Source organism: Nannobrachium achirus (genome assembly GCF_963921795.1).
Source record: "Nannobrachium achirus genome assembly, chromosome: 11".
Lineage (NCBI taxonomy): Eukaryota > Metazoa > Chordata > Actinopteri > Myctophiformes > Myctophidae > Nannobrachium > Nannobrachium achirus.
In genome coordinates, this window is record NC_137820.1 from 34,685,217 (window position 1) to 34,829,395 (window position 144,179).

The window sequence follows — 144,179 nt, forward strand, 5'->3', positions numbered from 1 at the left end:
CTTTTCAAAAGTGGATGTTGGCACTCAAGATCCACTCGACACAAGGTCGCCGCAAGGTCAAGGTGTCCCCAGGGTGTGTGTACACACTGAGACCGTGGGTGGACGTGACTCTTCTGTCCCAGGGGGTCAGTATGGGCGTGGTGGTGTCACGGAAAGTGATCACAACGGACGCCAGCCTCAGTGGTTGGGGCGCAACGCACGAGGGCCGTTCGGTGAGGGGAGTTTGGGACTCCGCTCTACAGAAGCGGCACATCAATTTTCTGGAGTTAAAGGCAGTGTTTCTGGCGTTGAAACATTTTTTGCCTTTCGTGGAAGGGTGTCACGTGTTGATCAGGACAGACAACACGACGACCATGTGCTATATCAACAAGCAGGGGGGCCTCTCCTCCCCGGCTCTCAATCAGCTGGCGCAGGATCTGACGCTGTGGTGGGAACCACGTTTGGCGTCGATCAAGGCGTCGCACATTCCGGGGCTTCTGAACAGCGGAGCAGATCTGCTGTCCAGGGGGGAGCCCCTTTATGCGAATTGGTCCCTCCACCCGGGAGTGGTGAGACAGATTTGGAGCAGGTTCGGTCAGCCTCAAGTCGACTTGTTCGCGTCAGCAGAGAACGCGAAGTGTACACTTTTCTTCTCTGCGACGGGGCCAGCCCCACTGGGGCTGGATGCTCTGGCTCACGACTGGCCGAGGGAACTGCTGTACGCGTTTCCTCCGTTGGAACTGATCCCCCAGACTTTGGAGAGGGTCAGGCGGTTCGGCCTCAAACTATTGTTGGTGGCTCCGGGGTGGGGCGTGTGGAGGTCGGAGATATCTCCCCTCCTTTACGACAACCCGTTGCCTCTGCCGCCAATCAGAGATCTGCTACGGCAGGCAGGGCAGGAGATCTTCCATCCCGACCCGGCGAAGCTAGACCTTCAGGTTTGGCCCGTGAAGGGGAGTCTTTGAGCGCTTTGGGTCTGACGCCAGGGGCGGTTCAGACTATTCAAAGTGCTAGGGCTTCGTCCACGCGGTCGGCTTATGATAAGAGGTGGAGGATCTTTGAAGACTGGTGTGCGGAGCGTACGTCGCCGGTGGTGGCGTTTGAGGCTCCGGTCCAGCTTGTTGTGAATTTCCTTCAGGAAAAGCTAGAAAGTGGTCTTGCCTTTTCTACCATTAAAGGTTACTTGGCGGCGCTGTCAGCGTGCCATGTGGGCTTTGAGGGTAAGACGGTGGGTAGGCACCGTCTGGTGGCTCGGTTTTTAGCGGGTGTGCACCAGCTTAAACCGGTTACTAGGTCCCTTTTCCCATCGTGGGATTTGGGTGTGGTGTTGGACGGGCTGTGCCGTCCACCGTTTGAGCCTCTGGAGGCGGCGAGCTTAAAGCTTTTGAGTTTTAAGACTAGTCTTTTGTTGGCCTTGTCTACAGCCAAGAGAGTCAGTGATCTACATGCGTTATCGGTGGACCCGGTGTGCATGAGATTCTGTGAGGATGGCAAGAAGGTTCTGCTAAAACCCCATTTGGCGTTTGTCCCAAAGAACCGTGTGATTATACATGAGCCAACCGAGTTGGTGGCTTTTCATCCTCCTCCGTTTTCTTCGGAGGAGGATAGGCGTCTACATTGTCTTTGCCCGGTAAGATCCTTGAGGATTTACTGTGAGAAGACGAGGGCTATTAGAGCGTCAAACCAACTGTTTGTCACTTTTAAAAGTGGTCCTAGACGGAAAGCGGTGGCTAAAGCTTCACTTTCAAGGTGGATTGTGCAGGCCATAAAGATGGCCTACACTTGTGCTAAAGTCCCGGTTCCTGAGGGCCTAAGGGCTCATGACACTAGGGGAATGTCGACCTCCTGGGCTCTAGCCAGGGGTGTCTCGATCCAAGAGATCTGTTCGGCGGCTAACTGGTCGACTCCGTCGACTTTTGTGGTTTTTTACCATTTGGACGTGGCTCCATCTTCATTGGCGCATTCGGTCCTGGGTGTTGCCGCCTCCTCTAGTTAAAGACTTTTTCCCCCCTTTTTTATAGCTGAGACCAAGTCCCTTTGCTCTCGGTAAAAGGGGGGGACCCTGTTTCCTTATAAAACGGCTGCTAGTGGGCCTATTAGTGAGTAGGCGGGCTCCAGCCTGTCAGGGTTTTATGAGGCGGACCTGGTCGGCCTATTAGTTCATGAGGCGGATTTCGGTCTGTCAGGGTCTTTCTACCTTCTTCCGCTCTCGAGTCCGGTGGGCTCGGGGCTCCGTGGGGGAGGGGCCACGCCGGGGGTGTGGTCTCCTGTCAGGCGGAGCGGGCGGAATTTGAGGGTGTGCGCTTCCGGGGGTTTATGTGACCCAAGAGGAGTGCATTTCGAGTAAATGACAGAAAACGAAAGGTTTCGTACGAAACCATGGTTTTCTTAGTTTAGGAGAAATGCACTCCTCAAACGCCCCTTCGCGCGCATTTTGCGTGCAGAGGAACGGTGTTGTTAAGAGGAAGTACACATGCCAGTCTCGCGCCTTATGCCCTCGGTTGGGGCGGGGCGTTTTGACTGGCATACCCTCCGACTTTGTCATTCGGGAGCATATGTGTAGCTCTGTATCGCACGCTAGGAGGCGCGATAACCCAAGAGGAGTGCATTTCTCCTAAACTAAGAAAACCATGGTTTCGTACGAAACCTTTCGTTCATTGGCCATGATGTGTGCTAGTGTTAATTGCATGCTGTTGTGCAGTTGTCCTTTTCTCTAATGTTTGATTTAACACACTGTTTGAGCGAATGATAAAAAATCCATCCACTAGTTGATCCACTAGTTGATGGCACATTTCACATTTAACAGTTGGGATACTTTATTTGTATGGGCACTGCCAAAGGGGGATTTCTCTCACATTTATTGTTTGTTTTTTAGTTTTTTTCTCCATACACTTTTGACTTATCAATTATCATGTAAGTTAACCATTTTCAATATCGTGTCCCTATTTTGGAAATGCTCTTTTTCTTTTCTACAAAATTCCAAGAATGTTAGAAAATTAGGCCAACAAAAAAAAGCAAAAATAGCTGATATACAACATGTTGCATTGTGACACGTTGTGAGCATGTAGATGTATTTCTGTGTAACTACTGTACAGTACAGTATATAAGTAAAGTATAAATGTATCTATGTGAAGCAATAATAAGTTGTAATCTTACCTTGCCTTTATCCCTCATTGAACCTTCACCGAGGATGGACATCTTTGCTCCCGTTTCTTCTTGTAATCTTTTCATGGAATTTCCCCGTGGTCCCAGCAGCTTCCCAACAAAATTGAACTGAAACAGAGAGAAAAGAATGGTTGATATCTATTAACCACTTCAACCATCTAGTCTAACTGGACCCGAGTTGAATCTGTATTTGGACCTTTCCATCTACACCAAATTGACCTTTACGGGGTTTCATTTTACGCTTTCAAGAATTGTTAAACAAACTGCAGTGATATTAGTCTGCTGGCCATGCCAGGCTACATTAGCTTATCAATATGCAGCACTTCCAGAAGTATACATTCAGTAACCTATACATTATATCTAACAGGGCAGGTAAAGAGCACAGGCATCAAGAGCAGCAATCGAATGTGCAAGGAGTTGAGCATATACATAAATGAGAGCCACTTAACCCAATAGAATGTGTAAAGGAGTCAGCATATACACGGTTTGTCTTATTTTAATTTTATTTTTTGTCTTCGTTTAGTGCTCTGACGGCTACCATTTAGCCATGAGCCGTTTAGCCAAGAGCTGTCGGCTGTAAGGGATCTCAGGTGTTTCCCACTTCGCATCACCACGAACAGTTCATTGTTAGCATGATGTTTGTCCTTCATGATCCTTTTTGCCCTAAAGCACCTGCTTGCGTAAATGTCCTGCAGAGACAGGATTAACTCATTCTGTGCCAGATGCCAAAATGGCTCCAAGGTAGCTGTGCCGAGATTTTGTATGTTTTTCTTTACTATGCAATGAAAAAAAATGTTTTTTTTTTTTTTTATAATTTTTTTCCCCATGGAAACAGACACAGTTGTTGTGATTCAGTGGCAAAAAGAATGTTGTCAATCGGACAAATGGTTCCAGAGATAGAGCTGTTTGAATGAAAAAAAGTGTCCATCCACTAGAATGGACACACATGAACACACATTTTCTCAATCAGCTAAACGAGGGAGCGAACACACAAACAGAGAAAAGCATCTCTCTGATCTCAGGTCATTTTGACATCTTAAAAAAAAAAAAAAAAAAAAAAAAGATTTTTTTTTTTCTATGTAAAAAAACACAAAAACCGTCATAAGCCGTCATTGGCACACAGGGCTATTGGGAAAAAAAACGTCATAAGCCGTCATTGGCACAGAATGAGTTTTAAGAAAGAAAGAGTTCAAGTTTTAGGGCAACCAAAAACTCTAGTTCTTGTCCGACTTTATTATTCTAGAGTAACCAAAGGTTTGGCACGCTACTCCTCCCACAGTTTTTTGCGCCACACACTCAAGCCATATGCCAAATCGACCGGCTTCATCGGGAATCATGTGCTTGCATTTTCTGTAGAGAAAAGTTGTAGTTCATTAGTTAATTCATTTTCGCTATATTGACTTATAATGGGAATTGAGAAGTCTCCCGTTCCAAGTATGTTTCTCTCAGAAACCGTAAGGGCTAAAGTTTCCAACAGGAGGGGAGGTTCATAATAATTACGGAAATTAATAAAAAAAAAATTACATCAGTCGGCCTCATGGTGGTGCTATAACAGCCCACTTTACGTTTTGCCTCTTGAACCTTAGGTCGTAAAATAAAAAAATATATTTTTTCTCTGGATTCCTTGGGTCGTGATGCATCTCTCCATATAGGCCACGCCCATTGCACCACCACTTAGAATTTTCTTTAAAAAAAAACACTTTTTGCTCCTTTTCCTACATATTTTCTCCAAATCTCACAAAAAACGGTACACGTGATCTTTGGACCCATGCAATAAACATATTCAAACGAGATTTTGATAGTCCATACTTTCGTCAAAAAAATGCCAGAAATCACGAACAAAACGTCCAGTCATCACCAAATTCGAATCACATGTCAAGGGTCATATGCTCAGTGAATTCCCAAAAGCATTTCCACTTTGACAAAAAGGGGGCACCACAAATGCGCAGAATGTAACCATTTCATTACAAAACATGATTTTTTGGGCGAACAATCCTCCCAAAATGAAATACAAGTGATCTCAGGAGTGACGTGACAGTGTAAATCCCTTGCAATATTTGTGGGAGGAACCTATTTCCGAAAAACAAGACACCATATATCACAAATGCAGGATCCGATCAGCACCTGAATCGCACGTCGCATGGCTTCTGACGTTATTAGTCTTCGTTTTCCTCAGGTCTCCGCATTTTCCTCGGGTCCCAGCGGCATACCCCACGACTCGCGTCGGTGTAACCACACTTGCTATTTCCAAAAAAATGTTGAATTTTCGAGTTTGCATAACAAAATGGCTCCCAGAACTGCCAATTCTTAACAATTTCCTCAATAGCTCTGTAGCGAGGCAAGGAAAACTGACAAATAAAGTGTCTATATATCTGTTCTGAGTGTCAGTCAATGTGATCAAGGCATTTTAAATAAGTGGTAAGCTTACTCCTAAATATGCAACTTAGTGGCGACCATTACAGAAAACTATTTAGTACTCAAAGGGGTCCACACACACCCCTTATTTTCTGAGCAGTGCTAACCGTTCCTACTGTACATCTGTCTTTTCTGATTGTACGTATGTATGGTAATTCACCATCATTTCAACAAATAAGCAACTACTTGATATGTACAATGTTGAAAGATATTTGAGGGATAATATATTTTATATACACCGATAAAAAAAATAAAAAAAAAGATCAGGTCAGTTCCTGGTTTTCCGGATGCAGGCAAGGGGAGACGGGCCGGCCGACAAGCAATACAATATACAGTACAGTACAGTTTTAGCTAATCAGATTTACCTTTTTTTGGATGACATGGTCTTTATTACACCATTAAGATACCCAATTACCCATGTACCTGTCTAAATACTTTAAGAACGTTAAGGATATCTATAATTACAACACCAGAGGCAGCGCTACAGATCACGTCCAACCCAGAGTCAAGTCAGTCAAAGGGTCAAACTCGTTCTTCTGCTATACCACCAAAATGTGGAACGCCTTACCGAAGGCCTTAAAGGAGCGAGTGTGGATCCCTAGCATCTTTTAAAATCGCCCTGAAAAACCACTTACAGGCGGCAGCCGTTCGCAACTGGCAATAACAAAACTAGCGCAGCCTTACCCTCCCCTGACCCTTCTTTGTTTTTTACCTACTGTATATATATTTTTTGCACTGTTTATTTATTTAATTTTTTATTTTTATTTTCCTTTTTTTCCTGACTATATCTACTGCATAGTACTGTGTTCTATCCGTCTGTCATTCAATGTTATATGAGATACGTCAATGATTTCCTGTGCAAATAAGCCAAGTGCTTTTCTAGGATCTTCTTTTAGTTGACCTTGTACCAGTGAACTGTACCGTCATGAAACTGTACCGTTTCCTATGCGAACTTCTAATAAAGTCATCAATCAATCAATCAATCAATGAAATTAACTCATAGAATGCACCGCTCAATTCACACTGGGCTGCACAAAACAGGCGGGTGTGCACAACCTGCACTTATCAGGCTACAGCCATATTTCGGTATGACCACGTTGTTGTTTTTCCTCCATTGTGCAGATGGTGTTTTTCACTGTTTACAGTAAAAGGGTCTTTCTCCAGTGTGGATACGCTGGAGACTCTTCAGGTGACTCTTCAAGTGACTAAAACTCTTGTCACACTCTTTACAGTGGAAAGGTTTTTCTCTCTGGTGTGGATACACTGGTGAGTCTTCAGTTGTCCTAACTCACTGAAACTCTTGTCACACTGTTTACAATAGATAGGTTTTTCTCCGGTGTGGATACACTGGTGCGTCTTCAGTTGTCCTAACTCACTGAAACTCTTGTCACACTGCTTACAATAGAAAGGTTTTTCTCCAGTGTGGATAAGCTGGTGACTCTTCAGGTGACTTAACTCACTGAAACTCTTGTCACACTGTTTACAATAGATAGGTTTTTCTCCGGTGTGGATACACTGGTGAGTCTTCAGTTGTCCTAACTCACTGAAACTCTTGTCACACTGTTTACAATAGATAGGTTTTTCTCCGGTGTGGATACACTGGTGAGTCTTCAGTTGTCCTAACTCACTGAAACTCTTGTCACATTCTTTACAGTGAAAAGGTTTTTCTCCAGTGTGGATACGTTGGTGTCTCTTCAGGTTACTAAAATCACTGAATCTCTTGTCACACTGCTTACAATAGAAAGGTTTTTCTCCAGTGTGGATAAGCTGGTGACTCTTCAGGTGACTTAAATGGCTGAATCGCTTGTCACACTGTTTACACACAAAGAGTTTTTCTCCAGTGTGGACTAGCAGGTGACTCTTCAGGTGACTTAAAAGACTGAAACTCTTGTCACATTCTTTACAGTGAAAAGGTTTTTCTCCAGTATGGATACGTTGGTGTCTCTTAAAGTTACCTAAATCACTGAATCTCCTGTCACACTGCTTACAATAGAAAGGTTTTTCTCCAGTGTGGATTAGCAGGTGTCTCTTCAGGGAACCTAACTCACTGAAACTCTTGTCACACACTTTACAGTGAAAAGGTTTTTCTCTGGTGTGGATACACTGGTGAATCTTCAGTTGTCCTAACTCACTGAAACTCTTGTCACACTGTTTACAATAGATAGGTTTTTCTCCGGTGTGGATACACTGGTGCGTCTTCAGTTGTCCTAACTCACTGAAACTCTTGTCACACTGCTTACAATAGAAAGGTTTTTCTCCAGTGTGGATAAGCTGGTGACTCTTCAGGTGACTTAACTCACTGAAACTCTTGTCACACTGTTTACAATAGATAGGTTTTTCTCCGGTGTGGATACACTGGTGAGTCTTCAGTTGTCCTAACTCACTGAAACTCTTGTCACACTGTTTACAATAGATAGGTTTTTCTCCGGTGTGGATACACTGGTGAGTCTTCAGTTGTCCTAACTCACTGAAACTCTTGTCACATTCTTTACAGTGAAAAGGTTTTTCTCCAGTGTGGATACGTTGGTGTCTCTTCAGGTTACTAAAATCACTGAATCTCTTGTCACACTGCTTACAATAGAAAGGTTTTTCTCCAGTGTGGATAAGCTGGTGACTCTTCAGGTGACTTAAATGACTGAATCTCTTGTCACACTGTTTACACGCAAAGAGTTTTTCTCCAGTGTGGACTAGCAGGTGACTCTTCAGGTGACTTAAAAGACTGAAACTCTTGTCACATTCTTTACAGTGAAAAGGTTTTTCTCCAGTATGGATACGTTGGTGTCTCTTAAGGTTACCTAAATCATTGAATCTCTTGTCACACTGCTTACAATAGAAAGGTTTTTCTCCAGTGTGGATTAGCAGGTGTCTCTTCAGGGAACCTAACTCACTGAAACTCTTGTCACACACTTTACAGTGAAAAGGTTTTTCTCTGGTGTGGATACACTGGTGAATCTTCAGTTGTCCTAACTCACTGAAACTCTTGTCACACTGTTTACAATAGATAGGTTTTTCTCCGGTGTGGATACACTGGTGCGTCTTCAGTTGTCCTAACTCACTGAAACTCTTGTCACACTGCTTAGAATAGAAAGGTTTTTCTCCAGTGTGGATAAGCTGGTGACTCTTCAGGTGACTTAACTCACTGAAACTCTTGTCACACTGTTTACAATAGATAGGTTTTTCTCCGGTGTGGATACACTGGTGAGTCTTCAGTTGTCCTAACTCACTGAAACTCTTGTCACACTGTTTACAATAGATAGGTTTTTCTCCGGTGTGGATACACTGGTGAGTCTTCAGTTGTCCTAACTCACTGAAACTCTTGTCACATTCTTTACAGTGAAAAGGTTTTTCTCCAGTGTGGATACGTTGGTGTCTCTTCAGGTTACTAAAATCACTGAATCTCTTGTCACACTGCTTACAATAGAAAGGTTTTTCTCCAGTGTGGATAAGCTGGTGACTCTTCAGGTGACTTAAATGGTTGAATCTCTTGTCACACTGTTTACACGCAAAGAGTTTTTCTCCAGTGTGGACTAGCAGGTGACTCTTCAGGTGACTTAAAAGACTGAAACTCTTGTCACATTCTTTACAGTGAAAAGGTTTTTCTCCAGTATGGATACGTTGGTGTCTCTTCAAGTTACCTAAATCACTGAATCTCCTGTCACACTGCTTACAATAGAAAGGTTTTTCTCCAGTGTGGATTAGCAGGTGTCTCTTCAGGGAACCTAACTCACTGAAACTCTTGTCACACACTTTACAGTGAAAAGGTTTTTCTCCTGTGTGGATACGCTGGTGTGTCTTCAGGTGACTTAACTTACTGAAACTCTTGTGACACTGTTTACAAATGTGAGTTTTCTTCCCTGTATAAGTCAGCTGATGTGTCTTCACTGCTCCTGGTTGAGTTAAAGTCTTGGTAAACCTTTGATGACTGTAAGATTTTGGTTCATCTGTGTCTCCTTGTTCCTGGCTGGTTACAATTGTGGTGATTTGCTGGAAGGATTCTGAGGGGATCTGTCCATTTATGGGAATTTGGCAGTAGAGGTCGTCATGGCTGGATTGAGATCTGAAGTGTGTACAATCAGAGCAACAGACCTTAGTCTGAGAGGATTGTGACCACACTCCTTCCTGGAGTTGCGGCTCATCATCATCAAATTTGCATCTATACATGGACTGTTAGGGACAGGGTTTTCTGTTGGGTAATGGGCAATTTATTTATCCTTTTTCTGACTCCCTATGTTCTTTTTAATATCCTCTCACAACACCGAGAAAGGAATGTGACAACTCTGGTCTCTGTGGAATGAAGTGGAATTCAAAAATATTTTTAAATCTTATACGTTGAGCAGAGCTCTGGTCTGACCTCACTCACAACACAACCGGTTGCCGTGCAAGTCTGACAACACCGATGTGAGCAGGCTGCTGCCCCTCCATATTATCATAATAACGCAGTTATTAGACCGAGTTTATTTATTTTTCATTCAGTAATTAGAGTATAGGCAGTAGGGCAACGACTCAAGTTTTTTTCAAGTCGAATTTATTGACGCATCTATGATCACAGCAGCTGCTGTCCCGCGACGGTTTTGCTTGCAGAGAATAGCAGCCATCCAAGCTCATAACGGGCACATCTGCTATGGACCAGAGCTGGTTATGAAAGCAGCGCCGTTCGCCGTAGCGTTATAGTTTCAAAGTAGAAGGATACAAAAAGAACTTTGTATGGACGACTTTGGGGTAAGTAAGTGATTTGAAGGAGGATATATTGATGAAATGAATAGTTTCAAAAACGCTGTGTTATTCTCAGCATGGAAGACAGAGGCTCATGTTTCTCTCCTCCTGTCCTCTCGCAGTGGTGGAAAAAGTACTCAATTGTTTTACTTAAGTAAAAGTATCACTACTGCAATATAGAAATACTCTGTAAATGCAGTTGAGTAAAAGTACAATATTTGGATCCGAGATGTAGTGAATTAAAAGTATTGGAAATTGGAAACACTCAAGTAAAGTACAAATACCTCAAGTGTACTTAAGTACAGTACTTGAGTAAATGTACTTAGTTACTTTACACACCAATGCGCTGGAAAACCAGAAAGGGATAGCGTTTTCCACGCTTTTTTCCACCACTGGAAAAATTGCAGCGTTTCCTCTTCTCTTTCTTGTTGACAGGAAAGTGGTAGAATTATACTTTAGTCGTTATTTTTGTCTCGGATCCGTTGAAAATAGCGAGGGACACAGCACTGCGCATATTAACAATACAACTGCTGGCCCCAACCGGAAGTGGTGGGGGTCTGATTCTGACTACAAAATTACGCCACGGCTTAAGAAGAGGATTGATTCATTGACTGGAACCTTTCACACCTGCAATTGTTTGTGTTTCCTTTAAAGCAGTGCATTTAAGTTATGTTTATTCTGTTTGGTTTATAGTTCATGAAATGTAGAATGAAGTATTTATCCTGCTATATTTATTGTAACTATATTTAGCCTATATGAATTGAATTAGTCATTAATTTTAGTAGTGTATTTGATATCAAAAACGGAACCTCTCTAAATGTCTAATTAGACAAAAGCAGTGCCATTCACTTTAATGAAAGGACAAACAGGCAAGACAGATTTAAAAAAAAAAAGTTTAAATAAAGGAGGATTCGGGGGAAAAAAGAGGGGGAAAAAAACTTTCTGTCACCAGCTAGAGGTCATCTGGCTTGCGGTGGACATTTTGTCAAAACAAAGAACTAGGTCTGTAACTGGGTGCAGTGGTTCTCAGCCTGTGGGTCCCCAAATTATCTTGGGGGTTACCCAGGTGATTAACTTAATGTGCACAATTTTGCTCACTCAACAGTAAACAAACCAACATAAAGTTGACAAATTAAACATTGGCCAAATTGTCAAATATTAGAGGCAGAAATTGTGACAATAGACGATCTACATGCTCAAATTGTGAGGCGTTGTGAGCATGTAGATCTGCTATTTTCACAATAGAACTGTTTTATAGAAAATGTAATGCCTCAACTCTTGATGCTTGTCAGGGTGGGGGTCCCCAGATAAAATATGATTATTTTGAATGAAACAATGGTGTCCTTGAAATTAAAAGATAGGCTCACAACATAATGAGACCCTCAGACCACTACACTTGCATAGGGCATAACTGTGCCCCGACACACAACATTCCAGATCACAAAAAATTGTGCACAGAATGCTGCACAGCATCCGAATACTCCTCCGCAGTGCAATCCCCCTGGTTGTATTCCCGCTTGAGGCGGAGAATCCTCTTCTCCAGGTCCCTCCATTTCCTTTTCTGTGGTGGTCGGGGTTCTCCTCTCTCAGCAGCCCTCGTTGTGACCACCACCAGGCGCTGCTCATCTTTCAGCTAACTGATGAATATCTAATGGGATGGATGTCGCCTATCCAGCTTTTGGTTCCACCTTTTGTGAAACGCTAAAACATTTGAAACAAACACAACAAGAATGATTATGTTTTTCATTCAATTTACAAAATCTAGCAGTACTTAGGCTGGTACACAAATGTTATAGGGTATTTATTGTAAATTAATAATTATGTCAGCCCAATTAATTGCTTTCTTCTCAAAATGAACTGTTCAGTTAAGCTGCATGTGCAATAATTGTCTTACATTCAACAAAATTGTTCGTCCTTTTATCCGAGTTTCTTGCGAAGACGTTCCACATGGCTGGTGGGAACTGGCACCCATCATCGATGTAGTTCCGGAACAGGTACCGGAAAAAGTCAGCCAGACGACGGAAGCGCCTTGTCAGATGAACTGTCTCCTGATCTCTTGCCAGGAGCAGGAAGTTTTGGCAAACCAAGGGCACTGGCAGGAACCCGATAGACATGCACTTCAGAATGTAACTCCACAGAAGGTCATTTCTCTGCCTCTGGTAATGCCCTTAGTGAACGAATGAATGAATTCACTGGGCAAAAACAAAGGTAAATGCAGGAAAGGTAGACACCCGATCAGGCCTAACAATAACCTCTCAAACATTAAATTTAACCAGATATTACTGTGTAAAATAATTGCGATGTCATTAAGAAATGATGGAGTAATGAGTAAATAGTTAGTTAATTATGAGTTCCTTACAAACAACTTGAATGTATCCAGTGTTCGAGTTATACTCCCAGAGCTATGGGGGCCCTACATGGGGGGGGTCATGCACGCGCGCTTCTCGGAAAATTGGCGTTTTTTCGCGTTTTTATCGCATTTTATTCGGGTTTCCGCGGGGGTTTTTTTGCTAAACAATCGGGAACGGCACACTACACTTTCCCTTTGCCCCTTTCCACATGCACCAGCCAGCAAGATAGTCTACATAGTTATAGTAGATGGAATTCTTGGTACCAACACTCCAACAGACAGACAACACCAGTATCATATAATCATTCAGTTCCAAAAGCTTTTCAGTTATCTACTTAATTTTACAACACTGTTCTACTACAGCAAGCATTATGGTATTGCTTCCCAAACGTTTTAGCCCGTGAACCAAGAGAAACTAAACCCAAACAAGTAGAAGTGAAAATAGCCGATCTACAAGCTCACAAGGAGTCGCTTCGCGCTGCGTTGTGAACTTCTAGATCTGCTATTTTCAGGACCCATACAATGTGTCCACAACGCTAGCCAAAACAGTGTTAGCTAGCAGCATAGCATCCATCATTACTCCAACTCTTATAGCCACGACTCACTCACCAATTGTTGACTGAGTGACGATGAGACGAGCAGGACGATGTTTAATGCCTTTATAGCCTACATGGTCTTGTCTTGGTGTTCTGTTATATTCCTTTATGCCTGTGTTGTTAATTTCACCACGAGTCCATCAGGGCGCAAGATACGCACTGACGACAGAGTGGACGACCGTTAAAGGCTCGTCCTATGAAAGCCATTTCCTCTCTGCACAGAAGCGCATTTCAAAACAAGAGTCTTTATTTTATTTTTTTCATCTATACAATCGATCATTCAACATGTTTATTTTGAAATTGTCCTGGAAAATAGTAGCCAAATATGTATATATATACATGCCACTGAGAGGTTACGTTTGTGTTGATGAGAGCCAGAGAGCGCAGGGGAGAAAAAAAAAAAAAAAACACTTGGGAAAAAAAAGAGCCCCCATAGGGGTTTTTGACTATGGGGTCCCAGACTTTATCTATGGGGGCTAAGCCCCCATTGGCCCCCCCCACATAACTCGAACCCTGAATGTATCATTACAGTTATTTTAGGAACTGACTTAGTTCTATTTAGCCAAACTATGCACGCATTTTGTTATTGAATAATGATTTATTTATTTATTATAATAAAAATTAAAATAAAAACAGAACAAAGTACTGTCAATCAAATGACATCTGCCTAATACCTCTGGTCCATTGTTTTGTTTGCACCCTGCTCTACAGGATGTAAAGCATGCAAGATTTATTTATTTATTTGTTTGTTTGTTTTTCAGTTTTTAGTTTTTAGTTTGTCTGTCTGTCTGTTTATCTATCTATATAATTGACTGATTGAGGATAGAGGTTTACAGGTTTGCAAGAACAGAGGCTTGAGCCTTAATCTGACATGCCTCCACATCTGAAAATAAACCTCAACTATGATGTAAAAAGGTAATGTATGGCAAAGTGCCCACAGTTTTTCCCACAATTTGAGTTGAAATTGTGAAATAGGAACGTTTTGGCTCAGAACAAACTTTTCTCTAAAAAAAAGAAATGTGCATGTGCAAGAAATAAAGATATAGTTACCTGCAAGGCCCAACTCCTGCACCTTTCTCCACAAGCTCTGTGTGAAGTGGAAGTGAAAGTCCCATCAATATAAACATCCCGGCACCTCCCGAGTTTGGCGAAATTGCTGGCGGCAAGGACACCCCCAATCATTACTTTGGTGGGAGAGAAATTGTCTACCACTCCAAGTTTGTGCCCACTCGCCCAAAATATACACGTCGTCCACCCTATAACTGGGATTCAGGGCAGAAGGGATCGCACGCGTCCTATGCAGCCTTGATGGCCACATTCAAACACCTCCATCTCCGAGTCTGAATCGACATCCATCACCACCTCGTCTTAAACCCTTTTTACGGTTTTAGAGGGGTCAGCCCGTATTGCGGTCACCATCTGCTGTTCACGTTAAAGGCGGCTGTGGAAAGAAAAAGGTTCCACGTTTTCCTCCAGCAACGCCAGTGGAACTTGCCTCCAGGGGTCTTTTTATTTAATTGATATAAAACCCTCGTGGATCAAGATTTTCCACCGCGATTTCTGTAGGCCATTTTCTCGGCGTGGTAAACAGTAAACTGGCGATGAGAGGTCTGTCAAGGTGCACAGGTCTGTATATATTGCCCATCCATGCTGACAAATCAGAAACCATCAATAATAAGAAAAACATAAATTACCCCATTCTGAGTCTAATTGGTGATTTGTCAGTGTTAAAAAGGCCATCCGTGACTGGATATATGTTTCCGTTTTCACTGATAAGTAGACTAATTGTGTGTGCCGGCCGCACACACAAACTTCGTTTTTCTGCTCTCTGTGACTTTGCGCCAGAAGAACTATGGATCATACCACTACAGGAGATGACACAGGTTGTGTGGGTAATACCACCTGCAGTAATGTGTTCTTCAAGTAGGCCTACCCTTTAATTAAGAATAATAGGCAAAACAAGAGAAGGTGATTTTATTTTTTTGCACATAAGATTGGTGTTGACCCGGCCGAACCCTGTCATCTCTTCCTGGTTCAGGACTCTCTGAAGCACCTCTTCCTACACTTCACATTGGGTAGAGGTACAGGTGAGTCGAGATCAGGAAGTAGGCCACCTAGTCCACCCGGTGACTGAGGTGATGATGGGTGGGACTGATCCACTGGCGTGTAGTGCTTGGGCGGCTCTCCAAGCAAGTATCGCCAAAAGGCACAAAAAACACATCAAAACACGAATAAGAGCAGCCATGGTCAAGACTACAGAAATAACTAAAGCCCCACTTCTTCATTGATGTTTTAAAGTGATGTGGGGGAGAAGACCACAGCCTTCACATGGCCTTCCCTGCAAGAGCTGGTGCAAGACCAACTTGCGAAAACCAACTTGTGAAACGAATGTCGCCAACCAAACGTTGAGCTGGCAGACCTATAGGAACAGCGGACGAGCAGTCATCATCATGGCTTCCTGAAAGCTTCCCCAATAAGATCCATTATATTTGCCAGTTTAGTCACACAGATGGAATTGGTAAACAGAGCTTGGAGGGCAGTCTTGTAGGCCTTAAGCATATATGCAGCATTGCCAATATCAAAATAAATCTCATCCTCTTGTTTCACTCCAAAGTCATTTATAGCATTGACAGCTGCATTTGCCACCGTTGAATGATTGCATTTGTATAGGAAAACGGTGTCATCCAGGTAGCTGCAGATTTGACCAGATTCATCCTTGACGAGAGGAGACACCATTATGTTGAGGAGCGTCCTTCTGCATCAGGTGTTTCATCAAACATGACAGAGAAAGGCATGTCTTTGATGAGGTCTTTGATGAAAATTTTCTCCATGTTGCATGCCTCTGGAACAGTGGTTCTCAACCTTTTCAAGCCGCGACCCCCAAAATCATCATATTTTAACTGTGGACCCCCCACCCTACGAGCACTAAGAGTTGAGGCATAACATTTTGTATAACATGGTTCTATTGTGAAAATAGTCGATCTACATGCTCACAACGCCTTGCGTTGCAAGGTGCTGAGAGCACATAGATCGGCTATTTTCACAATTTCTGCCTCCAATATTTGTCAATTTGGCCAATGTTAGAGGTATTAAAAAGTACTTAAATTGTGCAGATACCCTCTATACACTTAAACGTTATGTTGGTTTGTTTGGTATTGAGAGACAAAACAATGTTGCACATTAAGTTAATCATCTGGGGACCCCCCAAAATATTTTTTGGGGCAACCGACCCACAGGTTGAGAACCACTGCTCTGGAAGATCTCTCTTGTAGTTGTGTATGGCCAGGGATGGCTCCCCCATTCACAACTCTGTTGAGCAAGAAACCTCTCATCATGGAATTGTCAGATCTGGACAGTGGTGTGATTGTTGCTGTACAAACCTTGATCCATTCAGTGCAAACCTGCCAAAACAGAATGTAAAATGCAAAAAGCAAAATTAAAACCTACACCACTGCCTAAACTTTGTTGTGTGTTTAACCCGCTGCCAATGTCTTTTTTGGTCTTCATTTCTTCACTCTTTGACAAGAATTGTTTCATAAATTTGTAATTTTGTTGTTTTCCATGTAAAATATTTTTCTCGATTCAAATATTCTTGAGGTGTTGAGTCATGTTGAAGGATGTCATTGACCACTGATTATCACCACAAGCTGATCTCTTTTGACTAATCATTATGCTCAAACCTGATTGGTTGATCCTGACTCAGTGGGGTGTATATAAGAACTTGAAATGTTAGCTAGAATCATTTGAATGTTGTGTGTGTATCGGGCAGAGTGTGGGTTATCTTTTATTGATTCACCGTTTAGCTTATGCACCTAATTTAAGACATTGTATGCAAAAGTCTGGGATTGATTAAGACACTTGTTGATTAGGAGTGTCTCTCCAAGATAACATCGTTTGAAACTTTTCACCAAACTCGAGGGAAACAATTGGTGTTATTAACACTATAGAAACACATTGGAGGGCTCAGATTAAATCCATTTAAGTTGGCAGCCTCTGATGGACAGTTCACTCATCATTGTCAATGGCAGACAGGTGTGTGCCATCACCACTTGACTCACTGACCAATGACAGTCTGGGTGTGTCCCTATAAAAGCCCACACCCAGCCAGTCCACAACATTTACTCCTCCAGCCCAGGCAGCCATGTGCTCAAGACTTAATGAAACATGGTGAACTGGAAATCAGTAATCCTTTCAAATCTGCTCTTAGTGTCAATGTACATTTGGTAGGGGGCACTGGAGCAGTGATAGTACTCTTGTCCAGAGTGGACTACCAGACCACAACTATTGCAATGACTTGTTCTGTCATAGTTCTCACTCAAACAACCAAAAACCATTTTCATTCCATGATGGTTGGCTTCTGTATTAGTTGCATAACTTGCATTACCACAACCTACTGAACTTATCTTCACATAGTGTCCCCCAAAAGAGCTCCCATACATATTGAAGTTCATTCTGTTAACACCCAGACCCTCTGGTCTGAGTTGGCAAGAACCCTTCCCTCAGGGTGTTGTCTAGGTCTGCCTCCACAATGTCAATGAATCTCTACCTCTCGGATTTCCCCTGCCCCACTGCACAATTGATCACCTGGCAATAAATGCTTGTGGTGTAAAGTAACTAAATACATTAACTTTTTTTTCACCCTGCACTTTTACTCCATTACATCTCAGAGGAAAATATTGCACTTTTTCATACATGTTTTGTAATGATATCCAGGGAGAATTTAGACGTCATAGCGGCACTGATGAAAGCATGAAACAATAGGAGAAATAGAGCTAAGGGGAGAGAAACACCTAAGACTGATGAAAATAACAGGGATACAAGTTTATTTTCAGACCATGTCCCAATATTCTTTTAAACATGGCGCGTGCAGCACACAACAATATTTTGGGTGTTTCCCTGAAGTTCTGAACTGCCTTAACTTAATGTGTGTGCCAATCTATGCTTTATTTTATAGGACTATATTCTGAAGTTATGTTGGATTGCTAGTCTGGCCAATTCAAATACTCATATCTTGAAATTATAACAGCTTTTTAGTTTGGAGATCAATAATTGACAAGCGCTTTGACGACTTTGTCATTCAAGCCGCGGCCATCGCTACACCTCCCCCTTATTTATTTGTTTGCGGATCTGCACTGATCTCAGAAATAGCCCCATAGAATAATCAAGACTGAAATCAGTCCCCAGGACTGAGAACTTTAAGCCCTGTAATAAAAGTAATACAGATAATGATAATAAGTACTGTATAAAAATATGTAAAAACAAATGTATAAAAATAAAAAAATGTAGCCAGCAGCACTTGGACCGGCTTGGATATAGTCCATTGGATTTTACCTTCACTATTATTTGTACATTTTGGTTAATAGTTACTTTGTAGATTTTGATTATTACAAGACATGCATTAACCACTTCAGCCATATACACAGTAGCCTACTTTGGCTAAAGTAAAACATTTTGTAAATGCAGAAGTGCTTATTATTTTGTAATGTTATTTGGGAGGGACAGTGAACACCACATACAATACTGTACAAATACACCAGATTGAGCAAAAAACAGATTCTGCTAAAAATGCTAATTTGTATCTGTAGTCCCCATACACAAAACAAACAACACTACAAAAAGAGAAGAGGAAAAAACAACTGTAAAAAACTCCAAGCATTGACCTAAAATACAGGACACACTAAAGAAAATAAATAAAACCTAAATTTCAGTCTATTTAAACATGTTCACATATTTGGATATGACCAGGGTGTGAAACAAATTGCCAATTCAATCTCAGTCACCGTTTCATAACAGCAGGTTCAGTCAGGTGTGGTGTGGCAGTGGAAGTCTTCAGCAGTTCCAGAGTGATCTGCACCTCTTTTACTTCTCGAACCGTGCCACCAGAATTTTAACAAATGACCACAGGGTCCTGTGACACGACCGCCGCCAGTCGCTGTTGGATGGGGACTATGTAGGCGACCACCCTGTTCAGCTCATTATCAGTTCTTAAGAAGGGCACACTATAACTACCCGGTGCCATTGGTATTTCTACCAATTCCCCTCCCCTGATCCGTCTGTGCAACATATTCTACTGTAGCCTTGTAAAATTTGCACTGACCACTTGGCCAATACACGTCCTGTTTTAAGGTCTAGCAGGTCTGTTTCATCAAACATGATAGAGAAAGGCATGTCTTTGATGAGGTCTTTGATGACATTTTTCTCCACGTTGTATGCCTCTGGAACAGTGGTTCTCAACCTTTTCAAGCTGCGACCCCCAAAATCATCATATTTTAACTGGGGACCCCCCACCCTACGAGCACTAAGAGTTGAGGCATAACATTTTGTATAACATGGTTCTATGGTGAAAATAGTCGATCTAGTTTAGTTTAGTCATATTTATTTCGAATATGTCAGATTAAAAAAAAAAGTACAATTTTGCACTTCCAAACACAAGACAAAAAATAAAGAATATAAAATGAAAACATAGCAAGTAATAAAAACACAAAACAAATCAAAAATAATAACATATCCGAAAAGGAGTGAGAAGAAGTAAAACTTATAAACTCCCACCCCCTTTTGTACCTGACTTAGTTCAAAATAACTTAAAATTTCACAATTTTATATACCAATATATATTTCAATACATGTGCATGAACATGCACATATATATCCACATACACATACATATACAAACATACCTACATACTTAAACCCACATACTACATACACGCATGCATACATACACACATACACACATACATACATACATACATACATACATACATACATACATACATTGTACACCTCCCGCAAAAAACAGACTTTCTAATACTTTCTTTTCTTTTCTAATACTTTCTTTTCTATAAAACATGATATAATTATATAATAATAATAATATCCCATAATACAGTAAGTAATCCTGCTACCCAATGTAGACTCACTCAAATAACTCAATAAATAACCAATCACTTATCCATTCCCAGCCTCCCTGTACCTTGTGAACAACATACCTTTATACAACCCTTTAAACCGCTTAATGCTTGGACATTGCTTTAGTTCCTCACTCAAACTATTCCATAGTGTTACTCCGGCCCTTGATACACAAAAACTCATCATGGTAGTATTTCTGACTAATGTTTTAAAATTAAATTCTCCCCTCAAATTGTATCCCCCCTCCCGATCCCTAAACAACTGCTGAATATTTATCGGTAGAAGATGGTTTTTAGCCTTGTACATTATTATTGCCGTTTGGTATGATACTATGTCGGAGAACTTTAATAATTTTGACTGTAAAAATAGAGGATTAGTGTGTTCCAAGTAGCCAACCTTGTGAATGGTCCTTATTGCTCTCTTTTGAAGAATAATTAATGATTGTAATGAATTTTTATAGTTATTACCCCAAACTTCAGCACAATAATGTAAATATGGCAAGATTAAAGAACAGTAGAGAGTGTGGAGTGACTTCTGATCCAGAACCTGCTTTGCTTTATTTATAACTGCTATACTTCTAGATACTTTAAACTTCACATGTATAATATGTGGTGTCCAGGTAAGCCTGTCATCAATTGTAACACCAAGGAATTTGTTTTCGTACACCCGGTCAATAGCCACCCCATCAATCTCTAACCGCACTTGTGTGTTTCTTCTGTGCTTACCAAATAATATAAACTTTGTCTTACTCACATTTAAAGACAATTTGTTCCAATCAAACCATATTTTCAATTTCCTTAATTCTTCATTGATATCAACCTGTAATTTTTCCAAATTCTCCCCGGAGCAAAAAACATTAGTATCATCCGCAAAAAGTACCAGTGACAGCAGCTTTGATACTTGGCAAATATCGTTAATGTAAAGAATAAAAAGTTTTGGTCCTAAAACTGACCCCTGGGGGACACCACAAGCAATATCCAAACATTCAGAGCTATAATTACCCAACTTCACAAACTGTTGACGAGTTTCTAAATAACTTTTTATCCAATCGATTACAATTCCTCTTAATCCAATTTTCTGTAGTTTATTTACTAATATATTGTGATTGATTGTGTCGAATGCCTTCTTGAGGTCAATGAATATTCCAATTGCATATTGTTGATTATCAGTTGCTTCTGTTATTTTTTCTATGGATTCCAATAGTGCCTGTGATGTTGATCTGTTTGTCCTAAACCCATATTGACTGTCTGAGAGTATATTGCATTTGTCCAAAAAAGAGTCTAATCTGCTATTGAAAAGTTTCTCCAGAATTTTTGAAAATTGTGGCAGCAATGAGACAGGTCTATAGTTTGTGAAGTGGTGTTTGTTGCCATTTTTATACAGAGGAATGACTTTTGCTATTTTCATTTGGTTGGGAAATGAACCGGTTATAAAAGATAAGTTGCATATGTGTGTAAGTGGCTTAGAGATTCCCTCAATTACTTGTTTAACTACATACATGTCAATGTCATTAAAATCTGTGGATTTTTTGTTTTTGCAATTTTTAATTATGTCCAAAATTTCATTTTCTTCCACTACCTCAAGGTACATTGAACATGGGTTTCTCTTCACCAAATCCCCCATATGCACTCCATCAGACCCACAATGCGGAATTCTGCTCCCTAATTCCGGACCTACATTAACAAAAAAGTTATTGAAGCGATTTGCCACGTCCTCCATATTGTAATTTTCGATATCATTTTCAATGAAATATTTAGGTAAACTGTTTTGTTTAGCACCCACTCTTATAATACTATTTAATACCTCCCAAATGCCTTTAATATTATTCCTATTGTAATCTAATTTATTTCTATAATATTCTTTCTTACTAATCCGTATAATAGCAGTCAACTTATTTTTATATTTTTTATATTTATCTTCTGTCTCTTTAGTTCTTCTTCTAATAAAGTCTCTGTAGAGTGCATTTTTCTTTTTACAGGCATTTTGTAAGCCTTTGGATAGCCATGGACAGTTATTGTAAGCAATTTTTTTATTATATTCCTTGATAGGACAATGTTTGTCATATATTGACCTAAATATAGATAAAAATGTGTCATAAGCACCATCCACATCGGATTTATTGTAAATATTATCCCAGTTTTGAGTCATCAATTCCTGTTTTACCAAGTTAATTGATTCATCTGTCCTTATTCGTCTGTATAGTTTATGTTTATCTATCCGGTACCTATAATTACTGTCAAGAACTGTAAATACAGGCAAATGGTCGGTAATATCGCTGATTAGTAACCCACTTACTGTGCTGTCCATTACATTAGTGAATATGTTGTCAATGAGCGTGGCACTATGAGATGTAATTCTGCTAGGTCTAATAATTGATGGAAGTAGGCCCATACTATGAAGTGTATTTATAAAATCCTCAGTACTTCTCTGTTTATTATATTTTAATAAATCAATATTAGTATCACCACATATAAATATATTTTTATCACCTATTCTAGAAAACATTTCTTCCATCCAAACCCTAAAGGTATCAATATTTGACTCCGGTATTCTATACACACAGCTGATTAACAGATTTTTCTTCTTTTCCATACAGATCTCAATTGTAATGCATTCAACTAAGTTATCAACCACCAGTGACATATCATTTACTATCTTAAATTTAAAGTTTGTATCCACATATATGGCTACCCCTCCTCCACCCTTACTCAATCTATTAACATAAGTTAGTTCATAGCCAGCCATCTCAAAGTTTACTCCCCTTTCATCATCGATCCAAGATTCAGAAATTGCTATGATATTGAAAGGTTGTGAGAATGAGCACAAATAGTCCTTGATGCGTTTAAAATTTGCATATAAACTTCTACTGTTAATGTGAATAATTGATAACTTCCCTTCTGATTTGATGTTGCGATTATATTGTTCAGTAGTGTAGTATTTGCAAGTGTCATTACTGTTGGAGAAAAAGTTCATGTCCGGGTCAATGTCCTGCTCCATGTCCATTATACTGTATTCACTAGCATCCAATGCATTAAGATCTATATGTTCATAGTCTCTTATCCTCTGTGTTAGGTGACTGATGTCACCAGATGAAGAATAAGTTCTATTGTTTTGTGTCATGATGTGTTGTTAGTTGTTACCTTATAGTCCAGACCAGTCAAGTCCATTCCAGTAGCCTATGCAGAGCAGTACATTCATAGTTCATCATTGGTACTTGTCCAGCTCCTCAATGCCTCTAATCAACACCACTTTTGCATCTTCAGTGTTACCATTTAACTTTATGAAAATCTTGCAGTTTGCGGTCCACGTGTTCTGTATTTTCTTTTGCTTCTTGAGTTGGCGAGCCTTTCTTGCTATTTCCCCATTTTTTTTGGATAGATGCTCATTAATGAACACATCGGTTCCCTTTAACATTTTCGCCTGCTTCAGCAGAGCCGTCTTAAACTTTCTGTTGGCAAACCTCACTATTACGGCCGGCGGGCCGGGGTTGTCACTGTCCTTTCTCCTGGGCAGCGGGTGGCAAGCCTCGATGTTGTCACAGTCCATTTTGATGCCCTTATCCTTTAGGAAATCTGACACCTGTTGCTCCGTGGAGATGACCTCCTCCTCACTGGGCTCCCCTCCGTTTTCCTGGGTCACCGCTCGAGCGTAAGACCGGGGCTTGATTTTAATCCCGGTGATGATAACGTCATTAATTCTGGTGTACTGCTCCAGGTCAGAGACTCTGCTTTCCAGGAACACCATGCGCTTTTCTTTCTCAGCACTCTGTAGTTTCAGAGCCTTCACCTCTGCAACCCACTCCATTATGGTCTTCTGTTGTTTGCTAACAGTAGACAGTTCTTCTGTTATGTAATCGAGGGATTTTTTCATTTCCTCGATTTCCTTTTCGACACGCATTGTTTGTTGCTTGTTTGTACCGTCTTCCTGACGGCGAACTTCACCCCGTGTTACTCTTGGCTCTCTCGGAATATTAACTTTTGATTTCACTTTAGACATATGTTGCCTTGTTTGTGTCCCATACAAGTTAAGCCAAACTTTCCAAGATACGAAACGCCAGAGTTAAACACATAATGGTTTTGCGGGAGCTGTGTGCTGTGTTTGCGAGCCTCTCTCTCTCTCTCTCTCCCACTCTCCGCGGTGCACAGCGTCTCGCTGCGGGTTACCCCTGCTGCGTTGCGGCGTTGATCCCGAGTCCCTACCACGACGGTCAACCGCCCGGTACGAGCTGTTTAGCCCGTCCGGGGGACACCCAAAAAGGGCGAACCAGTGGTCAACAGGTACCGGGTACAGTACGGATTATACGACCCGTCCGGCGGCACCCTCGGTCCTCGGGTAGCAGTAGCACAGATTCGAGCAGCAGCGTCTCTCACAGCAACGTCCTCCCGCAACGTGAGCTCAACAATGCTAGTTGATCTACATGCTCACAACGCCTTGTGTTGCGAGGCGCTGAGAGCACGTAGATCGGCTATTTTCACAATTTCTGCCTCCGACCCACAGGTTAAGAACCACTGCTCTGGAAGATCTCTCTTGTAGTTGTGTATGGCCAGGGATGGCTCCCCCATTCACTACTCTGTTGAGCAAGAAACCTCTCAACATGGGATTGTCAGATCTGGACAGTGGTGTGATTGTCGCTGTACAAGCCTTGATCCATTCAGTGCAAACCTGCCAAAACAGAATGTAAAATGATAACACAAGAATGCAAAAAGCAAAAAATGCAATGGATGGGGACTATGTAGGCGACCACCCTGTTCAGCTCACTATCAGTTCTTAAGAAGGGCACACTATAACGACCCGGTGCCATTGGTATTTCTACCAATTCCCCTCCCCTGATCCGTCTGTGCAACATATTCGAGAGACAGCCGCTGATACGAACGACCTACGGCCTGGTCGCGACCTAGGCCACGACCTGGAGGTCGTAGGTCCCGGTTCTGGAGGTCGTAGTTCGCGGTACATACTTGTTAGGTCGCGGCCGGTCTAGTTTCGCGACCCCCGGCCGTGGTTGCGCCACCTCGGTCGTCCCCGGGCCGTCTTTTTGCAGAATATTCTAGAGCAGCAGCGCTATTCAACCTTTTGAAGCTTGTGATTGGCTGAACCGGAGGTAGGAAGCGCTCCATTGTAGTCACTTGGACCGCGCGAGGTGCACCAAAACCTATCCTTAACCCTAACCCCAACTCTAACTCTAACCCTAACCTTAACCCTAACCCCAACTCTAACCCTAACCCTAACCCTAACCCTAACCCTAACCTGCCGACACTGAGTAGCTAACCTGCCGACGCTGTTGAAAACGAGCGCTCCTTCCCTTAGCAAGCGTAGAGTTTCTAAACTCGCGTCCCTTCCCTTAGCAAGCGTAGAGTTTCGATCGCGGCGCTCCTTCCCTTAGCAAGCGTAGAGTTTCTAAACTCGCGTCCCTTCCCTTAGCAAGCGTAGAGTTTCGATCGCGGACTTCCCAGGTCGCTGAATTACGACCGAGATCGCGCAAAACCTCCAGAACCGGGACCTACGACCTCCAAGTCGTGGCCTAAGTCGCGACCAGGCCGTAGGTCGTTTGTATCAGCGGCTCTTGCTGACATATTCTACTGTAGCCTTGTAAAATTTGCACTGACCACTTGGCCAATACACGTCCTGTTTTAAGGTCTAGCAGGTCTGTTTCATCAAACATGATAGAGAAAGGCATGTCTTTGATGAGGTCTTTGATGACATTTTTCTCCACGTTGTATGCCTCTGGAACAGTGGTTCTCAACCTTTTCAAGACGCGACCCCCAAAATCATCATATTTTAACTGGGGACCCCCCACCCTACGAGCACTAAAAGTTGAGGCATAACATTTTGTATAACATGGTTCTATGGTGAAAATAGTCGATCTACATGCTCACAACGCCTTGTGTTGCGAGGCGCTGAGAGCACGTAGATCGGCTATTTTCACAATTTCTGCCTCCGACCCACAGGTTAAGAACCACTGCTCTGGAAGATCTCTCTTGTAGTTGTGTATGGCCAGGGATGGCTCCCCCATTCACTACTCTGTTGAGCAAGAAACCTCTCAACATGGGATTGTCAGATCTGGACAGTGGTGTGATTGTCGCTGTACAAGCCTTGATCCATTCAGTGCAAACCTGCCAAAACAGAATGTAAAATGATAACACAAGAATGCAAAAAGCAAAAAATGCAATGGATGGGGACTATGTAGGCGACCACCCTGTTCAGCTCACTATCAGTTCTTAAGAAGGGCACACTATAACGACCCGGTGCCATTGGTATTTCTACCAATTCCCCTCCCCTGATCCGTCTGTGCAACATATTCTACTGTAGCCTTGTAAAATTTGCACTGACCACTTGGCCAATACACGTCCTGTTTTAAGGTCTAGCAGGTCTGTTTCATCAAACATGATAGAGAAAGGCATGTCTTTGATGAGGTCTTTGATGACATTTTTCTCCACGTTGTATGCCTCTGGAACAGTGGTTCTCAACCTTTTCAAGACGCGACCCCCAAAATCATCATATTTTGAGGCATAACATTTTGTATAACATGGTTCTATTGTGAAAATAGTCGATCTACATGCTCACAACGCCTTGTGTTGCGAGGCGCTGAGAGCATGTAGATCGGCTATTTTCACAATTTCTGCCTCCGACCCACAGGTTGAGAACCACTGCTCTGGAAGATCTCTCTTGTAGTTGTGTATGGCCAGGGATGGCTCCCCCATTCACTACTCTGTTGAGCAAGAAACCTCTAAACATGGGATTGTCAGATCTGGACAGTGGTGTGATTGTTGTTGTACAAGCCTTGATCCATTCAGTGCAAACCTGCCAAAACAGAATGTAAAAGCTAAAATTAAAACCTACACCACTGCCTAAACTTTGTTGTGTTTAACCTGCCACCAATGTCTTGCCTAGTGTTAGTGTGCACTCATTAATTGTGGGCTCGCCCACACTTTAGATATTGTCATTATTTATTTATTTATTAGTGTGGTTGCCCTAACAGGGCAACACACTATAGTTCTAGGGAAACTTTATTTCTTTATTTATTCTTCTAGATAAACTTTTTTTTCGGCGCGTTTCACCGCCCACAGTTTTTGCGCCACACACTCGCGCCATATGTCAAATCGACCGGCTTCATCGGGAATCGTGTGCTATCATTTTGCTAAGAGAAAAGTGGTATCGTTTAATTGATATTAATTTATTAGTGAATTAATTTTCCCCATTGACTTATAATGGGAATCGCAAAAACTCACATTCAATTATTTTTCTCTCGCAAACCATAGGGGTTACAGTTTCAAAACTTGGAGAGGAGATTCATAATGATTTCAAGGATTAAATAAAAAATAATATCGTCAGTTGGCCTCATGGTGGCGCTATAACAGCCCACTTTACGTTTCGGCCTCTAACTCTTGAACCGTAGGTCGGATAATTAAAATTCCTTTTTCCCTGGATTCCTTGGGTCATGACGCATCTCCCCATATAGGCCACGCCCTTTTGCGTCAGGATAGATTTTCCGCCATTTTGAATTTTCTTCAAAACACACTTTTTGCTCCTTTTCCTACATACTTTCTCCAAATGTCACAAAAATCGGTACAGATGATCTCTGGACCCATGCGATAAACATATTCAAGCGATATTTTGATAGTCCATACCGTTTCTCCGTAACAGTCTTCCAAATTTAGTGGGAGGGGCCTATTTAGCAAAAAATAGCCATAAATTGCGAACAAAACATCCAATCAACACCAAATTTTAACCATAAGTCATGGGTGGGATACTCAACGAATCCCCAAAAGCATTTCCACTTCGACCCATAGGGGGCGCTACAAATGCGCAAAACGTAACCGTTTTGTGCCAAAATGAGTTTTTCAGGATGAACGACCATCTCAAAACAAAATGCAAACGATCCCGAGAGAGACGTGACAACATAATAGCCTTGCAAAATTTGTGGGAGGAGCCTGTTTCTTAAAAACAAGAAACCATATCCTTACATCACGAACGCAGGATCCGACGGGCACCTTTTCAACGGCCCCGACGGTATCCGTCCCGACGTCGTCTCCCTCGGACCCCTGCGTTTTCCACAGGGTCCCGGCGGCGCGCCCCACTGCTCGCGCCGGGGCGGGGCGGGCAACCACACTCGCAATTTCACAAATTGCGAATTTTCTAGTTAGTGTGGTTGCCCTTACAGGGCAACACACTATAGTTCTAGGGAAACTTTATTAGTGTGGTTGCCCTAACAGGGCAACACACTATAGTTCTAGGGAAACTTTATTTCTTTATTTATTCTTCTAGATAAACTTTTTTTTCGGCGCGTTTCACCGCCCACAGTTTTTGCGCCACACACTCGCGCCATATGTCAAATCGACCGGCTTCATCGGGAATCGTGTGCTATCATTTTGCTAAGAGAAAAGTGGTATCGTTTAATTGATATTAATTTATTAGTGAATTAATTTTCCCCATTGACTTATAATGGGAATCGCAAAAACTCACATTCAATTATTTTTCACTCGCAAACCATAGGGGTTACAGTTTCAAAACTTGGAGAGGAGATTCATAATGATTTCAAGGATTAAATATAAAATTATATCGTCAGTCGGCCTCATGGTGGCGCTATAACAGCCCACTTAACGTTTCGGCCTCTAACTCTTGAACCGTAGGTCGGAAAATTAAAATTCCTTTTTCCCTGGATTCCTTGGGTCTTGACGCATCTCTCCATATAGGCCACGCCCATTTGCGTCAGGATAGATTTTCCGCCATTTTGAATTTTCTTCAAAACACACTTTTTGCTCCTTTTCCCACATATTTTCTCCAAATGTCACAAAAATCGGTACACAAGATCTCTGAACCCACGCGATAAACATATTCAAGCGATATTTCGATAGTCCATACCGTTCGTCCGGAACACGCTTCCAAAGTTAGCGAGAGGGGCCCGTTTTGCCAAAAATAGCCATAAATCATAAAAAAAACATCCAGTCAACACCAAATTTTAACCACAAGTTGCGGGTGGGATATTCAAAGAATTCCCAAAAGCATTTCCACTTCGACCCTTAGGGGGTGCCACAAACGCACAAAACGTAACCGTTTCAGGCCAAAACACGTTTTTCAGGGGGAACAACCCTCTCAAAACGAAACACAAACGATCTCGGGAGCGACGTGACAACATAATCGTCTTGCAAAACTCGTGGGATGGGGGCGGGGCGAGCAACCACACTCGCAATTTCCCAAATTGCACATTTTCTAGTTAGTGTGGTTGCCCTTACAGGGCAACACACTATAGTTCTAGGGACACTTTATTTATTATTATTATTCTTTGGGTGATAAACTTTTTTTCGGCGCGTTTCACGGCCCACAGTTTTTGCGCCACACACTCGCGCCATATGTCAAATCGACCGGCTTCATCGGGAATCGAGTGCTATTATTGCGATAAGAGAAAAGTTGTATCGTTTAATTGATATGAATTTATTAGTGAATGAATTTCCCCCATTGACTTATAATGGGAATAGCAAAAACTCACATTCAATTATTTTCTCTCTCTTAAACCATAGGGTCTAAAGTTTCAAAACTTGGAGAGGAGATTCATAATAATTTTAAGAATTAATTAAAAAATAATTACATCATTCGGCCACATGGTGGCGCTATAACACCCCACTTTACGTTTTGCCCTATAACTCTTGAACCGTAGGTCGGAAAATTAAAATTATTTTTTCCCTGGATTCCTTGGGTCATGACGCATCTCCCCATATAGGCCACGCCCATTTGCGTCAGGATAGATTTTCCGCCATTTTGAATTTTCTTCAAAACACACTTTTTGCTCCTTTTCCCACAACTTTTCTCCAAATGTCACAAAAATCGGTACAAAAGATCTCTGGACCCATGCGATAAACATATTCAAGCGATATTTCGATAGTCCATACCGTTCGTCCGTAACAGGCTTCCAAAGTTAGCGGGAGGGGCCCGTTTTGCAAAAAATAGCCATAAATCCGGAACGAAACATCCAGTCAACACCACATTTTAACCACTAGTTGGGGGTGGTATACTCAACAAATCCCCAAAAGCATTTCCATTTCGACCCATAGGGGGCGCCGGGCAACCACACTCGCAATTTCCCAAATTGCACATTTTCTAGTTAGTGTGGTTGCCCAACAGGGCAACACACTATAGTTCTAGGGAAACTTTATTTTTTCTATACTAACTAGGGTAACCAAATGTTTGACGGCCTTCTTCGCCCACAGTTTGCGCCACACACTCGCGCCATATGTCAAATCGACCGGCTTGATCGGGAATCGTGTGCTATGATTTTGCTAAGAGAAAAGTTGTATAGTTTAATTGATATTAATTTATTAGTGAATTTATTTTCCCATTGACTTATAATGGGAGCCGAGTTCAAGTATTTTTCTCTCAAAAGTCTTAAGGGCTACAGTTTCACAATTTGGAGAGGAGATTCCTAGTGCTTCTCACATGAACTTTGAACCTATATCTACACAGGCTATGTGGTGAGAAGTTTGTACGTTAAATAATGATTTTTTAATAATTCAATATATATTGCGGTTTTATGCAAATTATTCTTCGGCCTCTAAATCATACATGCAAAGTTACACGTTCATGGCATTTGGCAAAGATGTAGAGGGTTAGTCAGAATATCACTGAAACCAATCTTATTCCAATCGGCCAAAGGGGGGCGCTATACGAAGCGTTTGAAAATTCAAACTTCAAACGGGCATAAGTCATGACTCGTTTCGTTTGAAGTCATGCAACTTGCTTACACGCGTGCTTTGACTCGAGCGGAAGACATCTGTGTCTTTGTTAAGTAAGCTCCGCCGTTAGATTTTCCGCCATTTTGAGCAGTTTGTAAAACACTTAAACCCACTTTTATTCTGGAATGTTCGCGTCACGTGCACAAAACTTTTTTTACGTGAACTTTGGACCAATATCTAAAGATCTGTCAGATCGGATTTCTTTTAAATTGAAACATGCTTTTTTAATAAATTCAATGAATATTGCAGTTTTATGCAAATTATTCTTCTGCCTCTAAATCATACATGCAAAGTAACATATTCATGGCATTTGGCAAAGATGTAGAGTGTTATTCCAAATATCACTAAAACCAATCTTACCCCAATTGGACAAAGGGGGGCGCTATATCATTTTGAGCAGTTTGTGAAACGCTTAAACCCGTTAGGATTTCTTTTAGCAATTTGCATGAAACATTCTACACACAATCTAAGGACCTTTATCTAATATGCCTATGAAGTGCACACACACCAAAAAAAATAATAGCCAAAAACACCTAAATCATGAACACAGCCTGCAATGTGCGTGAAATCTTGCAAGCACATTCCCAATAGGTCAAGGAACAGATACCACCCTTCTCACATTGGCCTGTTATAGCGCCACCAGCGGGTCAACTTTTGCACAACACATTTTTGGAACAACATGGACCAATCTTTGACGTCAGTAACGTCAAAGTGAGCACTGCCTGCGATCTTGACATTTTGTACTTTTATAGCCATTGTTTTCTGGCTTGAAGCGAGCCCACAATTTTTTCGAAGGAACAATATTTTTCTAGTTGTATTTGCATTTGTGTTTTTAATCTTCATTTCTCCACTCTTTGACGATGAGAATTGTTTCTTAAATTTGTCATTTTGTTGTTTCCATGTCAAATATTTTTCTCAATTAAATTATTCTTGAGGCGTTGTGTCATGATGAAGGATGTCATTGACCACTGATTATCACCACAAGCTGATCTCTTTGGACTAATCATTATGCTCAGACCTGATTGGTTGATCCTGACCCAGTGGGGTGCATATAAGAACTTGAAATGTTAGTTAGAATCATTTGAAGGTTGTGTGTGTAGGCCTACCTTGGGGGCAGAGTGTGGGTTATCTTTTATTGATTGACCGTTTAGCTTATGCACCTAATTTAAGACATTGTATGCAAAAGTCTGGGATTGATTAAGACACATGTTGATTAGGAGTGTCTCTCCAAGATAACATTGTTTGAAACGTTTCTCCAAACTCGAGGGAAACAATTGGTGTTATTAACAATACAGAAACACATTGGAAGGCTCAGAATAAATCCATCTAAGTTGGCAGCCTCTGATGGACAGTTCACTCATCATTGTCAATGGCAGACAGGTGTGCCATCACCACTTGACTCACTGACCAATGACAGTCTGGGTGTGTCCCTATAAAAGCCCTCACCCAGCCAGTCCACAACGTTCACTCCTCCAGCCAGGCAACATTGTGCTCAAGACTAATAAAACATGGTGAACTAGAAATCCGTAGACCTATCAAATCTACTTTTGGTGTCAATGTACATTTGTAGTGTGCACTGGAGCAGTGATAGTACTTTTGTCCAAAGTGGACTACCAGACCACAACCATTGCAATAACTTTTTCTGTCATAGTTCTCACTAAAACAATCAGAAACCATTTTCATTCCATGGTGGTTGGCTTCTGTATTAGTTGCAATACCACAACCTTAACTTATCTTCACCGATTATAGTGTCCCTCAAAAGAGCTCCCATACATATTGAAGTTCATTCTGTTAACACCCAGACCCTAGCTGGTCTGGGTTGGCAAGAACCCTTCCCTCAGTGTGTAGTCTGGGTCTGCCTCCACAATGTCAATGAATCTCTTCCTCTCTGATGTCTCCTGCCCCACTGCACAATTGATCACCTGGAAATAAATGCTTGTGGTGTAAAGTAACTAAGTACATTAACTTTTTTTCACCCTGGACTTTTACTTCTCCATTACATCCCAAATATTGCTCTTTTCCATACATGTTTTGTATTGATATCCAGGGAGAATTTAGACATCATAGCTGCACTGATGAAAGCATGAAACAATAGGAGAAATAGAGCTAAGAGGAGAGAAACACAATTAAGACTGATGAAAATAACAGCGATTAAAGAAAAAAAAGCTAGAAAAAAATCCCAAAACAAATTTATTTTCAGACCATGTCCCAATATTCTTTTAAACATGGTGCGTGCAGCACACACCAATATTTGGGGTGTTTCCCTGAAGTTCTGAACTGCCTTCACTTAATGTGTGTGTGCCAATCCATGCTTTATTTTATAGGACTATATTCTGAAGTTCTGTTGTATTGCTAGTCTGGCCAATTCAAATACTCATATCTTGAAATTATAACTGCTTTTTAGTTTGGAGATCACTTGACTAGCGCTTTGACGACTTTGTCATTCACGCCGCGGCCATCGCTACACCTCCCCCTTATTTATTTGTTTGCGGATCTGCACTGATCTCAGAAATAGCCCCCATAGAAGAATCAAGACTGAAATCAGTCCCCAGGACTGAGAACTTTTACCCCTGTAATAAAAATAATACAGATAATGAAATTACTGTATAAAAATAAAAAATAAAGTTGCCAGCAGCACTTTTTTGAAGGATTTTAACTTCACTATTATTTGTACATTTTGGTTAATAGTTACTTTGTAGATTGTGATTATTACAAGACATGCATTAACCACTTCAGCCATATACACAGTAGCCTACTTTGGCTAAAGTAAAACATTTTGTAAATCAGAGATGCAGAAGTGCTTATTTATTTATGTAATGTTATTTGGGAGGGACAGGGCATATTAGTGAACACCACATACAATACTGTACAAATACGCCAGATTGAGCAAAAAACAGATTCTGCTAAAAATGCTAATTTGTATCCGTAGTCCCCATACACAAAACAAACAACACTACAAAAGAGCACAAAGAGAAGAGGAAAAAAACAACTGTAAAAAACGCCAAGCATTGACCTAAAATACAGGACACACTAAAGAAAATAAATAAAACCTAAATTTCTGTCTATTTAAACATGTTCACATATTTGCATATGACCAGGGTGTGAAAAAAATGGCCAATTCAATCTCAGTCACAGTTTCATAACAGCAGGTTCAGTCAGGTGTGGTGTAGCAGTGGAAGTCTCCAGCAGCTCCAGAGTGATCTGCACCTCTTTTACCTCTTGAACGTGCCACCAGAATTTTAACAAATTACCACAGGGCCCTGTGACACGACTGCCGCCAGTCGCTGTTGGATGGGGACTATGTAGGCGACCATCCTGTTCAGCTCACTATCAGTTCTTAAGAAGGGCACACTATAACTACCCGGTGCCATTGGTATTTCTACCAATTCCCCTCCCCTGATCCGTCTGTGCAACATGTAGCCTTGTAAAATTTGCAGTCTGACCACTTGGCCAATACACGTGTTTTAAGGTCTAGCAGCCCTGGGGACGGACTTATCTCTGCCCACCAATATGTTTGAGGGCGTGAAAATCTTTGCAGTGGCATCATCCTCCAAATGGACAAAGTCAAAATATCCTGAAAAAGAAACAATACACACAGAAAGACAGAGAGAGGGGACACAATGTTACATTTCTTTTAATTTTTGTTTTTAAGATTCATTAAAAATCCTTTCCAATTATAAGAACCACTCTAAAAACAAGCAACACGCCCATTTAAAAACAAAATATTATTAAAGGGAGCATTATCATCCAGTATCAGAAAACACTGGATGATCTATCTATCTAGGTCGTCCTCAGACGAGCCCTCCATCGTTGTTTCCAGTCATCTCGGTTCTCCATACATCTGGCCAGCTCATTGGTGTTCTGTGTCCCTACGTCTTCCTTGAGTATGTCCACGTATGTTTTTGTGGGACGTCCTCGCGGCCGGTGCCCGTGTGTTGGCTCCCACAGTACCAATTTGCTGGCTGGAAGCTCCTGGTGTCTTTGGCAGTGTCCTGCTAGTCTCATTCTTCTGGTGGCAAGAATGAGAATGAGAATTTGCTCTCATCAGCCGGGAAGCCACACATGAGACAAACTTGGACCTAACGTGACTATGATGCAAAACACAAGGCCAAGTTAACCCGTCATCAAGGTCTCCTGACCAAGATTTTGCCACTTTGGGGTAATAAGAGGGATGATTTGTGAAATAGAGGCCTTGTAAAGTGTGCCTTGAGATTTTTACTTGCACTTTGGTGTGGCTTGGGGGGAAACCACTGGCCTTCCATGTTTTCCAGGCAAAAAAGAAAAATATTTGGCCATACAAAACATCAAGGTAAAAGAGGCAGATGTTTTGGTGGTCAAACCTCTGTAAGTCGAAGACATTGAATGACATCTCCGTAGAGAAAAAATGTGTATCCAAATTCATTTGATGTCAGGTCTCTGGACCGGGAATAATGGGGCTGAGAGCTAAGCAACTGAGTGGTGTGGTTAGCTCTCTATTGCGGAGGGGGTCAAAAATGATCCAGTGTTCTCTTGAGCTCCTGCATTTACGCATGCTCTTCTGAATAGATGTGCTGCATTCATACGGGAAAAATACCTCAAGACCCTCAATGTTGCAGCCTCACACTTGCAACTCTGAGCTGATCTTGCATACCAGGGCAGGAAGTGAGAGAGATAACACCATTCTGTTTAACTTTATTCAAGCGTGAAACGATTGAATGTGACTTTTTAATGAACTGTCACGCTTGAACCTTTTCTCGCAATGGTTACAGGGAAAAAAAAGTAGTTTTGTCCATGCACTGTCCATGCCCTGTCCATGCCCTGCATTGTCCATGCCCTGCGTCCGTGCTGAACCATTTGTCACACTGGTCACAGTTGTAAGGTTTCTCTCCTGTATGAATTCTCCCACCCTCGTCCATGCCCTGCGTCCGTGCTGAACCATTTGTCACACTGGTCACAGTTGTAAGGTTTCTCTCCTGTATGAATTCTCCCACCCTCCACTCCAAAGAGAACAGTCATATAGGCAGGAAAAACTAATCAATCATTTATAACTATTTTTAACACATCTTCTCTTCTAAGTCTGCAAGTCTGAAATCTCCACTGATTCTAAATGAGAGGCATATGATCCATACCCTCTATCGGACACAGGTCATAGCGTCCGTGCTGAACCATTTGTCACACTGTGGTCACAGTTGTAAGGTTTCTCTCCTGTATGAATTCTCCCCCCCTCCACTCCAAAGAGAACAGTCATAAATAAGAGCCATGCACACTGCACAGAATAATGCACACTGTATGAAATGATTCCCAAACACAACACAAGCGGTCAAGTGAATCCAACATTTTATTTTACAAAGATTTATGTCACTTCTTTAAAATTATTAAAAAGATGACTTACAAGAAGTACACTATGCATGACTACATCTTCAAAATAATTAAAAAGATGACTTACAAGAAGTACGCTATGCATGATTACATCTTTAAAATAATTAAAAAGATGACTTACAATAAGTACACTATGCATGACGGCGCCCACGGGAGATATGGCCCGTCCTCTTTTACGCCGCAGGGTGGTCACAATAAAGTCTGTAAAGCGTGCTGGTGCTCTCCTTTCTCGTGGCATGGTCTAGAGACGCAGGAAGGTAAACAACCAAACAGGCCAGGCGAGGGCGCGGCTATATGTAGTGGTAGGCTAATTATTTGGACGCACCTGATTCCAATAACTATCTGTATTGATGTGGTGACCGTTTGACACCACTGTCACATGCAATATAATGGTGTCAGGCACATCCGCCTATGTTTTTTCGCCTACATGACAAAGGGATAATATGGAACCATGGACAGTCTGACAGCAGAATTGAGCGTAGGCGAAATGGCTCTTCAACGGCGGCGAAACGGCCAGACTGGTTAGGTGAAAAGACTCTCCTCCACGGCGAAAGTGCCACGCGAAAAGACCATATCCATGTAGGCGAAAAAAACATAGGCGAATGTGCCTGACACCGAGGTGGCAACCACTGTGGCTAAGGACCACTTGGTTTTCAACACCTCAAACAAAAAAAAAGCTTTACTTTAAAACTTTCACTCAAGTACATTTTGAAATTTAGATGCGTTACAAATTACTTTGCAGTATTGATGTATTTAAACACATTTTGATAATACTTTGAACTTTTACTCGATTACATTTTGAAAATGAGGTGTTACCAATTACTTGCAATATTGATACTTTTAAGCAAGACATTGCACTTTTACTGTCCCTTGTAGTATGCGTGCCCAGTGTCCATGCTTCCCGCAGAAGTTGCAGGCCTCGCCAGGCTGGCCCCAGCAGTGTGTGCTGTTGGGCGTGGGCGTCCTGGCCTGCATGAGCAGATCTTTGTCCTTTTTTTCTTTCATTCTCTTCCTATACTGTGTAGATCTGGATGCGGTGGTGCTGGCGCTGCTGAAGGGCTGGCCGGCGTTCCTCTTGCGCCCATCAGATGAAGAGGTCGATGCCTTTTCCTTCTTCTTCTTGCGCCCATCAGATGAAGAGGTCGATGCCTTGCGAATATTTTCCCTCTTCTGCCATCAACAGCTCTGTTGACTTGTAGCTGTATTGTGCACAAAAGTGTTCACCACAGTAGCCCATAGTCTGCCCGCCTTGGCTGGCCACAGAACTTGCAACTTTGAAGTTTGTGTTCTTTTCTTGTGCTTGTGATCCCCTGCTCCAGCCTCTTCATTCTCCTGAAGAGTGTGATTCTTGGCACCACATACTCGTCCTCTGGCTTCCGCTGGCTTTCCACCCACTCCTTCACCCCAAGCGCTTGTGAGCCGTGCGGTTTACGGCAATAGTACTGGCCCTTGTAGTATGCATGTCCTGTGTCGACGTGTCTGCGCTCACCGCAGATGTGGCAGGCATCTCCAGGCCGGCCCCAGCAGTGCGTGCTATTGGGCATCCTGGCCTGCATGATCAGATCTTTGTCATTTTTTTTTCTTTTTTCATCCTGATATAGCGTGTATTTCTGTGTGCAGTGGGCCGATCTGGGTCGGTGGATGTGGTGATGCTAGCGCTATTGAGGGCTTGCTGGAGGGCTGGCCGGGGTTCTTCTTGCGCCCTCAGCTGGGGAGGTCGATGCCTTGCGAGAATTTTCCCTCTTCTGTGACTTGCAGCTGTATTGTGCACAAAAGTGTTCACTATGGTGATTGCTGTGCCCATAGTCTGCCCGCTTTGGCTGGCCACATAACTTGCAATTTTTAAAATGTTGTACTTTTCTTGGCATCACATACTTGTCCTCTGGCTTCTGCTGGCTTGCCACCCACTCCTTCACCTCGAGCGCTTGTGAGCCGTGCTGTGAACGGCAATAGTACTGTCCCTTGTAGTATGCGTGCCCAGTGTCCACGTGTCTGCGCTTCCCGCAGATGTTGCAGGCCTCACCAGGCTTACCCCAGCAGTGTGTAATGTTGGGCGTGGGCGTCCTGGCCAGCATGAGCAGATCTTTGTCCTTTTTTCTTTCTTCATCCTGATATAGCGTGTATTTTTGTGTGCAGTGGGCCGATCTGGGTCGGTGGATGTGGTGGTGCTGGCGCTATGGAGGGCTTTGCTGGAGGGCTGGCCGTGGTTCTTCTTGCGCCCATCAGCTCTGGAGGTCGATGCCTTTCAAGAATTTTCCCTCTTCTCTGCCATCCATACCTCTGTGGACTTGAAGCTGTATTGTGCACAAAAGTGTTCACTACGGTGATTGCTGTGCCCATAATCTGCCCGCTTTGGTTGTCCAGATAACTTGCCATTTTTAAAATGTTGTACTTTTCTTGGCACCACATACATGTACCTGTCCTCTGGCTTCCGCTGGCTTGCCACCCACTCCTTCACCTCGAGCGCTTGTGAGCCGTGCTGTGAACAGCAATAGTACTGTCCCTTGTAGTATGCGTGCCCAGTGTCCACGTGTCTGCGCTTCCCGCAGATGTTGCAGGCCTCACCAGGCTTACCCCAGCAGTGTGTAATGTTGGGCGTGGGCGTCCTGGCCAGCATGAGCAGATCTTTGTCCTTTTTTCTTTCTTCATCCTGATATAGCGTGTATTTTTGTGTGCAGTGGGCCGATCTGGGTCGGTGGATGTGGTGGTGCTGGCGCTATGGAGGGCTTTGCTGGAGGGCTGGCCGTGGTTCTTCTTGCGCCCATCAGCTGGGGAGGTCGATGCCTTGCAAGAATTTTCCCTCTTCTCTGCCATCCATACCTCTGTGGACTTGAAGCTGTATTGTGCACAAAAGTGTTCGCTACGGTGATTGCTGTGCCCATAATCTGCCCGCTTTGGTTGTCCAGATAACTTGCCATTTTTAAAATGTTGTACTTTTCTTGGCACCACATACATGTACCTGTCCTCTGGCTTCCGCTGGCTTGCCACCCACTCCTTCACCTCGAGCGCTTGTGAGCCGTGCTGTGAACGGCAATAGTACTGTCCCTTGTAGTATGCGTGCCCAGTGTCCACGTGTCTGTGCTTCCCACAGATGTTGGAGGCCTCACCAGGCTTGCCCCAGCAGAGCGTGCTGGTGGGCGTGGGCGTCCTGGCCTGCATGAGCAGATCTTTGTCCTTTTTTCGTTGTTCATCCTGATATAGCGTGTATTTCTGTGTGCAGTGGGCCGATCTGGGTCGGTGGATGTGGTGGTGCTGGCGCTATGGAGGGCTTGCTGGAGGGCTGGCCGTGGTTCTTCTTGCGCCCATCAGCTGGGGAGGTCGATGCCTTCCGAGAATTTTCCCTCTTCTCTGCCATCCATACCTCTGTGAACTTGCAGCTGTATTTTGCACAAAAGTGTTCACTACGGTGATTGCTGTGCCCATAGTCTGCCCGCTTTGGCTGGCCACATAACTTGCCATTTTTAAAATGTTGTACTTTTCTTGGCATCACATACTTGTTCTCTGGCTTCCGCTGGCTTGCCTACCACTCCTTCACCTCGAGCGCTTGTAAGCCGTGCTGTGAACGGCAATAGTACTGTCCCTTGTAGTATGCGTGCCTAGTGTCCACGTGTCTAGTGTCCACGTGTCTGCGCTTCCCGCAGATGTTGCAGGCCTCGCCAGGCTTGCCCCAGCAGTGTGTGCTGTTGGGCGTGGGCATCCTGGCCTGCATGAGCAGAAATGTGTCCTTTTTTCTTTCTTCATCCTGATATAGAATGTATTTCTGTGTGCAGTGGGCTGATCTGGGTCGGTGGATGTGGGGGTGCTGGCGCTATGGAGGGCTGGCCAGCGTTCTTCTTGCGCAGATCAGCTGAAGAGGTTGATGCCTTCCCCTTGCGGCCCGGAGTGGAAGCGTTCGACGGCTTCCCCTTGCGGCCCGGAGTGGAAGTGTTTGTCGGCTTCCCCTTGCGGCCCGGAGTGGAAGCGTTCGACGGCTTCCCCTTGCGGCCTGGAGCCGGAGCGTTCAGCGGCTTCGATGCCCTGGCCTTCTTCTTCCTTCGAGGCGGAGAGGATGAAGAACTGGAGCCTGAAGAAGCAGGCTTTTTAATGCCAGAGCCTAGATTGAGAGGCCCGTCATCTATTTCAGATGTGTCAGAGCTGGGTGGATCTGGAAGCCATAGGAAGGAGAGGTTCTCCGCACACTGGTTGGTCGCTCCCAGAGGTAATTCTTTATTTAGATTAAAAACATGACAACGTTTCGACTTCCTTCGAGGTCTTCATCAGGTCTGAGTGAGTAACAAGTACAGAGTAAGCTAGCCAGTTAAATACAACCAGACAGAGGAAGTGCATCAATGACACATGCTCAACAGCTGGGTTGATTGTCGCAGTGGACACACCCACCAGATCTGTATGTTAAGCTGGAGATCTGGGCTACTGAAATAGGCTAGAAGGACTGTAGTTAATATAATCTACCAGAGTCTGTTCTGGTTAAAGCTATAAGATTGCTAATCAAAAAATAAAACAAAATCACATGTGTAAAATTACAAAGTCCCTCAGTATACACCTAACCAAAAGACCAAAAGAGATATAAACAGTACAAAAAAAGTAATCAGATTAGAAAAGGCAATAATAAAAGACAGGAACATCGGAAAAAACACAATTTTACACAAGGATACAAATATTCAAAAAATTGTAAATAATCAAATGTGACGAAATGGCGATATAATTAAACAATAGCCAGACAACGCCAGCTGGGGAATTGCACCCTAGGAAATATGTATGTAAAGACCTAATTTAACTATAAACCCTTGTAGCAGTCAGCTAAATCAGTATAGCCTAGGCACTTCAGTGGGATATAGTGTGACCAATTCACTGTTTGTCAAATCCCACCCCATTCTGCTCTGTTACTAAGTGGTACAAAATACCCAGGGCAGATTGTTTTTATAGTGGCAGTGAATGGGGGGAGAGGGTATTTTCATTGCCTCATCATTGCTATTTAAAGTACCAGAGGAAAAACATGTAGGTGATATTAATAAAAAGGGAAGACAAGGGTACAGTAGTTACATTGCAAAACAGGGGGTTTCCCCCGAAAATATATGTTTTAATTTGTTTAATCCCAGTGGGACAGAAACACCAGGGCAGATTGTTTTTACATTGGAAATTAATGGGGAAAAAAGATTTTTCATAGCCTCATTATTGCTATTTAAAGTACCAAAAGAGAAACATCTACTTGATATTAATAAAAAGGGAAGACCAAAGTACAACATTGCAAAACAGGGGTTTGCCCCCAAAAATACATGTTTCCTCTGAAAAAATCGGAGGAGAGATACAGAGAGAGAAAGCGCAGTGCATCTTGGGTAGGAAGTTGTGGAGTTGAAGGCTGGCTGTCAACATAAAATGTATTTTAATTGTAATTCTGCACATTTAAAATATATGTAGTACCCAATCGAAACTCTTAGTCACATTGATATTGATCATGTGAACTAGTTTGTTGAAGATTATTCATTATAATGAGCGAAATCGCTATCACCTCGCGGCGCCGTACTGCACGCTCGCCGTGCTCCGCAGTGCGCACCGTGGTGAAAGACTGAAGCAACATTCTCCCACTGCACAACTCCACCCCCGATAGCAAAAAGTTAATGATTTTTTCTGGTTGGCCAGTCAGGGAGTCTCAGGGACCAATCAGAAGGCAGGCAAACGGTGAATTTCCTATTCTAATTGGTCAGGGCTATAATGGGCAGATGGCGGGCTAGGTGGCCAGTGGTGCCAAATTATTATAAACCCAAAACAACAAATATAAATAATAAACAAATGAAATAAACCACTGAAATAAACCACTGGCTATTAATAGCCTAGTTCTCAACCCTAGTAGAGTACACGCAACGGCCGGGGAAGACCCAATTTAACTATAAACCCTTGTACAATGTACAATGATTACTCCACACCTGGGTTCTTACAAAAGGCTTTTATTTAATTATATAGTAATAGCAAATCATTATCATCATAAACATAGCAACAATAAGAAGGAATGCATTCACAGAATTAAAAGTTAGTTATCACCAGGAGCACAAATAAACAGACATATGCTATAGGCCTACAGGCCAACACTATAGAGGAAGGGAGAGCTGGGTGGCTAAGGCCGCGCTCACACATGTGCGTCACGCATCATCATCTTATCGTCTGAGAATGGCCACTGGGGGCGCCGTACTAATGCATTGTCAATGGAAGGTTGTTTGGTTTTTTGTCGTTGCCGTGTCTCTAGCTCAACCGCAGCCTGTACGCTCTTGAAGAGACACGGCAACGACAAAACACCAAACAACCTGCATTAGTACGGCGCCCCCAGTGGCCATTCTCAGACGATAAGATGATGATGCGTGACGCAGATGTCTGTACGGCGCCTAACAAGCCCAGATAGTGGAACCCAAATCACAGCAAACCAAAATAACACTCAAAATAACAAATGAATAAATCAACAACCAAAACACAGAAAAAGGGGGGTTACCACTATAGCTGGGAGGCCGTCACCGAATCCCCAAAGTAGCTCTCCCTGCATTGGTCCTGTAACAAGCACAGTCGGCTAAATCAGTAGGCTCTTCAGTGGGATATAGTGTGACCAATTTCCTATTCTAATTGGTCAGGGCTATAATGGACAGATGGCGGGCTAGGTGGCCAGTGGTGCCAAATTATTATAAACCCAAAACAACAAATATAATTAATAAACAAATCAAATAAACCACTGGCTATTAATAGCCTAGTTCACAACCCTAGTAGAGTACACAGTTTACAGTTTACAGTTTAGGCATTTAGCAGACGCTTTTAATCCAAAGCGACTTACAATAAGCAGATAAAACATCACAATAATAAACAGGATGCAAATGGATATCTATCTAGAAAACTAAATAATCAGTCAAGAAAAGGTTCTAAAAACCTAAAAACAAATGCTGACTAGCTTCATGTATGGTCATTGAGTGTTTCAGTAGTGCTAAGGGTTTAGGTGGAGTCTGAAAAGGTGAGTCTTCAGTCCACGGCGAAAGCTAGTGAGTGAATCCGTTGTTCTAAGTGCGACAGGGAGTTTGTTCCACAACTTTGGGGCCAGGAGGGCAAACTGTCTCGGACGTGTGGATTTTTGCCCTGGGGTTTTTAGTGAGGGTTCTGTCAGCATCCCTGAGTTGGCTGATCTAAGTGCACGGGTGGGGGTGTAGGGCTTGATCAGGTTTTGGAGGTATGGAGGAGCCATGCCTTTGGCTGCTTTGAAGGTCAGCATCAGTGTCTTGTATTCAGTGCGGGCCGCAACCGGGAGCCAGTGGAGGGACCTGAGAAGGGGAGAGACACGTGAGAACTTAGGCTGGTTGAAGACCAGTCGTGCCGCGGCATTTTGGATCAGTTGGAGAGGTTTAAGTGCACATGCCGGGAAACACGCAACGGCCGGGGAATCTGATCACACCGGCCGTGGTTTGGAGTTGTGTGTAGAAGTCAAGCATTAGTTGGTTCGGTATCTGGGAGGTGGACAACGCGTACAAAGCAGCAGTTGAGTGTCGCCGGCCCTGGAGGAACAAGTTACTACTATTTATAATTAATATTAAAGTTCAGAGACGAGCAGAGAGAGAGAGAGGACAATAGACAACCTACCACGTTATTTCGAGCAGGGCGCACCCAGCGCACCATTCACACTGCTCACCGCGGCGGGGGCCAGGTAGTTTAATAACTGAAATATATAAAATATAATATAAAAATATAAATGAAGCCCACATTTATATGCCGGTAAAACAGCTGAACAAACAATGCTGCGGAGGGGGAGGATCACCAACGTACCTAATGTGCGTGGTGAATTATCCTTGCACACCAGTGCAGGAGCCCAAGAAAGGCTTTTGTTGCAGAGCTAGAAATGACAACAATATAGGTCAAGTTCACAGTCAAGTCCAGATCATAGCAGTGTAGGAGATCTCTTAAACAGCAAGACAGAGACGTACCTGCGCTGAAGTGTATTGTGAACATAGGCTGTAGCCCGACAGGCCAGCCTAAGACAAAAAATGTATTACAATAAATGTAGGTACATTTATTTAAATACTTTTTTTACGATGGGAATGCGACAAATCCAAAACAAATATTATTGAACTCAAGTCTCCATGGCGTGAGTAATCAGTAGAAAAAAAGGCATTTGGGGGGTGAACTACTATAGCATATTAGTGTTCACTTATTGCCAATGCTTACCGAGTCACACTTTCCACCCCTGGAATGTGGGCCTTCCTTTTGGTGGTCTTGAACCGGCCCTTGATCAGGTTCTCCTGGTGGAGTGGAGAAAGGGAGACGGGGGCCCTGTCCCTGGTTGGCAGCTGGTCCCAGAGGGCGATGATGTCCCTCGCCTGCTGGTTAGTCACACAGCCATGGTTGCACAGGTCCACCAGGACTTCGGCCAGCCTGACGACCTGCTGGTAGCCTCTGTGGGCGTCAATGACCACCTTAAATGTCACAAACACAAGGCAAGTTGATTAGAGGCAATTCAATGTGCTTGACATAGAGGATAAGACAAGACACAAGATTACATTACATGTGCATGAGCAGATCTTTGTCCTTTTTTTCTTTCATTCTCTTCCTATACTGTGTAGATCGGGATGCGGTGGTGCTGGCGCTGCTGGAGGGCTGGCCAGCGTGCCTCTTGCGCCCATCAGATGAAGAGGTCGATGCCTTGCGAATATTTTCCCTCTTCTGCCATCAACAGCTCTGTGGACTTGCAGCTATATTGTGCACAAAAGTGTTCACCACGGTGCCAGCTGTGCCCATAGTCTGCCCGCCTTGGCTGGCCACAGAATGTGCAAATTTGAAGTTTGTGTTCTTTTCTTGTGCTTGTGATCCCCTGCTCCAGCCTCTTCATTCTCCTGAAGAGTGTGGTTCTTGGCACCACTTACTCGTCCTCTGGCTTCCGCTGGCTTGCCACCCACTCCTTCACCCCGAGCGTTTGTGAGCCATGCAGTTTACGGCAATAGTACTGGCCCTTGTAGTATGCATGTCCAGTGTCTACGTGTCTGCGCTCCCCGCAGATGTGGCAGGCATCTCCAGGCCGGCCCAAGCAGTGCCTGCATGATCAGATCTTTGTCATTGTTTTCTTTCTTCATCCTGATATAGCGTGTATTTCTGTGTGCAGTGGGCCGATCTGGGTCGGTGGATGTGGTGGTGCTGGCGTTGCTAGAGGGTTTGCTGGAGGGCTGGCCGGGGTTCTTCCTGCACCCTCAGCTGGGGAGGTCGTTGCCTTGCGAGAATTCTCCCTCTTTTCTGCCATCCACACCTCTGGACTTGCAGCTGTATTGTGCACAAAAGTGTTCACTACAGTGATTGCTGTGCCCATAGTCTGCCTGCTTTGGCTGACCACATAACTTACAATTTTTAAAATGTTGTACTTTTCTTGGCACCACATACTTATCCGTTGGCTTGCCACCCACTCCTTCACCTCGAGCGCTTGTGAGCCATGCTGTGAAAGGCAATAGTACTGTCCCTTGTAGTATGCGTGCCCAGTGTCCACGTGTCTGCGCTTCCCGCAGATGTTGCAGGCCTCGACCTCCTTCGAGGTCTTCATCAGGTCTTGAGTGAGTAACAAGTACAGAGTAGGCTAGCCAGTTAAATACAACCAGACAGAGGAAGTGCATCAATGACACATGCCATACGCAACAGCTGGGTTGATTGTCGCAGTGGACACACCCACCAGATCTTTATGTTAGAGTGGAGTGACATAGTGCCCTGTTAAAGGCTACAAGATCTGGGCTACTGAAGGCTAGAAATCCTGTAGTTAATATAATCTATCAGTGTCTGTTCTGGTTAAAGCTATAAGATTGCTAATCAAAAAATAAAACAAAATAACATGTGTAAAAGTACAAAGTCCCTCAGTATACGTCTAATCAAAAGACCAAAAGAGATATACACAGAAAACATCAGAAAAAACACAATTGTACACAAGGATAAAAATATTTAAAAAATAGTAAATAAACAAACAAATCAAAGAAAAGGCTTAATATCGAACTCTTCATTCAGTCCATAGGGGGCCATAGTGTTAAGTGTGTAGATGTAATAAGTTTCCTGTTGGAGAAGGAGGCGGTTATGGTCACCACCCCGGGGAGGTTTTTCTACATTTTCAATCCCCCAGTTACGGAAAGAGGTGATGCTGTGTCCAATTTTGATTAAATGTGCTGCAACCGGATTGCATTCATCACCAGATCTGATATTACTCCTGTGTTGATTCTAGTGCGAAGAGCTCTGTTGGTCCTGCCTATATATGCAAGTCCACAGGGGCACTTGACAAGATAAACTACAAAAGTGGTTGAGCATGTAATAGTTCCTCGTATGGCCACCTCTTTTCCATTATGTGGGTGTGTAAAGTATTTACATCTACTAGTATAAACAAAACTCTGGTCTGGATCTACATCCACAGAACCCACTGGTCTATTTTTGTGTATACAATTTTACTGAAAAACACACATACTGGAAACAAGGCTCAACCTGTATACAGCAATTTTTAACAGCCTAGTGTGACGTACTGACGTTAACCAATCAAGAGAAATCTCAAGTACAGGCTTTTCTTCATTTTTTTCTTTTTTCATGTCTTCAGCCTGAATCTCCTCAAACGAATTAGTTAAGGACTTCAACTGTGACATAACAGCCAGTGCCATGTAGGCAGGTCAGACATTGTAACAGAGAGAGGGAGAGGGAAAAGAGAGGGAGGGGGAGAGAAAAAGAGACAGAATGAGAGAGAGAGACACTCCGACTGTCCGACAGTCCCAAGCCAGCATCTGTGTAGGAGAGAGATAGGGGGAAAGGAAAGATGCTGTCGGTCTGATGTACTAACTGGACAAACAAATAAATGATACAAAGATAAAACAAATACAAAACAGCACAGCATAAAATAAAGTTCTCTTACCTTGTCCAAATGGCATCAAACGTAGCCTTTCGTTCCGGTGTGTTTCTAATGAAACTCCTAACAAGGCTCGGTATGTCCAACTTGTCCAGCTTCTCCTGGTGCGCATGCATCACAGCGAGATGTGTCAGCCTCTCCTGGCTCATGGTGCTTCTAAGCCAGGTTTTAAGTCGTCGTAGACGGTAGAATGATCTTTCTGACACAGGAAGGCACAAACAAAGTTCCACAAGCATCTCAGTCTCTTTAAACAGTTTCCTCGTCTGTGGTTTTAGTGCAGCTATAAATCCGGCAACGTCCAGGGTAGATTCTATTTTCTTCCCCACAGTCAGGTCGCCCATCATGTACAGTTGTCGCTTCAGGCGTACTCGATCAATCTCTTTTGGGATTTGAACTTGATCCAGTCCTGAAAAGGTTTGATTGGCTGCAGCAATGAGGGTTTCTTCTCTCTGGGCAGCGAGTGTCATCCCCTCTTGGTCAAATCGTCGCTCCACCTGATTGATTGTTTGATTGAATAGAGAGAGAGAGAGAGAGAGAGAGAGAAAACAAAACAATGTCAGAGGTCACTGTAGAGGTCACGGGAGAAGCAACATTCTGTTATTTATAGCCTATCAGGTTTGACAGCTTTTACAGCAGCTTCTGTCAAACTTTGAAGGACCCCTAGTTAGGGTCGCAGGTCACTGCACCCCCACTGGACTCTGAGAGTGGAAAAGTGGAATCAAATTAACCCATGAGCCACTGACAAAACTGTATGCTATTTTGTTTTTAAGCTTTTTAACACATAGAGGTTGAGGGCATCCTTGTTGGCACCCATGGGGTGTGTCGTGGCAGTGGCTGCCCTACCCTCCCTCTCTCTCTGGTGGGATGCAAGGATTGCGCAAGTCCACACGGCGTTGTTTCGAGCAGCCATTTAAAGGTTCGACCCCTGTAGACCCCAAACTGGACCTCACTCTCACTGAGGACCAGCTGGGGACACGTGGGGTCTCCCCCGGCTGCTCTGATGCGCTCCCTCGCCCGCTTGCTGACGGCTTCAGGTGTCACCGCGGGTGGCTCCGCAGGTGGCACCTGAGCCAACTGGTCCCGCCGGTTGGAGGCTTTCCCTCGCCACGCACCCTTGGCATCCTTGGCTTCCTTGGCTTCCTGCGTAGCGTAATGTATAATCTATATGAACGCTGAGGATATTACTTATGTTCTTTGAAGAGCACTTGCTGGAATCACAAAGCTTAGTCATTCAAAACATTTTTTGTTTTATTTGTTCATCCATCCATCCATCCATCTTCAACCGCTTGTCCGGAATCGGGTCGCTGGGGTAACAGTTCCAACTGAGACTTCCAGATGTCCTTATCCCGAGCAACTTCCTCCACTCCCTCAGGGAGTATACCGAGGCGTTCCCAAGCCAGTTTGGAGATATAATCCTTCCATTTGGTCTTTGGTCTGCCACGGGGTCTCCTCCCAGTGGGACCTGCATCGAGGACCTTCCTAGGAAGGTGCTCGGGGGGCATCCGTACTAGATGCCCGAACCACCTAAGCTGACTCCTTTCCAAGTGTAGGAGCAGCGGTTCTACTCCAAGTCCCTCTCGAATTACTGAACTTCTCACCCTATCTCTAAGGGAGATACCAGCCCCCCGTCTGAGGAAACCCATGACCAATGATTCTATTTAAATGAATGTAATAAATATTAACCAACACCATAATAAATGTGTGTACTGTACAACTGTATGTGTATTGTGTTTAATTATTTTATGATTCTACTTTAAAAGCTGCTGTCTTACATTCTTTATTGTTGTCATTGTTTCAATGGACTGGTGGACTGGAACACCGTTATAATATTGTTGTTGTCGGGCAGAGTGTATCTCCATGTTTAATTATGTATTTATTTTAAATTGGGTTAGCTTATCTGCTAATCTAAAGTATAAGATTGTAATAATGATGAAAAAGGTAACCGATTTTGGACATAAAAGGTTTCCACCCGACAGCAATTATATTGTCACCCTCAGGTAGAAACATCAAGTCCAAAACCATTTCTTTTCAGGAAATGTAAAACAAGAACCTGTGTTCAGATGGATGTAATTGTGGGCTCGCCTGTAAGGCGAGCACACTTTAGATATTGTCATTATTTATCTATCAGGCAATCAGTCAACAGTTCTCCTCAAAACTTCGGTTCCTTTCTACTCCTACATACTTAGACAGAAAATGAAAATAAAAACATCAATGTGTTCAGCTTACAGTGGCGAAGTGTCCTATTATTTTTTACAGCAATCGGCCAAATGGTGGCGCTGTAGGAAGCCTTCGAAAGTGCGAACTTTGAACAGATAGAGCTCATGCTCTGTTTGAGGTACAGCCATGAAACCTGTATACACGTATATTGACTCAAGCGGAAGACATCTGTGTCTTTGTTAAGTAAGCTCCGCCCTTAGATTTTCCGCCATTTTGAGCAGTTTGTAAAACACTTAAACCCGCTTTTATTCTGGAATTTTCGCGTCACGTCCACAAAACTTTTTTTTACATGAACTTTGGATTTTTTTTTTTATTGAAACATGCTTTTTTAATAATTCAATGAATATTGCAGTTTTATGCAAATTATTCTTCTGCCTCTAAATCATACATGCAAAGTAACATGTTCATGGCATTTGGCAAAGATGTAGAGTGTTAGTCCAAATATCACTAAAACCAAACTGACTCCAATTGGCCAAAGGGGGGCGCTATATCATTTTGAGCAGTTTGTGAAACGCTTAAACCCGTTAGGATTTTTTTTAGCAATTTGCATGAAACATTCTACACACAATCTAAGGACCTTTATCTAATATTCCTATGAAGTGCACACACACACAAAATAATAATAATAATAAATATAGCTGCAAGCAGCGATAAAGTGGCCAAAGCCAAAAACACCTCAAATCATGAACACAGCCTGCAATGTGCGTGAAATCTTGCAAGCACATTCCCAATAGGTCAAGGAACAGATACCACCCTTCTTACATTGGCCTGTTATAGTGCCACCAGCGGGTCAACTTTTGCACAACACATTTTTGGAACAAAATGGACCAATCTTTGACGTCAGTAACGTCAAAGAGAGCACTGCCTGCGATCTTGACATTTTGTACTTTTATAGCCATTGTTTTCTGGCTTGAAGCGAGCCCACAATTGTTTCGAAGGAACAATATTTTCTAGTTCTCGTTAATACTTTTCATTGGTTCAATATTCATGAAACCCACTAAAAACGTAAACACTTTGATGTGAATTTATATTCATACATGTTTGTAATAGTTGTGTTGTGTTGTGTAGGACTATGTTGATTTCCTTTGTTGCATAGCCTGCCTACTGATTACTTAAAGGACCAGGTCACCTCTGGGACAACCAGATCTTATTTTATTGTTGTGTGGGACACGTCACACGATCAACACAATCCTGAGTTCTTTTTTGTGTTCAATCTGTGTTTTTAGATATTTTAGTATTTCAGCCGATTTCAGCATGCAACAACTGGTCATATGATGCAAAATGCATCATATGACCAGTTGTAGCATGCTGAAATACTAACATATCTAAAAACACAGATTGAACACAACATTTTTTTCAGGATTGTGTTGATCGTGTCCCACACAACAATAAAATAAGATCTGGTTGTCCCAGAGGTGACCTGGTCCTAATCTCTCAAGAACAGATTCTCTGCTGTGCAAAACAAACAGCAGAGGGCACTGTTTATCTAATTTTGAGGATGGGTCCCCAGATTGCACTACTGCAACCTGCAGTAGTGGAGGCACATGTAAACTCTTCATCCCCTAGTGGCTCCCTGTAGTTTTACAACAAATATTTGGAAATTAACTATGTTTATTGTTTTCACATCTTAATTTCAATGCATCGATGGCATGGTAGGCCAAACATGACACATACATTCACACATTTTCCAATATTGTTATGTTAAAGCTATACTATGTAACTTTTTTTAATAAAACAAATCTTAAAATTGTCCTAATTATTAAATCGCTAAAGTTTTAGAACACCCACTCTGTTCATTTCAGCTCCCAAAGCCTTTTCTTTATATGTGTTCTACTGAGCCCTGGTGGCCGTGACCGGGCAAAATTATGTCATATGCATCATTCTGTACACGTGTCTCCCTACCGGCCAATCAAAGCCCAGATCATACACTGCAGAGCTCTTCAGGAAATACACTGCAGTGTTTACACTGGGCTAGGAGTTTAGCATGTAGCTCCCCAACCGAGGCTCGTAGAGGGACACGAAAGACCTCTATGGATAGGTCTCGGCGAGGCGGACGCGGTGGTCTGAAGGCCCGGTCCGCGGCGAAAAACGTCCGAAAAAAGCAGACGCGACCGCGGTTTGCTATAACGCTACTGACCACTAGTTGAGCAACTTACACAGTATAGCTTTAAGTAAAATCTGCATTTAATGGCGAGCCGCCAGCAAGTTGGCTTTTGTAAATAAACTGGTGTGATTCCAAATAAAAAATAATTCAAATAAAGATAACTGAGAGTCATTTAATTTCACTGCCATTGCTGCTGGATTACCTGCATGTTTGATCTGCTGTGAGAAGTTATAATATTTAACGAATACGCATTAACATGTGTTTGTATTTAGTCATTTTGATTGGCTAACATACACTTAATAGGCTCAAATATTATCTGTTAATATCTATAATATCCAAACATATTTTGTATTTCTTCTTTTTCTTTTTGTTCCAAAATTGATCTTTTGACACAACTCATTTACTGCCAGCTTTTTTCGTGCACGGATCTTGCACGACGCATGCCGTCCGCAGGGCCGTGCTTACCATACAGGCAAACTAGGCAGCCGCCTGGGGCACCCTCACAGCCTGGGGGCCTCATGAGATTATTATTATTATTTTATTTTTTAACCAACATGGCCATCAGGGGGCCCCAGTTGAGCTCTCAACTGTGAGACAGAGAACAGTTGAAGTGAGGGTGAGGGTTAACATTAGCTCATTAGAATCTGAAAAGAGTGTGGCTCTCAAAGGTGTGACCAGAGAACAATGGTCCTGATTACCCAAGCGGTTCTTTTGTGTCTGTTCTGTGATGTCACGTACATTACTTTAACTTTAAGAAGGATCGATGCAGGGAATGGATACATTATTTCTAAAGTGTGTGTATATATTTATATTTAAAAAAAGTTTTGAGGGCCCCCATATTTATATATACATATAATATATGTGTATCAATTCCATTTCATTTTGGGGGCCCCAGATAGTTTGAAGTGGGGCCCGGGATGAGATCAATATAAAAGAAGGGTAAAAAGGGCCTTAACATGAAATGTGATGTTTAACTTGAAATACTTTCACAGGGTTTACTGGGGCTTCTTAAAGATGGCACGCATAGTTTGTATACTGTTTATTTATATTTAACATTTTGAGGGGCCCAAATATATCCATTTGGGGCCTCTCAATCTCTCAAACAGGCGACCGAGTATTTCCCGGTGAATCTGTGCGCAAAGGTGGGGGCCGATGGGCAAGGAGGGTTGCGAGCTTATGAGAAACAACTAAAATAAGACCTTAAAACCTGGCGAAAACAGTTGCGTGCATTAGCGGAAGATGACGATAAAGGAAATCCTTTAATGGAAAACATTAAATTAACTTCTGAAAAGCATACACGGCCTTAAAACATGGCAAAAACAGTTGCGTGCATTAGCGCAAGATTAGATGAGGATAAAGGAAATCATTAAATGGAAAACATTAAATTAACTTCTGAAAAGGCTTCACCCACCTCGAGTCTATAGCCTACTAAAACTAGTGAACCGCGATCTTGCCACACGTGAATAATTGTGGTTGTAAACAATAACACAGACAATATAAATCCTTGTTGTGGGAAGAAAGGATATCATCATGGCCCCAAATAACTTTTAAATATCTTGCAATTGGCGACGAGTCTCTTACTAAATCGGCAAGATTACATTACATAACATAATACATAAAAGCTAAGCTATATAACCTCTCCATCATCAGCAATAGTCAGTGATTCGTGTCCCCCACACTCCCAAGCCCCCACCGTTGCGCACAGATTCACCGGGAAATACTCGGTCGCCTCAAACAGAAACACCCAGGGGGCTCCATGAGTTATCGTCAAATATAAATAAACAGTAAAAAGGCCCTTAACATAGTCATGTAATGTATGTGTTTAACTTCGAATGGATATGTATAGCCTTAACCCACTGACTGTCCTGTGAGACAAACTTTGTCTTTGAAAACCACTGCAAAACATGCACTTAAAAGTTATTCTTATTCTTATTAAAATTACGTTTTTTTTTTAAAACACTATAAGTAATAACACTGATTCAATTCATAGGTTTAATAGTGTATGAAACTTGAGCTGAAGTGTGTTATTTAACATGAAGCAACCATCCTTAGATGACATTTCTGCCACAGACATGCAGCTAATTACCACCTGAAAGAAGTTGGCCTGTCGCTGCAACAATGGGCTCTGATTATCTGAAAAGAGCTTTAATGTCACAAGTTACTTTAGTCTCCTTAAAAATATAAACAAGATTTATACTGTATATATTTATATTTAACGTTTTGAGGGCCCCCAAATTCATTTGGTGCCCCACCAGCTCTCAAACTCAAGCTCTCAATACCCTCATATATAAATAGTAAAAGGGCCCTTAACAAAAGGCTGTTAACATGGTCATGTAATGTAATGTTTAACTCAGTATTCTTATTCTTATTACTTTACCTGTCCTGTGTAAGTTGCTTCTGGTGAGAGAAGTTGAAGCTCATTCTTTATGTTCTATATGTCAAACATTGTGGCCATCCATAGCTGAGTGGTTAGTGAGCCTGCCAAGGGAACCAGATCCCTGGTTGTCACAGGTACGATTCCAGGCCAGGTTAGCAATGTGTTGCAGTGTCCCTGAGTAAAACACCCAACCCCTGTTTTCTCCCTCCTCCTGTTATTATTTTCTCTGGAATTCTTTTGAAAAAGTGCTAGAGTTTATAGGCTATTAAACTTGTGTTATTAAAAAAAAAATATATATATATATTTTCAAATAATTAAAAGCTAAAATATAGGAAACAAAACATAAGGGAGTATTTATTCGCGACCCCTAGAAATTGGTCCGCGACCCGCATATGGCTCCCGACCCAGGGGCCTCAAACTGGGGTTTGCCTGGGGCCTCCAAATCGCTAAGCACGGCCCTGGCCGTCCGACGTTCGCAAACTCAACAAAACGCATGCGAATCCGGTTCTCCAGTTAGCCCCATTATTGATTTCAATGCAAGCAGACAGTAAGAAAGAGAGCTGAAGAGAAACAGCTCGCTCTGGCCGTTCCAGACGTTTCCGGTTCCGGGTTACCGGCCTAATCCAAAAGTATAACAAACAGAAGTAAAACTAAATAATGTGGGGAACCCCCACATGATAATTGTACTGCATAGTCTCAGCCTTTCTATTGTTCTTACGAAAGTTGATTCTGCTGTGTCGTCCGCCCATGTGTCCTTGGGTACTTTGAAATTTACATAATACATTTATTTCATAATAATATCTTTGAAAGCCTATGTAACCGTTTTTAATGAATACAATTAAATTGTGTTCAATCAGTACAGTAGAGTATGTACAATATAACTTCTACAATTGGAGTGGTTGTATTTGGTCTCCCTGCTCTTCTGTTGAGACATTTAGATGGTGTTAAAGGTCTGTACTGCACACAGGATGGTCAGGTTTCAATTCTTCCCCTGAGCAAGCAGACATGCAGGCTCTATTAGCTCAATGGTGAAACATTTGAATTCATCCCCTGAGCAAGCAGGCAGGCTCTATTAGCTCAATGGTGAAACATTTCAGCTCTTGCACAGGAAACAAGGAGTAGAAGTATAGAATATATATATATATATATATATATATATATATATATATAATAGAGAACGGATAGCTATTCATTTCAGTGCAAGTTGCTCAGTGGTGTTTTGAAGCATGCGGACGTAGCAGAATCCAGGTGCATTGTGGGGGACATTGGCACATCTGGATGTGCCAAAATGTGTTACGTCGAGACGTAATTACGTCACGAACGTCAAACGACGCCCATTGAACCCCATTGTAGACCCCAGCAGCGCGCTCTTTTGCTCGTGCATGTATTTTTCACCCCTCTGCAGTTCCAGCTTCAGTAGCTTCAATATTTACAAGCCGTTCTGGGGGCTTGGGTAGAAGAGGAAAGTTACATACAGTAGTGCATCAGTGGTTTCCAAACTGGGGGCGGGACCACCAGGGGGGTCTCCAAATGATTTCCCTAATGTGCAACATTGTTTTACATTAGACAATTGACACTGGGTGAAAAAAATGTGATCATCATCAAATCCTGTGATACAAATGTAATCATTAGGAAAAAAAGGAATTTGGGGGTGAACTACTCCTTTAAGTACATATTTTTGAGTACTTTCTCCACCACTGATTCTGCAAATGTTGAGTCCCCAACAACACTCCCTCTCATTGGCCAGGAGCTCAGCTACAACTCAGCGATGAAATGTAAATGTGAAATGTTACAGTTACAGTGCATGTTATCAGCCATCAGTTCTGTTGTGAAAACCACAACCATATTTTGACAGCCGATTTCAGAGAGAGAGAGAGAGAGAGCTCTCTCTGTTTCTATCAGTCTCTCTGTTTCGTTCTTTCTCTCTCTCTCTTGTTCTCTGTCTCTCTCTCCCTCACAGAGTTCCAATAATGTCCGCACGTATATGCTATACAGACTTAAGGCAGGAACACACTGCAATATATTGAAGTGGTCGGTATTTCACACTACACAAGTGTCGGGAGCCTTTCTCTGTTACGTGTCATCTTTTCGACACCCAACTCTATCCCTTACCCTAAACCTAACCTCCATGGGGTGAGTCGCTAACCCTCCCGACGCTCCTTTGTCGAAATGACAGTCGTACGAAAGAGCGAGATTTCCCCCTGAGAAACAGAGAAAGTGAGAGAGCCAGAGAAAGGGAGTGAGAGAGAGCGGAAAGACAGAGCTGGAGAAAGAGACAGGCATACAGACGGACGGACGGACGGACGGACGGACGGACGACGGACGGACGGACGGACGGACGGACGGACGGACGGACGGACGGACGGACGGACGGACGGACGGACGGACGGACGGACGGCAGACAGACAGACAGACAGACAGACAGACAGACAGACAGACAGACAGACAGACAGACAGAAACAGAAAGACAGAGAGGTAGCGACAGCGTTCAGAGTGTCTCACGGCTAATTCAACACGAGGAAGGAAAGAGTCATGTTTCAGCAGGGTGAATAGTTCTACCGATGAATCACAGTGAATTAGAGCCCTCCCCTTTATACACACTGCTTCTCCCTAAACACGCCACACGCACGCACGCACGCACGCACGCACGCACGCACGCACGCACAGACACACACACACACACACACACACACACACACACACACACACACACACACACACACACACACACGAACTAGGAACCTCCCTTTTTTCATACCATACATAACTGAACTCTGTCTGTTTTTCAGTCAGTTGGCTGAAAAATGGCACAACAAGCAGTTCAACTGAATCAGTATCAGTTGTGCTGTTCTATCTGTCTGGATCTACTGAAGGATCCAGTGACTGTTCCCTGTGGACACAACTACTGCAGTAGGTGTATTGAGGGATACTGGAGTCAGGATGATCAAAGAGGGACATTCAGCTGTCCACAGTGCAGGCACACGTTCATCCCAAAACCTGTTCTGAAGAAAAACACCATGTTGGCTGAGGTGGTGGAGAGCCTGAAGAAGACAGGACTCCAAGATGTTCCTCCTGATCACTGCTATGCTGGACCTGGAGATGTGGCCTGTGATGTCTGCACTGGGAGAAAACTGAAATCTGTGAAGACTTGTCTTCAGTGTCTGGTCTCTTACTGTGACACTCACCTCCAGCCTCACTATCAGTCTCCTGCCTTTAAGAAACACAAGCTGGTCAAAGCCAGCAAGGTTCAGGAGAACATCTGCTCTCTTCACAACGAGGTGAGGAAGCTTTTCTGCCGTACTCATCAGCAGTGTATCTGTTCTCTGTGCTTTGTGGGAGGACACAAAGGTCACGATATTGTCTCAGCTCTAGCAGAAAGGACTGAGAGACAGAAAGAGCTTGATACGAGTCAGCAAAACATTAAGCAGAGAATCCAGGAGAGAGAGAAGGACGTGAAGGTGCTTCACCAGGAGGTGAAGTCCATCAATCACAGTGCTGATAGAGCAGTGGAGGACAGTGACACCATCTTTAAGGAGATGATATCTTCCATTGAGAGAAGACGATCTGAGGTGAGGGATCTGATCAGAGACCAGCAGAAACGTGAGGTGAGTCGTACTGAAGAACTGAGGAAGCGTGTGGAGCAGGAGGTCACTGAACTGAGGAGGAGACATGCTGAGCTGGAGCACATCTCACACACAGAGGATCACATCCATTTCCTACACAGTTACACCTCCCTCTCAAGGATCAGTGAATCTACACACCCAGTCATCAGCAACATCCATCCTCTGAGATACTTTGAAGATGTGACCGTGGCTGTGTCAAAGATGAGGCACAAACTAAAAGTCATTCTTAAAGAGGAAGGGACAAACGTCTCAGAGACAGTGGATAGAGTTGATGTTTTACTGCCAACTCCACCAGAACCCAAGACCAGAGCTGAGTTCTTAGAGTATGCATGTCCAATCACACTGGATCCAAACACAACACATCAACGCCTGTTTCTGTCTAAAGGGAACAGAAAAGTAACATGGATGAACCAACAACAATCATATCCTCATCACCCAGAGAGATTCGCTGAAAGGTGGCAGGTTCTGAGTAGAGAGGCTCTGACTGGACGCTGTTACTGGGAGATAGAGAGGAGTGGAGACTATGTTGATATAGCAGTCTCATATAAAGACATCAGCAGGACGGGAGATTATAATGAAAGTGGATTTGGATACAATGATAAATCGTGGTCTTTATTGTGTCTGACAGTATGTTGTGCTTTCAGTCACAGAGGCATTGAAACTAAAATCCCAGGTCATGTATCATCCAGTGTAGGAGTGTATGTGGATCACTGTGCAGGTACTCTGTCTTTCTACAGACACCATGACTCTCCTCCACAGAGTCCTCACCACATTCACCCAACCTCTGTATGCTGGGCTTGGAGTTAATGGGGGATTTTATTTTGGTGGGGCGGGGGCTGAGTTGTGTGTCCTCAAGTAGATTTTTGACTTTTTGACTTTGTCTCTCATGACTCCACAATGGTTGATATGCTCCAAGCACTTTTTTTTATCATTCTTTTTTGTTTTTACCTTTATGACCTTTTGAAAATGTACTGATTCTATTCAATTGAATGTAACAAATATTTACCAACATGATAATAAATGTGTGTATGACTTTATGTTTAGTATAGTGTTTAATTATGTTATGACAGTTGTAGATCTGTTATGACAGAGCTTGTAGATCTGCCGTTTTCACTAGGTCCCAGGCAAACGTCTAATTTCACTTTTGGGTATTGACCAGGGGAGCGTTTCGCTGTTACTACGTGTCATCTTTTCGACACCCAAACCCCCTTACCCTAACCCTAACCTCAATGGGGTGAGTCGCTAACCCTCCCGATGCTCCGTTGTCGAAATGAAGACACATAGTAGTAGCGAGATTTCACCATCGATCAGAAAGGTTTGGAACCCTTGGCCTTGGTCTACATAACATTTTGTTTAAATTGCATTTTCACTTACAATATTTGGGGGGACCGACACACATTGGTGCAACAAGCTCTGTCTGATCAGCGTGTCTCTGTTTCGATTCCCAGCGGGCCGGCACTGTGGGCCTTACTCCTTATGCCTGTTCATTTTTTGGTATTTTTATTTTTCACTATTTTGACAAATATACGTTGTGAGTTTGTAGAGCGGCTATTTTCACCATTATTCTTATTCTTATTATTTTATCTTCAAAATAGTAAGAAATGCCTAAAAACTCAACCACACTACTCCAGGTTCGATTTTCCTATGCGTCATCAGTGCTCATACCCTATAGGAGGGGTTGGCAAAAAGGGCCTTTCTGTGTGGAGTTTGTAATAATAATAATAATACATCAAACTTATATAGCACTTTTCAAGGTACTCAAAGTCGCTTTACGAAACAAAATAAAAACAACTTTATTAGGACAAAGTTAAAAAGGATACAATCTAAAAAGTAGAGATTGTACATTAACAGGGGCACACCATGTTTGCATGTTCTCCCTGTGTCTCCTAGGGTAAAAATGTACCCTCACAAATAACAAGCAGTAATTCTGGTCTCTATACTGCCTCCCACCTGATGGAGAGGAAAGGAACTGGTTGGAATAACATGTTCCTTTGTAGGGGTTAACCAGGCTGCAGTCATACGAGGCCTAGCGGGGTGCTTCACGCACAGGCAGGGTCAGGCGAGGACAGCAGTGTAGAATAGTAGGCCCAATGGGTGTGCATACATCTTGTCTCCAGGCCTACAGTACGGCCAATCAGTGCTCAAGGAGAGGGAGGCAGGGGGATGAAGCTATATCCTGAGGTAGGGCAGGTGCTTTCCAGAGAGCCGGACGGAACTGGTTAAACAGTAGGGGGTAACTGTGTAGGAATGTACTGAAGTGATCAGATATCTAAGATAACACCAAAAAACATCACAGACCAAAGGTAACTATTTGTGAATGGTCGAACAACCAATAAGATACTTATACGCACACTGTACATTAAGGGCTGTCGGAGGACTTTTGGGAGGAAATCGGTACAGGAGTCCACTAGGGTTAGCTTAGCTGCAATGCTCTATCTGCGAATGCTATCATTTCTGTCATTTCTGGAGAGAGAGAGAGAGAGAGAGAGAGACAGACAGACAGACGGAGAGAGAGACGGAGAGAGAGAGACGGAGAGAGAGAGACAGACAGAGAGAGAGAAAAATAAAGAAAGAAACAGAGACAGAGAGACTGATAGAAACAAAGAGAGAGAGAGAGAGAGAGAGAGAGAGAGAGAAAGAGAGAGAGAGTGTGAGAGAGCGGAAAGACAGAGTCATGTTTCACAATGGTGAATAGTTCTTCTGACTAGAGCCCTCCCCTTTATACACACTGCTCCTCCCTAAACACACGCACACAAACACAAACACACACACACACACACACACACACACACACACACACACACACACACACACACACACACACACACACACACACACACACACACACACACTAGGAAACTCCCTTTTTTCATACTACCATACATAACTGAACTCTGTCTGTGTTTCAGTCAGTCGGTTGTAAAATGGCACAACAAGCAGTTCAACTGAATCAGGATCAGTTGTGCTGTTCTATCTGTCTGGATCTACTGAAGGATCCAGTGACTGTTCCCTGTGGACACAACTACTGCAGTAGGTGTATTGAGGGATACTGGGGTCAGGATGATCAAAGAGGGACATTCAGCTGTCCACAGTGCAGACACACGTTCATCCCAAGACCTGTTCTGAAGAAAAACACCATGTTGGCTGAGGTGGTGGAGAGCCTGAAGAAGACAGGACTCCAAGATGTTCCTCCTGATCACTGCTATGCTGGACCTGGAGATGTGGCCTGTGATGTCTGCACTGGGAGAAAACTGAAATCTGTGAAGACTTGTCTTCAGTGTCTGGTCTCTTACTGTGACACTCACCTCCAGCCTCACTATCAATCTCCTGCCTTTAAGAAACACAAGCTGGTCAAAGCCTCCAGCGAGCTTAATGATAACATCTGCTCTCGTCACGACGAGGTGAGGAAGCTTTTCTGTAGTACTGATCAGCATTGTATCTGTTCTCTGTGTGCCGTGGAAGAACACAAAGGTCACGATATTGTCTCAGCTGCAGTAGAGAGGACTGAGAGACAGAAAGAGCTTGATATGAGTCAACAAAACATAAAGCAGAGAATCCAGCAGAGAGAGAAAGACGTGAAGGTGCTCCACCAGGAGGTGAAGTCCATCAATCACAGTGCTGATAGAGCAGTGGAGCACAGTGACACCATCTTTAAGGAGATGATCTCTTCCATTGAGAGAAGACGATCTGAGGTGAGGGATCTGATCAGAGACCAGCAGCAACGTGAGGTGAGTCGTGCTGAAGAACTGAGGAAGCGTGTGGAGCAGGAGGTCACTGAACTGAGGAGGAGACATGCTGAGCTGGAGCACATCTCACACACAGAGGATAACACACATTTCCTACACAGTTACACCTCCCTCTCAAGGATCAGTGAAACTACACATCCAGTGAGCAGCGACGTCCGTCCTCTGAGATACTTTGTAGATGTGACCGCGTCTGTGTCAAAGATGAGGGACAAACTAGAGGACATTCTTAAAGATGAAGGGACAAACGTCTCAGAGACAGTGAATAGAGAGGATATTTTACTGTCAACACCAGCAGAACCCAAGACCAGAGCTGAGTTCTTAGAGTATGCATTTCCAATCACACTGGATGCAAACACAGCACATCAACACCTGTCTCTGTCTAAAGAGAACAGAAAAGTGACATTTATGAACCAACAACAGTCATATCCTCATCACCCAGAGAGATTCACTGGAGAGTTACAGGTTCTGAGTAGAGAGGCTCTGACTGGGCGCTGTTACTGGGAGATAGAGAGGAGTGGACACATTGTTGATATAGCAGTCTCATATAAAGACATCAGCAGAACAGGAGATTATAATGAAAGTGGATTTGGATCCAATGATACATCTTGGTCTTTACAGTGTCAAACAGGATGTTATTTTTTCAGTCACAGAAACATTGATACTAAAATCCCAGGTTCCTCCAGAATAGGAGTGTATCTGGACCACAGTGCAGGTACTCTGTCCTTCTATAGTGTCACTGACACCATGACTCTCCTCCACAGAGTCCTCACCACGTTCACCCAACCCCTCTATGCTGGATTTAGGTTTTGCGGACTTTGGGTGAGTGAAGCCACTGCTGAGTTGTGTGACCTCAAGTAGATCTGACTTTCCCAGCAAGCACGGTCAGGACCTGGACCAATCAGTCTGGATTGGGGCCAGATCAAGTCAAACCATGACTAGTCAGATCTGGCCTAGAATATTAGCTGATTTCAACCGACATAACTCCTGCCCACGAAAACGGACGCCCTGGATTATTCAGAGAGGGTCCGATCGAGGCCAGATAAATATAATAACTAGTCAGTTATGTCCCAGAATATAACCTTACATGCTCATATTTCAACCAACATTATAACAATAACAAGAATGTTCATATGACGTCCTGGTAATGACGTCAAGACCATCCCCATATGGGCTGTGATCTGGCCAGTTCTGAACATCACCGGAGTCACTGGAGGACGTTATCATAACATCATCATGACATCATCATGACGTCAACAAAGAAAGTAAAAAAAAAAAAAGAAGCTTTATCAAAGCATGTTTATTGTAGCCTACTCGTTCGTTTTTTCCTTTATGTATTGAGAAGCTATTGTAAAACTTGATAATCATCTCTCATGTTCATACAAATTCAATTCATACAATATTTCTGAGTCAATTTGGTTCCATTTTGTGTCTGATTGATATGCTCCAATGAGCACTTTTTTATTTTGTATGTATTTGTTTTTTCCATTTCTTTATTTTGTGGGTTTGCTATTCCAAAAATAACAATGATTTATATGTTCACGTTTAACAGTAAATATTACAAAGTGAATGACCTTTTGAAAATTAACTGATTATATTCAATTTAATGTAATACATATTAACCAACATGATAATAAATATAATCCACCTCATGTCCAAAACCATTACTACAATTTGAAAGGCAAAACAGGGAAAGAACCCTGTGGAAAAAATGCATTTGCAGTTCAAAGCACCATGCATCTATGTGTTCCATCCACAAGGGGTCAGTGTAGCACAATGATTTAGTCATGGCTGTAAATCCTGTAAATCCCAGACACGACACATGATATATCACTAGCAGTGTTGAAAGGTGCACTTGATCAAGTACTGTCTGTACTTAAAGGGATTAACAAATAATAATAATAATATTAAAAAAGAAATGTCCTCCTAATAATACGTAATAATAAGTTAACTATCGCTTATAAGTAGCCTACTTTTACTTACCTGATTATATCCATTTTTGCAATACTTAATACTTCTGCTCCACTAACACTTCAGCAAATTATATATTTGTTTTTACTCGCTGCAATTATTTGACAACTTGAAAGTTACTTTTGTAGATTGTTGTATACTTCAGCTATTCAAATATCATATCATATCATATCATATCATATCATATCATATCATATCATATCATATCATATCTATCAAGAAGACATACAATAAAAATAGTATTGTTATTGTTGCTGCAATCAGCTGTTCCATGAAGACAACAGGCATGCACTTCCAGCCAATGAGAACCACATCAACAAACCAAGGTCCACGCCCCCTCCAGGGCATTGACGGGCCACGAGCCAATGAGAACGAGGCGTCCGCAAGACCGACGTCCCGACCGGCCAATGCGAGGGCTCTGTCGCGTCACGTCCCCGCCCCCTACCCCCCAGTGAACGGCCAGAGAATGGAAGCAGCCCTGGCGGTGTACGCGTCGTCGCTCGGCGGTGCCGCGCGCCGGAAATGCCGCAGATCCACAAGCTCACAACGCGGTTGAATCCAATTCCGCTGTGATCTTGCAGATCTGCGTTTTTCTTTTTTCGCTCGGCACCGCCGTACGACGCCACACAAAGAGGGCATTATATTTCGATGGCGACAGCCTCGGTGAGTGAAGTTGTTCTCGTCTTTTTTGATACTTGAATGTATTGTTTTATAACGAAACCTAACAGCTCAAAGTCATATTTTATACATTTAGCACGCGCTCTTCCGTGGCGCCGTTACGAAACAACCCCAACATTAAGCTGTCACGTTGCCTTTTTATTATTTTATTTGATTTATATTTGACGGACGGGGCTCTTTCTTTTTTCTCATTGTGACGTGTTGTTGTTTTGGTTTGCAGAAGCAGCAGCTGGACAGCTGGCAGTACTTTATTGTTTCAAACGTTAATTATAACCAACATACACGACGTTTACTTTGTTGTCTCAATGGTGTTTTTCCCTTTCTTTTTTTGTCGCTGCCATGCCATCTACAATGTAGTTTATTTTATCGTTATTACTATTTCACAAATGCCCTGCGGGGGACAATAACATTGTGTATTGAATTGACATAGGCCTGCATATGAAGACGAAACGACAAAAGTTTAAATGTGGAAAGTGTGTTTTTTTGTTAAAATGTTCATGAATGTTTTGGTTCTCATTCATTTGCACGGACGGGGCGCAGAGGGGTTGCGTCATCATGCCTCAACTTGTTGACATTCTTTTGTTTACAATGAGAGACTTGCTTTTTTATGGAGCCGGGGTCGATTCTGTTTTGTGAGTAGCACATCCACTCCGTAGCGGAAACGGAAGTTGTCCGTGTAGCTGCACGTGTGTGTGCGTGGAAATCGCCGGAAACGGCAGGTGGGCTCTCAGACCGGATGTGGGCACCAGGTGGTAAATGGGAACCAGGCTTTCCATGGTGCGAGGTAGTGCGATAAGAGCCGATCTACAAGCTATCGACGCGACGCATTGATAGCTTTTAGATCAGCTCTTATCGACTGATGTTAGTTATTTGTGAATCATTCAGTTCCTTTGTGTTTTGTGTGTTATTTAGAGCTATAAACCCGTTGGAATGTGTGGATGCTTTGTTATGCTTATATTAGCCTACTTTAAATTTTTGTTCTCCATTTTTGAAAATTCATAAATAGATGCATTTATGCTTTAAATTATACATGATGTGTAGTGCTCATTCACAGGCGTTTACATGAAATAGACTAACAAAAGCGCAAAAGAAAAGATTAACTGAAATAAAGCATAACAAAAATGTAAAAGCAGTAGGCAATGAAAGAGCAGGTCATGATCACAGAAATGTGAATGAATGTGCATTGTGCATATGAGTGCAGTCGGTGATCTAACGTGCCTGAACACAGTTTGATCACATGATCAGACAAAGGACCCCCCCCCCCCCCCCCCCCCCCACACACACACACACACACACACACACACACACGTGTTATCATTTTAAAAGATCACAAGATCCAATTTTGACAACTTCATTCATTTGACTGTGTCTGCTTTCATCTTGTCTCCATTCATTCAACCGAATGAAAATATCATTCTAGAACAGGGGTGGGCAACTTAGATGATAGAGAGGGCCACTATATTTCCACTTTCACTCCAGTCCAGTGGGCCACATTGCATATTGCTACTGTCGAGCAAATCTCATGTCCAGTAAAAGTAGCAAAAAAATCGACAGTAAATCTTTTGCTACTTTTGAATTCTTTTGGAATTGGAATCCAAATGTAACACTTTGAATTAATTTCAAATGCATTTAGTTATATTTATGTTATCTTTATTAACTTAAATACAAATACATTGGGGGCGCCCGCTGGCCTATGGTCCAGGCACATACCACTTAGGCATTGCCACATAGGCATGGATGCCTGGCGGCATCGCTGGTTCGATTCCCTATCTGGAAGACCTTTGCCGTGTGTCACTCCCCATCTCTCCCCCATTTCCTGTAAGTCTACTCTCCAATCAATAAAGGCATAAAAGTCCAAAAACAAATCTTAAAAAAAAAAAAAAAAAAAAAAAAAAAATTGGACACAAAAAAAACATTAGACTAACATTTTAATATTACTAGGCCTATACTAGTCATTCAACTACTATAGACTGAAGTAGTTAAACGGGTCAGGTTTTCAACTTTGCATGTTTGGAATTCTAACAGCTGAAATCAATAATATATCAGTTTTCCGAGACCTGCGGGCCTCATTAAGTGAAGGTGTAGCCGCATGTGACCCACCCATCCATGTAACTATGTTCTAGAAGAATGATTTCTCTATAACCCTGTACACGTTGATTCAACAGATGTTTTTGTATGAAATGTTCACATGAAATAATTTTAGAAGAAACATCTTTTGATCTTTGGTTGAACTGATAGAATGTGATGATTCGTCTTGTCTTCATTCATTTAAAAGGTCTTTGGAAGACCCTGGATGTGAAATTATTCTGTTAGAGCAGGGGTCTTCAATTTGTATAAAATGCTGTTGCAGATTAAACTTTTTTCATAGATTTCATAGATAGCTATATTATATTGTGTAATAGCACTATCAGAACAGAGCTGTGTAAATCAATATTTGTGTTGGTTTGTTAACATTATCTCTTCTATTAACATGTTGGAGTTGGATTTATGTTATTGTGTATGTTCAGATATTTAACCACAAACCCTTAATGCTTAGTAAACTAAACTGTTGGCTCTGTCTGTACATTGTCTGCTCTTTTCCCACTGTACACCAAACCTCTTCGCTTAAAATAGCTGATCTACAAGCTCACACGCTTGTAGATCACACAATTTGGCTGTCCCCCTGTAGTAACAATCCCGGACCCCCTGTGGAAGAACCATGTGTTAACTTAGAATGGCTGAATACGTTGATCGTCGATTCAACAAATGGAATGTGACGTTTCATTTTGTCTTCATTGTTTCTACAGGTATGATGTGGTGTTGATGTGAAATCATCGTTTCTGTCAGAATGGATGAATCCTTTGATCCTCTCAAATGCACCGAAGACCTGCCTGCCTCACCCGGTTGCCACATGGACTTTGGTAACTATGAGGAGACACTCAATACATTTTTTACACTGCATTTAGCACTCTTTTCTAGGGCTGTCACGATTATGACTTTTCACATGATGATTAATTGTCACTCAAATAATTGCGATTAACAATTTAATTGTGTTTTTGTCGTTGACAATTACATTTTTGTTTGGCTTTTAGGCTTTGAAGTTGCACATGGCAGATATGACACATGACCTAAATATACAAAGAAAGTACTGACATATTTGACAACTTTATACTTTAGAAAGAAGAACATTCATAGTGGAAATAGCCGATCTACCAGCTCGTAGATCTGCTACTTCCACTATTTTTTAAATGTTTGAAAATATATAAACATGACGATTATGACAAAATAATTGCGATTATGTCAAATATTTGCGACTAGACGATTATGTAATAATTGTGACAGGCATACTCTTACCCAGAATGACTTAGAATACGCAAGGTAAACGCATACATAGAATGCAGAGAGACAGTGTAGTAGTGACTCAAGAAACTAAAATCACAGGTAAACCAGGAACCTAGCATCAGTCTCTAAACAATACACTATAAAAAGATAATCTGTACATGTACTTTGAACCTATACTATAGGATACCAGGTAAACAATGCATCTGTTTAGATAACATGCAATCTAAATGACGATTTTGACGGTGGTCAGGAGTCAGGACAAACAAGCCTAAGTAACAAGAGCATGAGAACAAATGAACAAGCTCTGTCTTATAGTGTTCCAGTCACAACGTTGTCAACTCTTTGATCTGAAAGAAAGAAAGATATCATTTTGGTGGTTCTCAGCACGAAAACGTTTGAGAACCAATGCTTTAGAAGGCAGTTGTTGAATCGTCCTCAGGTCTTAATGCGTGCATGTGTGTCTCTCTGCAGATGACATGCCAGAGCTCCAGGAGGTGGATCTGGAGCGGAGCTCAGACGTGTACCAGCTGGGGTCCGAGGTGTCCCACCACCACCACCAGGAGGAGGAGCTCAGCAGCTCCCCACGGGACAGCGGCTGGCTCACAGAGCTGGCCAATATCGCCACTGGGCCCCAGAGCCCACTCGCCACTGGGCCCCAGAGCCCACTGGTGAAGGACAGCGCCCCCCGCAAGAGGTTAGACCTGTGGTTCCCAACCTGGGGGTCGGGAACCATTTGTGGCTCGCGGACACATTTTTATGGGTCCATTTATTTATTTTTTGTTTCCTACATTTTGTTTTTAATTATTATAGAGGGTATGCATCATATGCCACTCATTGCCACTCAAGCCATCATATGCCACTCAAGCGTTGGTTGGGAAACTCCTCCATACTCCCCCTCACACCTACTGACTCCTTATGACTCCTGCTGACCCCTCATGACTCTTATTGACTCTGTCTTTTGTCTCTCAGTAGGCGTTCCCGCATAACCATCCGATCTACAAGCTCTCAACGCGGTGTGAAGCATCACATTGGGAGCTTGTAGATCTGCTATTTTCACTAGTTTGGGTCCCGGGCAAACGTCTAATTTCTCTTTTGGGTCACAACCTGGAAAGTTTGGGAACACCTGGGTTAGACTGTTAGACATCAGTCAATTTTGACAACACGCGCCCGCCCGTCATTAATCAGATCCGCGGACCGACCCGTTACCCGTCATTATATAAAAATCTAAACCAGATCTACCCCGCCCATTAAAAAATGTACCTGTCGCCCACCCGTGTACCTGCGATTACATGCAGTAAAGTAAATGGCCCACAACCGTGCGTGCATGCTTCCAAATGGCATCGCGCTCGATCGTCCCTGCATGCCATCCTTAGTTTTTGCAACGCAATATACAATATTTACACTTGCAAGATGCCTCAGGGTGACGTGCGACCTAGGTCGCGCCAATTCTAGGCCATCTGGACAGTGATGTATATCGGACCAGTTACACATATGGAGACCCCTGGTACCCATATATGGAGATCCATCTACTCTATATGGAGATATGCTGTGAGAGCCCAAACATGCTTACTCAGTTATTCGTTATGTGAAAGTCCTATTACTTCTATATATGACATCTAAAATCATACCCTTTTATGCCTATCCCTGTCTGTAGAACCAGTGAAGCCAGAGCGTGATGTCAGAGCAGCAAACCCATTCTGTTAGAGTGGTTCTCCTGAGATCACAGTGACATCAGAGCATGATGTCAGAGCGACAAACCAATAGAACCACAGTGTCAGGGTGACAGACAGACAGACAGACAGACAGAGATACATACAGACAAGCTGTGACTGTTCACATACTAATCTGCGACCTATGGTCGCAATAAATGCCAGGTCGGCTGCCACTCTTAGGGTTCAACAAGGGTTCATATTTTACATTGTACTTAGAGAAAAGAAAAGATGAGTGTTCAAATGTTTTCGTTTACTGCGTTCTATTGTTTTAGCGATTTGATTTCAGAATGTTTTAATAATAATAATCACAAAGTGATAATGTTTACTGTACTTCAGACATTCCTCAGTGTGTGTGTGTGTGTGTGTGTGTGTGTGTGTGTGTGTGTGTGTGTGTGTGTGTGTGTGTGTGTGTGTGTGTTTTCAGATCGTCTCCCGTCCACATCTTTGGCCACAGTAACAGTTTGCATTCCTACGCCCGCCCCCCGCTGGCCAGCAGCGCCCCCACACCCTCTAGAGGACACCTGAGGGAGCGCAGGCGTGTCAGGGTAGGAGTTCACCTTCCATTCATGTACTTTGCGCACTTACTGTTGTTGATGTGTATTAAAGGTAGTGAAAGTGATACAAGTGAACATAAAGTGTTAAATAGCTCTATATTGTGACAGTAATCATAGCTATAGAGCTGGAGACACAGAGAGACCCCTGTTATTGAGCAAACATAGAGTACTATCACAATATAGAGCTATTTAACACTGTTAGTGAACACACTCTCAATGGTAATGATTATTATTACAATATAGAGCTATTTAACACTGTTACTGAACAAACACTCGATAGTAATGATTATTATTACAATATAGAGCTATTTAACAGTTACTTAACACTTTATAGCAATGATTACTATCACAATATAGAGCTATTTAACACTGTTACTGAACAAACGCTATAGCAATCAGTACTATCACAATATGAAGCTTTAATCTTTTACCAAAATCGAGCCTTTGTTTTATCCAAAGCTACCACTTACACTGCCTTGCCTTTAAAGGGGCTACACCATGAATTTAACTTTTTTCAACTTTTGCAGTCTTTTTTTTGGTCTCCCCAATGTGCCTACCCAAAAAGATGTTTTCTGAATGGGTGTATTATGCAATAGACCTTATTCACATCGCGGCCATCTTGGATCACATGACCGCATAGGGTGGCAGCCTGCATTACAAACCATTGTAAACAATGGAGCGATGGTCCCAAAATATGAGTTCTGTTCAACCAATTCCTTTTGACCAAATCGACAAATGGGCAGATGAACTTCAACATCCCCAAAAGGATTAAATAGAAGGGTACATCCACAATATTCATGGCAGTTAGGTTGCAATGTTACTCTGTAGAAAGACTTGCTACAGTATCTGTGCAGACTAGTGCTTGCTCTGCCATCATATTAACTTACTATATCGTGATCTTTGCATATTAATCAGGTACAATCTAACAACACATAGTTAATATGATGGTGGAGCAAGCACTGTACAGATAGCAAGTCTTTGTACACATTACATGTTGTAACCTAACTTGAATACCGTTACCTTGGATGTAATCAATAGCTGTAGCCCTTCTATTTAATCCTTTTGGGGATGTTGAAGTTATCATCTGTCCAGTTGTCAAAATTTGGTCAAAAGAAATTGCTTGAACAGAACTGGTTCCTCTCCATCAGGCCAGCAGTGAGTCAGAGTCGGGCGTGTTCTCCATGTCGTCTTCCTTCTCCGATGATGAGGACATGGTCTGGTCCCAATCCTGGCCCGACACGGCCTGGCACTGCTTCCTCAAAGGTACACACATGCACAGCTACTGGGTACACCGTGACTGTTACCGCACAAACCTCTACCAAAGGGCTCTTTACAACGGCAGGATGAATCCAAATCTTTACGGAAGGGCTCATTTAGGTTCTAAGAACCCTATTTGAAATCCAGTCATATAATGGAAACAAGTACAGAACCATTAGGTCTGCATCAGATATTCAGTTGATTTTGACAGAAGTGTACTCTTCACTTCTCTTGCGTGTGCAAGCATTTAAATGAACACCTTCAACAACAACAAAATCACGCAACTAAAGCAAGGGAAGGGAACTAAAGAATAGCTGTCTTTTTTCTTTTTGTTCATTCAGGCACACGCCTGCGCTTCCACCGGGGTCCTAACGTGGAGTGGCAGGACGCTGATGAGCTCAGAGACTCTGACGATGATTCAGACGATGACAGTGTGACGTCATTTTCCACTCTCAAGGTTCCTAACATATTTAAGCACTCATCTAATCATTTCTTTCAGTCGTTGATTCCCATCGACACCTCACTGTTGTTTCTTGTCATGAAGAACTGAAGCTGTTTCACATCACTGGTTTCATGTACACAACATTAAGGTCCTTGCACATTGCTGCGTTTTTCGGAGCGAATTTCGGAGCACGTAAAAATAATAACCGACCTCACGTTATGTCAATCACGTTTGCACACTGCCGCCTGTTATTTCGTCCGATGCAGATTTTTTTCCGTTTTCCGCAGCTGTCAAACTATTAACTCATTTGTAGCCGATCCCGCGAATACTCGTGAAATATTAAAAGGTATCTAGAGTGCCGATCCCGCGTATAGGCGGGCTATTTAGTGTATATACAGTAAAGCTGGCAATGGCTACGTACCGTCCGTTGAAAAGTGCTGGTACGGGTGGAATCGCCGATTCATCATCATCGCGCATCCACGCAATAGTGATCCCTTAACTCTTTGAGTGCCAGCGCCCTCTAGGGGCCAAAGAATGCCAGCGCATCTCTCATAGGCGAGCGCTTTAGCTTCCAGGACTTCAGCTTCCAGGACCTCACGTGCTCACGTTCATGCACGGCATGGAAATGTCCCGGATGAAGATGCTAACAGAATGGCTATTCCCATTTTGTCATCTAAAAGATCATTTTTGGGCGATTTCGCCGTAAATAAACCTCGCGCCGCTTCCCTAAAACACAAAAAAGAGATATAAGCCTTTAAAGATGCGGTCTTTCATTGGATTAGGCGGAGATTGGCGATTGCGTTCGCAAATTACGGCCGGCCGGGAGGTTGCTAGCTTTCGGCTAGTAGCTAGAAAAATCAGGCCAGGCTTCAGAAGGCCTCTTATCATTTTATTCATTTAATTAAATAAAGCCGAACTACTTCGGGATCGGCACACTCGTGTACTCATCGGAAGCGGCGCCGAACATCGGGTGAACATTGGGGAGCTCAAAAATGTATTTTAAACCATTTTTAATGGAATATATCGTCGGACAGAGTAGAACGGCTAGCTGGCTAGCGGCTAGCGAGCCAGGACCACCCACGACTCTACAAGCAGCTCGGGGTAAGTGAATTAATAAAAAAAAGATTGTATTGGATTGAAATAAAGCCGAACTAGTTCGGGATCGGCACCAGATGAGTTAACATGGAAGCCAACGGTCTTTCTCATCTTTAATGTCCATTTTCTCCAAAAAACACTTTTGATGCCAACGATGGCATTGGATTCTCCCTAAAATAGCAAAAGTATAAAGGGATCCATCTTCCAGCCCTGTTTACATTTCGACCACAAGTACTTCCGGGTGAATCTCCGTCAAGTAGGAATTTGTTTAGTTAGCTCGATCTACCGTGTACAGAGCCTATCTGCAGATTCAGTCGTTCGGTACACATAGCACAGACTTTACTGATGCTCTGTGTGTGTGTGTGTGTGTGTGTGTGTGTGTGTGTGTGTGTGTGTGTGTGTGTGTGTGTGTGTGTGTGTGTGTGTGTGTGTGTCAGTGTTGTTTTTGGCAGGCATTTTAGATTTAGTGTTAGTCTTAGTCTTTTTGACGAAATGCTTATTAGTTTTAGTCAGATTTTAGTCATTTATATCCTTGATAGTTTTAGTCTAGTTTTAGTCGACTAGAACTCGAAAGGTTTTAGTCAAGTTTTAGTCGACGAACCCACACAAAGGTTTTAGTCCAGTTTTAGTCAATAGTTTTAGTCAAAAAGAAAAATGTGTCTTTAAATAAAATAATTAAGTATTAGACATTGGAATCAAAGTTGACAGGTACAATTGAATTCATAATGTATAGGCTAATGACAAGTGTATATTACACCTGCCCCATGCTATTTATATGCAGAGTTCACACAGGAATAATATAATATACGGTATCCATGGCCACTTGCACTTGCTTGTGCTGTCTGTACTGTAGTCACACACACACACACACACACACACACACACACACACACACACACACACACACACACACAGTACTGTTGAGTTCCAAGGATTTACAAGTGACGTCACAGTCATACTCGACGTCGGCGGCCGCTGACAGGAAACAAACAACCCCTACGTCACTAACGTAGCCTTTGAGAATAACACCTATCGCGTACCGTTCTCCGCATCCAGCGGAAAAAAAGTTTGCATGCTTTACAACAAACAATCCAATTAATTTACGTCTGCTTAAACAAGCCAACATTAGCCTGAAGCTTAGCGCCAGATGTTATAGAAAACGTTGAGGAGGGATTAGTAGGAAAGTGACCACGGCGGGTCCAGTTGTCAATGGGAAAGGAAATCAACTTCTCTTCTCTTCTCAGCAAAGCAAATGATTATGATTTGTTAAAAGGCTTGTGCCGTCAGCTTACCGGATTGGAATAGCAGCGCTCCGTGGTACTGTAAGTAAGCCTGCATTATTTCCTGGATTGTAAAATAGATCCATATTGTGTCTTCTTTTCCGACGATCGAATCTATTAATTGATGTTGACGCTGCTGCCGCGAGGCAGATACAGGGTCTTTACTCAATCAGATGATTAGCTTTCATTTGCAAATAGAAACTTAGTAACATTCCCAGCTGTAATGTTTGCAACTTCTGACCACAACAACAAACAACACGTGTGTTCCTGCTGACATCCCAGCCAATCACAGAGCCTGTTGCTATATGCGTCCTAGAACGTTCCATATGATTGGCCACTACTCCTCCATTGAAACAACTACTATAATATATTGCAGCTTTTCATGCATGTTTATTTAACGTCGTCCGATAGACCAGATGTTCATCTCGTCTTCGTTACATCAACGAAAACATACATTCGTCTCGTCATATTTTCGTCAGACTTATGCTTAGCTCGTTACGTTAACGTCACGTCATCGTCGTGAAAAAAAGGGGCGTCAACGAAATCATTTTCGTTAACGTCTCGTCAACAAAAACAACACTGGTGTGTGTGTGTGTGTGTGTGTGTGTGTGTGTGTGTGTGTGTGTGTGTGTGTGTGTGTGTGTGTGTGCCGTAGACACTATAGACAGACTGCGAGCCGCTGTTCAGAATCAATTGGCTCGCGGAAATTGGTGGTCTTCTTTTTAAGGTGTACATTTTTGTCTTTGCAACAAAGCAAAGCATCAAACTGGGCCACTAACATATAAGCAACTTTAAAATGTTGAGGATAATATGCCACTGCTTCTTGTAAGTTGTACAACATCTGAAATGCTTGTCAGGATAGGATAAGCCAAATTCTCTTGATGATCTCAAGTGACAGGACCAAAAAAAATCATCTTCACTGATGACTTTGTTTTCGTGAAAATATTGCAATGATTAAAAGCATTGCTCTCAGTGTGCAAGGATGTTGTGCGAGACGATGTTTCTTGCGGATTTCGTATTATATTAAAAACGCAACAAAAAACAGACCAATGAGCAACCTCCTTAACACACCGGAGACGTGACTAATAAGCAGGTGTAACTAGCCATATACTGTGGCTGATGGCTCATTAGTTCCAAACATCAATCTTGTGCTGTGTTGCTTCATCAGTGCGTCGTCATCTTGTGTGGATGCACTTCATTAACAACAGTTCTACTTGGACGGTCTGCAAATAGTCTAAGGGGCTCTAAACATGCACAAATGCAACATATAGGATTCCGTAATTTCTGCCAAATGTTCTTGCACAATGTATTCTAGGCATTCTGTAATGTGCAGAGCTTCTTGAAAACGAGATGGCTCATCTCAAGGGGTTATTCCTAATAAAGAAATTTCAAAAGTATTAGTCTGTATTTTTCAATAAACTCATTTTTATAGTATGAGCGAATAGGAAAGGGGATCAACGTCACATGATATGTGCGGCCATGTTCACCCAACATTGTGGTAAACGAGGAAAAGCAGTTGATAAAAACACATTTTATTTAAAAATACAAGACTAATACATTGTGAAAGGGTTCCTGGAGTCTCGCTAAAGGCCCTGTTACATCTAACAACTTTGAAAAGATTTCTCAGTCGTAATAAAATCAAGACGAGTCGCGGCGCGCTCCCGTGATTCGGTCGTTACTCAATCGTTAGGTGTGAGGTAGTGGTCCGACTTGATTTTTACCCCCGACTTGAGACCCAGATTCTGTTACGAGAATATCAAACTGGTTTGATATTTTCGCAAATCGGGGCTGTACAATCACGTAAGAACCAAAACGGAACGCTTTGAGCCAAAAGCCATTCATTCCCCAAGACGCTGAGCTGCCAGCCTGGTCGCCACTAGTAGCTGTTGGTGCGGCTACGACAGCCCTTTATTTTCACCGCGTATCATAATAGTACATATTCCAAACATGTGTGCATGCATGCCTGCCGTTCCCCGCAACGGACCGATTGTGTCTTGGAGCTGCATAGCGGAGGGAGAGGTTCCGAAAGGAGCTACAAGTAGGGTGACTAGACATCCCGGTTTGGCTGGGACAGTCCCGTTTTCAAGCTGTGTGTCCCGGTGTCCTGACAAATATCTCTAAAACACTAATATGTCCCGGTTTTAAACATTCACTACAAAATTGTACCGGTTTTCGCCAAAATTAAAATAATAGTAGCTGTTTTCAGTGGTTGTATAGACATTTATCATGTTCTTTTCATTAAAACATGCTCACCTAAACAATAAGAAAACATGACTGCCTGCCTGCCACTCACTGCCTGTATGCAACCCTGCGGTGTGTATGTGCACGTGCATGAACGTTAGAGAACGGGCAGGCGTGTGCGCGTTAACGTGCGCATTGCTTTTAGGGTCCCGGTTTTAGGCAACAGTGGTTTGCGTCCCGGTTTGAGCAGCTGAAAATATGGTCACCCTAGCTAAAAGTCTGCAAAGAATGCTTGGCGAACGTCCTCCTGGCCATATACAAGTGTAAATGAGGTCGTAGGTGAGAACTGCCTACTGTTTGTTATGCAAAGCAGCCAGGTAGGGAACTGAAGTGTTGACTGAAGTGTTGACCGCATAAATCTATGGTTGACCGTGGCGTCACACAACTTGACGACGTGCGTGCATGCGCGCGTGTGTGTGTGCGGGGTGCGCGTGCGTGCAGCTTGATAAGTCTGGGATCGCCGAGCCCAACCGAGCCCACGGGCCACGGCATCTCACCCCAGCCTCTAAGGTATTAATGAGATAGTTCAATATTGAAAATGGGTGGTTTTCGCCTTAGTAAAAGTATCAATACTGCTAGGCTACAAGTAAAAGTCTGGAATTCAAAATGTCCCATTTCACATGTTTTCAATTCAAATTAATAAAATGTTGAAAAAAATCATTAGAACATATAGCAGATCTACAAGCTCACAATGTGTCGCAAAAATGTATATGGACGAAATATATATAGGGTTGAAGTGATTTGTAATTATAATCAATATCTATAAAGTAAGTAACTATAGTAACTAAAATGTATTTTGAACGGCTCTTAGAGATCCGGCTCACTTCAAATATCCATAAATAATCGAATAAGCCAACAGGTCCTAAAAGCATAGCCCAAAAGGCTATTTCCCCCAGAAAGCCTGGTGAGGCGAGGTTACCAAAAGGCTAGTTCGTTTTAAAAGATCAGCCTAACTGATGTTTTCTCTGTTTTTCTTTTCACACACCTCTCATTGGTCATTATGACAGTCCATCACTTTTCTAAGTGTATGATTGGTTTGGGGGCGGGGCATGGTGCTAAGCAGCCAGACTGCACTGGACTCTCACTGTGGGTGGAGCGAGGAGGGGGTCTCAAGAGGAACACAGTTCACACACGTGAATGAGAAACGATAGCATTACTTTATTTAAGACTAAGTGTAAAGCTAAGTGTTTTTGCTCATCTGTATTGACTGACCATTTATTTTCCTGTCTGAAGCCGAGTCAAGTCTTTGAGCTTATTACGCCGCTTTAAGCAGACGTTGTGCAGTAGCAACTGTTGTTTTTAGCCTCAGGCTAACGGGGCTAACGGTCAGCGTGAGAGGCAACTAGTTCTTCAACACACCGTCGGACACCGCATTCGTTTGGGATACAAAGAATATTCTACAGAGAAACAGATTGTGCATGAGCACCCTGCGGCCGGAAAAGCTGTCTATTCCTCTGGCATCGTAGGACGTGGGATAGACCACCTTTCTTCTTTTCCATTGGAACTTTACGAGTGAGCGCCGAGCGGGGTCCGCTCAATAGGCCATTATCACGGAGCGGGGCGGGACTTCCGCTTTTACGGCAAACGGGCAGCCCGACTTCCGCCGCCGCCCTGCAACAATACAATGGCGAGCTGTCAGTCACTGGCACAGAACAGTGACTGACAGCTCGCCATTGTATTGTTGCAAAGCGGCGGCGGAAGACGGGCTGCCCGTTTGCCGTAAAAGCGTAAGTCCCGCCCCGCTCCGTGATAATGGCCTATATGCCGACGGGCCGCTGTTCCGATTAACGTCGGCAGGTTAGTTACTCGTCACGCTTACGAGCAGTGGTGCTCACAAGTAACTGCAATGTAGATGTACTATGTTACAAGTTAAAGTACGGAATTCAAAATCTACTCGGACACAAGTAGTCGCAAATTGCAACCTTTGTTTAAAGAAAATCGGTTGAATCTAGCGTTGCAATACCCTCCCATAGGCAGCCAATGCAACAGTGCATAACACCTAGCCTTACATTAAATCGCTCCTGTAGTGGCTTCCGCATTGATGACGTATTGGCTACAGGAGCGTCTTACAGCTTAGACTGACAGGTCGGGAGTATTGTCTTCAAAACGGCTACTGCGGCTCTACACATGCACACATGCGAGACATATCTTCCGTACAAGTTCTGCAAGGTTTTTGCGACTTGTTCGGTAGCCTTGTTTAATGTATAAGTCTGTATTGTTAAATAAAATGAGTTTTTACCAAGTGTGTGTCTTTTCCAAATCGAGCAGCTCTGGTTTGGTTAAAGATGGCTGCACTTATCACGTGACGTTCATCCATTCCCCCATTCGCTCATACAAGGACATGACGTATGTGTATACGGAATAATGCTTCCAGCCACCAACGGGCACTGTTGCAGCTAACATTGTAGCAAACGAGGAAAAGCTGTACACTTGGTAAAAACGAATTTTATTTAAAAATACAGACTAATACATTAAACAAGGCTTCCGGACAAGTCGCATACATCTTGCAGAACTTCTGCGATGTGCTATATTTCGCATTTTTGTGCATGTGTAGAGTCGCAATTGCAGTTTTGCCGACCATGTCCCCGACCTGTCTATATAAGCGGTAAGACGCTCCATGCAGCCATCCCAAAGCCAGAATGCGGAAGCCACTGCAGGGGCGACTTAATGTAAGGCTACATAACACCGTTTTTTTGCTATCTGATTGTATTAAACAACGTCAAACTCACCAATATTGGGGCTGTATGGAAAGCTTGAAGTATTTCTATCTGCAACGTGTTTGTTTCATAACAATCCACCAAGGACATGTTATGAGCTACTTTCTATCAAGACATTCAGTTCAGGTGATTTTTTTCCCTTTTTTTCTAAGTGCTGGAGTTTGGAAGCGGTCGTGGGAAATCACTCAGCGGTCCTTTGTACCAGCTGGTTCTAAATGTCAAGCCGTCTGCTCGGATTTCTTGACAGATAGTAACTCATAACATGTATACGGGCTGGATTATTATGAAACAAACACTTTGCAGATAGAAAGAGAATACTTCAAGCTTTCCTTACAGCCCCAATATTGTTGAGTTTGATGACGTTTAATAGAATCAGATAGCAAAAAAAAAAAAATGTTTTGATGCATTGGCTGCCTATGGAAGGTATTGCAACCCCAGATTCAACCGATTTAATAGAAAGAAAAAAAAATCTAGTGTTGCAATTTGTGGCTAGGATACAAGTATGAAAGTATTGGCATCAAACAATACAAAAAAGTAAAAGTACATGAGTTGTGAGCATGTAGATCGGCTATTTTCAAACAGCCTAGGTATGAAATAGGGATAAAGTCAAGTGGTGTATGTATGTTTTATAATAAGTATCCAAATAAATGTATTGGTCAGGATGGAACCGTAAAACATAGTTTGTAAACAGAGCTGTGTTTTTGTGTTTCCTTACACCCTTCTGGAGGGTGGAGACATAGATTAACATGTCAAAGCCAACATTTACATCTGCAGTTTCTGTTGGCTAAAGTGTGGCTATTGTCCTCAGGTTTCAGCTGCAGATAACCACCAGTAGGTTAGGGTGGGTGAGGGGTATGGGAGTCTCACTGTATAATCAATTGTTTGGATGTTTAAATTAAATTTAGAATTCTCAACTCAGGCGCTGTTTGTTAAGGTCATCAAGGCAGCCTTGATTGGCTGTGCGTCGACTTGCGGTGTGATTTGATTGGTTGTGGTGTTTTCAGCGCTACGGTTCGGAGGGTCTGCGTTTGGTGAGCCGCGAGGAGACGCTGTCATTCAGCCAGGCCGTCCTCAAGTTGACCTTTGACCCCGGCTCCCATGACAGCGGCCTTCTAACAGCAGAATGTCGACTGGACCATCCCTTCTTCGTCAAGAATAAAGGTATAAAAAACATCTGAAAATGTAAGGTAGTGTTAAAGTCAGAGTTTGTTCAGTAATAGGGGTCTCCCCATCTCTACAGCTCTTAGATCCATTTAACACTTATGCTGCCATAGTTTTGCCATAACTGATGTAAATTAACTGTCATAGGCTTTTTCCTATTGTATTTACCTGATTTTCCGTGGCGCTGGGTGCACGTTGTGTGCGCGGGTGTTCCCGTCAACGACCGTCAAAAAACATTACTTTCACGCGGAGAAGAACAAATACAACCGTGATGATCCATGGGTACGTTATGGTCCATAGAATACAGGCCATTTTGACCAAGCGGGCGATATGGGAAAAGAAGGCGAGACATAAACATCTTTCTGCTGCCAGGATGTATACAATTCAATGGAAGTCCGCGGATGTATTTGTGAGGAATCATGGGAAACATGATTTATTTTGCTCATCCCCACGGTGGCTATCGGTTACCATGGTGACCAGTTAACACGTCCCTGAACGCGATAACGCTGACACTCTTCCTGGTTATTTTACAAAACAGCGCTTCCAACCTCGCAGAGCTGAATAACACCCAACAAGACTAATGCTCTGTTAATGCGGTGCGTTTCGGTCCTCTGACCTGCGCGGCAGTAGTGAGTTGGCAGATCTTGGCACCGTGATGGCGACGATAAATAGTAAAAAACTAGAAGAAATGGAGTCTCCATCCGGTGGAATATTTGTCATTTTGCCCTATAAATGTAAAATGTATTTTAAGCGTGTGGTGGGGGGCACAGACTGCGTCCACTAAGTAGAGTAAGCTTTCAACTGTCCACTGATACCTTTGGTTTGGTGAGGGGTGAAACTGTTTTTTGTTATTTTCGGACCAGACGAGAGGGTTTTCCGGTTTTACCAAGGAGGTGTGGAGGTAGAGGAACATAGCTTTCTGCCCTCTCCAGATCTGGCCAATATAAATCTGTAGAGAGCGCAGTTGAGTAAATACAATAATTTCCATCTGGTGGACCTATTTTATTCTCTGCCCAAAAAGTGTCTTATACAGAGGAGGTGTGGGTCCTGAGACGTTTCCCACCTGGAAGCTTAAAAAAGGCTTTCTCTGGACACTAGGGATGGCCAACAGTTAACCGTTACTTTTTAACCGTTAAGAAATTGGTTACCCGTAAAAACTATGATGTTGCATAGACACCAATGTCTATGCAACATCATACATTATACGTGCTGCGGTCACTAATTTCTGTGTAAGCCCTGGACAGACACCAATGTCTGTGTAACAGCTCACAGAGTCGCAATGATTGCTTCAGCACACACAAAACACCGGCGAGAGAGAAGAAAATGAATCAACCATTCCAAAAGTCATACGATTGGAAGTTATAGCTCTACACAACAAACAGAGGAGCCGGGGGAAATGGTCAATCTACTTGAAGCGACAAGGTCACTGCTGCTGTTGTTATGCGACAGCCGCGTCTCATTATAGACGTGATTATTTCAATCCTATTGTTTCTTTCCAAAAAACAAATTTCTTATAGAAAATATTTGTATTCTTGTTCCCCATAGTTGTATTGTCTTTAATGTGTAAATATGGCACTTTATTTGGGGGGGAAACAGGTGTATTTTCCCTTTTTTTTATCTGTAAAATGGTACATTTTGAACATTTTCTTAGGGTTACTGGTTATGTAACCGATAATGCCTAACGGTGACCAGTTAAGAAAACTTCTCCATTTGGCCATCCCTACTGGACACAATCGCTCATAGATTATAATCTACCCAGCGGCACATCAATACATTAGAATGGGTTTCTTGTCTTTCAGGGTGGTCTTCCTTTTATCCAAGCCTTACAGTGGTGCATCATGGTATACCTTGTTATGAGATGCAGGTGGGCGAAATCTGTCTGCCCCCGAACCACCCCGACGCCATCAACTGTGACGACTCTGTGGTGTTCGACACATTCAGGAGGTACACTATGCTCACATACGGTATCATCACATCAACTGCTCAGATTTCCTACAAGATCAGATTTAGATTTTTGATTAATCAATTATCATTTTTGAAGTTGGTGTGATGTTGGAAAATACAACTACATTGTGCTATCATTATTTACATTTATTCTGGCATCAAAACCAGTATAGCTACCGTAACCCTGTACATAAGATATTTGAAAATGGCTGATCTCAAGCTCACAGCGCGTCACACTGCGAAATGTTGTGAGCTTGTAGATCAGCTCTTTTCAAATGGCTGTATAACAATTACATGCCTAAGGAAGATTTGCAATGCTGACGAGTGATCGTTCAATACACTATCGTCGCTAGCGTTGGCGATGCTATTTTTAATCTTACACATGAAACCAATGTAAACAGTGCACCGGACGTGATGAAAACTCAAGTTCCAGGCTTCAGCTATTGCTGTGATGACGTTAAGCTTTTCAGTCTGCATCTTGGCCAGGCGCTGGCAATTTCTGTCTGCCAGAAAATCTGTGTGTGTTATCCATCCTGTGATGAACCACACTAGAGCAGTGGTTCTCAAACTTTTTTCATGTCATGGACCCCCAATTTGATATGTACTTGGCTCAAAAAATGGAGTGACACTGTGTGCTTGTACAAGTACTATTTTTGAATGGCCAAGATATAAATGGATAAACTATATCAACTACGTTTCCTGGCGGACCCCCTGGAAGGATAATGATGTGAGCGCCCACACCGATTCATATACATATTTGGCTGCAGACACCCTTCAGAAAATGTTTTGTGCCAGGGATCCCCAGAAGAGAAGATATGAGTTAAAACAAATTCAATACATATTATTCACAGTTATGATTTCACGCCGCTGGACTCATCGGCTGTGTACCTGCTGAGCAGCATGGCGCGCCAGCGCCGCACCTCCCAGTCCAGCGGGGGCGCCGCCAGCCCGGACTGCGACGGCTCCTCGCCCCCGCACGCCTCAGGAAGCAGATCCAACAGAGGCCTCGCCTCCCCAGGGACGACAGCCGTGGCCACACCTGTGAAATGCAAGCGGCCAATGAATGCCTTCATGCTCTTTGCCAAGAAGTACCGCTTGGAGTACACACAGATGTACCCTGGGAAAGACAACAGGTACAATTGTGCTATTTAGTGCTACTTAAAATAAGTGTTAAAAGCTCTATATTGTGATAGTACTGATTGCTATAGAGGTTGTGTTCAGTAACAGTGTTAAAAAGCTCTATATTGTGTGTAATCATTGCTTGTATAGAGCTATTTAGCAACTTTACTGAACAGACACTATAGTAATGATTTCTGTCACAATATAGAGCTATTTAACAGTGTAACCGAACACTTATCAGTTTTAACTTTTTAGCTAAAAACTAAAACTATCACTTAAATTAATTTAGTATGCCAAAATGAGTATGTGAGAGTTTTTTGTCCGAAGAATAGTAGCTAAAAAAAGTACAGGGCTCGAAATTAACCTTTTTACTTGGTAGCACCGGTGCTCCCAGTTTAAAAAGTTAGGAGCACCAGAAAAAAGTTTGGGAGCACCCAACAAAATGTAAGGAGCACCAATATGTAATTGAAATTTACACCTAATAAAACGGCATACGTAATGTGAATATGCAGGTATGTCATATACATTTATCCGTGAACTGTGCCCAACATGATTGGATGGTTTTGTAGCAATTATAGAAACTAGAAATTCGCGGCCGCTGCGCGGCCGCTCATATCTAGAAATCGCGCCCTAACGGGCGCTCATATTTAAAGGAGCTATAGTCAACTTTTTCATTGTAGGTGTACATCCTAGTCTACAGACTAGGATGTAAACAAAGTACGGGCCCTGTAAATGTAAACAAAGGGCCAAAATGATTATTTTATCATTATTTTACGCTTTTTGTGGTCATTTTTTAATTGAAACACATATATGAAGCTTATTTTTTTATAAAATATTTTCGAAACATTATTTTTATTTTAGCATCCGTTTTTCAAGAAAAAGTTGACTATAGCTCCTTTAAAAAAAAAAAAAAAAAAAAAAGTTAAAAAAAAAAGTTAAAAAAAAAAAAAAAAAAGTTGATGGTCAGCAAGGAACATGCGTTGTTGATTTTTGTATTATGTTTTTTAGACAATCGAACAACTACTGAACGTGGAGTTGCAGATGTACATACAGACAGACATACAAACACACCACCCCATTCTGATTAGGTTGTGAGGATATTAGACCTTAATTAATTGCGGAATGTTCAATCATGTTCTAATCATGTATTCGTCACATTATTTAAGTAGACCATTTCCCAAACATTTAACTTTTTAGCATTTAGGGGGAAAAATGCCAATTTTACATCTAGGTGCCCAGTCTGCCCACTCTTCCTTAGTGCCCACTCTTCCTGCCCCTTGTCATGCTGTCTGTCCTATGAATTGATCTTTGCCTTAGCTCCAACACATGCACGCACGCAAACTCTCTCTCTCTCTCTCTCACACACGCACTCTCTCTCACACGCACACAATCGAGGACCGCCCCCTCTCTCTCTCGTTCACTACAGACAGAGCATCTCCTCTCTTCTCCGTAGTCACACTCACGGACCCCCTCTACAACTTCAATAACTTAACTACTAGTACTAATGTACTTTCTGATTCTGACACGCAGTGACGTTGGACATAATAGCGGAGCAACAGCGCTCAGCAGTGCTCAATAGACTGACTGGCAGCTAAGCCTAATGAATGGATGTTAATGAGCGCTGGTTTTGGTTCACTCGGTGTGCCGATTTGGTATTATCACGGCAATTATTGACGGTCGCACGGGTGCTCCCAAATATATTCTTATGTCGCACAGACTAAATTACAGGCCCTTAGTACTACTAATAGTACTTTGAAATCATACTAAATGGAATGTCACAATATAATACGGTGGTGAATAGTGATGAAAACAATGGCAGACAGGGACCAAACCTCTATTATAGTTTTATTAACACAAGTAGAATGCAGCTTTTCTTTTCTTTTTTGTTGTTGAAACCGGCCAAAAAACTGGGTTTAACTGCTATACACATGAAACAGGAACATGTATGTGTAGTACCTCTGCTTTTCAGAAGATGGGGCACTTTCCTAACATTCTGTGTACTCACATAGACCTGAGGCCGATTTTAAAAGCACCTTCTAAATCCTAACCTAAGTTATCTGAAAAACGTTAAATATTTTGGGTTTGGGGTCATTTTGTCTGTCTGTCCATCGAGAGAGAGAGAGCGAAATGCTTTATATACTTTAAAATGACAGGCTTTCCCGGCTCAACATAAAAATAACAGGGGCTTTCCCGGCTTGAAGGGTGTAAGAATGATTAGGCCTTCCCAGTCTAAATGGACCATTATGGTCACATAACATGAAACATACTGTACACATTGTGTATATCGTCACTGTCGAGCAGAAACCTCGCATCTCCAAGTTTCAAATGTAAACGTTTTTTTCGGCATGTAAAGCCGTGCTTCATCATACAATGCCGTCGCACAAAAGTAGTGAAAACGGCAGATCTACAAGCACACAACGCCTCGCGATGTGTGCTTGTAGATCGGCTGTTTTCACTAGTTTAAATCATTTTTAAAATGATAAATGCAAAACAAACGGATGATAAATGCAAAACAAACGGTTTTGGACATACAAGGTTTTCACCCGACAACGACGATATGCAATAACAATGTGTGTTTAAAGACGATAGCATGTCATTTTCTGTACGCATTCCCATTGACTGACGCTGTGACCTTCACTTTGTGCCCCTGCCCGTGGCAGAGCCATCAGTGTGATCCTGGGTGAGCGCTGGAAGAAGATGAAGAATGAGGAGAGGAAGATGTACACCCTGGAGGCCAAAGCCCTGGCTGACCAGCAGAAGAGAATCAACCCTGACTGCTGGAAACGCAAGAGAACCAACTCTGTAAGAGCAGTTCATTTCATTTTCACAGCAGATTTGATTTGGATTTTAGTCATTAGTCTTTTGAGTACATTGTCATTTAGTTGTATTCATATTCTAGTGTTTCTCAAGCTTTTAAATGTCAAGTCTTCCCTTAATTCTAACCCGATGTACAAATGGAACCACATGGACCTGTTAGGGTCCATTTGGTTCCATTTGTACACTGTCGACTAAATATCATAAGATTTTAGTCAACTAAATGTATTTTCAGACCCACACCCGAGTGCAACCAAACCAGTTCTACTGGATCTCTTCTTCACTAGTCCCTCCCTAACATTTTTGTCTAGTTTGTATTTGACAAAATTGTCAATGTATTTCGTCTTAGTTTTAGTCATCATAGCTTATTTTGACACTTTTCATCAGAGTTTTAGTCGAAACAACAACGAATAACAGTGTGTTGCCAGATTTTGCAAAAGAAACAAGTGTCCAGGTCTAAGAAAACAAGCCCAAAAGAAGCAACTAGGCTCATTTTTACTACTTAACATTGGTTATTTGAAAATGGCAGATCAGCAAGCTCACAATGTGTCATATCATTGTCACATTGTCAGCTTGTAGATCTGCTATTTTCAAAGAATAGTGGGGAAAAAAGGTATAATATTTTGAATATTTTTGAAACATTTGAACTATACAGATCTTGTGTTGGGGTCCCTGGCACCACATATTTTCAGATGGGGGTCTGACACGTTGTGAGCTTGTAGATCTGCTATTTTCAAAAGATATTGTGGGGGAAAAAAGTAAAATAAGGTGAATACCTGGAGGGGAGCGTAGTGTTGTTCCGATGTGTCATTAATCCGGTTCCATTGGTGCGTCTTTCTCCGTTGACTAACACTAAACCTAACCGCACGCCGGACTATTGAAACATGCCCAACCTGGAGACTTTTTCTTTGTGTGCTGCTTCATTCAACATCTTATCGCTTCCGGCCCACGGCCCCAGCCCCCCAGCCGGGCCAGCCCAGAGCAGCAGGTGATCGGTAATGTACCTCAATGAGATGACCTTGAAAAACAAGGAAGAAGACGACACAGATTTTCCATGGCAACGCATCTCGAGTGAATGATGTCAGAGACAAGTTGTTCAGTACGAGGCTGTCCACATGCGCGACGAAAGCTAAAACTATGGCTGGCGAACAAGTGCCTTACCAAACCCTGACGAAGAAAGCATGGTCATGTCCTCCACGCTATTCATTCCACCTCAAACAGGCATCAGGGTTGGCTTCACAGATGTGGCTGAAGGCATTAAAGTTGAAGAAACCACCAAAACTAATTTATGTTTGTTCCTTTCATTTTGTTGATCGAAAGTCAAAGGCGCCAACACACCAAGATGCCCAGGCCCAGTTGGAAGAACATGACCATACATACCATGTAACAACAAAGAGCAAAGAAGACACTGTATGGCATGCAGCTATACAGTGTCAGGTGAAGGACTCTCTGGCACTGTCATTGCTCAGTAATGACAAGGACTCACTGTTCACAGGGGTAAGGCTAATGCACTTCAAAGTTCTAGTGTCTCTGTTGTTGGATTTCCGTAGCCCATCATTTAGCCTTCCTTTTGTCGACCAGATTTTCATGACCTTGATGAAACTAAAATTAAACCCGGCATCTGAATATATTGCCCATCGTTTCCAAGTATCACAGAGTATGGCAAGTAAGGTCATTGCTTATTGGATTGATGTGATGGGTGAGTTATTTAAAGACCTAATTGTCTGGCCAGATAAGGAAGGTATTCAACTCACCATGCCATTGGCATTTAAAAATAATTATCCTAACACTACCTGTATCATCTACTGTGCTGAAACCTTTATTCAGACGTCCAGAAACCTTGGCAGCAGGGGTGCAATGTACAGCCACTACAAAGGGACAAGCACTGCTAAATATCTTGTCGTTGTTGCTCCAAGTGGATTAATCATGTTCATATCAGATGCGTTTGTTGTTAGGAGCAGTGATAAGTACATAACTGTTAACTCTGGGTTCCTGGACTGTCTGCGCCCTGGTGACGAGGTAATGGCAGACCGCAAATTTAGAATCCATAAACTGTTAGCTGACAAAAAAGTTAAATTGAACATCCCAGCTTTCACGCTCAAGCATGCGCGGTTGACTTATGACAAGGTGCCCCGCGCAAGGCCCGTTGCAAATGTGCGCATTCATGTTGAACGTGCCATCAGAAGGATTCAAGTTTTTAAAATGGTGTCAAAAACCTTCCCTATCAACATGCTTGCAAAATTGAGCAAAATCCTAAAAATATGTGCCGGCCTGTGCAATCTGAAGTTGGTTAGTGCTTGACCTGTGCTGTCTTCTTCTTTACCTTTCGGCTTTTCCCTTAAGGGGTCACCATAGCAAATGTATACTGTATGTGTGAAAAACATCCATGTTTTTCTCCTTTTTTTTTCTCTCTCTTGAAATGTGATGTAAACACTGATAATTTAATTTGTTTATGCAAACAGAGCAAGGGGTAGGGAAGCCTAAATGATGGGCTGCGAAAATCCAACAACAGACACGATGCATTATTGCTTCTCCGTCCCCTTTTTTGGCATCTTGGACACCTTTATTATGTCAAATGGCCTTTGTTCTAAATGCAGGATGTACATGTACATGTTCTTTGTTTTTCTTTTTAGATTGTGCCTTGTTCTAAATGCACTGTACCTTTTTTGTGATTGTGCATTGTTCTAAATGCACTGATGTACATAACAGTCATGTATTTTGTGCTGAAAATAAACTTTAGTGAAACCTTTCATTGTGCATTCCATGGATTTCATGCTGTGTAATTTTCACTATCAGATCTTTGGACAGCTTAAGTGAACTCTGGCTCATTAGCATGCGGACCTGCAATGGCTTATTTTTTTATGCCAACACCAAATGTCTTAGGCCAATAATAGCCAAACTACAAGCTCACAACGCATCACTTTGTGAGCTTGTAGATAAGATACATTTGACTTATGTTATGTAGATTATGGATGCTGGGGTTCAAGTCATAACAAAAACATGAGTGCTAACATGATGGGTAGCAAATAGTGTAAAGCAAACAGTTAAGGTGAAGAGTAGGCTAATGGTCATTTCATTGAGCCACAGACCCTGACCTCTTTAAAATGTGTCCAAATCGTAGACTGTAGAAAATATGGACGATGGGAAGTGATGACGTCACCATTGGTTTCTATCGGAGCGAAAAATGAAGCTTTTTTTGCCCTCATATGGGTGTCTGCCATCATTGTATTAATGGTACCCAAGGAAGGATATTGGTCAACGGTCACATGCAACCGGCAGGGATACTTGGGAGCTTGCAGAAAATAAAGCAGTCAAAGAAGGAGGAGGGTGGGACCTACGGTCTATTGGTGTAGATGAGAATGGTGGAGAACATTAATTATCAAATAAATGGGACCATATTTTCACAAAACTAATTTCATGGTGAGACTTTAAACTAGCGACAGGACATTTTGTGAAAATGTTTATTAAGGTAAGAAAATCAACTGTAAAGTTAGGGGGGGGGAATGAATGGTGTCCAATGGAGAACATAATCCTTTTCGTCTTGGGTCCACAATCACATTCAGACCTCCAGCTTACTTAGCTTAGACATTTTCTCACCTCTGATCAAAGTTGGGAGCCCTTGCATGGATCTAGTTGTGACGCTGCATTCTTTTACACTTTTGCCTGAGCGCTCCCCTGTAGAGAACACTGCTGCCATTGCTGTGGTGTAATAAGCAGCCAGCGGTGGAGTAGAAGTAAAATTATTGAAAATGGGAAATTCGGTTCAGGGACGCCCACAAAACTGATGAAAAGTGATGACTCATCACTATCGTTTTCTGGGGCCATTTGTTGCCCAAGGAATGTTTTTTGTGCAAAACAAATGCTTGCAATGGATTCAGCATCATGACAAACCCCTAGTTAGACCCCTCACATCCTAATTAAATACCCAGAAAAAAAATGTTTTCTGGTTATTTTTCTCCTGTATAGAAAGTCGATGGGAGACCGACTCTAGTGGCTGATAACATCAATTAAGCTGGGTCTCAGAAAGGGTTATACCAAAATGTGAACTAGAGACATGTAGGAAGTCAAAAATGTAAAAAAAATGTACGGTCACCTTGAATGGTACCAATTTGTGAAGATATCAGAATTGGCCCCTGGCCTATAAAGACAATCTATGAACTCCAAGAGGACTGAATATTCTACATGTTAATGTTCGGAACAATGGCTCCCTCTACTGTACAAAAGTACTCATCTTTTAACCTCATACAATTTCAACATCTTGGAGACACTAGTTTTGTCTGAATGTTTAATATCGGATGCACGCCCGGTGAACTCAAAGGCTTTTTGACTTAAATACCAATTTTAATGTTTCAGAATCAAATGTATTGATTCAGATTCAAGTCCTGTATCAACAGCAGTGCCCAAACAGAAGCCTATACTAAAACATGACTGGAGGGTGCCTGCACTAAAGAGAGAGTACAGTGTGCATTACTTAGCATTATGAGCATTATTTAGCTACACAACAGAACACATGGAACAGTAAAATGGCAGTTATTTTACCCGAGTACAACCTGGAATGAATCTTAAAAAAAGAAGCACCATCATTTTTATAGTGAGACTAGCCCGACCTGTTCTTATGCTGCATTCACACTACAGATATATAGTTGAACGTTTAGCTTGCTTGGTCAATGTTATCTCAATGGAAACCAGCTTTAAAGCTTCCAAACCTTCGTTTGGTGTGTGTCCTGTATCTTTAAAGCTGGTTTCCATTGAGATAACATTGACCAAGCAAGCAAAACGTTCAACTATATATCTGCAGTGTGAATGCAGCATTAGTCTGCTCATTTCTTTCTACACCAGATGTCTTTGCCAGAAATAGCAGATGTACACGCTCACAGCAAGACGCATTGTGATAAATTCTCCATAGCTCCTTTTTTGCGGTCTATTTTCAGTCACCCTCCTGATTGAGGAACCCAGTTTTCTATGATTTGAAAAAAAAAAAAGAAAAAAAGAAAAAAAAAACATAGAAATAAGCACAGCCAGATAAGCAAAACAGTATTAAAACTTCATCCATAGAGTTCGTCTCATCAAGTTCATATACTATCTAGAGTTCATAATAAGTCTTACATCATTTTATTGAGGGATAAACAGAACACAAGTTCTGATCTCAATCGTTTGACTGGTCAGTGGAATAGAAGAGTAGTATTTAACTTAACTTTTACTTAACTTTATGCCTAACCCTTACCTCAGAAACACTATGCCTAAACCTAACCTCACAGAGATTATGACCTCAAAACCCTGTCTGCCTGGTCGAACCACCTGGGAAAGACTGAGAAGTGTGCTGCTGCTTCATTCAATATCTTTTCACTTCCTCCCAACAACGCAAGAGAATCTCTCTTGTGACCCCTTTTCCACCGGCGTGGAACCAGTTTTGTTCTCTTCCCCCCCGGGCCTAATTTCATTTTTCACTGAAAATAATTGGTTCCTAACCTTTATGTTTACTAAAGAGCAGGAGAGACGAGGAAGGGGCTCTTAACTGAACAATTATTTTAACTGAAAATAGCTCATACAAGCTCACAACGCATCAGGTTGCATCATGTTGTCAGCTTGTAGATCTACTATGGGTTTGGTTCAAACACAAACAGTAATTCAGTGTTTTTTATTATGTATTCAAAGCTTGACTTATTTTTTCTCTTCCTCCACCAGGGTTCACAGCAGACTTAGATCTTTCCCAGAATCCTTTCTGGGCAGCGGGGGTTGGACGGAGAAGTAGGATGCGATGATGTCATCTCCCCAACTGTGACAACACATTTTTTTTAATCCACCTTTTATAACTGTCAAACATTATGCAGACAAAATATTATGGAGAGAAAAACAACAACAATTATGAGTTTTGTATGAAACCTGTAATCTAGTAAACTAACTTTGCTTATATATTTTCGTATATCTTTGATGTCAGAGATGCCTTCAGCTTCAGTCATCCTCCCAGTCACGCGACAGCGGCGCTCGCCGACAAGCACCCTGTTTCGCTGACCCCTTTGTCGACGAGCGACACCGGCGCACTGCAAAGAATAAATGATGCTTTAGGGGGCGTTGTCACACGTGCTCGTCAGAAGCGTCAACGTCTCGTACACCAGTGATTCTCAAAGTGACCCAGGGGTCCTTGACTCTCAAACCTTTTCATGTGAAGGACCACACGAATTAATGTATTTGGACGCGGACTAGGGATGCAAATTATCGATTAATGAATTGATTGTTGAACCACGAGGGTTCCTCCCACCAGTGTGACACTTTTGAGACCCACTGGTGTAGCAGTGTCAGGAATCGATGGTGCAGATATCTTAGGACAACCCATAGAGTTATAATAAGTATAGAGAGGACACCAGATATCCCCGCCCGTCAACTTGCATTGAGTTGCTCACCCAGCGCATGAAGCGTACTTCCGCGTTTGGAAACGCCTCTGAAACGCCTTCTGTGACGCATTTTGCGTCATAGTTTGTGTTCATGGACGCGCTGGGGCTCCAAGTCATGAACGAGCACTTCCGCTATGAACGCGCAGCCAATACAAAGAAGCCTAGAGCGCGTTCATGTGGTTAGAAGCTCCAACTGCAGTACCTCAAACGGCCACCATGTCCATGGCGCTTCAGCCCTCCCCCTTGGTTCTGGGGGCTTGGGACAACCACTGGAACTGGTTTATCTTGATTGGTGCTAGAGTGTTTGTTTACCGCAGAGAATTATGTTGGTTCCATTTGTTCCCTCTCAGAGATAAATTAACACTGCAGGATTTAACAATGTAATGTAGGTGGAACAAAGTAGGAATTTACAGTGCAGATATCTTAGGACAACCAGCAAGTTTTAGGGGGCGGCACAATTTTATTTTTATATCAAGTTTAGAAACATGCTGAATTTGGGAAGGGTAAAGGGACGAGCACATTTGTGGATAGTTGTGTAACCTGTGTTGTTTTTCATAGTATCCGTCCACCTCATTATTGAAATGCTTTTTTTGTTTTAGTTTTTTTCCTTACATTATTTGACCACAATTGAACAGAGCCATCATTGGTAACACCTGTGTTTGGCTACTACGCTTATGACGCACACGTGTGACTGTAGCCCCTGATGCTTGAAACCCACCAGGCACGCAAAGCTGGCCTGCTGGCTGTGCACGGACGCTCCACTCGTGCACGTAAATATACAGTATATCTTTGTGCAAATAAAGTTTGTCTGCTTGCATTCTCATCGAATTGCATTGACCAGACCTGCTTTGGCCCATGGCTTGGTGAGAACAGTCGCGCAAACAAACCTGCAGAGTGCAAATAAAGTGCTGTGGGTTCCAGGCATCATGGTCCTCTGAAATAAGAAGCTGCTCTTTTGTTTTGAGGCTGTCTCATGAAACATGGACGCCTTGTGGTGCTAAAAAAAAGAGCAGTGTTTTATATATATATATATATATATATATATATATATATATATATATATATATATATATATATACCGTATATATATATACCCACACGTCTATATATATATACACACGTCTAGACGTGTATAAAAGAGTATTAATCAGCTGTTCATATGATATTGGATTTGTACAACTCAGTTTATTGCACAGATTCATAACTCTTTTGTACTTTTTTTCCCTTTCTTTTGTAATATGGAATCTACTCTGCTGCACACAGTATACAAAGAGATATACAAATGGAATCAAATGGAGCCATTTGGTCAAACTGAATGGTCATTTGCGGGTCCATTTGGATCCATTTGTATCCTCCTAACCACTTAAACCTTATATACATAGCTGACTGGGGTCCCCCAGGGGTCTATAGTTGATTCCCTCCTTTTTCCCCCCTTACACCAAATCTCTTTGGTGAAAATAGTCTGTCTACAAGCTTTATAGATCGCTTTCACCGAAATGAGTGTGCACTTATTATGACAGACCAGGCACACTTGGGCTCATAAGTTACGGCAGGGGTTCTCAACCTGTGGGCCGTGACCCCTCTGGGGTTCACCAAATTATTTTGGGGGTCGCCAGATTATTTTCTAAATGTGTAAAAAAAAAAAGAGAAATAAAAAAATAATAATCAAAATCTTGAGAACCCCTGAGTTACTGGGTCGTATCACACCAAACACAACATAACTATAATAATTTATAACAACTTGAACTATACATTTATAGCAACCATTACAACTTTTCAAAAACGTATAAACATAAATGTTCACGGAAAAAAAAGTAGTTAATTCATGATGTATTGTTATAAGTTTGGTTCCAAAATGTCTCTTTTGGGTATGGAGACCCTGTCCACTTAACACTTAAATCCCTTACGTTGTTGACCGGAGAGTCCTTCAGAGTCCTACATTAAATATTTTCAGCAAAAGTGGTTGAAGTGGTTAAGGCCTATTAATCTTTTTTTTTTTTTTTTTGCTTGTGAGCTTGTAGATCGGCAATTGTTAAATTCTTAACCATTTTTTTATATATCCTTCTGTTCTATGCAACACCTGGGATTCAAAGCCTGGGTCTCCTATTTGGAAAGTCTAATGACACAAAATATGGACGGCAGGTTTAAAGTGGTTAAAATCTCCAGGACACATAATTGCAGATTATGAGGTCAAAGAGGTCAAATAATGATATATTCACAGGTGGTGGTGGTTGTTGGGGAGGGGGGGCTAGTAAGTGTTAAGGGCCAGGGTCTTCACTGTGTTGCATTTATTTTTTATTGCACTTTATATAAATACGTAATAATCTAATTCAGCCATGTGTATGATATTATGACATCGTAATGTTGCTCTTGTTGTTCATAATGTACAGGTTCACATCAGCGTCATGCCAACATCTTTGTATTATATTAAACTTGACATACATTTTATATACAGTAGCATACTTTGTTTGGTGTTTTGTTTAGTTTTTCTTTTCCTCCATGCCACAAGTTATTTTCCAATGAACCGGATGTTGCTCTCACGCTTCCAACGGCCCCTCCCTGTGTGTGCACTCATACACTGTCTCATTAACGGGGGTTTCACGTGGAGAACGAGGCAAGGGGGCTAGACAAGCCTTGACTGCCAGGGCCTTCTATTGTAATACAAATGTCTGTGTGTTTGCGCACGCACGTGCATGCATGTGTGGGGTCTGTTACTAAAATAGGACACATTAACTAACAGACTAATAGCACTATTTAATTGGAGACATCATGTCAAATTGGGGACCAAATTGGTGTTCCTGATTTGTTTTTATGTCAGTTTGATAAGGTTATGATTTAATAGCAAGTCAATCTATTTTGGTATTTGTTGCATTCCTTAGACAAAAATTGATTATAGTAAATTTACCCCCATTGATTATGGATGGGGACCCAAATGGATTCGGGTGCCCATCCGGAATCAATGGGGGTACATTTATTGTAATCTAATTATTGTCTTAGGAATGCAACAAACTAAAAATATGATTTAACTCAAGTCTCCATGGCATGAGTAATCAATAGAAATAAAGTCATTTTGGGGGTGAACTACTCTAAGTGCAGTGAGTAAATGTGATTAGTTATTGTCCTTTGCTGTAGGGCGCCATACAGCCTCACTGAATTGAGTGTCCTCAGTTTGGAGAATATCGTTCAGTCTCTCCACAATAGGCATAATGCACAGCAGCCATATTGTAAAGGAATTGGGCCTCTGCCTTACTTTCTTCCCAGGTCTTACCAATGATTCTAATGAAGGCTCTATTCCATTCAGAGTCAGGGTGCTGATATTGTGGCATGTTGGCTCACTGGAAACATTCTGCTACACCAGTGGGTCTCAAGGTGTGGTCCAGGGACCCTCATGGTTCCTTGAGGGAATTCCAAATGGCCCCTTAAGGGTGTGTAACTCTGAACAACTGTGCTACACTAAATGGAACAGATCGAGCCTTCATTAGCATCATTGGTAACACCTATGAAGGAATTAAGGAATAGGTCCCATTTCTTTACAATATGGCTGCTGTGCATGATAGAGCCTATATTCCAGCTGCCAGCCGGATCTATTTAAATGCTATGGCTCTGGAAAGGTCTGTATAATATGGTGTGTTAATCTCCCCTGCTCACAGGAGATAACCACTGTACTTTTATCACCCTCAGAGACAAATGAGCACCAAGGATTCACAGTGTGGACACATTTTAATTCCCCATGTGAGGATTTAACGCCATAAGATTGACTCATCGTCCAATGAGAGCTCAGCTCAGGGAATGGATGGGGAAATAACCTTGTAGCGAGATAATTAAGTAGGCTACTGTGTACTTGTGTGTGTGCATGTGTAATCACATCACTACTGTACTTGTGAGGGACACATATAATTTGACAAATATAGACGCTCTGAGAAGGATTGTCCTGGTCCTCACAGGAGAAATGGCTGTTTTGTAGTTAAAAATGTCTTGGGGGAGTTAGGCTTATGAATAGGAAAAGATAGTTAAAAATGTCTTGGGGGAGTTAGGCTTATGAATAGGAAAAGATTGAGGTTGGAATTAAGATTAGGAGTTCATAGACTTTTTTCTTTTATTTCTCATTTTTTATTCATATTGTAGTATAAACTCGCCTCGTCTTTACCCAGCTCTGCTCTACACCAGGGGTCGTCAACAGGGAGTCCGGGGCCCGTAGGTGGTCCGGGATTCTGGGACCCCTAGGGGGTCCTCAGAGATAGGCTAGAGGGAGTCCTCCACATCTATTGTGAGGACATGATTCTGGGACCCCTAGGGGGTCCTCCACATCTATTGTGAGAACATGTTCCCTTTCTTTTTTTTCTTTTCCTTCTCTTTACACAAACAACTTCAACCCTATTTTGGGGAGAACATTCACTGGAAGCAGATCTAGTTAGTTTGTAAGTTTACTTCATTGACACAATTCCAGAAAACATTGGGTCCAAAAACAACACTCGAAAACCCATTAATTAAAAAAAAACGTTATAAAGGTACAATACGTTAAAATATACATCACACAACACAAAATCTCTTGGCTCATTCAACAGGAGCTTTCTGTTGCTACAAAAGTGACAGGCAGGCATATGCAAAGTTTCTCTGTTAGTGCCCACAAAGAGTGAGCTGAGATCATTACATTTGTGTCCATATTTCGCTCTGATGTCTTGTGTGAGGGCAGGGGACACACCAGTGCAGTATGTGCTGTTCGTTCGGTCACTCTCAATATGGTCTTGTTTCTAGATTATCTCAGATAAAAGAGAATACATGACATGGTTCTCCTTCCTTAGCAGTTGAACATACTGTACCACAATGGTTCATCAAGCATGCCATTGTGCTGCTGTATTTTGGTGAAGAACCTGGCTTGCTTTTCTCTCACTAAAACTAAGGAAGGCAGTCCTACTTCCGACAGGCAGGACAAGTTGGGTGTAGTAATCCTCACCCCAAGTAGGGATTTCAGTCCAGTCATGTAGAGTTTCAACAGACTCTGAATGCCAAAAGGGTACTAAGTGTTTTTTTTTATTATTATTATTATAATGCTGCTTGATGCCAAAAGCGCATTAAGCTTTTTGTTTTATAAATGTGGATAAAAAAATAAAAACCTCATAAACTATCAATTTTCGCTAAAATAGGGCTCAGAGATCTTAAAGGGATATTCCACTTTCAACAGGGAAACAGTTTAGGGGCTTTTCTCCGCACACACACCCATTGTAACTTGAAACTCCATTTTAACCATGATAGATTAATTAAAAACATTTTTTCTGGTGACTCATACTACCCTCCTAATACGTGAGCAGGCCGTGTTTTTTCAATAACTTTTTTTATTTATTTTGAATAATTATTTGGGAAAATGGAAAAAATGAAATACAAAAAATAATTATTCAAAATAAATGAAAAAAGTTATCGAAAAAACATGGCCTGCTCACGTATTATGAGTCACCAGAAAAATAATGGATGTTTTTAATGAATCTATCATGGTTAAAATGGATTTTGAAGTGACAATGGGTGTGTGTGGGGAGAGGCCCTGGGCCTGGAGGGCCTGGTAACATTTACATCAAATATCTAAATATTGAATCAAGCAAATTAAAAACTGTTCAGGGTGTTCATAAAAGCCTGATTAGACGATAAAATTACCAAAAGTTTTTTTGAAAGTGAAATATCCCTTTAATTCTCATACACATATTTATTGAGGTATATCTTATATATTATTATATATTATATATCTGAGGGGTCTTCTTTTGCAGACCTGGACACATCCATGCAGTATTGAATTGACTGTTCAACCACATCTGGGTCTGTTGGTGACATGGGGAAAAGAGGTGCATAGCTAATCACAGTTGCAGGGGTAGCATCTGGGATGAGAAATGCCTGCAATGAACTCCATGTTGGACCAGTGCAGCTTGGTTTCAGGTTCTCCAAGAGAACAGTAGGGCAGATATGCCCCAAAAGCCACAACATGCTCAGGTGGTCAAGAGATCCTTGTACTGGGATTACTGGGATATGATGTGTGTTGTGCCATGTAATGTTCGTTCAGCCTTTGTGTACTCTTGGAAGTCAAGGTTATCAAATGCAAATTGTGTGAATCGACCAACCTTGAGGTTCGTTGGTATGAAGGCACCATCTGTTTGCTCATCAACTGACGATGCCATTGTTGTAATATATCTCTGGTAGCTGATGCAGTTCCTAAATCTGTTTAAAAGTGTGGCAATTGCCTTTCCTTGAGGATGTGCAATGCTGTCCCAATGTTGTTTTGTGTTGTTAGACATCCTGGGCAAGGTTAAGAACTTGTTCATCACGAGCTTAACCTTGCCCAGGATGTTTGGGACTGACTTTCAACCCGCCGTCCTCACCCACTTCTGGGGATGCATCTGTTATCACTCACTCTCCGAGATGCCTCCCAAGTATGATATTTCCATTTGCATTGACTTTGGCTTTTCTGCCTTACATTGGGCCTGGAGCTCCATCCGTATTCTCTTTGCAGTATTGTAGGAGGAGACTATGGTATCATCAGGTGTTACCTGTTACCTCATCATCTCTTTCTTCTTCATAATCTGCCTCTTGAGCAGTCTCCCTTACTTCCTTCAACTTGGTGAGCATGCAGCCAGTGCTCAATTCTGCAGAGCAAACCAGGCTAGAGCATCCTTTCTGTGGTACAACCATTATCTTACAGTTGCCTACTACTACCGCTACGTCATAGTGCCCTTTAAGGTGGTAGTAAGATTGGTATGATGTCATGGTCTCCATGGTTTCCCAAGTATTTTCAAAGCAAATAACAAATAATATTAATTCAATGCATGATATCAGCTGAGTGCAGCATCATAAGAAATTGTGCCAGTACTTGTTTTTCACTGTGTATAAACACGTCTTGACTAGTAGACGTCCATGCAATCCCTGTGATACCGGACGCACTGAACGGCGGAAGGCAGAAGGTCCTGCTTCAGAGTAGAGTGGGGAAATCTCGCTTTTTCGAACAGCGAACGCACATCATTTCGACAACAGAGCGTCGGCAGGTATCGCTACTCACCCCACAGAGGTTAGGGTTAGGTTTGGTTGTCGAAAAGATGACTTGTAGAAATAGCGACATGCTCCCCTTCAGAGTAAGTGCCTTCTTGCTTTACAAATGTATTTTTATTCTGATCATCTGTTTTACAATTTGTGTATTTGTTGTGACACTTACAGGATGCCTTTCCAGAAAGGCACACTGAGGATCCAACTCATTATCATGTCTGAATGAGACATAATCATTTATTTTGGCTACAGCATATAGAAGTGAAGGATAACCTTGGTCTGTCAGTTTCTGAAGAGGACCAGCGTTACTGTCTGTCTTCTGACATATTAGGCACGCAGTGTAGTTGGTATCAGGCTGCTTTCTCTTCTGCTGCTTTGTTGAGGACTCCTACTCCATTTTTAAGGCTGCATGTCCTGCATTTAAGAAAAATATTTTCTTTAGTCAAAAATGGGTGTGTGGAGAGAGGATAACACTTATCTTACCATTGTGAAGAAAACAATAGCAATTAAGCATGTGTTCTGATTACATTTGAAAGTTAGTGTTGGATACATGTGCCTGCCTATAGCTAGCTGGCATACCTGACTGCTCTAAACTCAAGGAGTCCATATATAGGCATGGCTGATCTGGAATTCATATTTGGGCACGAATGACTCACCGCGACCTTATGATGACAAGTGCAAATCCGTTATAAAAGCACTCTGTGTGGACCTCACTGAAATCAGGCAGGCACAGGCAGCGTTTTACCTAAGATGACAGGTGTTCAAAATGTGTGTTATGGGTAGTATGGTACACCTTTCTGTGTGTCATAGGATATACGTTGGCAGCACAGCAACTCTGAGGACACTGAATCATGTCAGACCATTCACCTTGACCTCCCAGAGGTTTTCTCGGTCCAGGAAACCAGGCGAAGAGGTGGACAATGAGCCCTTCAAGTTCTCTACCAGCAAAGGCAGCCACAAGACCTGGAAGGTAGACCGCTCTTTGGGATTGCAGTATCAGCGACCCTGGTGGAAGGTTCTTCCCCTCAGCCTAGTTTCTATTGGCTTCTTGCTGTGGTGTGTGCTGCGACCAAATTCGGACATTGATGAACAGCTAGAAAGGCATCTTTATGAACACATGCCCGGCTTACTTTCAGATGGAGAGGAGGAGCAACCTAACAGCCAGGGACGTGCTGGCCATTGGGAAAAGCGGGACAACTCCCGAACGGCCGGTTCATTCCCGGCCGGTCCAGGCCGGCCATTAGGAAAACATTCAAAATAAAATGTCGGCCTTCGTTCCATTTTGGGGGCTGGGTGGCCAACAACGTAAATTGTCACTGTCGGTCAGAAACCTCGTATCTCCAAGTTTCAAATTTCATCATACAAGACCGTCGCACAAAAGTAGTGAAAACACTTGTAGATCGGCTGTTTTCACTAGTCTAAATCATTTTTAAAATGATTAATACAAAACAAACGGTTTTGGACATACAAGGTTTCCACCCGACAACGACGAAATATAACTCATGTAATTGGCCCACTGGCTTGTCACTTGTCATGATCTGAAATGGCAAATCTTTGTGTAGCAGCAGCGCTATAGAGAGAGATCTCTCTCTATAGCGCGCAGTGAGGGCCTCTCCAACTCTTTTTCCCGGGCTGAATCAGGAGCCCAGCATGTCCCTGCTAACAGCAAACCAAGCTAGTACATTTGAGAAGATGTTTTTTGTGTTATTTTTTTTTGCCACATGTACCTTCATGTTATTGTGGCTTATTACCCGGCTTGTTTGAATGCTTGATTCTGATTAGTCAATCGCTGAAATCAGAGGTCTGATATTTCTGGATAACAGACCGCTGCTCCTCTCTATAACAGACCGCTGCTAATCAAAGACTCAGAACACCTGCTGCACTCAGGCTTCACTGCGTGAATCTTGTGCTGTAACCAACATGTCAGCCATGTAAACAAACACACAGCGACATTTAGAACTAAACGTTGCTCTCAAGAATGTTTTTAAAAATATTTTAAGCGAGAAATAGACAACGTAGTATCAGAAAATCAGCACTTCCTTGTTTTCCAAGGCGACCGAGTCACGCTGGGGGGGACGCCCAGCACAACACGTGTGGAATACTTCAGCCGTCTGTAAACAAGGAAATACTTTGTTTTGTTTTTAGTTTTGAGTCAAATTATACATTTTATTTAGTAGCTGGGTAATAAACGGGATAATGACTGGCTCCTTGGGGTTTGTCCATAATATATAACATCCCTTCAGCTTGATAAATCGTCTGTTATATATGGACATCCCTTACATAGAATGGGGGGGGGGGGGGTTGAAGAGGGTTTGATCTATACTTAGCTGTTGAACTAACTATGCAAACTTGTGCCTGAACGCGTTCAATGAACGATCGTTCATGAACTCTTTCATATTTTGGGCGAAGGTGAACTCAGCGTTAACACTCCATAAATGGTTTTGATAATCTAATAATCTAGTTAGTAGTTAAATAAACTGTTCTATGAACAAACTTGTTATATCAACAAAATGCATCACATCTGTGACACACATTGCAGAAAAGGCCCCAAAGTTATAGGTTTAAGCATTTAATTCTTTATCCAGTGTATGTACTGTAATAGCTTAATCGTGTGATTTTGATACCGTATAAGGTTTTCCTCCAGCAGATGTTTCAATGGAGAGATGAAGGTGCACATTTAATATCCTTAGGGACTATGCAATAAAGTGACATCACAAGTTCAAACTAAAACAGTGGTGCTGGACCAGGGAGTGAAAATGAATTGAAATAACCGCATGCACGTTGGGTACAGGAATGTCGGAGGTCAGTGTCGGGGGGCATCATTTAGTAGGAGTGGTCAGCCACAAAGAGAGAGTCACCGCCTGCAGCGCTGTGGTCTCCACTGGACACATACTTGCCGAGGGCAGCCTGGTGGTTATTCAGTGCCCTCTTGATGTACTCCTCCTGGCATGCCTTTCCATTCTCCTTCTTGCCGCCCCAGGCCTTGAGTGCGGAGGCCTGCAACGCACGGCCGTAGGAGAAAGTCAGGGCCCAGGGCCTGTGCAGGGGACACTGGTTGATGGCACTGAGGTTGATACTGGCTTCCTCTTCACTCTGACCTCCCGAGAGGAAAGTCACACCGGGCACAGCGGGGGGCACAGTGCGCCGCAGGGCCGTGACAGTCGCCATGGCGATCTCCTGGGAGCTGTACTTCTTGGGGCAGGAATGTCCGGCCATCACCATGTTGGGTTTGAGCAGCGTGCCCTCCAGGTGCACATGGTGGTCCGACAGGGCCTTGTACACTGCTGCCAACACCTTCTCAGTCACATACTGGCAACGCTCCAGGTCATGGTCACCGTCGGGCAGGATCTCTGGCTCAACGATAGGAACGATTCCATGCATCTGGCAGATGCTGGCATAGCGTGCCAGGACGTTGGCATTCTCTAAGATAGCCAGCTGAGATGGGGAGTTTTGTGTGATCTTTAGTACACAACGCCACTTGGCAAAGTCAGCGCCATCCATCTTGTACTGGGCACAGCGCTCATACAGTCCATCCAGACCCTGGGTGGTGGTCTCGCCGTTGGTACCGGCCAGGGGCACCACTCCCTTGTCCACCTTGATGCCCACAACCTGTCCCCTCTCCTTGATGAGCTGGGGGAAGGTCTTGCCATCATCAGTCTTCTGGTAGAGTGTCTCATGGAAGAGGATGACCCCGCCGATGCAGGGTTTCACACGGTCGTCAGCAGTGAAGAGAAGCTGCCGGTACATCCTCCGGTTCTCCTCCGTGTTCTCAGCATTGACGCCCTGGAAGCGCTTGGCCACACTGCCTGTGGATTCATCCGTGGCCAGGATGCCCCTTCCATTGGCTACAATCTTCTGGGCAATGTCACTGAGCTCCTTCTTCTGCTCAGTGGAAAGGAAAGGGAAGGTATGAGGCATCTTGATTCAAGTTTGTGCAATACTTGCCACAATACCCTCTCAATTCACTTTCCGCCCTTTATATATCCTGCCGAAAAGGTGCTGTGTCATACACGTGTCATACTCCTTACCTTTATATGGAGTGTTCATACATCCTTGTATGGTGTGTTTTGTTCCTGACATCAGTTGTGATGATGTCGGTCCCACATACTTTCTATGATGTCAGTCTTGGGTGACGTTGATGTGAGTCTGCTCCTTCTATGGGGATTCCAGATAGCCCCTTGTTATTATCCCTTCCCTACTACTAATTGCCCATGGGGTCCCGAGTCAGCATGTCACGGGTCTCACAACACATGGTTGGTTCTACAGACTCCAACTTTCGCACACGGATAGCTCTGATTTTTTGTACGAAACAACAATTGTCAGTAGAACCGCCGCTCCAACCAATATGCCCATAAAAGGGGACAAGGACTGCGAAATACAGAGATCTCCATATATGGGCACATACAGAAATCTCCATATATGGGCACGTATGTGATTTACATCACACTGACACACACAGACTAAGGGTTGATTCATACTCCACTTTTAGAGGATCGGGGGGAGGATCGGCTCTGAATTAATGAGCCGAATTAACCCGCCGTGTTTAACCCAAACCCTAACCTCAGTAAACTATGCCTAAACCTAACCCTAACCTCAGTAACTGCTGACGCTGGTCGGCTCTGTCGTGGCTAGTGGCTTGAAAGGTAGCGCCGGGTAGCTGAGAAATCAGGGCAGTCGTTTCTCTTTTTTTTCTTTGACCACTAGAAGGTGCAATTGCATTACTTATGAAGCGGCGAGCGCAGCGCTTTCAGCGCCTTGACCAGATGCGCTGAGATTCTTTCTGCGCTGAAATTGCGCTGAAATTCTTTCAGCGCTGAAATTCTTCCCGTTGGGGGGCTGACCTGGCATCATGTGTGAGACGCTGTGAGGGTGAGTATGTGTTGGTATACAGTGTTTGTTGCAAAAAAGAAAGGAAATAGTACTCAAATTAAATAATAATATCCAGAATGATAGTATAGTAACAGATAGTAGATAGTAACATTGTTTGAATGATTGTCTTGGCTAATTAAAGGAGTTCGCTATAAACAATGTTGTCAGTAATTTGTAATGCCTTAGTCATTATCCACAATGAAAACTTTTACGGCACTGGTTCTCTTTCCCCTGGAGAAGGCTGTGTAGAGTTGGCCATGAGCAAACACAGGTTGAGGCAAGTAGATGCCAACTCGTTCATTCTCTTGGCCCTGACCGGATCTGATTAATGAGGGGCGGGGCGGGCGCGGTTTGTCAAATCGCACATTTACAAGTGACAATTTAAGGACTTTTATGATATTTCTAACACCTCTTAAATGAAAATAATAATAATGCATCAAAAGTAATCACAATCCACAAACTATACTACAAAAAAAGAAATGGTTAGACCTTGATCAAATTTGTCAAATTATCAAAACTAGAAGCTCGGCCGCCCGCGGCGACCTGGCCAACTCGGGAACAATGTAAATAGGGAATGAATGCCCCGCCCTTTAATGCAATCCCCATTATACCTGTTGTCATAGGACCCGTTTGACCATCTGTTTGACTGTGTCCATGTATGCCCATATATGGAGATATCTGTCTGACTGCGTCCATGTTATGCCCATATATGGAGATATCTGTATCTGCCTGACAGTCGGCCGAGCGTCTAGTCGAGGACCGTCCTACTCGGGAACAATGTAAATAGGGAATGAATGCCCCACCCTTTAATGCAAACTCCATTATATCTGTTGTCATAACCTGTTTTGACCATCTGTTTGCCTGTGTCCATTTATACCCATATATGGAGATATCTGTATCTGTCTGCCTGCGTCCATTTATGCCCATATGGGGATCTCTGCAGACACAGTGCCGGTTCTGGAAAACACTAATGTCAGACATTAGCTCCGCATACGGAGATTCCGGACCTTTCGTGCTGGTTCCGAATAACCGCATATCAGGTCAGGTCGAGGCCGGGCACTGCACTCCCTGCTGCGGCGGGGAACGCGTGTGCCGAATTCTGTGTAATGCAAACCCCATTATGCCTGAGTCCATTTATGCCCATATATGGAGATATCTGTATCTGTCTGTCTGCGTCCATTTTATGCCCATATATGGAGATCTCTGCAGACACAGTGCCGGTTCCGGAAGACCCTGATGTCAGACAACAGCTCTGCATACGGAGAATCCAAACCTTTTGCGCTGGGTTCCGTAAAATCGCGTATTGGGTCGGGTCGAGGCCGGGCACTGCACTACCTGCTGCGGCTGGGAACACGCGTGCTGAATTTGAAGCTGGTGGGACGAACGGTTCTCAAGATACGCGGATTACATATACATACATACATATACATACACACCCACAGAGATTTTTTGTTGACTCACGTGGCGTACGTGATGTCAGAGCCTTTTATGAAGTGATGTCACAATGAGTCAGCGCTTCAGAACGCTTCAGAACGGCCCGATGTCAGTCATCTCCGCATACGGAGATTCCGAACCTTTCGTGCCGGATCCGAAAAACTGTGTAACGGGTCGGGTCGAGGCCTAGCTAAGAACGTAGGCAAAGGTCTGAGCTATCTGTGTGCGCTAGTTCAATTGTTCCTAAGTACAATCAGTCCAAGTTTCTGCCGTTTCTGTCCTCCGTGTCATCAGTGCCGTTTTTAATTGTTGATAGAAAGAATGGACACAATTATCTATGCCTCTATTTATTAATTTTATTTTATATTTATTTATCTATTTATTGGTGGTCTGGATAAAGTGGTTGAAATGATTGTGGTACTGCTGCTGTATATTAACTACTTTTTCTGGAGACCCCCCGGACCCCACCTTGAGAACCACTGGCCTAGAGACGAACCAGGAACTGTGCAGCCTTCATCATCATTCCTCTCTCGGCCCAGTTGTCCTCTTAGCGTGCACGTGCTAGGGGGTTTATTAATGGTAGACTTTGGAGCCCATGCATCACCTCTTAGCGTGCGCATGCTAGGGTGTTTATTAATGGCAAAGTAATGTCTCCATGTGACACTGTGCTGCAGCCCAGGATTAATGACGATGCATTGCATGCTGAGGGAAGGACCACAATACACCAGGGTTTTTCTTTTCGGTCAGTGGAAAATCGAGACAAAGCAAAAACACGTTTGGCCTGGAAGCTGTGGTGGAAGTTTTCTGTTTTCTAATTTATTTAAGTAAAAGTAAAAATAGCATGCAGGATACCAAACTAAAATAAGTTTTACTCGTATTTACCTGTACACAAGATGTAAAAAACCTTGAACCTTGAACAATATAAAAATCACACCTAGTGTGAAGTGAGCATTGCTATTCATGTGTGTATTTCATTAACCCTTCTTGTGCCTATCCCGGACAAGTTCGGGAGTTTTTCAATACAATACAATGTTTTTTTTGCTATTTTACTTACCCTGAGCTGCTTGTAGAGATGTGGGTGGTCCTGGCTCGTCCTACGCTTCCCAACGACCGAGTCTAGATGGTCCGACGATTTATTCCATTGAAAACGGTTTAGAATAAAGTTTAGAGCCCCCCCAAAAAAACTCAATCTATTCTGTCGGCTGCGCGACGTATTCTGGGGTGCCGATCCCGATCTAGTCCGGGATTTTTTAATAAAATGAATTAATTAATCGGAGGCCTCAACTAAGCCCCGGTCTAAATTTCCATCCATGCCCCGGGCCACGATTCTGTTTACATCGGCCCGTAATCGGGTAACGCCGCCGCACCGCGCCGCCGACTCCAATACAAACTCACATCTTTAGAGACCTTTTTTTAGGCTAAATAGCTTCAGATCGGGCTTCTAAAAAATAAAGAAGCCGATAGCTAACTGTTAGCTCACTTCCTCCGGTCTTCGTTCATAACAGTGTTTGCAGTGAAAGCCCAAGCCACCTCTGCCTGTGTACCCGGAAGTTAGAGCGAAGGCCTATGGAGAAATGTCTGGCACTTTAGCGGCACCTTGTGGCCCCTGGCATTAAATCAGTTAATTGTCCCACGAAGCTTGGTAAATGTGACCCTGGGCGTTAGGGTGTACAACAAACTTTGAGCGCTTTGTGCCAAGATGTAGGCTGCGCTTCAGAGCCCAGACATTTTGTGGGCCTACAACAAACATTGTGTGCTTTGTGCCAATATGTAGGCCAGATTTAGGACACATTTTGCATGCCGGATAGAGATTGGAGATTAGCTCCTCCCAGGAGCACCGCTCAAAAATATTGTTACAGTAGAAAGGCCTGTATTCAAAATGGTACGAGTAACATTGAGGAAGACTAATTATTTCTCTAAAAGTGTTGCCATGTCTGCTCATTATAAGCAACTTTTCCTTGTAAATATTGGTAGTTGGAGGTTGTGGGTTTTTGAGGCTTGTTTCTGCAGTGTAGTTTCTTATTTGGGCCTTGCTTCCTAAAAAGAAAAAAAAAAAAGAAGAAAAAGAGAAAAAATAATGTGGTTCTCAAACAATGGGAAGGACCCGCAAATTAATACATAATTTCCGCAGACCCCCATTAGTCCATGGGCCAGACGAGATGACGGTAACATCAAAAGGAACAAAACATACTGTATGTGGTATAATTTTGTTTGTATGACATAAAGGAGTGAGACATGTACGATAGCAGTTTCAGAAGAGTAGCTGGGTACCGTTTTAGGGGTATAATCTGAATATGCAAAACCATATAATTCATTGGGATGTTTCAACAGAGCTCTTTGACCGACTGCAGCAGTTTACTTGTAGCGGGTACCTGTCTGGAACCACCCCCAGGCCAGTGACATGAACAAGATCCACTACTAAATATTCTGTGCTAGGAGAGGAGATGCAGATTCCAGGCAAATCCCACCATGTAGAGAACACCTTTCTCCATGCCTTCAGTGCCAATCACCAGACTAGAATATGGGGATGCTCTCTGTAGACTCTGCACTAGATCCCATGCAGAGTGGATGGACAACAGCATTAGTGAATGCTCAAAGCCTCACCACAGTTGTCTCGGCAATGGGTTGAGATGTGCAGACCTTTGCTAACTCCAGAATTGTACAAACCAAGTGCCTGAGTAAGATTCACTGCCTACAGTTGAATAGGACTGTTCTGATGAGGAAGAATGCACTCTTTTGCGGTGCCAACCTGCGCCTTGCCACCTCGGCACTCTGCCGAGGTACCAACTTGCCACAGCTAGGACGGGACAGGAAAACTGAATGCAGTACGTGCACGCTTCGCTGGAGCAAGTAACAACAATTGAGCTTATTTAGTGTTAATGTGCTACAACACAGTTATCATTGAGGGCAGAGTCAACATAAAAGTCAAGACCAAAATAGGCTGTGCTAATTTTGTTAACATTTAAATTACCTTGACATTGTGAACCATGTGAACATATGACACTGAACTTGAATTGCTTCAGTCACCACATAAATCATCTCAGCACCCCAGAAAGCATCTACTTTGATAGCAAAATCATCCAAATCGATTAGTTGCTGGGTCATTATGTACCACTTTTGTTTGTGCGGAAAGTCGTTTTTTTTTTTTTTTTTTAAACCTTCTAGGGGGGAAAAATTTAAGTGTTTCCCTCGGACGGCTTTGTGCAAGGCACCTAGGTCCCTTTTATAAGTGACACTGTCTGTATGTTTCATTCATTCATGCTGAGGAAAGCCTACGGGCCGAAAAGAGCATTGTGTTTGATCTGCTGCTGGGGCATAGCTTGATTAAACATGACTTGATCCTAAAAAGGTTAAAAGTGAGTGCTGGTATTCCTTCTTGAGAAACTGTTGCTGCCAGAACCGTGCATGCACATTGAGTAATTCAGTGCTTGCTTCTCTCTCCTCACATACCTGCCTGCTTGTTTGTTTAACCAGCTATCTGCAACACTGAAACGATAGTAGATCACAGCCAGACAGCAATGTTAAACGCAGATCATTGAGTACTTTATGGTGTCAGGCGGGTGTGCAGCAGCAGTGTGGCTGCATTTATGAACATGGAAGATCGATGAGACGTCATGTTATTATGTGGCTGCATGGCTCTAGAGCCACAGCCAGAGAATCAATCATTTGCAGCACACACACACACACTCGTTTTATAGAGCAGTGGTTTTCAACTGTCGTCCGGGGACCACTAGTGGTCACTGAGGGGGTTCCAGGTGGTCCCCAGCTAAATGATGGAGAATTGGTAACCAAATGGACCTCATAGGTCTGTAACTCTAATAGTATAAAACATCAACTGAAGCAATCACAATATGACTAAATGAAATATCATGATGTAAAAAATGTAATAATACTAATCGGAATGGGATAGATTGGCATACCTGCAGAAACCGATAACAGCATTTTAGGCAGTATTGGCAGCTTTTCTACTCCTGACTCTACACCGTTCCCTTCGTCCATATTATGTTTTACAGTCTATGCTCCTGACAGGATGAAACTGAAACACAGACACACTGACATAGAACAATAACCCAGTCACACCTCTGCTTGTGACCAGCGGTGTAACTACTGTGACGCAGCCAACAAGGTTGCGTTGGGGCCCAGAGTCACTTGCATACAGATGCAAGGCAGTTGACAAAATATTGTCGGAGCCCAGTGGCTGCTGCCAGGCTCAGGCACATCTACAAGTTGTACACCACCGCAATGTTCTGGTCTTTAATTAACACCAGAGGCACTCCACCTCCTGCTTCATTATGTAACTCTGCCACCATCATCGGGACAAAGATGTTTGACATTTTGGCCAACCAGACAATAAACGGGCCAATTTCCATGAGGTTTAATGTGACATCATAATATCTTACTATAAAATGGGGGAAGTGGGCGCAAACCTCTAGTATGAGTTAATTTCATTAAGGGTCCTGTGAAGCATGGCCAATGTACAACGAACTTTTAGCACTTTGTGCAAAGATGTAGGCCAAGCTTCATGTCCCGCATCCCGGACAAAGCCAGATGTTGGAGCTTAGCTCCTTCTAGGAGCACCGCTAATGAAAACATAAAAAAAAAGAACAGCAAGCCCACTAAAAAGAAAAACAAAATGACGGGGCACGGTGGCTTAGTTATTTTTCTTATTTTCTTCTAAGATAGTGTCTCTTTTATTTCTATACTCTGATGTGTGTTGAGTGCACATGTAGTTGATTGCTCGTTTTGTTGCACCTGCTGTTAATTTGATTAGTGATTTCTTGCACCTGTACTATAGGAAAATGTTTGTCAGGGTGTCATTCTTTCAGTTCTTGTGCAGATAACAGCAGCTTGAGCTGTAGCTACAAAGCCATTACTTTTTCAGTGTGTGTCCAGTAGAAGTAAGTGATGTTGTTTGTTTCCTCCTTTTTATATGCAAGACGTACATTTGTTATTTGAGTTTCAGATATATTTAGTACGAATTTGTTTGATTTGTTTAAGTGAGTTATATTTTGATGTTTTCAGTGATATTTGGAGTGACAGCCACTGACCGCTGCGTCCGTGTCAATGGATGCGTCTATCCAAGAAATAAGGTAATATTTGAATTCTCCATCAAAAAATACATACAATAGACATCCAATTTCTTTTGATTGTTGTTTGTACTAGCAGCCGGCCGAATATACTAGCAGGCGGCCGCTTGCGTCCGTGGCCGGCCCTTTGCATCCGCGGCCATGGATTTTTTCGCAGACGCGGCCATGAACACGTCCATGGATGCGGATGCGGCGGTCAGCGGCTCTTGCTGGATATTTGATGTTACTGTGAAATATTGATTTTACTAAATATTAAATCTATATTTCAGTCTACATTGTAGGCTATGATAGTCTATGATTAGGCTATGATTGCAGTACTATGGATGAAGCCGTTACTCCACCTCTGCTCAAGTGCTCCATCTGTGAAGGCCCGGGGACACCAGCTGAGAGGCTTATACCGGTACCAAGGAAGATCAAAGAAGGAAGGGACACTGACGTCATTTTAGGCTCCATGGCCATCCGCCATGACACTTTGGGTGGCGGAAGTGGCACCGGAGGTTCGGTGAATAACATTGCGTCTATGAGCTTCGGCTGGGACAGCTCATGAACAAAAAATAATTCTGAACGATAGAGACCTTTATAAAACACTCAGCTCAGGAATATAAAAGAAAACATGTCACACATTGTTTTGTGCTGTGTTGCTTTTCGGTGAGTACACTGTATAACATTATAGAGGCATCTAAAGAGCACAATTTACGTTTCTGAACAAGATAGTATCGCGAGACTCTCCACCATTCCCTGTCTGGAATCCAAATCTCGCGATAGCTCCGAGACAGAAACGGCCGCCGCCGCTGTTTAGCTGCCTCAATAACATTATGTACCGTGCACATCGAAAAGCAAGTGATTGTAAAAATACCTGTGATATGTCTTCTTTTATATTCCTGGAGCGATTATACAACAAAGGTCTCAATCGTTCAGAATTATTTTTTGTTCATGAGCTGTCCCAGCTGAAGCTCATAGATGCCAATGTTATTCATCAAGCTTCCGTTGCAAGTTCCGCCACCCAAAGTGTCATGGCGCATGGACCGTGGTGTGCCAACTTCCAGGTGGTTTCCTCTCCTTCTTTGATACTTCTTGACCGGTAAGAGGAACTCCTAAAGGCTACTCTAAGGCTACTTTATTGGAACATGCAGAAGCGGTTGAAAATGCTACGATTTTGGAGCGTATGAAGGAGGATGAAAATGAAAGAAGACTTGGGTACTAAAAAAATGTCAAAATGAGTTTGTTGAGGTCACCAAGAAGTCAGCTCAGGCATCAAAGGCAGAAAAAGAGTCAGCAAACGTGAAGCGAAGACGCACTTGCTCTGAGTTCAGTGCATCAATTGCATGCAGTTCTACAAGTACACAAGTCCATTCAGAATGTATGCATTCTTGCAACCAACCCGCTCATCTCCACAAACATAAGCCAGCAGATGCTAGAAAGAAATATAGAGTGCCTGATCAGTTGACTGCAGATAGACTGAAGGCAAGCTTGCTGAAGACAGCACGGAGTCGTGGGGATGACAGGGGCACGTCTGGAAGGGATCAATGACTTGGTAGCAGAAGAAACCTTGTATCATTTGTGCTGCAAACTTCTTTTTGAGAGCGGGGGATCATTACTCCAAGTTCTGAAGATAAAGGACAAAGGAAGAGAGGGCAGAGGAAAATTGATGATGAGCGAGAGGCTGTTTTTATTGAATTCTGCAAATAGCTAGACACAGAACTCGAGCATGGGGTGATGACGCTTGACCAAGTCCATGAAAAGCTTCAGGAGTTTGATGAGTGACCAGATAAGAGCATCTCTTATACAAAGAAATTGCTAAAGATGAAACTCCAAGAGAATTACCATGACACATTGTATTTCACATCACAGGAGAGAAGGGCAGATGTGCTCTGCCTCAAAGATGACACCAGCAACATTCTGCGAGAGCATCATGCTAATCTTGAGCAAGGAGATGAGAAGACTCAGATCATAAAGACAGCACTAAAGTTCATATGCAACGACATCGCCATGATTGATCTAAATGTAAAGTCATACCCTACTGCACGCAGTATGGCTGACATCCAGAGTCAGATGGCACTTGTTCCTGAGAGCTCCAGGTGTTCTTGAGACCGATAGTAAAGACCGATGAAAGAGTAGCTGTTTGGGGGAAGAACTTTATCAAGGCCTATCGGCCTCGATCAGGACGCTGCTTTGGTCGTGTGCGGACGTGTCCTTGCTTGCTCCTGCTTATGCTTGCTATGCTTACATTTCTTCTGCTGATAACGATTTTTTATTTTATTTTTTCACTTTGGGAAACTACAAGTGGATCGCTATAAACGTCTGGGACTGCTCTGCCGTTTCAAAATACATTTTCTTTTTTACTTTGTATTTCCAGTGACTGGTTACGTGGCACTTAGCTAAAGCTAACTAGCACCAGGATGCCCCCTGTTATTTCCACAGAGGACTATCAAAAACTGCTTCAGAAGATGGCAGTACTGGAAACGGAAATATTTCAATTCAAACAAATCCGAAGACTGGATAAACCACTCGCCTGGAATTCCCTTGGCGAAAAGCCAAAGAAGATGAAAGAACGTATAACAGGCAGGACTCCCTCCCAAAGCCCTCTTATCACCGATGATGACTGGCCGGCACTACCCCGGCACAGCGCTGCTTCGACACCCCTTCATAAATGGGCCACTGCCAAGGGGAAAAAGACTGCTAAAAACACAAATGCAGTCAAATCTCCACAAACGCCGAGTGTGCAGCTGATTAACAGATTCACGCCACTGGCCGAGGACCAAAGATGCCTCTCCGATGACAGGGGCAGCATTTCCCCGGGCTGGCTAACAGAACAGCTGCAAGAAGCCCCCCGAAGTCCCTCTGTTGACAGAGAGAACGTCCCACCCAGCAGGGTAAGAAGCACCTCAGTGACTGATCCTGATGTTTTGATTGTGGGCGATGCCGCTTTAAAAGATGTCAAAAGCATAAGAAACAGGAAGGCAAAAGCTATTTGTTTTCCCAAAGACACAATCTCTGACATGAAAGACAGAATTTTGGATCTTGTCAACGAACACCCAACGGTGAAAACGCTGATTCTACATACTGGCACATGTGACACAGAAGAAAACCAGTCGGAAATCCTAAGGGAGAGATTCAGGGCTCTATTCGACACACTGAGCTCCCTCAGCGACATAGAGATATGCATCAGCGGCCCCCTACCGCCTATGAGAGGCACAGATGAGAACTTCAGCAGACTGTTTTCTCTGAGCAAATGGCTTTTAGCTGCATGCACCAACAAAAATGTGCATTTTATTGACAATTTCAGCTTTTTCTATGACAGAAGACACCTTTTCGCTGATGCGAAACAACTAAACAAAAAAGGGGTGAAACTATTCACTCAAAATGTTTTCCATGCTCTAGCCTCGGCCAGAACACAAGAATCCAAAACAACAGATAGTGATGAGCAACCTTTATCTGCTACCCTTGAAGTCACAGCTGCCCCTGCTGAAGCTGCAAAAGATGGTGTTTTGGCTACCGAAGTGCCCCCCCCGGCCGAGGGGGGAACGGCCTTGGCGAACGGAGGAGATTTCAAAACAACAACAGACACCGTTGTCCCTGCCAAAGCCCTCTCTGCCAAAGACGAGAATGTGGAAGACTCCACAGAAGAAGCAGATGACGTCAATGCAGAGATTGGGTTGATCAGGGAAATATTTGAAGAGGAGAGTAACAAAGAAACGTTCTCTGGTTTCCCTACCCCAGCCGTGGCTGGCCCGAACCATGAGCAGAGTGAACTGTCAACAGACAACAGAGAGTCGACAGAGGAAGAGGAGAGTAACGAAGAAACGTTCTATGGTTTCCCTGCCTCAGCCGTGGCTGGCTCGAACCATGAGAGTGAACTGTCAACAGACAACGGAGAGTCGACAGAGGAAGAGGAAGGGGCTGGAGAGTCAACCGATGAGTCGACAGAGGAAGAGGAAGGGGCTGGAGAGTCAACCGTGGAAGAACAAGCCCCATCTTCCCAATCTTTCTCTTTCTCCCTATCGCCAATGCCCCTTCTAGATTTCACGAATGGGATGAATGAATTAATTAACAAAGGGATTAAAATGACCCCGGCCAGACGCCAGGCCAAACGCCCGGCTCCACAACCGCCACCGGCCAAATGCCCGGCTCCACAACCACCATCTTTGAAAACGGACGAAACTGACCCTGCCATGCCCCAGAAATCTGTGGCCTGGGTTCTTTCACCCCCACCCATCCCTCCACGACCTAAACGAAAGAAGAACCTGGCCTCCCAACGAGCTGGGACAATACTGGGCCAAAACATGGCCTCCCAGCTGAACATGGCTCCACGACCTCAACGAGCTGGGACAATACTGGGCCAATACATGGCCTCCCAGCTGAACAATACATTCAGCCACTGATATCAGTTGGGTCCGATATTATACCCAGCAACAACCGTATCTGGACCCGATGCTCCTCTAGGCGCTTTTACTAAGCAGGCTCACAATATTTCTACTGTAATTTCAAATAGAGTGTCCAGGACAAGCAGTGGCTCTGCTAATCTAGCAAATTTAACTTACATACCCTGTAGGGACTATAGTACAGTAGAATGTCAAAAAATAAATCTGGCCCTCTTTAACATCAGGTCACTTTTAAACAAGCCCTCCTCTGTAAATGATCTAATCTGTGAAGAGAAGCTAGATATAATCTTTTTAACAGAGACTTGGCTGGGCACAGATGGAGCTGTTGCACTTGGCGTCGCCTGCCCACCAAACTATCATTTTATTCAATCAGTGCGCGAAGGAAAAAGAGGTGGAGGTTTGGCGTACATTTTCTCTGACATCTTTAAATTCAAGAACCTGTCTTTTGGAAGTTTTTCATCCTTTGAATACCAAGCTAACTTATTTGAGAGTAAATCCTCTGTTCTAATGATTACCATATATCGCCCACCAAAATGTAGCAAAGCCTTATTTCTTACAGAAATATCAGAACTTTTATCTATCTGTTCCACTGACTATGAGAGAACCTTGATTGCTGGCGATGCAAATTTACATGTGGATATTGTTACAGATGTTACTGCTATGAGTTTCTTACAGTTATTACATTCCCTTGATTTTGTTCAGCATGTTACCGGGCCAACCCACAATCAGGGCCACACCCTAGACCTGGTGATCTCTAAAGGGCTAAGTATTTCTATGGACAGGATCATCGCTAAGCCTGACTTATCGGACCACTATTTACTGTGTTTTAATATGACTGTCTCTGATCTAGAAAAATACAATAGAGAATATACTATAAAAAAGAGATTTTTCAGGGCATCGGCAGCAGAAGAGTTTGCTCGCCATCTTGCATGTGCACCCCCCCTTCCTGATATTCCCTCAGTAAATGATATGGTTCAACATTTTAATCTTAAATTAGAGTCAGCTCTGGATATAGTGGCTCCTATGAAAACTAAAAAGAAACATAAAGTAAAAGAAACACCCTGGATAAACGATCATATACGCTCACTCAAGAAACAATGCCGCAAAGCAGAGCGAGCTTGGAGAAAAAATAAACTAACTATCCATCTACAGATTTTTAAGTCATTAACAGCCACGTACAATAAAACCATGCGTCTGGCTAGGCAGGCCTATTTTTCCGGAATTATTAATGAGAACAAGAACAATGCTAGGGTCTTATTCTCCACTATTGAACGCCTCTTAAACCCCCCCCAGTCCTACAAGCAGTCACTCCTTGCCTCTAAAGCAAAGTGTAATGAGTTTGCATCCTTCTTTGACAACAAAATTGTGAACATTCGAGCTGGTATTATGAATAATACTGTCACAAATGCAAATGCGGTTAATGGTGCCATGTGTAAAAGTGTAGATAAATCTAGGGGCAGCCTAGTATCATTTTGTGAAATTGATGAAGAGGAACTTCGTAAAACCATATCGCAAATGACATCGTCTTCTTGCTCGCTGGATGCAATACCCACGCCATTTCTCAAAGAGGTTGTAGACTGTGTGATTGGAGATATCCTAAAAATAGTAAATAACTCTATACAATCAGGTGTCTTTCCAGAAACACTGAAAACGGCCGTAGTTAAGCCCTTACTCAAGAAACACAACCTCGACCCGTCCATGCTGTGTAATTATAGACCCATTTCCAATTTGCCTTTTCTGGGCAAGGTCCTAGAAAAAATTATCTTTCATCAATTGGATGTATTTCTGCAGAACAATAAGGTGCACAACAAATTCCAATCCGGCTTCAGGAAAGGACACAGCACAGAAACTGCACTTTTAAAAGTAATTAATGATCTTAGGGTGTCTGCTGATAACAAAAATGTATCCGTTCTCCTACTGCTGGATCAAACGGCGGCTTTTGACACAATTGACCATACAATTCTAATACAACGTCTTGAACACTGGGTAGGGCTGTCAGGCACAGCTTTGTCCTGGTTTTACTCCTACCTAACAGGCAGAAGCTACTTTGTTAATCTAGCTGACTTTGAGTCAAACAAACACAACATCTGCTCTGGTATTCCACAGGGCTCAATTCTTGGTCCTTTATTATTCTCCCTCTATATACTGCCGCTGGGAGAACTTATTTCAGCTCACGGTGTGAATTTCCATTTCTATGCTGATGACACCCAGCTGTACCTTTCGGTAGCTCCGGACGACCCCTGTGCTCTAGACCCATTGCTGACGTGTGTGTCTAGCATAAAATGCTGGATGAGTGAGAACTTTCTCAAACTAAATGAGGACAAGACAGAAGTTCTCATAATTGGTTCTACTGCGCAGAGAGAATCAATAATAAGTAGACTTGGTAACCTGTCTAAAGAAAGTAACACTTCTGTAAAGAACCTGGGAGTGATCATTGACGCTGAATTGAATTTTAATACACACATTAATCATGTCACCAAGATTGCCTTCTTTCACCTTAGAAATATTGCGCGAATTAGAGCCTATCTAACATTGGACGATGCAAAAACGCTGATCCACGCTTTTGTTTTCTCTCGGCTTGATTACTGCAACGCACTTCTCTCTGGTCTGCCAAAGAAAACAACTGACAGTTTGCAACTTGTTCAAAATGCGGCAGCCAGAGTTTTAACTAAAGCTAAGATGAGAGAACATATTACTCCAGTCTTAGCGTCGCTACACTGGCTCCCGGTTGTTTTTAGGATTGATTTTAAAATTATTTTACTTGTTTATAAAGCTCTAAATGGTCTGGCACCTTCGTACCTCTATGACTGCCTGCATAGATACGTTCCAAACCGCCCACTCAGGTCTTCTAGTGCTGACCTACTCGATGTGCCTAAAATGAAATATAAAAAATATGGTGAAGCAGCTTTCTGCTTCTACGGACCGACAGTTTGGAATAAACTCCCACTACACCTAAGACAGGCAGCCTCTGTGGATAGCTTTAAAGCACAGCTCAAGACCTATTTCTTTACTCTTGCTTTTAGCTGAATTATTTTTTCTATCTCTTTGATGCTATTGACGTCCACACTGTTCTGAAATTGTTCTTCAATGTTTTATGTTTTTATTGTTCTGCTTTATTGTATTCATGTGTATTTTATTTTTTCTGTTAAGTAACTGTGCTTCATTTTCTGCTCTGTAAAGCACTTTGAGCTGCATTTCATGTCATGAAAGGTGCTATACAAATAAAGCTTTATTATTATTATTATTATTATTGCCATACCAGATGGGAATTGCCATACAACTTGATCATAGATTTGAGTCAAAATGGACGATCAACAAGTTACACCGGCTGGGGTACACTGAGTCTTACGCAGAGACACAAAACTACAAATACTGCTTCCTTAATGACAGGAACGGAGATGGCATCCCAGATACATCTGGCACTCTTGATACCATTGTGAATAAACCTCCAGAAAGACAACTCTTTGCTCCTTATTTAATTCTCAGTACCGTTTGCCTTCAAATGTACAAATGTACATCTAAATCGCCACAACAGGACGATATAGATTCAAACATTGTCTCTATTCACGGAAATACCCACTTTCATTCAATGGGTTGGATCAAAGTCACCTCTCCAGCACCACCTTTGCCAGATCCACAGATGACAGCAGCTGTCCACAAGAAGTTGAAGGCACTTGACAAAGCTCAGCTCCTGAAGCGAGCTGAAGTGAACGTGCGCACGTACACACTTATACACTTATATTACAATACTTGGAGGACCACATGTCTCCATAAGTATTGTAGAATTAGAGAAATTGTGAGGAAAGATGTTTTCCCCCTTTTGTTATAGTTTCAATTAGGCAAAGATTTGTGTGTGTGTGTGTGTGTGTGTGTGTGTGTGTGGGTGTGGGTGTGCGTGCGTGCGTGACTGCGCGTGCGCGTGTGTGTGAGCAGAATGCTAATTAATGCTGTTACTGTAGCTAACCTCCATCCGTTCTTTCTCACACACAAGGACAAAACTGCATTAATCATTGTCCTGTAAAGTCACTTGTAATTGTTTCTTGTAGTTGCTTATTTGGGTTCGGTTCCTAATGTTGTATGTGGTTCTTATACTTTTTCATGTCAAGGACCCTCAAACCATCTGACATGATACCCTGTTATTCCCATACATGGAGATATACTGTGACCCATGATATAGCATGGCTACATTTTTTGCCAGCATGTTAGTTTGACAGTATGAGAACACAAGAGGACTTGGAGGGCAGGATCATTTGTTAGTATGCAGCACACACCTTTCTATTTCTCACAGAGAAACACAAACACACAACTGCTAGATCTGTCTCTGTTATATGTCTGCACCTGCTACTAAATCTGATGCTAGTGTTAAATAGCTCTATATACTTGTATACTCATGGGTCTTCAACAGACTCAACAGGGGGTCCGGGATAGGGGGTCCTTAGAGTTACTACAGGCATTGTGAGCTTGTAGATCGGCTATTTTTGGCAAAGTGTGTAGAGGGAAAAAAAGAGCATCGCTCCTAAATTCCTTTTTTTGGTACTTCTCTGCTGTTTATAAACACAACGATGAGCTAACATGCAGAAGTTATTCTATGGTAATGTTATTGTTGAGATCTGTCTCACGAGACTTAAAAATTGGATTCAATACGATTCGTAAGTCTTGCGAGACGAGATTTAGAACGTGACTGAAAGGGAAAACCCGATGTTAGAAAAGCTCTATCTCACAGAAAATCCTATCATCTTATCAAATTATTAAACAAATGCCAAGTTAACTGAAGTAAAATAGCTGGTGATGAGCTAAGAATATGTGTTTCATTTAGCTGTTTTAATATTTAGATCTTATGATGAAAGGTCCATGCAGCAGCTGTGCCTGCTTCACTTCGCGAGACGCGACCGCGGTTTTCCCAATGACCCTGAGCGCAACGGTGGGGGTGCTCTGCGCGGTCCAAGTGAACACAGCGAAGCGCTCCCTACCTCCTTGCCCACCACTGGCCCCCACAGTTGCGCTCAGCACAGTGCTCAGCCGGGTGCCAGAGAAGAAAGAAAGTAGAAGGAAAGGCCAAGATTTGTCGGGCTTGTCATTCCTTATAGTGCATAAAATAGAGTTGTTCACGAGTCTTATGAGCTCGAGTCGAGTCGAGTCTCGAGTCTTTGAGAGGCGAGGGGGAATTAATTGGACGGTGCCCTCCCCCTCTTCCCCCAATGGCAAGCACAGGGCATGTACTTTAACAGTGTGAGTGTGGCCTCAGATTTGCAGTGAATGTGTTAACATAGGAACGAGCCTATATGCGTATCAATGTTCTGATAACTCCAGTAGTGTAGGTGTAAGTGTGATGTCTTTAAATTAGCGTACCACCAAACATTAAATCACCAATACAACACTGCAGACACATACAAACACACGCACACATACACGTACACACGCACACGCCACCTTCCAAATTAGATGTAAACAAGTGCTGAGTGTCCCTCAGCACTAGCAACAGATCAATCAATGGATTCATACACGAACAAGCAGATCTATAAATAGGTTTATAAATAGCTTCCGTGGACAGATTCCTGGTCAATTATTAATGAGTCATAATGGTGGCAACAACATTATCCATCTCTCCCATGTCGCCTGAGGGCCTGTGTGTCTGTGTGCGTGTGTGCGTGCATGCGTGCGTGGGTGCATGCGTGCGTGTGTGCGTGTGCCAGAGATCCCCACGGTCCCTGAGCTCCAGTCCGAGTCGAGTCTCAAAAAAGAAAAAAAGAAAGAAGAAACTTAAAAAAAAAAAAAAAAGTATGTATTCTTTCCGGCTGGGATACTGTTATGATGAACCACATGCCCAACCGGGAATGAAAAATGCACATAATGAATATTTATAAGAATAAGTTACATATGCTACTCTTAATGAAAATATTTTTTACTTTTGTCAATTATTGTCATCTTCATAGATGGTGGCCAGCCACAAACTCACAGTCACAACAACCCGATAAATAAAAATAGCAGTTCTGTTCAGGATTTGTCTTTCCACAAAATATTCGAAAATGCTCAATAGTGGGCTCGATAAATGCCCGGCTCAATAAGCAGGATCGATAAACTGCTCATTATCAATATAATGTAACCAGCTCCATCCCTAGAAGTGAGCGCCGCTATTTATGAGTTAATTGCATTAAGTGTCCCACGATGCTCCATCATTTTTGAGCACCGTGCAAATTGTGAAACAATGGGTGAATTGCTCAAACGTCTTCCCCCTTTGAAAGTTCTTCCTGTGAAATCATTCTGCCTGTCGACTGTGTTTCACTCGAGGCTGTCGCATTCACATGAGGCTTCGCTCTCAGAAGGAAGACAGATCGATCGCTGCCATCTTCCCCCCTGACGCGTCTCAGGAGCGTTGAACAGCCCAAATGATGACAGCGGTCCTGGCTGACAGCTTTCTTATGAGTTAGAAGAAGATGACTGCTATAGAATGATGATAGGCCTAACTGTCCTCGCTGACAGCTTCATATGAGCTGGAAAATGACTGCCGGGAGAATGATGACAACGGTCCACGGCTGACAGCTTTTTATGAGCGCTGCTGTAAGCAGTGATTGTGCCGTGATTTGTCCCCTGTCCTCTGGGAGGCATGGATATGGACAGTCAAGGCGTTGTGAGCTTGTAGATTGTCTATTTTCGGCAAAGAGGTTTGGTTTAGAGCAGACCAAATACCATGCAAATAACAAATGGGCATTGGAACATCTGATTGATTGATTGATTGATTGATTGATTGATTGAAGAGTTTATTAGCATTTTGCAATAGAAACAAGTACAGTTTCATGATGGAAAGTTATACAAGTTAACACAAGTAAATTATGGAATAATGTGGATCCTCTTGGGTCTTAACAGCGGATCCCAAAAGCCTAATATTGGGAAGTATTGTGAGCTTGTAGATCTTCTCTTTTTGCCTAATGTTCTCTCCAGAATAGGGATGCTGGAGTTCAAGTGGTTTACCGTGAAGTAGAACGTAATTTTCAATCTGTTGTAAATAGATTTACAGTTACCCGGTTAGCCGATCGAATAAATAACCGGTTTTGCTTAACGGTTTCACGGTTAGTTTAAACATGGCATTGTCCTGGAGCTGCAGTGTTGGAGTTTGTTAAACAGACTTACTCAATTAGCTAAACTGCCGATGCTGGTGAGTAGCTAACCTGCCGACGCTGGCGAGTAGCTAACCTGCCGACGAGTAGCTAACCTGCCGACGCTGGTGAGTAGCTAACCTGCCGACGCTGGTGAGTAGCTAACCTGCCGACGCTGGTGAGTAGCTAACCTGCCGACGAGTAGCTAACCTGCCGACGCTGGTGAGTAGCTAACCAGCCGACGAGTAGCTAACCTGCCGACGCTGGTGAGTAGCTAACCAGCCGACGGTGTTCGACCCAAAGGGAGTTTAACCTATGGGGCAGTCCGCTGGTCTGGGAGCATTTCAAAAGAAAAGGAGTGTAGACGACAACGTTGTTTGCAGTATTTTTCTCAAATACAGCAGTGGCATGAGTAATGATGCTCAATGTGAGCTTGCAGATCTGCCATTTTCACCTCTGTCTACCAGTCACCCACCCCCTGGAAATATTTACATAATTACGTAGAAAAATATGACATAAATGTAAGGTGCTATGAAGTATAATGTAATTCAGGGGTGCCGTGAATGAAAAATGAGTTTACAAGGGTGACCTGAGCATTAGACTCTGACTTTCCTTTTATACACTCCGATGTCAATTACACATCACCATGTTGTCTAAACACTACACACAATGTTCAGTTATACACACCTCTCACAGCCAAGGTTGAGAACCACTGCTCTATAGACCCCTGGTGGTTGTAGAGGTCATCCAATGTCTTGGGCCTCAGTCAAGATGGAGAGAGATTACCGGCTCACATAATCACAGCCATACGTCTTCCACTCCATAAAAAGGCCCCTGTATCTGTCCCCACCGCTGAGAGGCAAAAACATTTTGAAAATTGACCATTTGTCAAAGCCTTAGATGCGGCTGCCCTCCCTCTCTCCCCGCCCGGCGTTTGCCATGGCCCTAGCTGTGTTTTCCCTTTCTCTGTGTCCCCCGTTGCAGAAGATAGCAGGATTATGGGGCACAGTGTTAGCTGACATAATGCAATAGAGGCTCCCCCGCGGCCCCGGCGTAATGTGATTTCACCGGGGCTGTTGTTCTGTCACACACTGCAGTCAAGAGATGCAAGAGATGCCATCTGAACCGAGGGCATGAACGAGAGAGAGAGAGAGAGAGAGAGAGAGGGAGAGAGAGAGAGATAGAGAGAGAGAGAGAGAGAGAGAGACATGATGGATAATATCATTTTTGTCGGGCAGAAACCTTGTATGCAGTGGTGTAAAGTAACTTCTAAATTTTTCATATTTCAATACTGTTTTACTTCTACCCCATCTCAAAGGCAAATGCTGTTCTTTTTACTCCACTTATTTGAAAACTTTGCTTACTAGTTACTTGATTTTGATTATTATTACGAAACATACGTAAACCACTTCAGCTCTATATACTCCAAATCTGAGGCCATGGTTATCAGCAGGAAAACGATGGATTTTGCAGTCCAGGTAGGGAATGAGACATTACCCCTTGGATGAAATTACTGAAAGGAAATCATACGTTTACATTGCCAAAGCAAGTGTCACAAATAAAATAAAAACTGTTGAAAATGGGGAACATATATACAGTTGGAGGGGGTACAGCATTGTGTAAACAGAGCTATGTCGCATTGTCACATTTTATATAATACAATATATATACAGGGTATAAAGCTTTTGGAACAAATAATAGCAGCATTACTTTTTCTCAAAATGCACTCTCACTCTAGTTGGTATCCTTCTGTCACAAATCACCTCCCAACACTTTTCCTCCACCCTGCCTGCACTCTCCTCTCTCCATCTCTCTTCCACACTCCCCATTAATTTGGTCAGTTGACCCTAGGTTGCTCTGGTTATTTGTCAAACTACATCTCTAGTGCAGTGGTTCTCAACCTTTTTCAGACTGTGAGTCTGTTGATTACTTTTAATGCAGTGATAGTCTCTTCTTTTCTTTCTTCTCTTTTTTTGGTATTAAAAAGGTCTTAAAGTCACTTCACTAACATCACTACCCCATGCATGGGTGTCCTGAGAACCACTGTAGTTGGAGAAATATGTGAAAAAGGTGTTCACTTCCGGCAGAAAGCGTGAACATGTGCACCTAGAGGTATTTTTGTGCGCAGAATTCAAGAATTGACGGATCCAAGCACTTTTCCCATGGGATCTGGTGGCTCTAATTCACTTACCATACAGGGAAAAAGATCCCCCAAAAAATCTTCTTTAGTAGCATGTGAGGGGTCTAGCTAGGGGTTTTTCATGATTCTGAATCCATTGCAAGCATTTGTTTTGCACGAAAAACATTCCTTGGGCTAAAAATGGACCCCACAAAACTATGGTTTAGTATGGTTTAGTGATGAGTCATCACTTTTCACAGTTTTGTTTTGTCAACTTGGAAAGGCTATTCTAAACAGGTCAGTTTTCAGGTTGGTTTTGCAGGTAGGTAGAGAGCCTCTAGGGCGTCTCTGATATGTTTGGGGAGTGCTGTCCAGAGGGAAGGGGCGGCCACAGAGAAGGCCCTGACGCCCCAGGTACGGAGGTGCGGAGGTGCGGAGGGGAACTCGAGGAGGAGCATCACTGGACCTGAGGGAACGGACGGGACATGTGGCTCGAGGAGGTATCACTTAAACTGTCCTTTAATAGCATGGCCATATGAGAGGAAAAAAACAAACATGTATTTTAACAGAAAATTTCACTTTAATGCAACCTGTAACCGCTTCGATCCTGAATACTTACTGTAGTTCACTTTGGTGCATCAGGGCTCTATATGCTGGGTCTGCTCTGTTTTTTCTATCTCTTCCTCTTGAGGCTAGCTTAGTGGCTAGAGTTGGTAAGGCCGTCTGGTAATCAGAAAGGTCTCCGGATCACCTCCCGGCACCGGTCTAACGTGCCCCTGAGCAAGACACTTAAACCCTTATTAGCCATCTGAGCAGCCGTCAGCTGGGAGCAGCTGAAGACTGGATTTCACCACATGATTGATGAGGTGATCAAATAAACAATATAACAACAACAACAACAATTAAAACAGAACAATAATGCTTTCCTGCCCCGAGGCTCAGATCTCATCCTATGACTGAGGACATCGACTTGATCCATTAAGGTCAAAGGTCACAATGGATTATCAGCGGTATAATGGCCAAGTCATCAATGGGAATAAACTCTCATCTGTTCCACATTCACACACATTTCATCTGCTCCACATTCACACACATTTCGTCACCTTGTATGTCCGAAACCGTTCTTTTTTTAATTATTATGTAAAATAACTTGTATTATTTTATATTATTTATATTATTCTATATATATTTTTTATGTATATGTATAAGACATTTTAAAATAGTGAAAATAGCCACTCTACAAGCTCACAACACGGCTTGTAGATCGACTATTTTCGTTACTTTTGTGTGATGAAGTAGGATATCAATTTACCAGAACTGTATGGTGATACAAGGTTTACTGAATGAATGGGGGGAGGGTAGAGGGGGAGTCACTCATGATTCAATCAATGGCTATTGAACACAGAATTTATTATAAATATACATAATTCCTAATACTTTCATATAATCAATACTATACATTTCCATATTTATATATTTCTACCGTGTACCGTAGACCTATATACACACACACACAATGTGCATCACCTCCATTACAAAAAAATAAATACAAATATTAATAATAATATGGGTAATAATAATAATACATGCAATTATATTTATATACATTAAAGTAGCTATATTGTGTATTTATGAAACCTACTTCTGTAATGTATAATACATAAAACATATTTCCATCTCTGGTATTTGTACAGTCTAGTACTATTTACACTGGTGCTTTCGATACCTGTTTTGACCATTTCTTTGGTCATGTTTCTTTTCCTATTGGTCCTTTATTTAAAGTATATTGTATAATCCAGTGGTTCTCAAAGTGGATTAATATAATTCCTTAAAGGACAACTTTGGTTTTTTACAACAGTGGTTCATATTTTAGATAGTAAACTCTTTCTCAGCCTGATCACACTTTTACACAATTATAGCTAAGGTGTTCTCAGCCTGATCACACTTTTACACAATTATAGCTAAGGTGTTCCCAGCCAGAACACACTTTTACACACTTTTTCTAAATAGGTGAAATAAATGATAATGATCGAAAAAAAACGATCGGTAGCCCTTCTCTGTCTCACCACCGGTCTAACCAATAGCATGATTCTTCTCTATCCATGAACCGGAAGTGCTTTTGATTGCTTCCGGGGCAGATTAGCCTTTTCCCATAGACTTACTGTATAGACGTTAGCGTTAGCATAGCCGTTGTCCTAGCGGCTAGGCTAATGAAAAATTTTCCATGGATAGTACACACGGAGATGATCACATGCACCCACATAGATGTGCACGGATCGTGCACGTGAAACGCACGGGTGGAAAGACGACTCGGCCAAAATCCCCACTATATGTCAATGCAGATCCAGATAGTTATGGTGAGTTTATGACCGTGGGATCGAAAAAAAGAAGGAAAAAATGGCGTCCAAGAAGGAGGGGGGGTGGGCTGATGTTTATAAACATAATATCAGATCATAATAAAATATTAGAAATTTCCGGCTAGTCCACAGACAAGCCCATTCTGACCAGGCTAGTCCACAGACAAGCCCATTCTGACCAGGCTGTGAAAGAGTTAAAAGAATATAAAAGATGATAGTTAAAAAAATTTCATTTAGGGAGTGTTCGTCTAATACTTAAGGTTGGTATAGTCCATGAAGGGGGGGGGTTCTCAAATAATAATTTGATTGTCAGGGGGGACCATGACTTTTTTATTTTGGCTGGAGGGGGGTCCATGCAACTTTCATTTGTTGAATTTTTCTATTAAATTTTTTTTTCTTTTGTTATTTTTCATACGTGTTTCCTCCCCTATATTTATCAAGTTCCCCCTGATTGACTTGGTATATTCCGCTTCTGTAAATCTCACCACAAGGAACGCATTCATTGGGCGCAGTCGGCGACTCTGCGCTGACGGCGCAGTGCTCCGCTGGGGAGGAGGAAAATGGCCAAAGTTGAGAGAAGATCAGCGATCAGAAAAGAGAGTTTAATGCATTTAAATGTAAGAGTTTCCTTAGAGCGACTGTCAGGAAATGACACAAAAGAGAAATTTGAGTTTGTGTTGCATTCTACAAAAGTGATTGTGAAGCGAACAGACAGAACCAACACAGGGCTTTACAGGGCTATATTAATTAGGCCTACTTTAAACCATACAGCTTTTGGTAGGCTGTATAATGACTTGAATAATATGAATGCCCTATTAATTTCGTATCGGCATTGCCAGGGTGGCAGTGCGCTGTGCGCACTATCAGTTTGTTCATTTTGGGAGCGCACAGCATGGCGCACTGGCAGTTCAGCCAATTTTAAATCTTTAGATGTAATAGGGACACAATAGTCATTGGTCATGGAAGTGAGGCTTTTCAAGGAATGAGGTGACGTTTTATTTGTTTTAATCGCTTCATAATTGACCGAGCCATGATGAACTTAAACCAGAACAAAACGTAATCCTGTAAGGTGACATTCCCAATCCCCCCAAAAACCGTGGTTTCGATAGCTACAGTTTACCCTCTATCGCGCATATAGTGTAGGCCTATATGTGAGGAGTTGCTCAGTCAGATAAAAGGAATCCTTCTATATACCAGTAGGCTAATAGGCATAATATAATATGGGTCTTTGTGGGTCTCGTCTGTCTCACTCGCTTTCTCTCTCCATCTCTCTCGCTCTGTGCCAAAACGTCCAAATGGAGACGCTTCATGCGCGGAGCGCAGACACACAGAGAGAGAGAGAGAGAGAGAGAGAGAGAGAGAGAGAGAGAGAGACTGAGCGAGAGAGAGACTGAGCGAGAGAGAGACTGAGCGAGAGCGAGAGCGAGAGAGAGAGAGAGAGAGAGAGAGAGAGAGAGAGACGTTATCTTGCTAAAGTAGTTGCTGTTTGGTTTATTGCAAGATTTTGCGAGTCTGCTGGCCGCTGCTCGTTTTATTTTTTGATCGCCCGTTTCCGAGGTAAATAGGGCTAGGCTACCGCCTGGTTACATTGTGGTTGAACTTGAAGAATTAAGAAACACAGGGAGATGGAGGATGCATTATTAAGCAGCTTGGATACATACATGTCCCGTGGACAGACGTGGACTATTAAGCGATTCCTTGTTGCGGTTGACAAAGTGGAGCAAACGTATCCTATATGCAAGAATGTTGCAACTTCTTCCCTCCATAATTTCGCACTGACTACCGAATTATGTATGAGAATGTGACCCTTTCTGTATTAGTTGAGTACAAAGAGACCCACATTTAATCCCAAAAGCGTTCTGGTGGTCCTTTTAGTTGATCTTGTATCAATGAACTGTACTGTTCTGTACCCTCAATCAATCAATCAATTGTCAAATAGGGTGCTATATTAATAGGTCAGCATTCATTTTATTGTCTCCTAGTACTGTTGTGTGTGTGTGTGTGTGTGTGTGTGTGTGTGTGTGTGTGTGTGTGTGTGTGTGTGTGTGTGTGTGTGTGTATATATATATATATATATATATATATATATATATATATATATATATATATAGTTTATTGGGGAGGGGGGGCCATGCATTTTCCTCAAGTCACGCAGGGGGGGTCCCCAAAAAAAATCTGAAGGGTGGGGGGGGGGCAATGACATTTTTTTAAAAGATAAAATCTGTCAACCAGCCCCCTCTAGTGGATTTTAAACGTACACTCCCTTACTCCTTTCTATCGTTTTAGAGATTTTAATTATTTTGATTTCAGTGGCTGGGGGCATGCATACACATGGCTAAATATGTATTTTTTACACAGAATAAGCCCATTCCCAAGATGCACCACAATCTTTCATGGGCAGATGTGACTTCTGGGGTAACTGTAAATAGCAATAAAGAAATTGCAGGCTTGTTGTGTCTAAAAAGACACATTTGTACACATGCCCCCATGCGTACGCATGCCCCACGTTTTAGCACGCTAAACATGCAAAAACGATTGAACGAATTAAATGAAAACATTTTAACACTCACTTTTTCTTTTCTCTAATTACAATCTAAAATATGAACCCTTGTTGTAAAATAACAAAGTTGTCCTTTAATTGGGGTCTAAATTGACCCTTACAACGTTAGGGTTCATTTGGTGAGACCTTCACATTTCAATGTTTGTGAACCACTGGTATAGTGCACAGTCAAACACTCAGTCTTCATTTCACTGAGTTTCACAGAGAAAATTTAACACTAAGTGCAAAGCACACTAATCATCGACACACGGGATCAGTGGTGTGACCGGTCGCCCGGTGCCACGTAGACGAGCGCACTGGGAAGAACGTTGACAGCCTCTATGTCACTGTTTCCCAAACAGCGGGAAAGGCCCAGGACCCATACTGTGTGTGGGTCGCAAACCAATTTGTATGGGTCACGCGTAAATAGGCTAAGGCTTATTCGTGGTCCTCCACTGTGGTACAATACTGTCTTGTGTCACAATAATGTCACCTCACAAACGTTGAGCTGGCAGGCAAAAACGCCTAGACCAGGGCACGGAATGTCAGCATCACAGGGCAGACAAACCCCTGACAGCCGAGGGCCAGGGTCTGTCCAGCTCAACCACGAGGGCCTCGCACACCGTCAAGCTTGCAAAGTCCAACCTGCGATCGATGTGCTGCCAGAATGCAAAATAGCCGACACCAACTCGAGACTCGCTGAATCGCTGCCCTCCACATCCTCTAGCACAGTGGTTCCTAAACGAGACTCAAAAGATACATTAGACGTTTGTGAAAATAGCAGATCTACAAGCTTTCAACTTGAGAGCCTCTAGATCGGCTAATTTCACGTATTCTTAATTATATATTTGTATTTATTTATGGAAATTATTCGATTTGTTTGTTTGTTTTAAATGTGTAACATCATTGTTTTAAGTTTATAAAAAAAATCTTTTGAAAGATACATATTTTTTTAGCTGTTGGGAAAATGGGATTTTTACTTGAGTCGTGACCCATACAAATCGGACTCCGTGTTTGTATCCACGTACAGTATAGGTGTGTCTTTCCACTCCTGGCTTTGCCCCTTGGCTGGCTCCCACCCACAGCGTCAGTTTGCTTATCAGTTCTGGGTGCCTGACACAAGTGCCCACGCCAGCCTCATCCTTCTCTCTCCATGTTCTGTGACCCCGCAGAACTCCATGAAGCGGTCCGCCCATGTGACACCAAGTGCACATTCAAAGCGTTCTCGCGCGGACGCCTTCCAGGGCCTTCATCTTGCCGTGCTGTGAGCGTCCAACAAAGCAGCTGTCGTCCTCCTACAGGACACTCTCTGCATTTGACTGACAACTCAAGCGTCCCGGGTTCCTCTAGCTGGGTCTGTCATCCATGGAATTTTAGCCCATTGTCGGGTGTGAGCTGGTCTGGGAGCCATGGTTTTCTCGCGCGCCGTTGGCCGCCGACCGTGTGTTTTGTCGCACTTTTGCAAAGTTCCGATGCAAAGTGTGGCACTGGAGAAGAGGAGCGCTCCAAACGCGACTACTCCTGTAGAACTGCAGCTCAACAAAGGGCCTTTCCACGGGATGCCACTCCTCGAGGCCTCCTTCACTCTGCGTCCTCGGAGGAGAGACATTTCTGCCTGGCCTCGTTGTCCTCGAACGTCACCTTCTTGTTCCTCTTGGGGTCGATCCACGAGTTGCGGATGACGGCGTTGGCGGGCAGAGGCTCCGCCTCTGTGATGGACACCACCCTCTTCTTCATCTTGCTCTTCAGAACCTGCACAAGTCACAGTTAAGGGGGGGGGGGGGGTGAGGGACAGCAGACAGCAAGGCAAAATTAGCAGGTAAGGTGCAACATGAGGTGCATAAAGTAGAAAGTGTTTGCATCAATTTAGACATAAGGTGCATAGAGTAGCAGGTATGTGCATGAGATTTTGCCCTGGAATCCAGACTGATTCGCTCCGTTCAGCAGACTTTTTTCTTTTCACTTGGCTTCTCAGTCTGGCTGTCTTCCATTTTGCGTCATTGCTGATTGGATAGTGCTCAACGAATCACAGCAAGAAGGGAAGTGTCTCGAATTGTATATTGGAAGTCTCCGGAGACTGTCCCTTTCATATAGGAAGCTGTCCAGGCTGAGAATCTTTTTTTTTTTTTTTTTTTTTTTTTTTTACTCTTTCAATGCCACCTTTTCACCACTAGAGGGCGCCCAATGGCCATAGAATGCTACATAGTCAAGTGCTGGTATACGCTCTCGCGGGCCGTGTAAACAGATGACGAACTAGTTCGGGATCGGCACTCTGATAAGGACAAATAAAGCCGAACTAGTTCGGGATTGGCACTGTAAGAGTTAAGTCAGCTGAATGAAGCGAATCAGTCTGGATTACAGTCTGAGGTTAGACACGAAGGTCGCAAACCTTCTGGAACTTCTGCCGGGTGAAGGCGTAGAGCAGCGGGTGGAAGACGGTTGTGCCGTACGCCATGACCAGGAAGGCCAGCCGCAGCCGGGCGGTGACGTCGCTGGGCCCCGCGCCGGCCAGGATGACGGCGTTGAGCACCGTCAGGGGCGACCAGCACAGCAGGAAGGTCGACACGATCAGCAGCGACATCCGGAACACCCTCCTCTGCCGCTCCCGCCGCTCGCGGTGCCGCTTGACGGCGCGGCGCAGCGCGATGATGACGGATACGGACGCGCGCATGCCCAGCGTGGGGTGCCGACTCCCCCCACCGTCGGCGCCCTTACCGTCGTTGGCGTTCTGGGAGTCCCCGCCGTCGGCGTGAGTGTCGTCCTCGTGCTGTGAGGCGGTCATGGCAGTCATGGACGGACGTCTTTTTCGCCGCTCTTCCGCCTTCTTCTTCTTCTGTGAGGCGTGGTGGTGGAATCGCGCGCCGATGCGGATGTTGAGGGCCTGCAAGGGAAGGAGGCGAGTTTAGTAACAATGTGTTGCCTATTATAGGAACCACACTAATACAATTTCTAAGTTGCAAAAATATAGATTTTTAATACATAACATACATAAAATAATTAGTAAGACAAAAAAAGTAGGAAAAGAAAAGAGAGAGAACTAGAAGCAGTGCTCTTCCGAGCACAGGTCTCCACCAGGCCACACAAATCGGCCTGTTATAGCGCCACCATGAGGCTGATTTAAAAAATGTGGGGCAGAGGTTCTGAATTAGCATCCAGGGAGTGTGTGTACTCAGTTTGGCAGCGATCGGGCCAACGGCGCCGGAGATTAGCTGGTAACAACCAGGCCACACAAATCGGCCTGTTATAGCGCCACCATGAGGCTGATTTGAAAAATGTGGGGCAGAGGTTCTAGATTGGCATCCAGGGAGTGTGTGTGCTCAGTTTGGCAGCGATCGGGCCAACGGTGACTGAGATTAGCTGTTCACAAACTGCGAGGACGCACGGACGCACGCACGGACGCACGGACGCACGGACGGACGGACGGACGGAGGGGAAAACATACTCTCCCTCAGCCTTCGGCTGGTGGAGACAATTAAAGTGTACCTGCATGATCTTGGAGTAGGTGACGAGCATGACTACAACGGTGAAGATGAAGATGGGGATCTGGGCCAGCAGGTGGTAGTAGAGGCTTGGCTCGGTGTGGTAGTGGCTGCTGGGGTGGAGCGCCGTCGCTGCATCCGCCGCCGTCTGGTTGAGCTCGGCCCTGCCCCCTTGGGCGGAGAAGCCCACCTATAAGGGAAGGGACGACGTGGACGTTTTGATGTCTCGATTATAAAATTGTCATGGAAAAAATTATCACGATTAACCTCTTAAAACCCCAGCACCCGTATTTTGGGGAAAGCTTTTTGCAGGAAAATAAGCAGACCAATCTGCTATTTTCTGCAAAAGTTTTCCCCACAATAACAGAAAACAGAAACAACATCAGTATAGAGCCCCGAGGGACTCCGCTCAAACATATAGGGTTTAAGTGGTTGACAATATTATCATTCTGATCAAACTGTGCTTAAAAGTAAAAAAAAAAAAGAAAAGAGAAAAGTGGAATAACTTGACCTGACATCTTGACAATAAACAATTATTTATATCGCCTCATAAATCATTTGTGAACAGGGATGGAACAATATGCAGTACATTATAATAGTTTATTGCAAACAAACAAACAAGGTTTGTAAGCCTGCCAGTGCTTTCTATTTTGAATGTAAAGAGTGCCAGTCAGTGTACATACAGCCTGTACAGCAATATGTACAGGCACTCGTACTCATGGATTTGAACCCACGACGGCCACGGTGGTGGGAATGGACTTTACCACTGGGATGGCACAGTGGTAAAGCACCCCTTTTTTTCTTCTTTTTTTTCTTCTGTGCAATAAATACTAATAGAACACTGGTACTGAAGCCAATCTCCCCTGGGTAAATAAAGGTAAAAATAATAATAATAATAATAATCGTCTCTGTCGGGTGGAAACCTCATTATGTCAAAAAAAAATGTAGGATTCGAAAAAAGAAAAGAAAAAAAGGAACAGGTCTGCAAGCTCAAAACCTGACACTTCACGCCACGCTTCGAGCGTGTGGATCTGCTACTTTTGATACTTTTGTGTGACCCTGTAGTCTTATCAAATAGGGCAGTGGTTGCAGTGGTCCGGGGACCACCAGTGGTCCTTGAGGGGGCTCCAGGTGGTCCCCAGCTAAGTGATTGAGAGTTGGTAACAAAATGGACCCTTGTAGAGCTGTAACTCTTGAGAGCGTAAAACTTTACTGAAATAGGGCGTTAATTTACAATAACAAAAAAAAGGTCATAATATGGAGATGAGGTTTCTGCCCATGGTTAGTTACATGGCCTCACCTCCATGAAGGGCACCAAGAAGCTGACCAGACTGAGCACCCAGATGGCGGCCAGCAGGCTCAGGGCACGGCCCATGGTCAGCACCCGGTTGGCGGGCTTGACGGAGATGTCGTAGCGGTCCAAGGTGATGGCCAGCACGTTGGCCGCGGTGGCCACGCTGGTGAAGGACACGCAGGCCTCGTGGAAGCAGCAGATCAGCGCCGTGTCACCCTGCAGGGGGCAGAAGAGTTCACTCTTTTTTTTTATTTATCATCGTTGTCGGGCGGAAATCTTAATTAAAATAGTAAAAATATAAGATCTACAAGCACACAACGCCTCGCAGTGCTGACAAGTACTATACACTAATAATAATACTAATACTAGTAAGACTTTAGGGCGAGGTCGCGCCATGTCTTGGCCATCTGGCCAGTGATGTATATCGGACCAGTTACCCATATATTATTGGAGACTCCTGGTACCCATCCATGTCTATATGGAGATATGCTGTGAGAGCCCAAACATGCGGACGTATATACGGACGGTCAAGATGTGACGGTTCTGATAGTAAACTGCGACCTACGCTTGCAAATAATAATAACAACCTTTCTGGAGAGCAGGACTACGGTGATGGTGAGGGGGATGCAGCAGGTGCACACCATCACGTCCAGGACATGCAGGTTCATGGTGACGATGTTGCTGACGGAGCTGATGAGGTTTGACTTCATGCAGTAGAGAGCCAACACTGTCAGGTTGGAGCTCAGACCAAGCACCATCTCCAGCATGAGGAACCCCGCCACTGATACCTGGATGGGAGAAATGCATATCGTCGTTGTCCGGTTAGAACTACAGACTCACTCCCTAGCTTCCGCCGTGGACTGAAGACTCACCTCTTCAGATTCCACCTAAACCCATAGCACTAATGTAACACTCCCCCTTTCCTCTATGACCATCAATGACCATACATGAAGCTAGATAGCATTTATTTTTAGGTTTTAGAAGTTTTTTACTAATTAGGTGCGTTGTCTACCTATGTTATTGTTTTTTCTAGATATATATTCCTATGCATGTGTTATATTGTTATATTGTTGTTAATGTACTGACATTATCTTGTGCTTATCATATTGATGTGTATTACCTGCTTATTGTAAAAATTATAATTTATAGAACCATCTCTTACTTGAGGAACATGTTCGTTTCGTTGTTGCCGGGTGGAAACCTTGTATGTCCAAAAGCGTTTGTTATTTGAAACTTGGAGATACAAGGTTTCTGCCCGACAGTGACGATATTGTAACGACCCTGCAAGAGATGAAGAAGTGGATGTGCCGCGGCTTGAGGTGACTCCAGGGCGGGGGGCCAACTACCCTGGCTTCCCCTCGATCGCGTTTTCGCGGGTCGCCGCTCCGCGGAACCGGTGATTTGCGGCCGCCGGGTGAAGGAACGGCCGTGGGCAGTGAAGCGTGAGGGCGCGCTTCTGTGAGGAGGGGGTAGTGTAACAACCCTGCAAGAGATCGGGCCATAACTCGCCATGCCAAGTGGGCTTGTCTTCTTGGTGTTGCGGGTTGCTTCCTTGTCTGCTGAGTGGGGGGCTGGGGTTCGTCTCCCGTAGGAGGCGAACTGCCTCACTCAATCTGCTAAAAGTTACAATATAATCATTATAATTTATAGCACTGTTTCTTCTATCTTCCAACGGGTATAGAAAAATTATGTGGAGCAAATACATCCTCATACTTCTATTCACCTAATTTTGCTGTTAAATTATTTGTATCAATCCTAAATATACACTCCTCCATGGGCTGCTCCTTACATTATGATGCTCCCACATATTCTCACGCACGCACCATGCAGTTACAGTTACTTTCCCCATAACCCACACTCTGCACATATTTTGCAGCACATATATTCGAACGGGTAAGGTCTAGTACTTTATAAACGTTAAGGATGTCCATAATTACAACACCAGAGGCAGAGCCACAGATCACTTTCAACCCAGAGTCAAAACCAACAAAGGGTCAAACTCGTTCTTCTGCTATACCACCAAAATGTGGAAAGCCTTACCGAAGGACATAAAGGAGTGTGGATCACTAGCATCCTTTAAAATTGCCCTGAAAAACCACTTACAGGCAGCAGCCGTTCGCAACTGGTTAAAAAAAAACCTAGACCAGCCCTACCCTCCCCTGCCCCTTCTTTGTATATACTTTCTGTTTGTTTAGACTTACTGTTTTCCTTTTTTGTTCTTTCATTTTACTTTCTTTACATATCTACTGCATAGTACTGTGTTCTATTTGTCTGTCATTCAATGTTATATGAGATACGGTTTCCTGTGGAAATAAGCTTAGTCTTTTCATGGATCTCCTTTTAGTAGACCTTGTACCAGTGAACTGTACCGTCATGAAACTGTACCTTTTCCTATGCAAACTTCTAATAAAGTCTTCAATCAATCAATCAATCAAAAATGAACTGCTGGAGATTTAGGTAGGGACCTGGAAGCTGATAGGGTATGGGAGTACTACCTGGAAGCTGGTAGGGTAGGCCTATGGGTAGTAGGCTACCTGGAAGCTGATAGGGTATGGGTACGGGTAGTACCTGGAAGCTGATAGGGTATGGGTACGGGTAGTACCTGGAAGCTGGTAGGGTATGGGTATGGGTAGTACCTGGAAACTAATAGGGTACGGGTACAGGTAGTAGCCTACCTGGAAGGATGGTACGGTATGGGTATGGGTAGTACCCAGCGCTTAATGTGTGCCGGAACATGCCGGAACATGTTCCGGTACCTCGCTTTTACGGACCTGCACCTATTTCATTGGATCCAGGTACCTATTTGATTTGGAATCAAGGATCCGGGACCTCCCCTGTCAATAAAAATCCATAAATAAACAGTTTTTTAATCTCTGTTCTCTCTGTTTTATTTTGTTCTGATGTGACCCTTGTTAGCTTATCTTTTAATATTTGTATGCGTTTTAATCATTACAACAAAAGAGAGGTTTGACAGGCGCCGATCACGTGATGACGCGACCATGGACGGATTAACCCACGCGAGGGCCCCTGGACGCAAATTTTTTAGGCCCCCCCCACCCCCATTATAACCCCACCTAACCCCCTGGTTTTGATCATGGCTTAAAATCCATGATGATCATCAGTGGGCCATGAAAGCACCTGTAGACAACAGAGGAGGGGCGCACACATTTGATATTTGATTAACTTATACATTTAATTATAGTAAATTGTCAATGACCACGCGGCCCAGTTCCCCCAAGGGCCCCTGAGAGCCAAGGGCCCCTGGCAACGGCCCAATGGTTAATCCAGCCCTGGCTGGATGCGACTATTTGTTTTGGTCCACTGTGTCCCCATGCTGCACAACACATGGAGTTTACCCAGCAACAAGTTAACAACACATGCAAGCTAGTGTTAGCCGGCTGCTAAAGTGTCAAAGAGACAAACAAAAAGTTTTTCAAAAGGACATGGAAACGCTCAAAGCCACAGGAGTAAACTGAAGCAGGGATAAAATAAGCAGGCTGTGGGCTCTATGATGTTTGGGCGGTTTTCAACTGAAAGAAAGGTAAGAACACGTTGTTTGCTATTATCTTGTGCAGTGTTATTGATTTGGAGCGATTTGTGCTGTGTGTGAATGAGTGTGATGTCCCCATCGCTGTGGGCATGATTAGCCTGAGTCGTGACATTGCTTGCTCAGGGACAGCGCTGTCTGTGTGTGTGTGTGTGTGTGTGTGTGTGTGTGTGTGTGTGCGTGCGTGCGCGCGCGAGTGAGTTCGTGCGAAATGAGAGAACGCATCGCTCAGTTTAGGCTTGCTTTAAAACTTCCAGTCCTAATTCTATGTCCCCTCCATTGAAGGGAAACTACATTAAATAAGGACTGGAGGACAGGAGAGCCAGTGAGAGAGACTGTGAGACAGGAGGAGAGACCTTTGTGATGACTTGTCTTTAATACATGAGAAGAACTGACTGCAATGTGTCTGAATTTGCAAGCATATGAAGAGGATTCAGTTAGTCATGGACAAAACACACATGAACAAGAAAAGGAAATACATCCTTAAACAGGACAATTAATCAGACTGAATCTGAATCTGCTTTGGTTGGACTGGACATATTAGTGATATTACTGCTGTACACTGATATTTCTGTTAGCAACAGTGAGTTTGGCACTTTGGCTGTGTGTGCACTGCAGTGTTCTTACAAATACATTTTCACTTTACTATTTTGATACACCACCTCTGATGTTGAAACAGATAAGATAATTATTCTATTCCACTGTGCAGTAGTGCTGTTTATATAGGGTGGGCCAAATGTAGTTCTAAGAGCGGCCATTTCTTGGGTAAACACAGCCTTACACAGGTGTTCTGATTAGACTATAACATTAGTTCTATGCAATCAAACAATTGAAACACCTGTGTTTTGACCCAAGAAATGGCCGCTAAGGACTACAATGACGTAGCCGCTGGCACACACTATATGGTCATCTATGTTTTCATCCTTCCAAATAGAGACCTTTTTGGCTGTAGCATTTTTCTTTACTTATAGTTTCATGTGTTTGTTCAGTTTCTTGTAATTGTTCTGTGGTGCTTTATTGTTGACAGTGACACAAAGACATGCTATGGACGGGTTTCCTGTTTACAAACATTGAGACTACATGCACAGGTGACTGTATCATGTAATCAATTCCACCAATCCCCAAACCTGTTGTTTTGGGGAGCGCTGGTTTCATTGGCTAATTTTGGTACCAACCTGCGCACGCATCTAGTTCTTATCAGTGTAAAGCCCAGATCATAGTCGGGTCCACAGTGGAAGGCTATCCACCGCGGTGTAGTCTTTTCGAGTCTTTTTGAGTCATGAAACTACAACGTTACATCATTCCTCGCGGTGGAAAGCTCTCCACCGCGTCCCAACACATCTCTCTGTTTTTACTATCAGACAGACAGGCTCTACACCCCGTTTACTGATTGGTCAATCTAGACAGTCACAGTGAATAGGACTCCACCGTGGCGTACTATGATGGCCTGCACTTATTTTCTGACTTGAGGTGGAAAGCTTTCCACCTCAAATTTGCGGTGGATAGCTCTCCACCGTAGACTCTGATCCGGGCTTAACGTGGACCAGAAACCCGTCCATATACACACACATACATGGTGTCATAGAATCTTTGTTATGTTATATGCCAGTTATTCAGATTGCTCATTCCAAATTGATAGATTGTGTGCACGTGCGTGCGAGTGCACGTGAAACCCAGGATCCCCCACCTTTTCATTGACAAATTAACTCTTATACTGCTTTGGACGTTCCTGTTCGCCCCAATTCTAGAGAGTGAGCCGCGCCAATACGGCCGTTCGTTCGTTTACCTTGTTGATGTCCTTAAAGGGATAAGAAACCCCGCCTCTCATTTGTTTTATGGGATTTCAGAACATGAAAAGATTTCTAAAATGTAGGCGTGGTTATCTGCCGTTGTGGGGGGAGGGGGCGGAGTAATGCGTCTTCTATCAAAGAGAGACAGACCGAAGCTGTCAGCAGTGGGCACTTGTTGCTTTTCCATTTCGGAAACATTTTTTAAAACCAGCCATTGGAGGTGTAAAAAGTATAAAGATTCGGCAACTCCATGTTCTGTAACCAATTAAAATGTGCAGGTATTTTACAAACAAGCTGTCAGAGCTTTTATCCATGGACACACTTTCTCCAGCTCTGGACCACGGAACCAGTGAAGAATGGATGCTAGGCTAGCGCTATATCTATTTGCTGTGTAGTGTAGTGTGTGTGTGTGTGTGTGTGTGTGTGTGTGTGTGTGTGTGTGTGTGTGTGTGTGTGTGTGTGTGTGTGTGTGTGTCTCGTGACAGTGCGCGCGCACACACAACGTCCACACACACGAAAACTAGCAGATCTACAAGCTCACAAGGCGTTTGTGAGCTTGTATATCTGCTATGTAGCTATCTAGCCTAGCTAACAGCCGTTGCAGCAGCAGCTTCTCATGTAAACACGTTGGTTTCGGCTCTACGGCTATTAGCTAGGCTACATACATAGCCGATATACAAGCTCACAACGCGTCGCTTGGCTTTCGCGACGTGTTGTGAGCTTGTAGATCTGCTATTTTTCGTGTGTGGACGTTGTGTGTGTGCGTGCACTGTCACGTGCACGCACGCACACAACACACACACACACACACACACACACACACACACACACACACACAGGCTACTAGTGATGCGCGGGCCGACCCGGTGCCCCCACCCGCCCGCCAACCCGCCCGCGTGCGGGTGGGTGGGTCAAGGTTTGAGACTCAATATTGGCGGGCGGCGGGCGGGCGGGTTATCACCACTCTCATGTGCAAAAAATAAATAAGAATAATCACCTGTTCTTATTTGCCTTTTATTCTTAATAAGAGTAGTCCTATAAGAATAAGAATATAATGTTTGAATACGAGCATGAGCGAGCGAGCATGTTTTAAAATGCGCCAGAGAGGAGCGAGGTTTCTCCTCCGCTCCTTGGTGCGAGGACCGTCCCAATTCCGCTCCTGTTGGGCCCGCGAACCGCATTTTGCCAACATTTGACACAACGTGAGCACAGCAGAAGAATGCACAAACAATTCAGCAGGATTTCACTTACCGTATGTGTCTCTGTCATCCACACAAGTCCGTTTATAGCTAAATACTTTGTGTCGGGTAAGTTATAGACTATAACCAGCCAGTCAACGGATACGATTTGAAACACAACTTTCGCAAGTGAGACGGATTTTTTGACTGAATGAACCAACCACGCTCGCCTCGAGAATTAAAAAAAGTATAAAAGCTATTTGAGATGTTTATAGATTAGAATCTTTACACACCTGCTCCCAAATAATTAATTATATAATTCCAGTTCACTGCGCATATATTATGTAGGTCATTTCAATTAAGCTCTCGCACTCAATTGTGTCAGCGCTCGTCTGAAAAGAGTCGAGCAGCTCCCGCCTCCCTTAGTTTAAACTAGGTTATAAAATGACATATAGGCTATATAGAATAGATTTTCAGCCAAGAAGTGAATGAAAACGTAGGCCAGTGCTTTCTTATTGTCCATGCTGGATTATTATTTCTTCAAATTGACTGCATCCATCCTGGATCACACAATAAGAGGTAACATCCAGGTCTTTATTATCCATCATGCTTTCAAATCAAACAAAATAATCACTCATAGGCCTATGTGTGATGTGTGAGACCAAGTTTAACATCTTAAACATCACATGCTGCGCATCCAAAGTCAGCCGCCTCTCCTCCTCTTTCTCTCCTCCTCCTGTGTGTCTCCGCTCTCATATAGGCTACTAAATTGAACAGCCTTTCGGACTTTAAGTCACTCGGACTTTAAGGCCATTGGAAAATCACCATGCGCCCACCTCGAGTCGCTCCCATGATCCCATCTCTCCAATCTGGTGAATCAATAACCAACAGAATGTAATATTGTCCGTCTTTTGCTGTCTGCGCTGTATAAATATGATTGACATAAAACCTGAAACGCCATTCTTCCCCGACGATGCCCCAGAGAGAATGAACGTCTTTGAATGAATGTCTTTTAGGCTAAACCCCAATTTGAACAACACGTTTGTTTATTTAGCCCATGACAATATTGTGCTACTGTAAACCTTTCTGTAAAGCGACGTTGGGTACTTAGAAGAGCCGTATACAGATGAGCTATTCTGGAGATGATATACCATCTTTTTTTTAAATGCGGGTTGCGGGGCGGGCGGATTCGTTGATTTGTATATTGTTCTGCGGGGCGGGCGCGGGCGGGTTACGTTTCGTGCGGGCTGTGGGTCGTGCGGGTTATGAAAAAAACCTGACCCGCGCATCACTACAGGCTACACTACACAGAAAATAACACAGGCACCACACAGTGTAACTGTCTGTTGACAGAGCCTGCTCTTCTCTCTGGCTGAAACAAGCATACAGTGAAACCACGCCCCCCCCTTGATAAGACTCTGTAAAACAAACGTTAATATTAATTAGATATGCCTACGTCACATTACACAATAGAACAGTGATAGCTAATATTTAATGAGTGGCGCCAAAGATTTCTTTTCAACCTAGAAAGTGGAAGTACACAGAAATAGCTACAGAGACAGCAGAAAGCTCTGAATCCCCAAGCCTATGGGCAAATTGAACCATATCACTGCTCCCTATCACAAGTGACTCATTGATATAATATATATTTATAGAAAAAGTGATTTTGTGTTTCATGGACCTTTAAGCTGACGAGGGGTCGCGCCGCCGTGTACTGTAATCACATGGCGAGCAGTGATGGTCTTAAAAATCCATTATGCGTTAACATCAACGGAGACCAATTCTCTTCCGTGTTGATTTTCTCTTGCCCTGGGGCTTTGTGGCCAATGTGTGTTCCCAATCTATGGCAAGACGGAACGGCCAAATTCACATTAATGGCATTACGCCGCCCTCTGCTGCCTGGTCTGTGAAAGTGCAGACCAGGCAGGCATGAAAGGCAAAAAAAAAAAAAAAAAGTCTATCAATCTACTATAACGTTGCAAAGGTAAGCTGCTTTTTGATGGCACCAGACCCAATAAATAAATAAATAATCTGGCAGTATAAGAGTTAAGTACTGGTAGTACCTGGAAGCTGATAGGGTACGGGTACGGGTATCCGGGTGCAGCCGGTGTCACAGTTCGGCTGATGGGCTCGGTGTTGTCGGTGACGGTGAGGTTATTCATGGTGGCTTCTGCTTCCAGCTGGGGAAGGATGTGCATTCTCCTGGGGACAGTAGTAGAGGGACACACAGAATAGAGGTGGTGAATAGAGATTGGCCACCAGGGGTCTTTGAGGAGGCTCCCCAGATACATTTCTTAATATAGCATAAAAACAATTTCCCAGGTTCGATTACCGCTGGGGGGAGCGTTCTCTCCTCCGTGTCATCGGTGCCCTTACCCTAGGTGGGGTTTGCGAAAGGGCCTTTCCGTGTGGAGTTTGCATGTTACCTATACTCCTAGGGTATAGATACCCTCACAAAAAACATGCAGTAATCCTGGTCTCTATACTGCCTCCCCCTGGTCAACCAGGGCGCCTAATGGAGGAGAAAAGGAACTGGTTGGAATAACGTGTCCCTTCCACACGCTACGTCACCCTCCCACTGTCAGGTGATAAGAAGCGGCCTGCTCACGACTCATGCATTGAAAGAAGCATGAGCTCAGTTTCTGGGCTCTCCCCAGGTTGGCAGAGGGAGAGTAGCGCCCAGGATTACACTTTAGGCAATTGTCACTGGGTGAAAAATGGGTTACAAAATTGTGGGGGAAAAAAAATACTAATAGCTACTTAACTCTGTTACTGAACAGACGCTCTATAGCAATGATTACTATCACAAGACAGAGCTATTTAGCCCTGTTACCGAACAAACATGTTTGTTTTAACCAAAACAGCACCTTTTAGCCTGTGGGAAGTTCCACAGTAAATTCCTGTGAGCCTTACAGGACCAATCTGGTTCCATTTTGGTTACCCGTCAGCCTTCATTGAACACTGTGAGGATATTTCAGTGCATGATGAAGACTGCCCCCCCATCTGGTGACCTCATCCCCCTCTCCCCTGTCTCTGGGTCACACAACATTGACATCCAGAAATTCGGGGAAGCCGAGCAGAACGGTCTATTTCTATTTCTAATTAAAAAGTTTCGAGAAACGCTGATCTAGGAATACATTAATAAATGCCATGAATAATTGTTCAAGTTTAGCTATACAAGTTAGTAGCCTATTAACAGTACAGTAAAACGGTTCTGTAACATCAACTGAAGCATTCTAAATATTACTGTTAATGACATATCATCATGTGATAAATTGTGTGGTATCAGAATGCCATAGAGACAATACCGAAAGCAGCATTTTAGGCTGTAGTGGAAAGTAACTAAGTACATGTAGTCAAGTACTGTACTTATTCTAAGTACAATTTTGATAAAATATTATACTTTTACTCCACTATAATTAACAAAAAAAATGAGTCACTAGTTACTTTGTAGATTTTGATTATCATTACAAAACATGAACCACTTCAGCCCTAATACATTCCGGCCATTTGAAAATACAAGCTCACAACGTGTCTTAACGCAATCTCTATTTTCAAAGTAGAGTTTTACATTTGAAAACTTTCAATCATGCACCAGTAGCACATATGACCCGCACACCATCTTACACTTAGCCAAAACACTCCTTTTTATTTAATGATAATGCAACGTTTCGGTCAACGACCTTCTTCAGGCATATCTGCTCACACATTGTAGCAGGACAGCTAAATACACACACAGAGATCTATACAACCAATCACAGTCTCCCTCATTACAGAGATGAGCCTCAACAGGTGGCGATCATTAAGTTAAAGTGATCTTGTCATCACCGTCAGTATATAGAGCAGTAGTTAATACACATCTCAAATTCATAATACAACTTATACAAAACAGTGGATCACAATGTGTGTCAACTATGTCAATATAGTATAAGAAAAAACATCAATTCGATCAGAAAAAGGCCTAAATATATATAGGCTACACATAAAAATAAAAATAAAATACAGCAGAGAAATCTTTATTACATTTGTCAGGCATAAAAAGTCTAAAAACAGTCAGGATCAGGCAGCTGAATATCCTAGTGCCTGAATCAAAAAATAAAAGAAAAAGCAACAATTAGAATTAAAGCATCACATTAAGTACCA

The 144,179-nt window shown here is 43.0% G+C and overlaps 3 protein-coding genes and 1 pseudogene across 4 annotated transcripts; 2 read left to right on the plus strand and 2 right to left on the minus strand.

Annotated features, from left to right (window-relative positions):
- The first annotated feature begins 56,587 nt into the window (after nt 1–56,587).
- LOC308294302 lies at nt 56,588–62,019 on the plus strand (annotated as a pseudogene). Its single transcript has 2 exons — nt 56,588–58,208; nt 60,316–62,019. The product of its transcript is annotated as an uncharacterized misc_RNA (transcript).
- A 1,750-nt stretch (nt 62,020–63,769) lies between these two features.
- On the plus strand, nt 63,770–92,847 carry hbp1 (HMG-box transcription factor 1). Its single transcript, XM_080737566.1, has 11 exons — nt 63,770–63,783; nt 66,585–66,698; nt 67,591–67,813; nt 69,256–69,376; nt 70,534–70,648; nt 70,984–71,099; nt 79,422–79,578; nt 81,378–81,522; nt 82,374–82,655; nt 85,302–85,443; nt 91,141–92,847. The coding sequence occupies exons 2-11, from the start codon at nt 66,626–66,628 to the stop codon at nt 91,156–91,158; spliced, it is 1,392 nt and encodes a 463-aa protein (XP_080593692.1). The 5' UTR covers nt 63,770–63,783; nt 66,585–66,625; the 3' UTR covers nt 91,159–92,847.
- An 8,843-nt stretch (nt 92,848–101,690) lies between these two features.
- LOC308294747 (fructose-bisphosphate aldolase A-like) lies at nt 101,691–102,785 on the minus strand (the record flags this gene model as incomplete). The annotated part of the gene is made up of 1 exon (XM_080737569.1): nt 101,691–102,785. One exon carries the CDS (start codon nt 102,783–102,785, stop codon nt 101,691–101,693), a length of 1,095 nt encoding a protein of 364 aa, XP_080593695.1.
- Nucleotides 102,786–130,329: 27,544 nt separating this feature from the next.
- On the minus strand, nt 130,330–142,234 carry LOC308294745 (G-protein coupled receptor 22-like; the record flags this gene model as incomplete). Its single annotated transcript, XM_080737567.1, has 6 exons — nt 130,330–130,500; nt 131,138–131,629; nt 132,232–132,417; nt 133,528–133,737; nt 134,109–134,309; nt 142,100–142,234. The coding sequence occupies 6 exons, from the start codon at nt 142,232–142,234 to the stop codon at nt 130,330–130,332; spliced, it is 1,395 nt and encodes a 464-aa protein (XP_080593693.1).
- Nucleotides 142,235–144,179: the final 1,945 nt, after the last annotated feature.

What these genes read in the sequence shown, in the direction of transcription:
- hbp1 (XM_080737566.1), top strand. Translation starts at nt 66,626, where the DNA reads ATGGATGAATCCTTTGATCCTCTCAAATGCACCGAAGACCTGCCTGCC. An exon ending in CTTCTTCGTCAAGAATAAAG is followed by an intron (nt 79,579 to 81,377) that starts GTATAAAAAACA and finishes CTTGTCTTTCAG; the next exon opens with GGTGGTCTTCCTTTTATCCA. An exon ending in TACCCTGGGAAAGACAACAG is followed by an intron (nt 82,656 to 85,301) that starts GTACAATTGTGC and finishes TGCCCGTGGCAG; the next exon opens with AGCCATCAGTGTGATCCTGG.